The sequence below is a fragment of the Ahaetulla prasina genome, chromosome 4 (genome assembly GCF_028640845.1).
Source record: "Ahaetulla prasina isolate Xishuangbanna chromosome 4, ASM2864084v1, whole genome shotgun sequence".
Lineage (NCBI taxonomy): Eukaryota > Metazoa > Chordata > Lepidosauria > Squamata > Colubridae > Ahaetulla > Ahaetulla prasina.
The window spans coordinates 32,657,040-32,778,935 of NC_080542.1; the positions used below are offsets into that span (position 1 = coordinate 32,657,040).

The window sequence follows — 121,896 nt, forward strand, 5'->3', positions numbered from 1 at the left end:
AAATATAAATATAAATATTAAAACCAATTTAAAACCCCTATAAAATTTAAAATCTAGGTCAGTCCTGCACAGATGAATAAATGTGTCTTTACAGAGGAGCGGAGAACTCTTCTTGTAAAATATTTCTGGACTTGTTCAATTATATTAATGTGGTATGGGTTCCAGACAGGTGAGCTGTATTCAAGGATAGGTCTAGCAAATGTTCTGTATGCTCTGGTTAGTAGTGTAGAGTTTTTGGAAAAGGAGCTACGCAAAATTAGGTTTACAACTCTTAGAGCCTTTTTTGCAATGTAGTTGCAGTGGGCTTTGGCACTTAGATCATTTGATATGAAAACTCCAAGGTCTTTAACAGGGTGTGGGTCATCTGTAAGGTAATGTCCATCAAGCTTGTACTTAGTGTTTGGATTCTTTTTTCCAATATGTAAGACTGAGCATTTGCTGGTTGAGATTTGGAGTTGCCAAGTTTTAGACCAATTGGATACAAAGTCAAGGTCTTTTTTAAGGGTAGTAGTATTGTTGGTGGTGTTAAATAGTTTGACATCATCAGCAAAGAGAACACAATAACTTGAGATATGGTCACAAAGATCATTTATGTATAGTATGAAGAGCGTTGGTCCAAGAACGCTGCCTTGAGGAACGCCACTTTTGACAGGAACAGGATTTAATATATAATATAACAACAGAGTTGGAAGGGACCTTGGAGGCCTTCTGGTCCAACCCCCTGCCCAGGCAGGAAACCCTACACCATCTCAGTCAGATGGTTATCCAACATTTTCTTAAAAATTTCCAGTGTTGGAACATTCACAACTTCTGCAGGCAAGTCGTTCCACTAACTGTCAGGAAATTTCTCCTTAGTTCTAAGTTGCTTCTTTCTTTGATCAGTTTCCACCCATTGCTTCTTGTTCTACCCTCAGGTGCATTGGAGAACAGCCCAACTCCCTCTTCTTTGTGGCAACCCCTGAGATATTGGAACATTGCTATTATGTCTCCCCTAGTCCTTCTTTTTATTAAACTAGACATACCCTGCAACCGTTCTTCATATGTTTTAGCCTCCAGTCCCCTAATCATCTTTGTTGCTCTTCTCTGCACTCTTTCTAGAGTCTCAACATCTTTTTTACATCATGGCGACCAAAACTGGATGCAATATTCCAAGTGTGGCCTTACCAAGGCATTATAAAGTGGCACTAACACTTCACGTGATCTTGATTCTATCCCTCTGTTTATGCAGCCCAGAACTGTGTTGGCTTTTTTAGCAGCTGCTGCACACTGCTGGATCACAACAAACTGTGGCAAGTTCATAAAGATATGGGAATACTAGATCATGTTACCTGAGAACCCTATATGAAGGCCAAGTAGCAACAGTTGGAACTGGATATTGAACAATTGATTGGTTCAAAATAGGAAAATGAATAAAATGCAAGGGTTATATTGTCACTCTGCTTATCTGACTTATATGCAGAGAACATCATGCAAAATGCTGGACTGGATGAATCACAAGCCAGAATTAAGAGTGCCTGGAGAAATATCAACAATCTCAGATATGCAGACAATACCACTCTAAAATGGCAGAAAATGAGAAGGAACTAAAGAACCTCTTGATGAGAGGACAGTGAAAAAAATTGGTTTGAAACTCAACATTTTAAAAAAATGAAATCATGGGCTTCAAAATTATTGCAGATGGTGACTGAAGCCATGAAATTAAAAGATGCTTGCTCCTTGGGAAAAATGCTATGGCAAACTTAGACAGCATATTAAAAAGTAGAGATATCACCTTGCTGATAAAGGTCCATATACTCAAAGCTATGGTTTTCCTATTAGTAATGTTTGATTGTGAGACTTGGACCATAAGGAAGTCTGAGTGCTGAAGAATTGATGCTTTCGAATTGTGTTGGAGAAGATTCGTGAGAGTTCCTTGGACTGCAAGGAGATCAAATCAGTCAATCCTAGAGGAAATCAATCTTAAGTATGCTTTGGAAGAATGGATACTGAAACTGAAGCTCAAATAATTTGACCCCAAATGAGAAAAGAGGACTTATTGGAAAAGTAAGTATTAAAAGGTAAAAGAAGGGAACAGCAGAGGATGAAGTATTTACATTTTAGTGTCATCGATGCAATGAACATGAATTTGGGCAAATTGGGAGAGACTAGAGGATGGGGCCTGGTGTGCTATGGTTCATGGGGTTACCAGAGTTGGTGATCTTAGTGACTGAACGACAAAGCAACATCCTTTAATTTTTCTTTCATATTAAGATTCTAGAAATTTAGGATTCATTCTGAGCTAAGATATTTCCCAAATTTTCTTGTTTTTCCCCACTCCTGCTGACCATAAAGGAGAAATTTTAGCACATTAGGGAGGAGCCCAAGATTATACAGTTATTAGGCACTTGATCTATATTCCAGGTTCTGTCAAAGTGCATGATGAACAACAGGTGTACCATGTAGCTAAGGTCACATGTAAACAAGGTCGACAGATTTTGGTATCAGATATAAATGATCAACCTTGACACATAGTCTGGTGCAAGATAGGGATAAAGAAATTCTCAAATTGCCCCTTAAGTTTGGAGTTTTCATACCGCCTGCTGTCAGGTGCTATGGGTTAATTGCTTGGGTTTTAAACCCAATGGCATGGTTTTTATCTGCTGTTTTTTCACTGGGACTCCAGATAGCTGAACATAGCTCATTTTAATAATAATAATATCAGAGTTGGAAGGGACCTTGGAGGTCTTCTAGTCCAACCCCCTGCCCAGGCAGGAAACCCTACACCATTTCAGACAAATGGCTATCCAACATTTTCTTAAAATGTTTTTTGCCTGGTATGTTATGCTCTTTTTTTCTATTTAAATCTGTCAGCTAAAATGACTAATACAATTTAAAATGTTTTTAACTAACTGGTATTTTTAGTGTTGCTGGATCCTAAAGAAGAACCAATTGCTTGGCAATATATCAGGGGTTCAGATTTTGGATGCATTCTATAAATTAGTTAATTTGAGATACGTTGATTTAAACACTGTTGCCCCATAATGTACCATTTTGCCAGCTGATGCTTACAAATAGACAAACAGTATATAGATGGATAAAGCAAGTATTGCAGCTTTTGTTTAGTTTTAATCATGCAGCAGACCTGAAACATGAAAGATCCAAACAAAAGGGAGGATTATTGTAATTGGATGCCCTAATCCATACTGAAAATTCTTTACATTCAGTTTATGATTGATGATGCTAAGATATGATGCATGGACACAAAGCATAAGTATGATGACTTCTAACAGTCACACATTTTTTAGAAAGTCCTATATTTCCCATGGTTGATCCCTCAGTTGACTTTTATATCACTTGACACTCAAGGATAAGATTTGGCCTACACTTAACTGTACAAGCAATCTCAATTTCTATGACAAAATATGAAAAACTTGGAAGAATGAAAAAGATGGATTTTTTTAAAAAAGGAAGGAATTATTACTGCAGTCTTGATTGAAACAAATTTCTTTTTCCTCTTGTTTCTTTTCTTAATCATCCAATGGATATCCAAATAAAGTCAGAATGCAAAAATGTTGCAGGAACATGTCTAAAACTTAATTGCAATGAGCTGTTGGCTGTTCCAAATAAAAAGTAGCTGGCAATTCATTAATGTCTATTTCTATTATCTATGTCCCTTCCTGAAAGATGTTAAAAACAGTTGTGAGTGGTAGATAGCAATCTAGTGAATCATTGTGGGGATCATAAGTAATTCCAGTTTGTTTAGATAACATGTAGAATGAAATTAGGAAATAATTTGAAATGTGAAATGCTTGCTAAGGTATACTATGGGCTGAAATCCATGCAACTTAAAGTTTGAAAAACCCTAGTTCTAATGCAATCTCTCCTTTATAAGAAGAATATCCCCAATAGCCATCCTCCTATCTCTCTTGGGATGAGGAAAAATGATCCAGATAATGAAGCCAGAGTGCTCATGCAAAGGTCTTGGAACCTCTTTGGCTTCTGTGATCATGGTGGAGCCAAACTCAGTTTTAAGGGAAATGAATGGACACCTGTTCTAACCAAACAGACCAGGATTGAGAAGCCACAAGCTATTTACAAAAGTGTGGAACTGCTCCACTGCCAAGAAAATCAAAAGGGTGACAAGGGGACCTCTGTAGTTCGTATACACCTATGCTCAGAGGACTGCCTCAGATGAAAGGAAGAAAAGTAGTTGGACAGAAATTACTGTCATTACCTCATTACCTGACTCCATAGTTACTCATTACCTGACTTTATATTATATTTACTTATTATATTATTATATTATTTACTTCTTCTTCTTCTTCTTCTTCTTCTTCTTCTTCTTCTTCTTCTTCTTCTTCTTCTTCTTCTTCTTCTTCTTCTTCTTCTTCTTCTTCTTCTTATTATTATTATTATTATTATTATTATTATTATTATTATTATTATTTATATTATATTATATTATAGTTACTCCATAGTTACTCATTACCTGACTCCATAGTCTCTACTCAAAATCCCAAAATCTTCAACCAAAAACTGTCTACCATTGACCTCACCCCATTCCTAAGAGGACTGTAAGGGGCGTGCATAAGAGCACAAAAGTGCCTACCGTTCCTGTCCTATTGTTCCCTTCATCATATCAAATTGATATAATTTGATATAATTTGATATAAATTATTATAGCTGATGCATATTTTTTTTTACATATACATACATACATATATATATATATATATATATATATATATATATATATATATAGGTCTTTGGTTGTTCGGGTTTTCTCCCGTGTAAAATTGGAAGTGTCTTGGCGACGTTTCGACGAAGTCTCATTCGTCATCTTCAGGCTTCAGCTTCGTGCTTCTGGGAGCAATGTGTGATCGCAGCTATTTCTTCCTTTTAACTGCTAGTGGGGGTTTGAACTGATTGGGTGGGAGCTTGGCTGTGCTCTGATTGGCTGGGGTTTTTCTGTGCTCTGATTGGCTGGGGGTGTGTCCTGTGTTGGTGGGGGCTTGGTTGTGCTCAGTCTAATCTGTGCTGCAGGGGATTTGAGCTGGTGAGCTGCACTGCTGCTGTTTGGCTTCGTGTTCGTGGTCGTGCTACATCTTCGTAGTGGGTGTCAGTCTGCTGCATGTATGGATTGGAGAGGTTTGAAGTGGCTAATGTTGCAGCTGCGGTCTGGCTTCTGGTCCTTGGTCGTGCTTCCTGATCAGTGTGGGTTTGGGTGTGCTTTCTGGGTGGATGTGTGGTGGTGACATCCTGTGTGGACCTCGTGAGTGTGGGTCTGGTGTCATTCCTCGTGTTAGGGACACGTTTGTCAATAAGGGCAGGTTTCCAAATGGCTGGTAGGCGGGAGGTATCATCTCGTTTGTTCATGCTGTGTGGGCGTTTTTCTATCTCGATGGCTTCTCTGATTATTCTGTTGTTAAAGTGTTCAGTTTTGTTTCAGTTCAAACAGCAGCAGTGCAAAACTGAAACTCAAACAGCAAAACTGTTTGAGTTTCAGTTCAAACAGCAGCAGTGCAGCTCATCAGCTCAAATCCCCCTGCAGCACAGATTAGACTGAGCACAACCAAGCCCCCACCAACACAGGACACACCCCCAGCCAATCAGAGCACAGAAAAAACCCCAGCCAATCAGAGCACAGCCAAGCTCCCACCCAATCAGTTCAAACCCCCACTAGCAGTTAAAAGGAAGAAATAGCTGCGATCACACATTGCTCCCAGAAGCACGAAGCTGAAGCCTGAAGATGACGAATGAGACTTCGTCGAAACGTCGCCAAGACACTTCCAATTTTACACGGGAGAAAACCCGAACAACCAAAGACCTATATACAAACACCCGTGAAAACCTCAGAAAACAAATATATATATATATATATATATATATTCTTCAAGATATGTTGTTTTATTTATGACAATGTTTGTGTATACTGTTGTGACAAAATGAAATTAAAAAAAAATGCAAACTGTGAGCCAAAACCCACACATCATCAGCTGACCACCTTGCAGACTAGAGCAGGCAGACCCCTAATTATTCCCCATTCTGGGGGGAATGAGAAAAGAATTTTAAAAGGTTTGGTTTAAGAAACTTATTGGACATCTTTTAAACACCTTCAACTCTTACCAATATGAGTTAAGGATGCATTTAACATGCTCTACAAAAATCAGTATGGCCCTCAAGCAATCAGTTGAATCTCTCAGTTGTGAGGATATTCTTAATATTCATTCCCCCAATTTTCCCCATCCCTTCCCTTTCTTTCCTTCACAAAGCAGTGATAATAGTGATAACTATTGATAATAACACTGTAGCAGGGAGAAGAGAGAATTAAGGTAAAGTCACTTAATCCACATGGGATTTTTGAAGGTGACAGGAAAATTCTACTAGGTGAGGCATAGCAGCACCAAGTACACAGTCAGTCATTTTTGACCTGCAGACCTAAAATAGTAAATGTCAAGGATTGTGCCGCAGATGTCCAAATGAAGTCAGAGATGCTGACACAAACTTGCAGTTTTATATATAAATATAAGCTGCTCAAAAAAATAAAGGGAACACTCAAACAACACAATGCACAGTAGTTGAATGTGCTGACAACATAATCACACAAAAATTATCAATGTAAATCAAATTGAGCAACCAATGGAGGTCTGGATCTGGAGTTACACTCAAAATTACAGTGGAAAACAACACTACAGGCTGATCCAACTTTAATGTAATGTCCTTAAAACAAGTCAAAATGAGGCTCAGTAGTCCGTGTGGCCTCCACGTGCCTGTATGACCACCCTATAACACCTGGGCATGCTCCTGATGAGGTGGCAGATGGTCTCCTGAGGGATCTCCTCCCACACCTGGACTAAAGCATCCTCCAACTCCTGGACAGTCTGTGGTGCAACATGGCGTTGGTGGATGGATCAAGACATGATGTCCCAGATGTGCCCAATTGGATTCAGGTCTAGGAAACAGGCAGGCCTGTCCATAACATCAATGCCTTCGCCTTGCAGGAACTGCTGACACACTCCAGCCACATGAGGTCTAGCATTGTCTTGCATTAGGAGGAACCCAGGGCCAACCGCACCAGCATATGGTCTCACAAGGGGTCTGAGGATCTCATCCTGGTACCTAATGGAAGTCAGGCTACCTCTGGCAAGCACATGAAGGGCTATACGCCCCCCTAAAGAAATGCCACCCCACACCATTACTGACTCACTGCCAAACCGGTCATACTGGAGGATGTTGCAGGCAGCAGAACATTCTCCACGGTGTCTCCAGACCCTGTCACGTCTGTCACATGTGCTCAGTGTGAAACTGCTTTCATCTGTGAAGAGCACAGGGCGCCAGTGGCGAAGTTGCCAATCTTGGTGTTCTCTGGCAAATGCCAAACATCCTGCACGGTGTTGGGCTGTAAGCACAACCCCCACCTGTGGACATCGGGCCCTCATACTACCCTCATGAAGTCTGTTTCTGACTGTTTGAGCAGTCACATGCACATTTGTGGCCAGCTGGAGGTCATTTTGCAGGGCTCTGGCAGTGGTCCTCCTATCTCTCCTTGCACAAAGGTGGAGGTAGCGGTCCTGCTGCTGGGTTGTTGCCCCCTACGGCCTCCTCCGTGTCTCCTGATGTATTGGCCTGTTTCCTGGTAGTGCCTCCATGCTCTGGACACTACGCTGATGGACACAGCAAACCTTCTTGCCACAGCTCGCATTGATCTGCCATCTTGGATGAGCTGCACTACCTGAGCCACTTGTGTGGGTTGTAGACTCAATCTCATGCTACCACTAGAGTGACAGCACCGCCAGCATTCAAAAGTGACCAAACCATCAGCCAGAAAGCATAGGAACTGAGAAGTGGTCTGTGGTCACCACCGGCAGAAGCACTCCGATATTGGGGATGTCTTGCTAACTGCCTATGCTTTCCACCTGTTGTCTATTCCATGTGCGCAACAGCATGTGGAATTGATTGTCAATCCGTGTTGTTACCTAAGTGGACAGTTTGATTTCACAGAAGTGTGGTTGACTTGGAGTTACATTGTGTTGTTTAAGTGTTCCCTTTATTTTTTTGAGCAGTGTATATCATCTATATTTGCAGCAAACAAGATAGACAAACAGGAGCATCATGAGGAAAATCACAGAGCACATAGAGCACACCAAAGTAAAAGGTGGTAAAGCACTGAAAGCAACCAATCACAGTGCAGATTGCCAGCACTCACCAACCAAATGATAACTGTGTTCTGGCTCATTGTACAACCCCACTTGTCCAGCTACTAAATTTAAATATCTTAACACCCCTACAATTTATAGCTGGACAGCATTTAAACCAAGTTGTTTCACAAGATCCTTATGTTTTTGTATACTGAATGGCTATACCCGATGAAGAACTATGGATGGGGGTTCGCAACATTGTACAAGAGGTACAACTAAAACCATCCCAAAGAAAAAGAGATGCAAGAAAGAAAAATGGCTGTCTGAGGAAGCTTTGTAAATAGCTGAGGAAAGAAGGGAAGCGAAAGGCAAGGGAGAAAGAGAAAGATAGAGAATTCCAGAGAATAGTTAGAAGAGATAAGAATGTCTTCTTAAATGAACAGTGCAAAGAAATAGAAGAAAACAAGAGAGGATCGGAGATTACATTGGCAGCCGCATACAAAGAAAACCTGTATAGAATATTTTGCAGGTGGCATATCTCACCCACAAGATTGGCAAAGATTAGTAAAAAATATTCTCCAATTTGCTGGAAATGTGAAATGGAATTAGGAACATATTACCATATGTGATGGGAATGCCAAAAAAAAAAAAAATTGGCAGCAAATAAGAAGCTGGTTAGAGGAAATGTTAATAATCAAAACTGAGGTCAAACCAGAATTTTTCTTATTGGGTATGATGGACGACAAACAAGATAAAAGTGTTACTTATTTAATATTGCCATACTAACTACAGCAAAACTAACATTTGCCCAAAAGTGGAAGTGCAAAGATGTACCCTCGGAAGAAGACATAATAAATAAAATTTATAACTGCACAGAGATGGATAGACTTACCCTAGAACTTAAAGATAAATGTGAATCAAGGTACTACGAGGTCTGGAATAAATTTTATGATTGGCTCGAGAGGAGGAAGAATGCCAGAAAATAGGGATAAGGAGTGTCTGGAAATGTATATATCAATGTATATGGTATATTGTAATTATGAGGCTAGAATAGTTATATTAAATATGTATAGAGTTCTAATAGTATGTATAGAGTTGTATAACATGGTATATACTTGATATAAATGGAATTAGGTGATATGTAATCCTATATATAAACTGAGAACATATGACATGGTAAATTAGATTTAACATAGATGTTAAAAACCAGAGACATGGAGCAAAGTCCACTGCTTTTGTTTTGTTTTTAAAATTCAATAAAAATTTTTTTTTAAAAAGAGAGGATCGGAGATCTCTTCAAGAAAATTGGAGATATGAAGGGAATGTTTCATGCAAAGATGGGCATGATAAAGGACCAAAGTGGCAGGGACCTAACAGAGGCACAAGAGATTAAGAAGAGCTGTCAAAATTACACAGAAGAACTATACAAGAACGAGCTTAACATCCCTGATAACCACAATGGGGTGGTCACTGACCTTGATCCAGACATCCTAGAATGGGTGCGCAACTTGGGCGTTCTCCAGGATGGACGGCTGTCGTTTGAAGATCACTTGGCGGCCGTCTCCAGGAGAGCTTTTTACCAGGTTCGCCTGGTCCGCCAGTTGTGCCCCTTTCTTGACCGGGATGCCTTATGCACGGTCACTCATGCTCTCGTCACTTCTCGTCTGGATTATTGCAATGCTCTCTACATGGGGCTACCCCTGAAGTGCACTCGGAGACTCCAGCTAGTCCAGAATGCAGCTGCGCGGGTGATTGAGGGAGCACCACATTGCTCCCGAGTAACACCACTCCTGCGCAGTCTGCACTGGCTACCTGTGGTCTTCCGGGTGCGCTTCAAGGTTTTGGTTACCACCTTTAAAGCGCTCCATGGCTTAGGGCCCGGGTACTTACGGGACCGCCTGCTATTACCACATGCCTCCCACCGACCCGTGCGCTCTCACAGAGAGGGTCTTCTCAGGGTGCCGTCCGCCAAGCAGTGTCGGCTGGCGGCCCCCAGGGGAAGGGCCTTCTCTGTGGGAGCACCTACTCTCTGGAACGAACTTCCCCCCGGTTTACGCCAATTGCCCGACCTTCGGACCTTTCGCTGGGAACTGAAAACTTATTTATTTATCCAAGCGGGATTGGCCTGATTTTTTAAAATTTAAAATTTAAAAGTTTTAAGTTTTAAATTTTATTGGGTATTTTATATGGTCAATTGGACGGTTTTAATTTCGGCCTTTATTGAATAAGTTTTTTAATTGTTATTTTAGTGTTTATATTAATTGTTTTAATGTAGGCTGTACACCGCCCTGAGTCCTTCGGGAGAAGGGCGGTATAAAAGTTTAATTAAATAAATAAATAAATAAATAAATAATGTGAAGTCAAATGGGCCTTAGGAAATCTGAGCAACAACAAAGCTAGTGGAGGAGACAGTATTCCAGCTGAGCTATTCAAAATCTTAAAAGACGATGCAGTAAAAGTGCTACACTCAACTTGCAAGCAAATTTGGAAAACTCAACAGTGGCCAAAGGATTGCAAAAGGTCATTTTACATTCCAATCCCAAAGAAAGGCAATGCCAAAGAATGTTCAAACTATCACACCATTGCACTCATTTCACATGCTAGTAAAGTTATGCTTAAAATCCTACAAGCTAGGCTCCAGCAGTATGTTGATTAAGAACTACCAGACATACAGGCAGGATTTTGAAGAGGCAGAGGAACTAGAGATCAAATTGCCAATATACGCTGGATCATGGAGAAAGCTAGGAGTTCCAGAAAAACATCTACTTCTGCTTCATTGACTATGCTAAAGCCTTTGATTGTGTAAATCACAACAAATTGTGGCAAGTTCTTAAAGAGATGGGAGTATTTGTCTCTTGAGAAACCTATTTGCAGATCAAGAAGCAACAGTGAGAACTGGACATGAAACCAATGATTGGTTCAAAATTGGGAAAGGAGTCTGGCAAGGCTGTATACTATCACCCTGCCTATTTAACTTATATGCAGAGCACATCATGAGAAAGATGAGGCTAGATGAATCAAAAGTTGTAGTTAAGATTGCCAGAAGAAATATCAACAACCTCAGATATGCAGATGATACCACTCTTAATAGCAGAAAGTAAAGAGGAACTAAAGAGCCTCTTGATGCAGGTGGAGAAGGAAAGTGCAAAAGTTGGCTTGAAACTCAACATTAAGAAAACTAAGATCATGGCATCTGGCCCTCTCAATTCCTGGCAAATAGATGGGGAAGAAATAGAGGAAGTGACAGATTTTATTTTCCTGGGCTCCAAGATCACCGCAGATTGGGACTGAAGCCAAGAAATTAAAAGACACTTGCTCCTGGAAAGCTATGGCAAATCTAGACAGCATACTAAAAAGCCAACAAAAGTGTGTATAGTCAAGATTATGGTTTTCCCAGTTGCAATGGATGGCTGTGAAAGTTGGACCATAAGAAAGGCTGAGCGCCAAAGAATTGAGGCCTTTGAACTCTGGTGCTGGAGAAGACTCCAGCGGGTCCCTTGGACTGTAAGGCAATCAAACTGATCAGTCCTAGAGGAGATTAACTCTGACTGCTCTTTAGAAGGCCAGATCCTGAAGATGAAACTCAAACACTTTGGCCACCTAATGAGAAGGAAGGACTCACTGGAGAAGACCCTAATTCTGGGAAAGATTGAGGGCAAAAGAAGAAGGGGACGACAAAGAATGAGGTGGCTGGATGGAGTCACTGAAGCAGTCAGTGTGAGCTTAAATGGACTCCAGAGGATGGTAGAGGACAGGAAGGCCTGGAGGAACATTGTCCATGGGGTTGCGATGAGTTGGACACGACTTCACAACTAACAACAACAAAAATAACAAAACCCATATCTTGAGAAATCATCAACATTTACTAAAGCAAATTTGGCCCTTCTCATTGATGGAAATAGAGGCCAATTAAATCAGCATCCAGTGACTGAAAAATACTATCAGATTTCCTATAACTACTGCTGCTGACAGGATATACCTTTGATTTGGTCTCTTTGCAATTTGCATGATCCATATACAAGTAATTCTCGACTAATTGAGTCCAAAATTTCTGTTGCTAAGTGAAATATTTATTAAGTGAATTTTGCTCCATTTTACAACCTTTCTTGCCACTATTGTTAAGTGAATCACTGCAGTAAGCATGATTGTTAAAGGAATCTGGCTTCCCCACTGACTTTGTTGTCAGAAGGTCACAAAAGTTAATCCATGACCACTGCAACCATCATAAATATGTGTCAATTCCCAAGCATCTGAATTTTGATTACACGACTATGGGGATACTACAAAAGTTGTAACTTTGAAAAACAGCCATGTCACTGTTTTCAATGCTGTTCTAACTTTGAATGGTCACTAAATGAACTTTGCAAGTCAAGGACTGCCTGTAGTTGTCACAAATTTTACATTCAAACCTATAGTCAGGTCAGGCATTTTCTGCAATACTTTAAAGCTTGGATGACTCAGCCTTCTGTGTAATAAATGTGCACACTCATTATGCTTTGGTTCATTAGAAAAGATTGTCTGCATATTGTCACCAGTTTCCTTGTGGTTCAAAACATATACATTGTTTAGTTTCAAACCTTGTGTGTACAACCTGTTATTCCCTATGATTTTGTATGTACTTTTTGCAAAAATTAGTCCATACCTTTCATTGTCAAACAAGACACACTCAGCAAATTGTGATCTGAATTTGGTAGACATGAAACCTTATCAAACAACTTATTAATACATGATACATACTGTTCCTTGCCCCTGTATAAAAGAATGATTATCATTTGCCAGGTTTACATATTCCTGGGCAGCTGGTCCCAAATTGGAAAATAGAATTGAGTTATTTAGAATATGCTCACTTGCCCCGCTGTCCAACAACCAAATATCTTTAGTGTCTTTGTTGTTTGCCTTCCCCACAGAAATCTGTATCTTCCTTCTTCTGTTGTTGTGTTGTGTCTCTCCTGTTTGATTCTTTTAATCATCTTACTGAGAAATTTCTCTCAATATGTTGAGTGGATCCAAATGCAAAGCAGTGTTTCACTACACAGACTTTATATTCCACCTTGTTATCTCTCTTGAATGCAGTTCCTTTCTGATTAAATTGTAAATTACTAGTTTCTCTCGTGCACATTTTTCTCAAATCTTTTCTGTTCTTGCTGCAAAAGCCTCCCAGTTACATAATTCATAATTAAATCATGCTTGTCCATGGACTCAAGGCTTGCTACTAACATGTTCCAAGTAACATAAAGGGAACTAAGCACAACATACACTTTGTGTACTTCTGAAAACACTTCCTCACTCTTCTAATTCAAGAAAGTTTTCCTCATGAACTGGAGGTGATCTGACAGAGTTTCTCCAGACTTTAGCCTTGCTCTATAAAGTTTTCTGGTGAGACTTACTTTGCTGCTTGCTGTCTCACTTACATAAATTCTGCATAAGGCAAGTCAGCATTCTCTAGCAGATGTTGGCCCACACACATGTATTATACTTGACTATCTTCCAAGCACAAAATTGTGCTAGCTAGTGTTTTTTCATTTTGCTGTTTCTCTTTGAAATGTTCTGGAAGATTGCTTACAACTGTCCACAAATAGAATAGAATAGAATAGAATAAAATAGAATTTTTTTTTATTGGCCAAGTGTGATTGGACACACAAGGAATTTGTCTTGGTTCATATGCTCTCAGTGTGCATAAAAGAAAAGATACGTTCATCAAGGTACAACATTTACAACACAATTGATGGTCAATATATCAATATAAATCATAAGGATTGCCAGCAACAAAGTTACAGTCATACAGTCATAAGTGGAAAGAGATTGGTGATGGGAACGATGAGAAGATTAATAGTAATGCAGATTTAGTAAATAGTTTGACAGTGTTGAGGGAATTATTTGTTTAGCAGGGTGATGGCCTTCGAGGAAAAACTGTTCTTGTGTCTAGTTATTCTGGTGTGCAGTGCTCTATAGAGTCGTTTTGAGGGTAGGAGTTGAAACAGTTTATGTCCTGGATGTGTGGGATCTGTAAATATTTTCACAGCCCTCTTCTTGATTCGTGCAGTATACAGGTCCTCAATGGAGGGAGGTTAGTAGCAATTATTTTTTTGCAATTAATAATTTAGCAATTATCTTCCCTCCATAGAAATATCTTCATTTTTAGCCTCCATTTGAGATAATTTGTCTCATTAAGTCAAGCCAAAGGAAATCCTCCTCCCATTTCTGTAACAGATAGCAACATGCTGTCTTTGTAAGCCAATCATCTTCAACCTTCCTCAGGATCATGAAGAAACTTTTACCTCAGATAAATTTACTATTGGCACTTCAAGGGATTTCTGGCCCTATCAGGGAATTGCACAGCAGGTGTCCAAACCTGAAACCTGACATCAACTTGTAGTTTTATATAAATAAATATATTGTACATTTATATTTATAGCAAGCAAGATAGGCAAATAGGAACAGCATGAGGTAAATCACAGCATACGCAGAACACGATCAGCTCCCTTCCCAAACTTTGGTCACTAGTCACGGTCATCCCTGTCTTCAAAAAAGGAGACCCCAGCCTAGTTGAAAATTACAGACCAATCTCTTTATGCTGCGTCACCTGCAAAGTAATGGAATCAATCATCAACCAATCCATTACCCTCCACCTAGAAACAAACAACCTACTCTCTAATAAACAATTTGGTTTCAGAAAAAATTTATCCTGTAATTTACAACTTCTACACTGCAAAAACATATGGACTACAAATCTTGATCAAGGCAAAGCAATAGATGCAATTTACATAGACTTCTGTAAAGCTTTTGACTCTGTGGTACATGACAAACTTCTCCTAAAACTAAAATCCTACGGCATCTCCCGACCCCTCCACAATTGGATAACAGTGTTCCTGTCAAACAGACAACAAGTGGTCAAAATAGGCAGTGCCTTACCAAATCCTGTTCCTGTCAATAGTGGCGTTCCCCAAGGCAGTGTTCTTGGACCAATACTCTTCATATTATACATTAACGATTTCTGTGACCATATTATAAGCAATTGTGTTCTCGTCGCTGATGATGTTAAACTATTTAACACTACCAACAATACAATTACCCTTCAAAAAGACCTTGACTTTGTGTCGGAATGGTCAAAAACTTGGCAACTCCAAATCTCAACCAGCAAATGCTCAGTCTTACATATTGGAAAAAAGAATCTGAACACTAAATACAAGTTCGATGGACACTACCTTATAGATGACCCCACCCTGTTAAAGATCTTGGAGTTTTCATATCAAATGATCTAAGTGCCAAAGCCCACTGCAACTACATCACAAAAAAGGCTTTAAGAGTTGTAAACTTAATCTTGCATAGCTTCTTCTCCAGAAACACTACACTACTAACCAAAGCATATAAAACATTTGCTAGACCAATTCTTGAATATAGCTCGACTGTCTTGAACCCATACCTTATTTCGGACATTAATACAATTGAGCGTGTCCAGAAATATTTTACAAGAAGAGTTCTCCATTCCTCTGATTACAACAAAATACCTTATGCCACCAGACTTGAAATCCTGGGTTTAGAAAATTTAGAACTCCGCCACCTTCGACATGACCTGAGCTTAACTCATAGAATCATCTGTTACAACGTCCTTCCTTTTAAAGACTACTTCAGCTTCAATCACAACAATACACGAGCACACAATAGATTTAAGCTTAATGTGAACTGCTCCAATCTTGATTGCAGAAAATATGACTTCAGAAACAGAGTTGTTAATGCTTGGAATGCACTACCAGACTCTGTGGTCTCTTCCCAAAATCCCCAAATCCCCAACCAAAAATTATCTACTATTGACCTCACCCCATTCCTAAGAGGTCAGTAAGGGGCGTGCATAAGAGCACTAACGTGCCTACCATTCCTGTCCTAATGTTCCCTTTGATTGTATACAATTTCATATATTTATTACATACTTATGGTTATATATATGCTTATATATCGTATAGTTATTTCATGCTTATGCTTATATATACTATTGTGACAAATAAAATAAATAAATAAATAAATGAGGGAAAAGGGAAACTCCCCCTCCACACACAAAGCTATCAATTACAGTGCAGATTGACTCATGCAGGAGCCAGCATTCTCCAACCAATCAACTATAATTGTGTGTTCTGGCTCATTGTATAACCCCACTGTTCCAGCTATTAAATTTAAATATTTTAACAGTTAAGTAACAAATTAATTAGGGCTGCATGAAGCTTCTCATTTTATACTGTCTGAGGATGAATGCTGGCTTTTCCACACCTCTTAATTTGTTATGGTTGAGAAACACTGATAAAAGTAATAGTATTATGGACTTAATTTGGCTCTGGCATTAATTAGAATGATTTGTCTGCCTCAAGTAGATAATGATTTTGATGACCCCTCACATCTGGACATAAACTGTTTCAACTCCTACCCTCAAAACAACACTATAGAGCACTGCACACCAGAATAACTAGACACAACAACAGTTTTTTCTCCAATGCTATCACTCTAGTAAACAAATAATTCCCTCAACGCTGTCAGACTATTTACTAAATCTGCACTACTATTAATCTTTTCATCGTTCCCATCACCCATCTCCTTCCACTTACGACTGTATGACTGTAACTTTGTTGCTTGTATCCTTATGATTTATATTGATATTGTTTTCTGATTGCTTATTTATACCCTTTGACTATCATTAAGTGTTGTAAGTGTTGTACCTTGATGAAGGTATCTTTTTTTTATGTACACTAAGAGCATATGAACTAAGACAAATTCCTTGTGTGTCCAATCACACTTGGCTAATAAAGAATTCTATTCTATTCTATTCTATTCTATTCTATTCTATTCTATTCTATTCTATTCTATTCTATTCTATTCCCTTTTTTTTAGTAAGTGCAAGAATAATAGTTGCAGAATTTTATCCCTAGAGGGCCAAGGGGAATTACTGAGAATTATAGATTTTGAATATGTGTTTTGGTGCTGGTAATACTGATAGGTGCAGCTTCAACTGATCTTATCAATACCACAGGTTATCTTTCAGGAGGTCTGTAAGGAGAGACTAATGATAATCACCATGATTATTGTTCTACATGGTTACATTTCCACCTTCTGCCAGAGATCTCAGAGCAGCGAAGAAAACAGCTCACATCAACCTCACAATAACCCTGTGAAGTGGATTACATAGGAAGAAGGACTCGTCCAAGGCTGCACAGTAATCCCCAAGGCAGACATCTCTAAGCAGATGAAGGACTTGGAACCAGCTGGAGCTTGTCCTGTAGTCTTAAAATCCATTATCCCACTCATCTGACGTGAACAATGCCTCAACCACTGTACGTAGGTAGGAAATTACTGTTAGCAACCTTTCTGCAAACCTTCACAGGAGTAATTGTTTTTCCTTGAGTGAAATCACCAAGTAGCCAAGGCCAATTTACCTCAGTTCATAAAGCCTGCTGGCTTGGCTTAACTGTGATGGCTTAGTTGTGATGGCAGATTTTTAAAACTGTTACGGTGCCCACAGAGGAACCAATGCTGGCAAAACTATGTTTAGGAAAATGGGAGGAATTATATCCATAGCTTAGTTGTTATGTTGCTCAGAGATACTTAAGTAATTAATCACAATGGAGACCAGAATAGGCCTTGAGAATGAGCCCTGCCAGGAACTGTAGAGGCCATGTGGTCACCAAAAATATCAGATGCAGTGGATTTGGTAGTCAGGTCCCCTCTTCCATAGGTCCTACAATTAACTAGCCAGCCCTGGGCATTTATGGAAACAAGATTGACACTTTATGTCCTCTACAAGTGTTTGCCTGGCTCTCAGCTGGGAAACTGTGAATTTGAGCCAATTCTCACACTGAAGAATGGTTGACAATTAAAAAGAAAGAGAAAAAGCTCCTTCTATTACTATTGTTTTTCTCAATGAATCCAAAGCCAGGTTGTCAAACATGATTGTGCCACGTGATGTATCGCAACATATCTGTTCTGTCCCCCTCGCCTCTGTCCGAGCGATGACTTAATTAACCGGTACTATCAGCTCTGGCAGCAAACTAGCGAGTGTCTGCCAAGTGTCTCTGTTATCTCCCTTGATGTCGATGAGTCAAACAGTACTTCAGCTCTAGTCAAGCAGTTGATTTGCCTGCTATGAAGAGGCATAGCAGCCCTTGCTGCTTTTATATCCTGTGGGGTGTGGCTCCATGACTCAGCACTTCCTAGGCCTGCCCCACCCCTGCTTCTGTTGTTCCCGCCTCTCCTGCCTACGAAACCTAGGGTCCAGCCAGGCCTGATTGCCATCAGCTGGGTCTGGAGGCGTGGCCTGGGGGGGAAAGAGTCAGGGGACGGAGGCCTTGTTATGTCCTCCATCTGGCCTGCCTCTGGCTCCTAGAGCTGAGCCGGGGAAGCCGGTGCTCCTGAGGTAAATCCTGATGGCCCTTCCCCCTCACTTTCCAAGTCACTTTCTGGCAGGGGGCCCGGCTCGGGGGGCGCAGACACAACAATATCATGACTTTTTTGCCTTTGTAGAGCTTGGGTGGACATGGCCTGCATGTGATGCATCCAGCTTGTGGGCCACCAGTTTGATACCCCTGAGACAAAGGGAACCTCATATACAGAGGAGCGGTGTGGTGGCTCAGAGGTCAAGATGCTGGGCTTGTCGGCTGGAAAGCTGTCAGCCCAGGTTTGAAATCCAAGCTCTTTGTGACTGGGTCAGTTCCGATCCATGCCCTCGTCCCTGCCAACCTAGCAGTTTGAAAGCATGCAAAATGCAAGTAGATAAATAGGTGCACTTGGGCGGGGGGAAGGTAACATTGTTCTGTAATGTCATGCTGGCCACATGACCACAGAAATGTCTTTGGACAGCGCTAGCCCAGTGGCCCTGAAATGGAGATGAGCACCACCCTCTATAGTCAGCAATGACTAGCAAAGTAAAATCTTGCAGGGACTCCTTTACTTTTACCTCATATACTAAAAGTTATGTAGCGGTAATGATAAAAATACTGTATGAAGTTTATGAGTCCAGTGTGTATGTGGCATTATCTGGCAGATAATCTCCTATTGGGAGATGGGGATGAGAATTTCCCACAATGCTTTAAGGCAACATTTTCCAATCTGGTGTCCCTCAGTTCCCCTGCAGCTTTAAGCTAGCCTTGACGCCAATCCCACTGGATCCTTGAAGTTCACTTTGACATCAAGGACACCATATTTCCGCAATCCAGGTGGAAAGCAACTAAGGCAGAAAGAGATTTCTTACCTAGCAACATCTGGTGAGGTCCAGAGTAGCAGCCTTGGAGAAGACGCAAAAAGCCATGGCTGATGGAAAATATTGCATGGTTCTGAGGCTATTGCCAAAAAGGGCTTAGGAGAAGGCAACTACCATGGGTGTGGGAGCAGCAAACCATGGGCCCCATCTAGTTCTTCAGAAACCAATTTAGACCCCTCATCCTATGTACTATGGGCAGATATGAATTTATTTTTCTTTTCATGGGAAAGAAATTTAAAGGCCAAAATGATGCTTTAATTACCAAACTCAGAAAAACTGCCTGCCTTGTTCCATTCAGTGATGTCACATCATTGATCATGGACTCAAACCAGACCTCAAAGTGCAGAAGGAATTAAATGTCATGATGCTTTAATTCACCAAACTCAGTAAAAATGGTCTGCTGTGTTTAATTTCTTCATTTCTGTCCTAACTGTAACCTAAGCATTTATTACATCAAGAGCAGATGGAGTCAAGAACTAGTGTCAATCACCTTTTCCTCACCAGCATGAACAATATACTCTTATACCTTCACCTAGCATGGTCATTCAAAGAACAGAATGCAAAATTTCCAACCATGAAATACTACTACGACTACTACGACTACGACTACTACTACTGTTGTTATCATTATCATTTATTATCATTATTGATCATTGCACAGTCAGCTAGATGTTTAGATTAGGTTTGTCATTTCTATCTACCTATTAAGTCCTTATGAAGCACCTGGGATAGGCAAATCTGGATGTTTGACCGTGTTACAGATATCATCACAGGATGACAGCTGTCCCAAGTAAAGCCACCTTCTGCAGTTGACTGATGGCAGATTTGTCAATGCCTATAGTGTTCAAGTGGTGCTCCAGTTGTTTTGGGATTGCTCCCAAGGCGCCTATTACTATTGGTACTGCCTTTGCTTGCCTTTGCCATATCATAATCATCATCATCATCATTATTATTTTCACATTTCATCTTTCCACTAACAAAGGATTCAGGGTTCCCAGTGCATTCCTCACTCTACCTTATTATTGAAACTTATTGACTTTTATTATTACAACATATATTCTGATCCTCATGTTCTAACCATCCTTGAACCCAATTCCTGCTCATAAAACTTGGGTTCCATCTAACTTTCACAGTATCAAATGAAGAAACTTGCCAAATATAAATCCTAGTTAGAAAAGCCACTGTGATCCAACTATAAATCATCACTAGCTAGCAGCAAAAAAGCACAGGAAAGTCCTTTCCCCTAATTGGTGATCATCTGGATTTTTGCAGCTCAAATCTGGTAACCCTACTGTAATATAGTATCCAGGTTGCTGCCCATAGCAGATTGGGAAGCTTAGTTTTCTCCATCCGCAGTTATGAATGTGAGCTTGGCTCAGTCTCTTTTAGCTATATCTTTGTAACAACTTCACAGTATTGTTACAAAAGTGGAGAAGTAAATAGGATGAGTAAGAAAGTCTAGCAGGCTGGACAACTTTCTAATTAAATAAAGATAATTAATAGACAGATTTGAAATACCGATTGAAATGAAATTGGTTAAGTACTGGCTCCTTAATCTAGGAGCCAATACTTAACCAATATTTCCAGAGAGACATGCTGTTCCCCCACACAATGCTGTCACTATGATGTTAAAATCCTTTGTTGTTTTTGCATCCTGGTTATAAATTAGAGTTTTGCCCTTGAGTTTTTTTCTCAGCCGTATGATGGGAGGAGGGAAAGCCCTATAAAAATGCAAGAGAGAGGCAGTTACACTACAATTGGAGGACAGCTCTGGAGACGCTATGAAGTTAATGCAGGTATGTACAACTGAGAAGGCAGATAGCTGGATCAAGGATAGTTCTTGCACATTAATATGATCTACTGAGGTTGCGGATCAAGGTATGTTGCTTTGGCGTAATAGGACATTGAAAAGAAGTTAATTGTCGGCTAATAGAGGTTTCTCAGTGATTAGGGACTACCTACATGAAGAGTTGGTGGGTTCACTTTGATCAGTCTAGGCATTGTTTGGGATACTTTAAATATATGTCTTCACTAGCAGAATGAGATTGAACAATTCTTTCCAACTCTCACATCTAACAAGTTTTTGTTTGCTCTCTCCAACTGACTGCCCTCAGGATGAGCTGGAAACATCTAAAATAGCCATGCAGGTTAGGAATTCTGAAGCTGTGATAAACACAATCAACATTGGGAAAAGGTTGCTCTACATGTTTTGGTCAAAAAATATATTCTGTGGCACTTCACTAGGCACTACTTAGCAAGCATGGATTGGGTATATGAACTTTTTGAGGAAATACCTGCTTGAGACTATTAACAAAACAGATCTTTTTCAAAGGTTTCCATATCTTATCTTTCCGGAAAAAAGTATATTTTATGTTAAGTATTTAGATTCATGTATATTACCACTAATTCAATTATGTGGTATTGAAAATTAAATAATAGATAACGGAAGGACTAGTTCAGGAAGGGCACCCGATTCCCTCATAAACAGTAGCTGCAGCTACCCCCCCTTTTCCCCCCCTCTCCTTGGTATATGTATAGAAATACAATTCTGGCACCATTGTTCATTTATTAAATAATTTTGGTAGTATTTTAAAAAATCAATTTAGCATCCAAGTGTGTTTTTTAGGTATACCAGTGACTGTGGTAAAACAGATCACGATATGTTGGCAGAGATTTGAGCAATGGGCAGTGATCGGAAACCTGGAAATAGTTACTATGAATAGTTAAAGAGAAATCAGTACAAATATTTGCGTATCTAAATTAAATGCTAAATTTAGGAGGAACTGTGAATGAATTTGTATGTAAAAAGCTTGTAATCTGTGCAGTTCAATATTTGTGCTGACAACAAACTCCTGGGCTCAGAATGTGCTCAGATATTATTTTTTATTTATGTTTGCCTCTTATGACTGTGACTCTTAAACAATAGTAATAAAAGACAGATCCAGTAGATCAAAAGACTACCTACTGAAGCTATAATAATTTATTAAATGTGCATGCTGCTCAACAATATCAGTCCCATTTGCACAACATTCCTCAGATGTTCTAAACTATGTTCTGAAACTCATGCCAAAGCTATGAAATCTTTCTCATTTCTTCCCCTTTTACATCCAGGTGAAGAATCTGTTGCTCGCAACATTCCTGTTCCTGGCTGCCACTCACGGTGCCATTCACCAAAGCGGCATGGCCAGCAGCAACCAAGCCTGCCGCCCTATCAATGTTACCATTTCAGCTGAGAAGGATGACTGCCCTGTCTGCATGGCCATCACCACTACCATCTGTAGTGGTTACTGTAAGAACAAGGTGAGGGAGGAATCATCAGCTAAACACCCTTGAGAAGTGTTAGGACAACATTCCTTGTCCTAAGCTAGCACAGATGGCCATAATGCCTGGTTTGAGCTAATGTGCCTAGAAGGCGCCTAAATGAGAAAGCTACCCTCTATCCCAGAACCCTTTTAAGACTCAAGGCAATGCAATGACTTGGGGGAAAAAAAAATACATTCAGTCATAACTACACAAAATTTCCCTAAATGGGGGCTGCTACTGTTTGTTTCCTGCAGTCATAGGCATAATGGACAGATAAGATAAAGCTGCCAGGAAAGGGAAATTGGCCTTGGTTTACAGCCAACGGTTTTCTCCTCTTGATGACTTTTGGAGAGAATTCTAAAATATTGTAGATATAGGTTATGTTTATTGGAACTGTGAGTTAATTTGTGGTTAATTTGACAAAATGTCTTGTTGGGGATGCTCTGACAGTTGCCTGCAATTGATGGGCGCATGAATCCTGCATGGAGTGTACCTAAGCATTAGCCCAGAAAGGGGGCTGAGAGGAGCTTGTTTTGCAGCTATCCACTCCTCAGTCTCCTAACCATTTGGGGCCTTAACATTAAGGACATTATAACCTTTATAAAATAGGGCCAGTTACTTGACCCAAGGAGGTACTGCTCTTCACTTGCTTGGTTACTACTGGGGGAGAAAAATACAGATACCCCTGAACAATGCATTTTTAGTTACATATTACAGTCTAGCAGGCTTTGCTTTCCATCCTGGAAGAACAGGCAACTTTTTCCTATCAAGAGGCTTTATGCAGCCTTAGTTTCCCAGACAGAAGATGTCACTTGGAAAGCCTTAGTTCTTCATCATTTGCTTTTATCTGACACTTTGCTGCCCAGTTTGTCATTACATCTTCCTACTACTCACCGCAAAGGCAGCAAATGTCCCACCAATTCCCCAGCTTCAATAGCATTGAGAAGGAACTTCTGGAGGTTGCTGGTAACAGCATGTTTGGAGTAGTAGCAAGCCATACGCACTCAAATAGGCAGGTAAGAGGAATTAGGCCAACACTAGGCAAAAGGGTGGCACCTGTGACATTTTTGGATGCTGCCCCATGAAAGAGTAGGAAAAAAAGCCTATCGTGTCTAGCCAATCTCTCTATGTCTTTTACAGGATCTGCTGTGGAAACCTATCTTCCCCTCCTTCAACCAAAAGGTCTGCTTTTACAAAGAAATACAATATGAGACTGCACTTCTGCAAGGCTGTCCCCCAGATGTTGATCCGTCTTTCACCTACCCTGTAGCTCTCAGTTGTCACTGTGACCTATGTGATATGGATTTCAGTGACTGTACTGTTCAGGGCACTGGGCCTGACTTCTGTAGCAACCAAAATCGCCTTGCCTAATAAAAAAGGGTGATTAATAAATGCCATGCTGGCCAACAATAGTGCATATATACTTGTAGAAGTGTTTTATTGACATCCTTCATTCCAGTCCTTGCATGCTTACTCTATCTACTTTTCTGTCTTATAACAGGACCATATATTACAAGAACCCACCCAGATTATAATTTTACACTATCTCTGCTTCTGAAAACAGTGTACACTCTAAAACGAAATGTAGCATCCTGGTCTTAGATTTTTACTTCTGCCCTAAGAAAGCCTGTGTTTTAGAAAGCAAAGCCAAACTGTTATGCATTTGGAAAGCTAATTTGAATACAATGTATCATCCCTATAATCCCTTGCGGGGTGGAGTCTGGGCAATTGAATGGAGTTAGCAGGGTGTTTTAATGGCTGGATGCCCTTCCTGTCACCAATGTGGAGTTTTATTCAGCAGATATATTCTCACTGTGCCCAGAGAAAGAAATATATGCCTCTATCTAGAATCGAACTCACAGCCTCTTGATTGTGAGGCGAGAGCTCCACCTCTAGGCCACTGCACCACTCCTGAATTTGAATACAATGTATGTGGGCTGCTATAATTTGGGCAGTTGTAAACCAGAAGAAGGGTTGCTGTAGGGATTTGTAAGGAAGGAAGCAATGAGATATTTGAACTAGGGTTCCAATCAGGGTTTGAACTCCTGACTGCTAAGAATGGGAGGTGTACACCAATTAAAAAAATCTTTAATTATTTTAAAGTCTTTGTCATTTGAAATACTTTAGATCATGGGCGTCAAACTTGCCATATCATGATGCCATCACGTGACATATCGTGACATTTTTTTCTTGGTGGAGCTGTGGTGGGCGTGGCCTGTGCATGATGGATCCGGCCTGTGGGCCATCAGTTTGAGACCCCTGCTTTAGATCATTAGATCTAATTATTAGATTAGATCTAATATCGCTCTTTGAGAGATATGGGATCTTGGATCAGAACTTTACAGCATACCTCACAATAGGATTACTTTTATTTCTCTCTCCTTTTATTCAATTATCTCTCCATACCAAAATTAATTGAAAACCCACCGGGGAACCTGGGAAGTTGGCCTGAACTCTTAGTGTAACCTAAAACACAGCAGAACTGGGTGACATTCCTAAAATTGCAGGAAAAGGAGTGAGAAACAGAATTAATCTCAGGAAAGACCAACTTCAATGAAAGTGTGCAATATTTCTTAACAGAGAGGAACAAAAAAAAAATTACAAATGAGAAAAAAAGAATATTCTCTGGAAAAGAAGCATCTTCCCAGTTTACAGAGATGATTTCAGCACTGGGTGATATTGGAGGAATATCCTCCTGCGTCCTCAGATAAGGTCTCTGAGGATGTCATCCTCCATGATGCTGGGGGCAGGAACCTGCTGCAGGCCTGGTTGAGAAACAGGCCCCCGGGGACCAGCATTCATTAGCATTTGACCTGGGAGAGAAGGGACAACACCAAGAGGCTTTAGAACAGCGGTGAAGAATCGCTGGTTACAGGATTAGCTATAGTGCTCTGCTTAATTTTATATCCACTGGGGCATTCTGAACAAATGCTTGACCCAGAAGGGAAGCCTAATAAAAGATTTGTGCCCTTATTTCTCTTCTATCCCCAGAAATAGCAAATATATTGTTCCCATTAGTCAATGAATCCCTCTTAAAATAGCCAGAACATCAGGAAATAGCATGTCACAGCTCTTACCTCACTATACATTACTGTATTTCACATCTGTTGCCCATGTTCTATAGATAATAACCTGCTCAATTAGATAGTGACATATGCTCCTCTCAAACCTATCTCCCCCACCTCTGCAAATTAATGTGCCTTGAAAGAAATAGCTCCTTTCTCCAAAAGCAAAAATCCTATCCCAACTCTCAGCAGCTTGCAGCTGTTTCTGGGATGGGAGTAGCAGTTTTTGTTTTTTGTCAACTCAGACCAAGCCCGCCCATACCTTGCAATTGTGGCCGTGGTGCCATCTGGGCTGGCCACTGCTGCCCGGGAGCTTGGTGCATGAGAGGTTGTCCAGGAAGCTGGAGCTGTTGCTGCCCAGGAGGCTGATGTCCAAGAGTCTGCCCCATGGACTGGTGTGGTAACATTCCTGAAGACCCTTGCTGTAAGTGGTGAAGGGGTTGCTGGGATTGAGGGACTCCAGCTTGAGGCTGTATACAGAAGAGGGGGAAGCATAGCATTCTTTTCAGACTATTACAAGTGCCAGTTAAGCTAAGCTAGGCTAAGCAATGCAGCCACTTCTCCTTGCTCTTAGAAGCAAAGGAGCTGTGGTGCTGGACTGCTCTAACATTTCAGCAAACTTCTTCAGTTTTAAAAAGTGGGAAAGAATGGGTGGGTGGCTTGCAGAGAGCAAAAGATAATACTCACCGGTTGTTGGCTCAGAAGAAGGCTTCGGAGTTGAGGATTGGCTCCTGGGTTTTGGGGTCTAAGCATAGCCCCTCCTTGGGTGGCCTGTGGCCCAGCCTGGGGTGGACCCTGTGGTTGAGGAGGTTGGTTGGTAGGTGGGGCAGCTGGCTGAGGTTGCTGCACTCGGAGCTGCAACTATGAAAACGAGAAGAAATATTTCGTTGCTTGCAAGAATGCACACAGTAATTGATATATTTCCCATTGCAGGTAACCACCAATAAACATGGAAGCAGTGCCAAAAAGAATGTGACTTTTTGACAGGGATTTGCTGATCTCACTATGTGGAGTGCATCTGAAGGATTTCTGCAGTGACCAAATAATATAAAGATACGAAGAGACCTTACCTGAAGGCCAGTTAAATAAGGGAATGTCCTTTCAAGCCAAAATAATATTTGGAAGAAAACGAACCATAATAGGAACATTTTGTGTTCTTCATCAATAGACTAAAAAAAAAGAACGAGGGCTTGTATATGAAAAGCCAGGCTAGCATTTGGCGACTCCAACCAAAATACTGTTTTCTTTTAAGACGATGTAGTATATGTCATGCTGAAGGCCATCTTGCTAATTACAGAGTAATGAAAAAATACATTAAATTTGTTTAATAGTTAAATGACATTTTTTGTAAACAATATCCTTCCCACTTATCATCTTAAATTTAGTTTGTTGGCAATATATGGCAGGGTATGGAAGGCTATGTACAAGATCCCAAGGTCTTAGCTAGTGTACCACTCAGTTATGAAATGAGCCTGCTGAATTAACCCAGAGATAAATTTGCTTAGCCTCCATCCTTTTTCCATCCAGAGCACCATCTTATGGGACCAAATAAATGGAGCTGCAAGAAAATAATAATTCAAAGATGGGATGAATCTACTTCGAAAAAATACAGCAGCTTCCACCTCCACAAGGGACTCACCAAACTCTGTTGCCGTTCTTCCATGATTCCCACCTGAGGCATACCAGGGCTCACTTGTTGCCCACCCATCTGTAAAAAGATAAAGGGAGGGGCAAATCCAACAAGGAGTGGCCAGTGAGGCAAGGAGACAGGTAATGAAGTTCTAAGCCCGGACATGCTGTCAAAAGATAGATAACTCTCTTCTGTCTTGTGTGACTGCTGTCCAAAGACAGTTAGGGCAAAATCTATACTGCCTAATGCCTTACCTGCTGTTGGACTCCTGGAGTTACTGGCAAACTGCCAGGCTGCTTTGTCAGGAAGGGCTGGGTGTTGGGTGTGGACCCCATGGGTTGAGAACTTCCCATCTGCTACAAAGAGAGATGAAGAAGAAATAAATTACAGCCTTCCAGAATTAACTGTAGCCCTATAGACATTACTTTGTATTACACAATGCCAGTGTTAAATGTTTCGGAGTCCAAAATATTTTGAATGTACTCCCATACATTTGTACAAAATACATTTTGTACAAATACAAAAATGTTGGTTCAGGAATTAAAGCTAAAGGTGCTATATGCTTAGAAAGCATAAGCATCATATCAAGCAAAAAATACTGTAAGAAATGTATTAAACAAAACTTGAAACTATTTATCTGTAGTAATTTTTCAACACACTCAGAAGTAATTTTCAGTTATAAAATTTCCCTTCTGTTTTTTTCATAACATATAATTCCAAGGTAGAAATTTGATATAGAATGGCTGAATATCAATAGGTCTTATCTTCCAGTTTACTAACAGATTATAAACACAAAATATATTAACTAAAAGTACAAGGAAGCCTATAATTTTGGAGACAAAACTAGTATTTCTCTTAGGGAACACATCTGAGGTAGCTCTAGAATCCCATAGATTCGGTCTGCTGAAACGTTTGAACAAACAGCTGAGGGGGGAAAAATAAGAGCAAGAGAATCAGTTACTGACCTTTTGCTGCTGAACTTGTTTATGGTTAGTGATGACTTGGCGGATCCCATTGACAAAACCACTCTGGTCATAAGGAATGAGCCCCATGAAGATTTTTTTCTTGGAAGAGTAGAGCAGCATCAGCACTCGCACCTCACAAGGTGTTGTGTGAGGGAAGTGGACACAGCCAGCCTGCTCATGTGACAAGAAAAGTGCATTGGCTAAAGGGCGGGGGATTCTGAGAAATGTCCTTCCAAGATAAAATCTTTTATTGTTATTTACATGTGTATGATGTATTGCTCTTCTCTCAGAGATCACAAAGTCATTTAATATCAGAAAAAGATATAAAAGTCAGGAAGAAATAAAAAAACTACATTGGCCCAACTAAATGCATCAGGAAAAACGGAAGAACACAGATAAATAGGTATATTAATGCAATTTATAAAACTGAACTACTAATGCATCTCCAAAATCAGGGACCTCTATAATAATGTTACCCAAACTGAGAAGATCCTCACTAATCATCCCACTTCTTCAACACTGCCATCAAAGGATCTCTTCTAGCAATCTTAAGAGAATAAGAAGCCTCACTGATATGTCAGTAAGATCATGATTTACCACTTACAATTCCAGGATTTATACTATCCTGAGCAAGTTAATTGATTCTGGGATTTATAACATCCCAGGCAAGTAACTCCACCAACATGTTAGACATTTTCCAATAAAATCACTTTCTATGGCTACCATAAAAAGTGTCAGTAATATTAGAAATTTTATGTACTGGAGTACCAGTATATATAGTTATACATATCTTGATACTTTGACTATTGTATCAGTTTACTCATCAGGCAGCTTTCCAAACAGGAAAGAAAACAGACTGCCTTAATTTCTCCATCATGACCAAGCCTCAACTGGAAGCATCTACTTCTTTAACTTAGTTGAATCTCTTTTAACCATGTCTACATTTTGGCAATTGTAGAATCTTACAAATCCATTGCCCATGATGCGATACAGTCCTTTGAGGGATTCCAAGTCCTTATTGGTGAAATGGAACTGCACCATGCGAGAATTGCGGAACAGGTGACCCAGAGTTGTCTGTGAAGAAGAAATGGATTAATTCAGGTGGAATCAAATCTGTGTATGCTCCAAGCCATGCTAATTTGTCAATAATTTCAATTAAGACAAATTTCTGAGATCCAGTGATGCTAAAAGCAAAGCTGAAGGACAAACTATATTAATTCTATAGACTTACTATAAAAATATAAGAACAACTTATATATAATAATACAAGAGATTTCAAAATAGGTAAGGAAGAAGTTTCAGACACCTCCATCAACTTAACAATGAAACCTTTTTTCCTTCACAGTACATAAGACTTCCAGAAGAAAAGCCTGCCTACCCGTAGTCTGGCCTTTGTCACGCCCGTAGAAGCTGACCATCTTTCACTGTTTAATCCTTCTAAAAATTGTTCAGCATGGCAAGGCTGTTCCCATACCCATAGTTACAACTAAGATCACTATAGCAATAAGAATAGCAAGCCCAATAAAGGGCATAAATCAGATTTGCCAGACCCAGCCTCAATATTTCAACCCCTGAATTTCCATAAATCTTAAGGACTGGCCTCTTTATTCAAATGCCCCTCTGGTCATCTGCAAAGCTGAGTTTAATATCAATGTTTCTTTGCTGTTCTTAATAATGAAGGAAAAGACTGGTGGGAGGAGGGTAAGATTTTAACTTCATCCAGCAAACCGGGCAAGGCAGATTAAGTGAGACAGGAAGAGGGTGAATTTAGACCAATGTTTCTCAACCTTGGCAACTTTAAAATATGCAGGTTTCAACTCCCAGAATTCCCATTAGCATAGCCGACCAGGAAATTCTGGGAGTTGAAGTCTGCATCTCTTAAAGTTGCTAAGGTTGAGAAACACCAATTTACCCCTTGTCTCCGCACTGATCCCTGTAGAAGAGCATATACAGATCGAAGTTCTAACCAGTGCCACCTGGGCAGCACTTAAAAGATTTTAGCTATATAGGGGTGCCATTCATTTTGCAAAACGTTGCCCATGCCTGTGAAGTGTTTGTCAGTGTATGAGAGTCCATGAATTGGAATAGACATGGTAACAGATCAGCCAATGGGGACTGTTTGGTGAGCCAGATGGCTCAGAGCCTGGGTGTGGCTTAACCTGACTGATTTGTATATAAGAGTTACTTTGTCCTTACAATATAGCCTCTGTATTACATAGCTTCTGTGTTCTGGCTTCTGGTTCTGGCTTCTGCTGCATGGGTATTGTATACATGCATCATGCTTTATATTACTGTATATAAAGAAGTTTTTTATAAATGAATCCTGCTGAATTCTTTACTTGTGTGCTGGATGGATTGCTGCAAACTCTAATAGTGTTAGTTCACACTTTGCCTTCAGAAATCACATACATTTCACTTACCAAGAGCTGTTGGGGAATTAATTGCATAATGAGCTTCTGGGGCCACTGTTCAGCCTTCCTACAACAAAGCAAAGAGAGGAGAGTCAGCTTTGCATTTCTCATCCCATCTCTGCTTAAAATCATTGTTATCATCTAACACATATAAACTACATATAAAATACAATTCTCCAAATGTTAATGTATTCTAGATATTGTATTAACATATTGCTTTTTACAGTTGTTGCATGCTTCACTTTTATTGGTTAGTTTATCAACAAATATTTATGGAAGATAGATTTTTTAAAAAAACATTCTAAGGACTACTTCTTGGGAGAATATAAGAGTAGAAGCAGGATCAGGAGTAGTATTTCCAAAATAGTATCACATAAAAAGCATCTTAGTCTGCAGATGAACGAAAAAAACCTTTGTTCCCTATAGAGGACAGGTAGCTCAGAGGACTGAATGTGCTTAAGAGATAAGGAATGATAACTGTGTCTTAGTGAGAAGCGACTTAAGTAAATGAGGAAATTGGACAGAGTATTACGGAGAAGGACATGACTGACTGAAACACTGATGACATTGAATGCTGCAACATTTTGTTACGTATTTAACTTGTTTCATCTACTTAAATCACCGCCTAATAAAACATTCAAAACTATGTACAGTTAAAAGTAATAATTTTCACACATTAGGAAGCAATTGAAAACCAAAGTAGGAAATACAATAGCAGGTAGCATGTACACTATGTATTCACCATATAGTATTTAAGTCTAACTCAATCGTAGCAACTTCAAGATGAGTTGATGTCAGCTCCCAAAATTCCCCAACCAGCATGGGACTTAAAGCCTGGTTTAAAACACTGAGCTAAAGATTCCTGGGTGGGAAATCAGCATCCCACCATGCTTTAATCTGAGACATAATCGACAGGGTCTTTAGAGGAGGAGGGTTCAGTTATAATCACCAAAAAATTGTCTTCCAGATTAGTTGTAAGACTTCTAGGTTTTTTTTCTTCAAGAGTGGGGGAGCAGAACTTGCTCCAGCAATTCCCAACTTTTGAAAGTTAATTCCACTCCCTTTGTTAGTTCCATTCAGTCTCTGTATTCATAAAAGACCTTATAAATTAGAAAGATAGTTTGTGTCTGAAAGAAAACTACCCAAATAAACACAGGGTGGCAATGTATTAGAATTGACTGTTCCTACTCATTGCACCTCTGATATATTTATCAGTCTTCTTTCATCATAAATCCTCCCAAATTCAGCTTGTTTATACCAGTATCAGGACACCAGTTTTGATTCCATCTCCCTGCTCTCAAATAATCAACAATGTGTCTTTTTTCTGTTAAATGATCCAGAGGCACTCACAAGTTCTCTCCTTGATTGACATACACCTGGCAAGGCAGGGAACGTGTGAGCTTAGTATTGGAATCCACAGAAGTTGGCTTCGGCTTCTAGGAAAAGAGGATGGGATACAAGGTCAAAATGCATCAGGGTAAGGAGCTCCTATGAATCTTTCTTCTTTCTCTTCCATAATTCAGCTCTCACCTCCTGCCATTCCAGCACCCCACTCCATGCCATCACTTTGTTTGGGATAGATTGCTGGGGTGCTCCAATTTGTGCCTGTGCCGGCTGAGTCACATTCATACTGTTGGGAGGCACACCACTAGTCTGGGTAGAGGAAGAAGAGACAAGTCAGTTTGCAAGCCAGTCACATCCTGAAGAACAAAAATGGTAAGATTTGTGTGAGTGTCTGTCTCCCACTGCCAAAAATATCAGGGCTGACATGTACCATGGCTGATGCACCAGATTGTGGGGAGGCTTGCACAGGTGGCTGAACCAGCAGGGCAGAGCCTGTGGTTACTGTGGAGACCAGACTAGACTGAGATGAGGCAGGGAGCTTTTGAGTCAGAGCTGGAACAGAGCCTGTTGGAAGGGTCTGCGTAGGAGTTTGACTGAAAGCTGGTTGCATGGTATTCAATGAAGGGACTGTTCAGAAGAAAGAAAGAAAAAGCATGGACATATAACCCATCATCCATCATCATCACCACTTCTGATACTTTTTTGTCCTCTGTTCTAATATCCTTCCCATCTCCAAGCCTAAACTTTGAAGCACTGCTTTCCGCCCCAATCCTGGAAGACACACAGGGACTCACAGCGGGTGCCTAGACCGGTCTTTTGGTTCTTGGCGGCTTCCACAGCAGATTGAGCAGCTGCCTGGGCTGCAGTAAGAGTAGGAGGTTGTGTAACCTAAACCAGAAAGACGTAATCAGGAGATTTGTGAAAGGAAATGTCCCAATCTATTTGTTACTTGAGGGCAAAGGATGTACCTGATACGGCTGAGAAACTTGTGGCATAATCTGAGGTTGTGCTGGAGGGAGTGGAGGAGGAACTGTAGGAGGCTGGGATACAGGTTGTTTGGGCTGCAGGTTGTTATTGGTTGCTCCTGCTCCTCCTACTGCATGCAGAGAAGAGAGGTTGACATTAAGTATATACAATAAATAATATACAAGATTTGCAAGAGGTATTATTCATCATCACAAGGGGACACATTCCCTCCTGCCAATTACATCTTGTTCATATACATACACAAATGCAAGCATGTGAAGGGCGTGAAAAATCCACAAACCTTATTTCCATCATGCTCCCTCAAATTATGGAACATTTCATCCCTATGGTTCAGGAAGCCTACCCTGCCAGGAAACCTACTGACTGTTTAATCTGGAGCAGGGGGTTGGAATAGAAGACCGCCAAGGTCCCTTCCAACTCTGTTATGCTGTCATTTATTTATTCATTCATTCATCATCCATTCATTCATTTATAAAACTTATTGGCTGCTCATCTTACCATAGGGTAACTGGGTGGCTTACAGTTACATCTAAGCTAAAACATAAAAAGTTAAAATTGAACATTAAAATCAAAGACACATGGGGAGGGTGGGAGTGAAGCAGGGGAAAAATGAGATTTGTTATTACTCAACGAACCACCTCCATTGTGCTGATCCGCCACCGAGGCCCCAAGCCAACTGCCCCAGCCATATCTTTAGGCCCTTACAAAAAGATAGGAGTGTTGGGGCCGACCTCGCATCGGGGACAAGATGTTCCAGAGGGCAGGAGCAACAGCAGAGGAGGCCCTCCTCCTGGACCCCACCAGCTGGAATAATCGGGCTGATGGGACCCACAGCATGCATCCTTTATTATTTTATTTCATTAAATGTTTGGCATATGGGAATTGTCTTCATCCCATTACATCAGCTTGCCCACCAAGTCAGGCAGGGAAGGTATGTAGCAGCCAAAGAATTCCAACTAGTGGGATCCAAGAGAAAAGCCTTCTTTGCTGTTGCCCCTGCCCTGTGGAACACTGCCCCCTCTGAAGATGAGGTGAGCTGCCTTCTCTGGGCCTTCCTTAAAGATGCAAAAATGTGGCTTTGCACCCTCGCTTGGTGTGCACAGACAAGCGTGCAGCCAAGAGGCTGGCTGGTGCCATAAAAGCTCCCCCTCCTTTTAATCAATTCTTAAAATGCTTTTAATATTTTATTGAACACCACCCATTTCCTTGGTGAGGGAAATAAGTGGTTCTTAAATATGACAAACAAACCTAGAAACAAATAACAGAAGTTACAGAATACTTTTTAAAAAAATAATTTGATCATAGATCATTGTTTTTACATGGGTTGGTAATACATGGGAACTATTTTCATATTTTGGCTCTCGCTGTTGTGATAAAATCCCTCACTCAAATGAATTTGCTATATCAATATTTATATAAATAAAATAAAATAAGCAAGTTCTAGTTGTACTGTAAGATGTCCTGCAAACCGCCCCCCCCCCCAATGCTATGGCTCACTCTTGGCACCAACAAATTACCTATTCCAATGCAATCACTGTAGCCAATAGAAACGTACTAGCACACTAAACTTAAAAATAATTTAAAATGAAGAAAATGAGGATATAGGATGCACCCAATTAGCTGAAACTGAAGCCAGCCTTGGTCAGTATTACTTGTAATGCTTTTACAATTTAATACATCATTTGTAAAATGCTGCATTCCAATTTTTTATATTGGAAAAATAGGTATGTGAATGCATTAAATGGAAGTGCTAGAGGTGAATAAGTACTATAGCTCCTACTTCTCCTGGTTGGATGGCCATGGATAGTTTTACTATGATATCTGGATTTGATGGCTTGTTAAATTCAAGCATGTTTTCATAGCCTGATCAGACTGCTATTTAAATTTGCTTCTGCTTCTCCTAGTAAAGAAAAATCAGAAACAAAAATGCACTGAAATTCAACTTCTAAAAATAGCTATTCCTCTATTTTCCAGGATCTCTTGCTTAGAATTTTGCATAGTGAAACAGGTTACCATAAAAGCTGGTAATCTGGACTTCTGATAAAAGGAAAAACAGGAGATTCATGGGGCACCCAATCTAAAATGATTTGTCATGATTCTTTTCCCCCTTGAGTTACAAAAAAACTCTCTCTCTCCTCCCCACCCACCCACCCAAAAAACCCCCTAAACAAGCCCAGTTCTTGATTTTTAAGACATGATCCATTTGGAAAGCAAATTTGGGCTACCATGGAGACAGGGCAGAAAATTGAAATGCTTGCTGTGGAAAAAAGCAGCATGGATGATGACAAAGAGCACTCCCCATATGTCCACCCCACCCCACAATTTCAAGGAGCAGAAACAGCAGGTACAATTAAATAAATTGGAGTTATATTAGCTGTGATTTGTAAGTCCCATTGATTTTAATAATCCCAATCTAAATACAATAAGTCTTAATCTAACCAGATGTCCCAATGCTAGTTTTTTCAAAAGGCAACCTTGTTTTTGTTTTTCCTTGAAGACATTTTGCTTCTCATCCAAGAAGCTTCTTGAATGAGTAGTGAAATATCTTCTAGGAAAAACAAAGTCCAGTTGCCTTTTGAAAAAGTCATCTTTGGGACAACCATGGCCTGGATGACTGAGAATCTCCCTAGAAATCTAATCAGATGATTACAACATAAACCTAATGAGCCTGTAGTTAATTTCCAGTTGTAACAGGGAGAGAGTCAGGCAAGTCTAGGACCAATATAAAATCTCACTGCTGTCTCTCCTCTCTTCCTTGCCCTTCGTAGGATACTAATTACCTTGTATTACTCTTTTCATTCTTCTCTAAGTTAAACTTGTAACAATCCAGTATGATCTATTTTAGCCTTATCCACATTTCCAAGACCAGCTCTTACCTGGAAGTACCATACCACGGATAAGGATCATGTGCCGGGGGTCCTGGCTGTAGTCTTTCAACTGATTCTCCAACATGCTCCCTGTCACAGATTTCTCAAAGAGAATGCGCAAAGCTGGCAGTTTCCGTGGGGAGATAATAGAAAAGTGAATTCCCCGCTGGGGAAGAAAAACAGAGTAGATAAAGAAAGAGAAGAACCATACAGTATATTTCTTCCCTATTTAGTTTCGAGGTGGAGACTTATGCAGACTCTCATTCCTAAACTGTGGGCATTACTTCTACTTACCAGTAGTCTTCTAGCATGTTGCAAAGTGACTCACAACTGCAGACAATGTGTAAAGACATTGTTGTACCATCTTTGTTAAAGCTAAGACAATAGTGATCTGCTTAATTCCCAGATTGTAGATTACCATCTTGAAAGCAACATTGGTAGAAAGACAAACTACATGTACAGTACAAAAATCTGCTGCTTCCCCAACCTGGATAGCCTCCAGATTTTTGAAATAAATTTCAAAATTCCCAATGCCATAAGGCTGGCAAACTCAAGAAGCAAGACTTATAAACATTTTGAATAGCCATCTAGTTAGGGTAAAAACATAATCTTGAAAGAAATAAGTTTCCGATAACTGTAGCAAACCAGTTAAGGGGAAATGTTTCTTTTCAATGGCCCACACTCTACATTGTGCTGTTTCTCCCATTTGTTGAACTCCTTGTCCTCCTGTGCCCAATCCTCACAGTGTCTCACACCCAAGCACCAAGGCCATGGATGACAACTATGAAATTGGAACCCACAACCTGGAGTATGCCCAGTTTTGGCAAACTGAAAAAAAACATCTAACAGTCTACTCTTTCCCATTTTCTTCCTTTAGTCTTCCTCCTTAGTCTTAGCTATTTCACAACATTTTACAATGTTATTTTAAATGTCTTCTCATTAGGGTGTTTGCCATTTTTAATTGCAAAGTAAATTTTAAGCATCTTCCTAACAACGTTGGAGGTTGTATTAGTTATAGAAGATTTATTGTCATCTGATGTGATAATATTTAACTTGGGACTATAGGAGAGGAACTAGACTTGGCTTTAGCAACAAAGCATAAATATGGTGAAAATCATAAAATACTTCTTGTTTAAGGAAATGTTCACACTGGGAAATGCGAGAATCAAATTTATAAATAAAAAGTTTTCATAACAAAAGAAGAGATAAAATGAAACCTGTTGATTTGTATCATTATTAAAAGTATGCTGTACAAAGTTGATTTGTATCATTATTGAGAGTATGCTCCCAATTGAGGATATATATTTTATCAACAATTCATTTACTTTCCTCCCTGGGAATACTAGATTCCTTATTAAGAGACAAAAGGAGAGCTACTGACGCCACCAGAGATAGGCAATCCCCTGTAGGAGATCAGTTCAGACATCTGCTAAGAGAATATATGTCATTTTCTCACCCTGAGGCTTGAAAGAGAAAGGAGGTGTCAGAGGATTGAGATCTCTGGTTACATTAGGCTTTGGCCACTCTTTGCCACCAACCACATGGCATTCCAGGATAACACAACATAAAAAAGCTCTTCTTATATCTGGCTGAAATCTCTGTTTCCCTCTAGGCCACAATGTATCGATATTTGAGAAGACTCAGATGGAGCAGAGGTCCCCAACATTCCAGAAACCAGTCTGCACAAACAAGGAAGGCCCCATCTGTGGGATGCAGGCAGCACATGAACACCCCCCCACACACACACCATGGAAAAGCCTCTCTCCATGGAACCAGTCCCTGGTGCCCAAAAGGTTGGGGAGCACTAAGATAGAGGAATAGTTGGTAGCATTAACATATCTTACCCAAATGAAATGAGCAATGGCTACCGAACATTTTCTACTCACCTCACCAATCTTTTGAACCAGATTTTCTGTTGTATAGCCTGAATATGTGGTACTCTCCACAGCTGGAAGCAGATAGGGAGGCGAGTTGCAGATAAGGATGCAGACTTTATGTGTGGGGCCTCTGTTTGGGAGAGAGCACAAAAAAGGACATAATGAATGAAAATTGGGGAATTCCACGTTCAGTACACGGTGCATTATTATAAGTACTTCTTCACTTACAAACACAATCAGGACTGGAATTTTCTTTGCTAAGCAAGGCAGTTATTAAGTGAGTCATGCCTGATACTGGCATGATTGCTAAACAAATCACTGCAATTGTCAAGTGAATCATGCAATCATTAAATAAATTTGGCTTCCCCTGTTAACTTCGCTTATCAGAAGCCAGCTGGAAAGACTGCAAATGGGATCACATGACCAGAAAGCTGCAACTGTCGTAATTACATGCTAATTGCCAATTTTGATCACATGATAATGAGGAGTCATAACAGTCATAAGTGCAAGGACCAATTAAAAGTCACTTTTTTCAGAATCACTGTAAATTTCAAAACAAACGGTTGTAAATCTAGGATTACCTGCAGGAAGTAAGCTACATGGGCAACACTGTTACAAATTTGCCCTCTATTTTAATGTTTGTGGATGGGACTATCTTGTCTGAAGAAATACCCCACCTGAGTGAGGGATTTAATAAACAAAGCATATTATTTCTTTAATGTGATTGTGGATGAAATGGAATTTATCTGCATACTGGGTGGTTTTCATGTCCACATTCTTTGGATTTTCCTGCTTTGTAGCTCACAGCAGTTTTAACAGGGGGGCATTTAAACAATAAAGTGGTGTGAAAAATTTAATGTTCCTTTCCACATGTCTCTGATGAAACTGGTAGTTGAATAAGCTGCTTTAATTTTTCTTTTAAGTGCTAATATACTGGATCCCAGATTTCCTGTATCGCAATTGTTTCAAGAGCTGTGTCAACTGTTTTATCAATCTACTTTCATTTCTTCACTGCCCTAAAATTGTAAACAGATCAAATATTACAAATATTAGGGCTCCTATTTTCATGGATCAACCCTTGAAACTATAAGCCAGGGGTGTCCAAACTTGGTCCCTTTAAGACTTTTGGACTTCAACTCCCAGAGTCCCTCAGCCAGCAAAGCTGGCTGAGGAACTCTGGGAGTTGAAGTCCAAAAGTCTTAAAGGGACCAAGTTTGGACACCCCTGCTATAAGCCCTTCGAAGAAATGGAAAGCATGTAGCATTACTTTAAAAGAAAACAAATTTGCATGAGGAAAATTACAGCATAGGCAGAAGCACAATTCTTATGCTATAATCTCTCCTTTCTGGACAGTGCATGATTTACTGAAGTAAATGTATCTAAAAGATACAATAAAAACAAAAACAAACAAAAATCATTTTATTTAATCTAATTCTTGGTAGTGTAAACAGTTCCAGATGCATAAAAAAAACACAGCCACAAAATCAATCCCTACATGAGTCATGACCATTTGTGCTAATATTAAAAACAGACGGGTGCTCTCAAGCACATTCACTGAATGTACTTGTACACTTTCTGCCCTTTGTTCCATCACCATCCACCTCCCCTTCCCTCATGATCCCTTACATTTGCTCTCTCATCTTCTTGAAGTCATCAAAGAGTTGTAGGGCAGTACTGAGACCTTCTGAGATGAGGCTGCAGCTCTCACCACCACCACCCACAAACCTAGAAGACAAAAAGGATACAAAAATTGGTGCTGAAGACCAAAGCCTTATTCAATTTAGCTCAGTCCTTAGTGTGATGAACAAACCAACCAACCAAAAAGCTATCTAAAACCAGTAGTATAGTTACATCCAAATCAGGAAACCATGATGAATGATTTTATATCTTGGTTTGTTTTTCAGGTGTGAGTCCACGAGTTTAATTCTTCTTTCATGTATGTAAACCGAATTACAATAATCTGAACAAAACTATTTTTATGCTCTGGACAGAATTCTGGCATAAACAAAGCTGCTATATTTGATTCAACATTTGATCCAGTTTTGTGTCTGTGCATCTGCTTGAATCAGTTTTGAGTCCTGGTAGCTGTTTGGACTAGTCCCTGGAGTTTTCTTGACAAGATTTTTCAGAGGTGGTTTGCCATTGCCTTCTTCCTAGGCCTGAGCAAGACTGGCTGATCCAAGGGCACCTAGTTGGCTTTGAGTCTAAAATGGAGCTAGAATTCATGGTCTCTCAATTTCCAGTCTTGTGCCTTAGCTTTCTTGAGCCATCTAGCTTACTTCAATTTATTTCAAATCAATAAGCTGCAAAGGCCTCAGACACCATTTTTCCCCTGGGTCTGCAACTAAAATCTTTTAACCTGAGATATCTGAATTTAAACTTAAAAATTATATAATACTTATTATGTTTGAATTCCAGCATCAAACGACCCCACAGTTACATCCTTTGAATCTCCAAAATGAACTGAACTTCCATGGCTGGTAATTATGAGATCTAAATTTCAAAAATCCTGGCGGCACCACTTAGATGTTCTAGTCTTCATTGATGGTACAATGGTAAATTTTACCACTTGCCTTATAACACACATATTTTATGGGAACCCAGGAGTCTTCGTTTCTGATCCAATTGCTATGATTTGACTTTAGGTGTTTTTTTAAAATCTTCCTTTCCATTTCTTCCTAGACTGAGACACCTACATGAATTTCTAAATTCATCCTGCTTAGTTATCTAGCCAAAGATATTACCTATCACAGATTATAGGCTAAAATATGTCACAAGTAGAAGAAAATAATTTTATGGCACAGCACTGACTAAATGTTTGTTCTACTAGCAAACCAAGATTATTTTTCTCATCTCAGTAAGATGCCACATTTAAAAATTTACACCCAGACAAATGTATTCTAAAGAAGAAACAGCATTAACACAGTCTTATACTCACTGAATACTGTCCAGCCATGTGACAAACTCATACGCACTGCTCGTTGGCGCATGGCACTGTACGTATGATTCAGGAGCGCAGTCTACTGTATTAAACACCACCAGACTATATTGGGTACCACCATACTGTAGGATAGGTTGGAAAATAGAGGTTGGATAGAGAGTGGCTTCTGGGCAGAGATATTTTCAAAAACCTGATTCACATGAACATGAACATGATCTCTTCCTAGTTTAAACTCTATTACTAATTAAGGATTTTGGCTTCTTTTACAGTATACATATAATCTGCTGCTCTTTAGATGTGCAAGACTCAAATTTCACCCAGACTGGGTACTGATATTTTGTCTTCATAAAAGAGAAAGTTGGTTATGATTGAAACAGAAATTTAAAGCAACGATGACATTAGCAAGTATGGCAAGACTACACATTTGGCTGTTCTTCCTATAACCAAGAAGACTATACCATTTTCTATTTATATAATATGCCATTTTCACATAAACAGAAGTTCCAGTCTAGGCTGGCAATTGTTTGGCATCAACATGCAAATCACAAGAATATGGTGTAAATTTGTAAGGATGCAGTTCAATATATTCTGGATCTTATAATTCTGATAATCTAAGAATTATGATTTTAGTATTCCTTCCTATTCAATTATACAAGGGGGAATTACTGTATTCAAAATGACTTCACTGTTTATTTAGTGACAAATTATCAGTATTTTATTCAAAGATGTAATATATATTGAAAAATTCCCTTTCTATCTTTGATCTCCTTTTGCAACAGACATATATGAAAAATATAAGAGAATTCTTGCAAATATTTCTAGGTCAAGATCTGAATCATCTCAGCACCTCAGAAAACTTCCAAATCCTACACTGTTTTTAGTCAGAAACTTTCCAAAAAAACACAAAGCAACTTCATCTCCATCATTAAAAAAATGAACACTCTCAATGAATTTCCCATATCCAGACAAAGAATATTTTTCTCTCGTCAGCACCTCCTCCATAACAGGAAATAAATTATTTTCCTTCTGTTTGTAGGGTCCTGTGATCATGTAATCAGGTTTTATAATATTTTTACCAAAACCTGGCATTTGCTTCCGATTTTCTGCAAAAATGGCCCATAGCGAATAATGGGTTTACTTTACAATTGTGGATTCACTTTTCAGCTATGGCATTCACTTAACAAACACTGCAAAAATGGTTATAAAAACAGGTCCTATCACGTGGTGACCTGCTTTATGAATGTCATGACTTATTATTTACATTGCTTTCAAAAGACGGCATTAGAATGTGCAGAAATACAGATATAGAATCTTTTGGCAAGATATAGTTACTATGTTTCAATTCTCATATACTTTTTGGAGAATGAATGCATTGTTGCACAGGTCTACTGTATGCCAAAACGGCACTGGCAATTCTGAGACCTTTCTTTCCCCCTATTTATTTTTCTGGGAAATACATTTTCCTGTCTCATAGAATTGGAAAAAGCTTTTCAAGCCTGATCTTCTGCTAGGCTTTCCAACAGTACTTCCCAGCTCCCTATTTATTCAATTTAAAATCTCAAAAATATTTTCACACTCACATCTCCTCCAAAGTCTGTTTCAGCTGGAGGACCACCATTAAAGTACCTGAAAATGAAAAGAAGAAATCCTTAGAAAACAAAAGGAGAGAAAAGTTATCCTAAATAAATACTGCACCAGAAATTTTATTTATTTATTTATTTTGTCAATCACGTATGACAGGTAAATGTATAAACATAATTTGGATACATGAAAAGAGTAAATAAAAAATGGAATGTTAGGACAGGGATAGGAGGCACATAGATGCACTTATGCACGCCCCTTACAGACCTCTTAGGAATGGGGTGAGGTCAACAGTAGACAGTTTAAGCTTAAAGTTTTGGGGGTTTGGGGAAGAAACTACAGAGTCAGGTAGTGGATTCCAGGCATTGATCACTCTTTACTGAAGTCATATTTTTTGCATTCAAGTTTGGTGTGGTTTACCTTGAGTTTGTATCTATTACTTGCTCGTGTATTGTTGTGGTTGAAGCTGAAATAGTCATTGACAGGTAGGACATTATGGTAGATAATTTTATGTACTATGCTTAGGTCAGATTGAAGTCTGCGTAGTTCTAAGTTGTCTAAGCCCAAAATTTGAAGTCTGGTGGCATAAGGTATTTTATTGTGAGCAGAGGAGTGGAGAACTCTTCTTGTGAAATAACTCTGGACTCTCTCGATTGTATTTATCTCCGATATGCAGTGCGGGTTCCAGACAGATGAGCTGTATTCAAGGATTGGTCTAGCAAATGTTTCTTATGCTCTAGTTAGTAGTACAATATTACCAGAGAAGAAGCTATGCAAGATTAGGTTAACAACTCTTAGTGCCTCTTTGGCAATGTTGTTACAGTAGGCTCTGGCACTTAGATCTTTAGAAATGAGTACTTCCAGGTCCTTGACAGAGTGATAATAGTGATAATCCTTGACAAAGTGATAATTCAATGATGATAATAAATCATGGTAAAAGCCCAAACAGTAATGGAATAGAAATACCAAATGATTAAATTACCAGGAGCCAATAGATTTCTGGACATTATATAATTAGATAATATCAAGTATGGGGCACTTAAAAGTAAGTTTAGTAAATAATATATCCAGGGCAAGAAAATTGCTAAAAACAAAATTGAATTGTGGAAACATCAACAAAGCCATTAATACCTGGACTAAACCTGTGATACAATACATTGCTAGAATTAATGTATGGAAATGAAGGCACAGGTTTACTTGGAGTCAAGCAAACTATTGAAGAAGAAAATATTTACAGATCCCTCACATCCTGGACAGAAACTGTTTCAACTCCTACCATCAAAACGACGCTATAGAGCATTGCACACCAGAACAACTAGACACAAGAACAGTTTTTTCCCAAAGGCCATCACTCTGCTAAACAAATAATTCCCTCAACACTGTCAAACTATTTACTAAATCTGCACTACTATTAATCTTCTCATCGTTTTCATCACCAATCTCTTTCCACTTATGACTGTAACTTCTTGTTGCTATCATTAAGAGTTAAATTGCAACCTATGACCATCATTTGTGTTGTAAATGTTGTACCTTTGATGAAGGTATTTTTTTTCTTTTATGTACACTGAGAGCATATGCACCAAAACAAATTCCTTGTGTGTCCAATCACACTTGACCAATAAATTCTATTCTATTCTATTAGAAAAGCCAATCAAGAACAGGCATTGATACATATTAAAATTGAACTTACTGAATGTGCAGGAAACAAAATATGAATAACAAAATTATGTAATGAAAAAGTACAGAATGTTGGCAAGGGAAAACACTACATGGTCTCTTTCTACAAAAGAGCGAGGGGAAAACAGATGAACTTGGCAATGGCTTACAACTGGAAATTAAAAAAAGAAACAGAAGGCTTGATTCTGGCTGCTTAAGAGCAAGTTATAAGCATTAATGCAATCAAAGCCAGAATTGAAAACTTGTCAAATGATTCAAACTGCACATTGTGTGAAGAGGCAAAAGAAATGGTAGGTCATATTCAACTTCTTCAAGAAGATTGCACAAACTGATTATAAACAACATGGCACAGTAGTGAAAATGATTCACTAGACCATTTGTAAAAACTACCATCTGTCAGTAATGAGAAATTGGTGGGAACATAGAGTTAAAAACGTAATAGAAAATTAAAAGGTTAAATTGTTATTTCTAAATACAACTGATAAACTCTTGGCTCATGATGTCAATTTAACTGTAATTAGAAAGAAGAAAGTATTGCCATAATCAATGTGGCAATAGCAGGCAATGGTAGAAGAAAAAGAACTAAAGATCAAAAATACCAAGTTCTGAAAATTGCAATTGAAAGATTATGGCATAAGAATGACTGTGGTTGTCTCAGTGGTTATTGGCACAATATGTACCTTACCAAAAATTTTGGGCAGCACACAGAAAATCTGCATATTCACAAAATTTCCATCTGTCAACTACAAAAGGCTTGTTTGGATCTGCACACATATATATGCCATTACATTACAACCTAGATTTTTGAGAACTTGATGTGTATGAAAGTCAATACCAGCTAAAGAACTGGCAGCTGTGATTTCACATTTTCATGTAACTGTAGCAGTGATGACAAACTGATAAAATGCCTATCACTGATGACATGCCATGCAATGTTTGGTGACATGCCAGGCCTCTGGACTCTCTGGAAGTCACACAAGAGGACTTTATTCTTGGTCTCTTAGGCAATTGAAAATTGTGCAAGCATTCTCATGTGGTTTTTCTATGACTCCATAGGCCCTGCAAGAGCAGGGGCCTCTCGTGCAATTTTCAGAGGCTCTGGAGTGTAGAATCTGGAGAAGAGCAGAGTTTCTGGACAGAAGGTGTGGAAAAGCCTTTTTTGCTATAGGGTGGTTGATGGGGATTAACATGTCAGCAGAGTCAAGGAAAACATTTTCTGAATTTTTGACATGACAAGCCCAAAACATTTGCCATCACTGACCTATACTAATTGTATACTGGTCAACTCTCAATGATTCTGGGCAGATCACAAAAATAAAAAAAAAATCAATAAACCATAAAAATAAAAGGAAGCAAGCAAGATGAAGCATTGTGCTGCCCCACTTACTCACATACACGTGTGTTTTAAAGAGTTTATTAATGTTACCCAGCAGTTCCCTTCACCCAGCCTCAGAACTGTCCCAAATAACTCCAGCCACAAGCAGACCAAGATTAGTTCACAAGGCAATGGCCAATAGTCCATAAAACAGTAGAAAGTTGTTCTGACAAGTCCACCAAATAAACTTAGAGCCATCAAACAAAACTGAAAGTACATCCATGACAGCTCACTTGACAAAAGAAGTTCAGAGTCTTCAAGGCACAAGCATGAAGCACAAACAAATACACAGCTATAAACCAAACATGTTATTCCTAGCAACGCCTCCCTCTGCCTGCAGTAGAAATAGTTTTCCGATGCAGTCCATCAAGATGGGTGGAGCCTTCTCCCGAATAATTTGTCAGATCTCCTTTGCTTTTTTCTCTGTGCTGGATCCAACACGGAAGGCACTCCTCCTCCCGCTCTTCACTGACCTGTAAACTGTCCCCAGCCGAAGCCCTCCATAAATCTCTTTTGGCCGGTAGTTCAGAGTCATTAATTAACCCAGTTCCCGATGTGCCCGGAATAAACTCATCCTCTCTGGAGCAGCCTCCAAGAGAGACATCACAAGCATATGGTCTTACTTTCCCTCACCAAAGATCTGGGTGAATGATGATCCAGATATTCACACCTCTTCTAAACAGTTAGTGGGGACCATTTGGATCTCAAGGGAATAAATCTCTATTTCAGGGGCAGGCACTGCTACATAAAAGGCACTTTCATGGAATCCTGAGAAGTCATTGCTTAACTGAAACAACCCAGAGCGCACCCCTGAACAGATCTTAAGGGAGCTAGGCAATCCCTCAATAATCTGGCTCTATATCATTCAGGGCTTTATAAACAAAACCCAATACCTGATTTTTTGCTATTATCTTGTTCAGGTACATTGAAATCATTGAAGTGCATAAAAGGTATTCTGGCTCAGTTATTTAATACATTTTATCATCTGCCAGTTTGATAGAGCTAAGAATAAATTGTAAAAACACTTAGTGCTACCTGAAGATGTTTTCTTATCTGAGGCATATAAAGTAATATTACACCTTCCCAGTTTTTCCAGAAGGAGTTGATTGGAGAAACTTTGACACTGTAACAAGATAGTTGGCCCAGATTAGGCTACAGGCTTAGAACAGTTTGCATGGCATACAGCTGGAAAGCTCCGTACCTGCTACATGAGAAGACTCCCTCTCTTTGGCTAATGGTAGTGACTACTTTGACACTGCACATATTGTTTTATTTAATTTAAATGCTGTGAATCTAACATCAGTTTGGGTTTCTTAATTTAATCTGGAATGCTCATTTTATTCTCAATTTATCTTCTTCTTCCCTGAGACTCCACCATTTGGAATCTAGAAGTTTATTCTTTCTACATGCTTGAAGTTCTTTTCTTCAACAAGGAAAAAAAAATAGGTCCTCTATTTTACTACCAACTTTGTTCCAACATACTCCAACACAGAAATGCATCATATATATCTCTTCAGAAGAGTTTCTACAAATCATGATACAGAGGCTTATTAGGGTCAGAATACAAATTGTATATACAAAATCCAGTAACAGCCAATCACATTTTACTAGCATTGTTTTCTACCTACAGCCTCCACTGACAAATCAAGGGAAGCAAAATGATATCCTGAGACTGTGAATACTCACTCAATTGCAGGGAGAAGATAATGCTTGCGCAAAGATTCAAAGTAAGGTCCAAGATTGGCAGTGCCTTCAATAACAAACACAACATCAGCAACCATCCCGATAGGTTGAACAGGCATGTCCAGCATTGGTACCACCATTTCCTTCAGCTACCATGAGGTGAGAACATAGAAGAGTAGTAAAACAAAATATTAAAGACAAAAGCCAGTTGAAATAAATGATTTCTTAGTATTTATTCAGTATTAAAAGAGTATTAAATGATGTACAATATACCGGTAACTGAACTATTTCTGTATAAGAAAACTATTTACATTAGACAAGTGAAAGAACAAGAAATGTAGGAGACTAACAAATGAAAAGTGGAATGAAAGCATAGGGAAGAAGAGACAAAAAGGAGTACAGTGGGCAGTACATCCCCCAGTAGTTCAAAATAAAGATTCCTTTATCTCTAAATGTTGCTTTACTAAAACTCACAGCAGAACTAGCCTTCTAAGCCTAAGATTATGAGGCATGAGTGAGAATTATACTTCAGCAAGATCTGCAAAACCTCATTCTCTATACCTAACGCTGTCTAATTTCCACAGCCAGAACCCCAACAAATCAGTTCCAGTATTCCTCACTCCGCAGAGGTTCTGGGCAAAGTTTATTTAGACCAACATTTAATTCCCAGAGCAGTTAACAAATACTTATAGGAAAACTCCTATAAGGATGAAGGCAACTCCTTCCTATTCTTCACCTTTATTACTCCCACCAAGAACTATTCTGATGTTGTTGTTGTTAGTTGCGAAGTTGTGTCCAACCCATCGCGACCCCGTGGACAACGTTCCTCCAGGCCTTCCTGTCCTCTACCATCCTCTGGAGTCCATTTAAACTCATGCCTACTGCTTCAGTGACTCCATCCAACCACCTCGTTCTGTCCTCCCCTTCTATTCTGATAGCCACTAGCTAATTGCCACGCCCTTTAGTTGTTAGAAAGGCCGCTCATGGTTCTACCTCCTTTTAAAAAATTAACCAGATTATTAGCTGTCACTAGCATCTTGTTACAATGAATCCCGTAAATGAAGAAACTGAAAATCAAATATTGCTTCCGCGACAGCTTTTAGGCTTTGTTTGCTCTGGTTTTACTTTCAGATTAATTTATTAAAACCAAAGCCACGAAGGAGAAATGGGAAGGGTGTTGTTTTGGCTTTGCTGAAAGCAGACGATGGAGGAGAAGCAGGAAGATTATTTGTGCCTCGCACTCGGATTTTCTCTCACCCTCCCGTCAACACTTCAATAAACGCCTCTCCCCCTCCCATTTGCACTCTCCCGTCTCCGTACCAGAAACAGACATCCGACTTCTAGAGTTCTCTTGTTTTAAAGCCACAGGAAACGTTTCCCTTCGGGTCCGCTTCGGTACGCATGCGCGCAGGAAACAGTCATCGATTTATTTTTCATTCTCTCTTGATAATTAAGAATTCTTTTATTCACCCCTTTCCTCCCCGTGAAGAGAGAACGAATCACAGACCGGTGGGGGTGGGCAAAGAAAAAAAAGAACCAATCATGTATGATTGCACTTGTTACCATAGCGTCGCTTCTGCTTACATCCCGGCATATCGTGGATTATTCAATATGGCGGCAATGAGTCCTGAGAGTGGAATTGGGGGGGATATTAGGCAAAGGGAATAGAAACAGCGGAGTCTTGCGTTCGGTAGCGTTACTCCCGCTGCCAGTCCAGTGTGGAAAAAGGTTGCCAGGCTCAAAATGTGGGAGGAGGCAGAGAACTCCGTGACCTTGTTGTGCCTGACGGCCAGTAGTGGAGTGCCCTTATACTGTAGGAGCAGAGGAGGGTCTTCAAAGCAGCAGGTGAGAGATGGCCATCCTGCTTTTCATTCCAGTTGATAGCGAATCACTTTGTTTTAAGAAATACTTGTTTTGTGGAGTCTCTGTGCCTTTTGAGCAGGGTTGTTTGCTTACAGTTGCCTAACTAAGTATCATCAGTAGTAATGAATTTGGAGTTTGCTGCCTGTTCTTCAGCGGCCAACACTTACAGGGCTCAACATCAGACAAACAGCAGAAAACAATATCCTAATCAAGGAAAAAAAAACATACCCTCACCAACATTGGCGGAGCAAGTTACTGTAAATAAACAGGGTAAACCCCGTACTCACACTGATGACGTTACCTAGTTGGATAATGGCATTGGCAATCAAACTACCAAACTCAAAGAGCAACAAGGACTTCCATAGTTCAACTCTGAGCTACGTGTATTCTCTTCTATTGAAAATATATGCTTGCCAAAATGCTGCATGTCGGAAGGAAATAATGATTGACTTGTTAGTCCAACAGTCTAAGCAGTTGTGTAGTTTAGCTGGGAATAGTCATAGTACAGTGCTAAAACACTTCCTTTGATTTTTTAAAATAAAGTTTTTAAATTTTAGCATGATAAAAGCATTAAAAATGCTAGTCACCAGGTTGTTATGAGGGTGGGAAAAATGATATATCTGGTTTGGAAGTGCTCTGCCTTAATCCATTTTGCTAAAAGGTTATATGTTAAGTGAGGACAACCAGTTTTCAGCTGGAAAACTGTTTTCAGTTTAAATAGATAATTCAATTGTCTGGCTGTCTATTTTATCTTCATATGTTCTTATATGAATATTACACTAATGTTTATCTCTTCTTTCCCAGTTACCCTTTTCTGTAATTGGCTCCCTGAATGGGGTTCATATGTTTGGTTCCAATTTAGATGTCCAGCTGATAGCAGCCCGTACAGAGAATACTCATGTGATGTGGAAAGTGTTTCATAATAGGTATGCAGAATCAGGAATATGTAAGCCCCCAAGTTGCCATTTGCTAGCTGGTGGTCTGTTTCTTCAGTAGGCATTAATGCATATAGGCTAATTTTTACAAGAATTAAAAGATCTTTCAGGTTTTATAAATTAAGTCTTTAGCATCAATAATTTTAGAATATTGAAAACTCCAGTGCTTCAGTAATTGCAACACTGATATCGAGAATCTTCTGCTAATAATCAGGAGGCTATCTTTATCCAATGCAAATCAACTATTTTTAATTGCCCCTGGTCCTTCTGATTCTGGTTTCCTGAATTTCTCTTAATATGGAGTGTTCTAGCTCTCTCCATGCCAGTTCAAGTTCTTGAAGCAAAAAAAATGTGTGATATGGAATTAAATATGCCTGTATCATACTGTTTTGTAATATTTGCTGATTTCCCATTGGCTGTTCAGTAGGCTGTTAATACCTACTGAATTATGTGGAATAATAATACATGATCCTAATGGTACTCAATATTTATTTTCTGGAATATTGTCTATTATATAACTACCTCTGTCTTGAATAATGTAAAATCAAAACATCGATATACAAATACCCACAATTTAGTTTTATTTTATTTGGATATCCCATTCGTTCATGATACAATATTGGGCCTTCTTATTGAAGCAGGCATTCTAACATATATTGATGTTGTTATAACTTATATTGCATGGTAAGACAGTCTAGAGAAAAGTTTTCTTTCATTCCTCATGCTTGCTTAGGTTCAGGAAGGTTCATTTTGCAATTTTTTTCACCAAAGTGCAATTATTTCAGTTTAGGAGGAAGAGTTAGAAAAGGCTAGAGTTAAGAAATTTGTTCTTTATTCTTGCCATTTATGCTGCCTTTCTTGTAGACTTCTGTTATCTGTTCTTAACTAGAATGGCTAAAATGGAAAAGAGCTGAAAACAAGAGTACCTTATTTCATTCTCCAGTTCTATTAATCTTCAAAATGTATTTTATATGTGGAGAAATTCTAACTATTTCAGATTAACGTAGCAAATTGGGCCACATCAGTAGTTTTTATTCAGCTTTTCAACTAAATATGTTTCTAGATTTCCAGAGCTCTTAAATACACAGTATAAAAATGGGAAAAGATTGGAATGAAGGAAGAAAAAAACAACTTCAGGTACAAGTTCCTATTTACAGAGTTATTATAAACACAGTTCAGGGAGAAGAGAGAAATATAAGAAAGTTTCTAACAAAACTCTCTTCTCTACTTCTGTATTCACAAAGCAGTTTCTACTGACTGTGGACATTCCAGCTGAGTTGAGGGTATTCCTAGAAATTATCAATCTCTTGCAGCTATCTTATCTATTCTTAATGATTTTCAAGTTCCAATAAGCTTTGGTGAAATATTGGATTTTTTCTACATAATTTGAAAACTTGTAAAATATGGAAAATATATTTTTCTGTCTTATCTGCTGTAAATATTTTGCCTCAGACACTATCTTCAATTTCTCTTTGGTTGTTCTCAGTATCACCCTCATTGTCTTATCCTCAGAAGAAGATGCCAGTGACTTCGGTCTTGGAAGGCTTCTTGACAATGTTTTCAATGCCATGGTGAGTGATCAAAAATGACCTCTGTAAAGGAAATTGGGAGATACACCTAGTCCTGTGATGGTGAACCTATGGCACACGTGCTAGAGGTGGCATGCAGAGCCCTCTCTGCTGCCATGCGCACCATCACCCCAGGTCAGATCTCCATGGTGTTTCTTTTTTTTTTTTTTTTTTTTTATTGAAAGAGTTTTAAAAAAACAAAAACATTTTCCCCCCTTTTTTTCCCCCTCCCTCCCAAAAAAAACCAAAACACCCCCCTCCCTCCCCCACCCCCCCGGCTTCCCGGGTCAATCACAAGGTAAAGTCCAATCCAAATAACCACATCCAAAGCTTTTCGTCTCCCAACCCCCTCCCCATTACATAAAATAACTTTCTAATTATTCAAAGGCAATCTGATATTTCTTAATCTGATATCTGTTTTGTAGATAATCAATCCATTTTTCCATTCAATTAAATATCTTTCCTGCGTATTGTCTTTTAAAAGCTGAGATTTTAGCCATCTCAGCCAAATTAATAACTTTCAATATCCATTCTTCTATTGTAGGTATCTCTTCTTTCTTCCAGTATTGTCCAATCAACAGTCTTGCTGCTGTTATTAAGTTCAAAATCAATTTAGTCTCAATCCCTGTACAATCCATTATAATTCCCAAAAGGAAAAATTGTGGCAGGAACTTTATCTTCTTCTTCAGTACATTTTGAATAATCCACCAAATTCTTATCCAAAAGACCTTAATTTTCTTGCAAGTCCACCAAATATGAAAATATGTAGCATCATCACAATCACACCTCCAACATTTCGCTTGGATATTAGGATACATACATGATAATTTTTGGGATCTAAATGCCATCTATAAAACATCTTATAAAAATTTTCCTTAAATTCTGTGCTTGTGTAACCTTAACATTTCTAACCCAAATTTTCTCCCATGTTTCCAACATTATTGGTTCCTGAATATTCTGTGCCCATTTTATCATACAATCCTTTACCAAATCCTTTTCCGAATCTATTTCAAGCAACACATTATACAATCTCTTTATATGCTCCTGGGTCTGATTTCTAATTTGCTTTATTAAATTTTCCTCCTTTGCATTATACCAATTTTTGATCTTCTTTCCATCTAGCACTTATTTGCCCATATTGAAACCAAGTATAATTCCTCCTTCTTCATTTTAATACCTGTAATGATTTTAATTGCAATCTACCTCCTTCAGCATACAAAAGTTCTTTATATGTAATCATTTCCTGTTTCTGTTCTATATTTATATTCTCTATTGCATGTCTAGGGCTCGCCCATATAGGAATCTTGTAATCTAATTTATAGGAATATTTATTCCAGACCATAAAGAGCACTTCTCAACACATGATTCTTAAAAGCCCTATCCACTTTTTTCCATAAAATAAGTACGCATGCCATCCATATAACAAGTCATAACCTTCTATATTCAAAATTCTTTCCTCTGTTAAGTTAAACCAGTCACTTATTACTGAAAGGGTTACTGCTTCATAATATAGTTTAAAGTTAGGCATTCTTAAACCACCTCTTTCCCGTGAATCCTGTATTATTTTCATTTTAACCTCGCCTTTTACCCTGCCATATAAATTTATTAATCCCACTCTGCCAATCTTCCAAATTTTTATCCTTTTTAATTATAGGTATCATCTGGAACAGAAACAAAATCTAGGTAACACATTCATTTTAATAGCCGCAATCCTTCCCAATAGGGATAACTGCAATTTCTTCCAGCCACTCACATCATTCTGAACTTTTGCCATAGCAAGTCATAATTATTCTTATAAAGTTTCTTGTTCGATGAGCTAATATAGACCCTAAATATTTAACCTTTTTTACTACCTCACATCCTGTCATTTCCTCTAGTTTTTGCTTCTGTTGTATAGACATACTTTTAATTATCACTTTTGTTTTATTCTGATTTATTTTAAATCCTGGTACCTTTCCATATTTACCAATTACTTCCAACAAAATCTACTTGAATTTATAGGATTCATTAACGTAACCACTACATCATCTGCAAAAGCTCTAACTTTGTACTCATATTGTCTAATCTTAATTCCTCTATTTTCATTAATTCTCGTATTTTATCTAATAATGGTTCCAGAGTCAAAACAAACAATAATGGTGATAAGGGACATCCCTGTCTTGTTCCTTTCGCAATCTTAATAACTTCTGTCAAACTACCATTTACTATAATCTGTGCTGTTTGCTCTCCATAAATCGCTTTAATTATTCTAATAAAACAGTCTCCAAATTGCATTTTCTATTAATTTAAATAAAAATCACAATGCAATCGATCAAAGGCTTTCTCTGCATCCAAAAAAATAAGTGCCGCTGAAGTATTCTTCTTTTCCAAATATTCCAATATATTAATAATCTGTCTAACATTATTCCTCATCTGCCTCCCTTTTATAAAACCAGATTGATCAGTATGAATTCTTTGTTGTAAAACTAACATTAATCTATTTGCTATTATTTTTACAAAATCTTATAATCATTATTTAAAAGTGAAATCGGCCTATAGTTACCAGGTTTAGAGCAGTCTTGCTCCTCTTCGGTATCAGTGAAATAAAAGATGTTTTCCATGACGGGGTATTCCACTCCTAATTGTATCTGATTAAATAATTCTTTAAGTGGGCCTAATATTTCATCCTGTGTTTTTTATAATAAGTTGCTGTAAGACCATCTGTACCAGGGTTTTCCCATTTTAATTGTTTAATTGCCTCCACTATTTCTCCAGTAGCTATCGGCCGTTCAGCTCCTCCTCTGTTCTAATGTTAGAATATTCACCTTATAATCTTTCAAATAATCATAAATGTCCCTATCCAATATTTTGTCTTTTGCATATAGTGCAGTATAAAATTCTGAGAATGCCTTTTAATTTTATCCTGTTGGTATATCTCTTTACCTTTATATTCTATTTTTTGTATGACACGTGCTTTCTGTTTCTTCCTTAAATTATATGCCAACCATCTCCCAGGTTTATTTGCATTACAAAAGGTATTATGTTTAGCATATTGTATATTCGTTGCCACCTGGTCTGCCATTAACATATTAAATTGACTCTGTAATATTTTTATAGCCTCTTTAAGTTTATGATCTTGTGGGTTTTGAATTAATAACTGTTGCTTCCTTTGAATTTCTTCTTCCAAATATCTACGCTGCCTTTGTTTATTATTCCTTTGCCTGTTGTCCAAATAAATCAATATCCTCTAATAAACGCTTTGCTCGCTTCCCACACAGTTCCTATAGGTGTCCCTTTGTACATATTAAAATCAAAAATTCTTTTAACTGTTTCTTACAATAAGTTACATTATCCTCATATCTAAACAGATTTTCATTCAACCTCCATGTTCTACCACCTTTTTCCCTTGTAATAATTCCATCCATACTGGGCTATGGTCAGTTAAACACCTCGAAATATCTTCGTTTTCTTCACCCTAGAAAGCAAGTCATTAGAAATTAAAATAAAATCAATGCGTGAAAAGATTGATGCCTATCAGAAAAAAGTAAAATCTCTCTCATCTGGATTCCGTAACCTCCATATATCTCTAAACTCAAAGTCTTCCATCATTTCAAAAAGGATTTTGGTAATTTTGCATGTATAGGTATCTTCTTGGAGGAGGTTCTCTTATCCTTCTTGTATCAATTACTCCATTCCAGTCTCCTAATAAAATAAACGAACTATAATCCCAGAGGGTCAACCTCTCATGTAACATTTTGTAAAACTTTTCTTGTTGCTGATTAGGTGCATAAATACCTATCAACAAAGTCTTTTGCATCTATCACCAGTTCAATAGCAATAAATCTTCCTTGAATATCTGCCTCAATTAGCTTAGCTGGTATATCCTTCCTGATATATACAACAATTCCATGCTTCTTTTCCAAAGCTGATGCAACAAAATGGTTACCCAATTTTGAATTAATTAAATATTTTTGGTCTGATAATTTTATATGTGTCTCTTGCAAACAAATCACATCATTTTTAAATTGTTTCAAGTAGTGAAATATTTTCCTTCTTTTCTGAGCTGAATTCAAGCCATTAACATTCCATGACAAGATTCTATTTGCCATTACTGGCCTCCTGAAGCTTTGAAGCAGACAACGAAGCTCCTCCTCCGGTATCTTCCGTCTAGCTCCTCCCACAGCTTCCATAATGGGATCCTGACTTTTACTTTGAGACTGTTGCTCTTCTTTACGCTTAAGGGCTCCTCTTGTCACCCTTTGCTCTTGTGGTTCCTCTAATACTGGCAGCAATAAAGGCTCTTGGGTCACCACGCCTTCTTGAGTCTCTTGAAGTTTTCTATCACTTCTATTTCGACTTTCAAAACTGTAGAAAGAAAATCCTTTGCCTTTAAAACCGTGTCAATTCTATATCTCCTTCCTTGATAGAATAGTGTCAGTCCAACTGGCACCTCCCATCTGAATTGAATCTGATGTTTTTTAAGTTCTTGTGTAAAAAAAGCAAATTGCTTCCTGTCTCTTAACATCTTTGAAGGAATCTCTTTCAACACCTTCAACTCCTGTTCTCCAATTTTTAAAGTTGTCTGATATGAAACTTGCAGAATTTGATTTCTCATAGTCCTTTTCACAAAATAAACCACAATGTCCCGAGGAAGCTTTCTCTGTCTTGCAATCCAAGAATTAACTCTATATATTTTATCAATTTGGTAAGCTACCTCTTGGGGGTCCGCTTCAATAAATTCAGCCAATGCTTCTGATATAATTTTTCTTAAGTCTTCTCCACGCTCTTCTCGCATACCACGAATTCTAAGAGCTCCTTCCATAAGTTTATATTGTAATATCACAACCTGATCTTCATTTTGATCCACTTTTTTCTGAACACCTTTCATTTCATCTTCTAAATACTTATTTGACTGAGAGATCTGTTGCATTTCCACTTCCAATCCTTCAATTTTTTTACTCAGTCCTTGAACTGCCATAAGAATATCTTCTCTTATTTTTGCATTAAAATTCTCCATCATCTCTTTTTGCCTATCTTCAGAAAGTTTTAATTGTTCTTTCAATATTTCCTCAAGACTTGGTTCAGATCCCCTTCTTCCAGAAGGCTTTAAAGGTTTAGCTGCCATTCTGTCTTCAAAAGAATCAGGAATTCAAACTTAATAACTCTCCTTCCCTCCTTTCAGTATAAAAAAAACTCCGTTTGTAACAATCCACAAGTAACGCTGCTTCATCGTACTAAAAAATTTTTACTTTCACTTTTAGACGCCATTTTAAAAGTCAATTAATCAAAGACAAAGAAAGGTTTCAAATTTCAAAAAGGGAGTCGGTACTTGCCGTGCTGATTCTGCATCAAAGATTGAACGCTTGTGAAATTCCCGTCTGCTTGGAATATCAATCAATTTAATAAGTCCTCTGGAGCAGAAGCGACATTCCTCTCCTTTTCCCTGATAAAAACAGGGGCGTGCTGAAGTTGGAAGGAGTGGAATTCGGTGGGGTCATAAATCCAGGAAAATTCGCTCTTGAGAGCAAACCCCCTGTCAGACCTGCCACTCTTCCACAATTCTGATAACCTCTTTCACCCAGAGATTATGCTAAGCTCAGTGAACAGTGATTTATTTTCTGTTTCACTGACTTTTACAATCTTCTAACACGGAGTGCTCTGTTTGAGCACCCAGCAGGAGGGTGACGTCACTGGAGCCTCTTCCATGGTGTTTCTTTCATGAGTTTCTGTTTCCCTGCAAACAACGAAACAGAAGCTCATGAAAGAAAAAGATCTTACCTCTTGTCATGATGCTGGTATTGGGCTTCCCCACCTCTTGCCGGCCAGCTTCTCTTTGGCTGCACATACATGCATGTCCACACATGCACACACGTCCGCACCTGTGCTCACATGTCTGTGCATACACACACCTTTCAGTTTGGACATGCACACACGCGCAGTTTGTCTAAAAGGTTCACCATCACTGACCTAGTCTGTTGGGCAAATAAATAATTTCAAATAAAACAGTTATTTTATATGTTCATATATACTGTATACATGGTTAAAAATACTATGAGCCTATACAAGCCAGATTTTTCTTATCATGGGGAAATAAATGGTGATGTACCTAGAGATCTTTTTATAAAAGATCAGATAGTCTATTTTTACAGGAAAAGTTTGTAATATTTAGGGTAAGTATGAAAATACATTTCCTATGCTCTTCTTCTCCCTTCTAAAGACACCCAATTTCCCAAGGGCTTGTTTCTGTATCAAAATGGCTTGATGTATTTTAATACAGGTACTAGTACTGGGTTTGGAGGAACTAACAAACGTTCGCAACATTGAACGTCTCAAAAAGGATCTAAAGGTAATGTCTGCCCTAACTGTCGCTAGAAATGTGGAGAGAGGAGTAGGTGTATATCATATGAAAATGGAAGGCAAGATGTGGGCTGCAGAGGAACTTTTACTTGGGAGATAACAAAAGATTCATTTTTAGGAAATGTTTCCTGCCCCCCCCCGCCCACCCCTCCATAAAAGACTCTGGTCAGTTGAGAGAGACTTTCTGATGTTTTTATATAAAGTATAGAAAATATAAAATATATAAAATATAGAGGAACATTTTATGCCTACTGTTTGCCCTTGGAACCACCTTTAGCTTGCAGCAGTTATGTCTTCTGCAGGCCTGTATTACATCAGAAATTCTAGCAATAGAAGTGAATTAGTGGTAATTATTACTGTTCACTGCCTAATAAACTAAATGTTTGGAATATTTTAATCCATTGCAATTTAATTATTTCTTGCACAATTCTCTAGTCATGTTATAAACTGATTGACAGTTTCCTGGACCCGGGCAATAGCTGTGCTGATCTGACTCAGTGTGTGGAATGTGCTGTGATGCCCTCCAGAGCAATTCTGCAGGTGAGACCATCTAATTTTACATCTGTTGTTGCTTCCTTGCCAAAGCAACTACTTTTGTGGATTTGTACAGTAGCTGTTCAATCCCAAAAAGATTTACGTGGAAGTAAAGGAAGTGTTGATAGTGCCCACTATAAAGTTATTTGTTGCATCTTATCATCTGTTTTACATCTCATAATAATGAAAGTTACAAATTGAGAGATAAGGGTGATTTGGAGAATTAGAAACAAATCTTAGTGCTGTCTTGTTCTTTCCTGCTCCAGGAATGCCTAGAAGCCTTTGCCTCTGCAGCAGAATCCCGGTTTGGTTGCCTGCTTGTGGGCAGTCATATCTTATGTGCAACTGAACAGTGGTGGCAACTTGCAGCCCCAGAGGCCATGCTATTGATGTGGCTTGTACGTTCCCTTCCTCCACATACTTCCCGCGATCTGCCCGTTTACCTTCCTCAAGGCAGTCCCACGGTGAGCAGGTTAAAGATCTGAGGAGGAAGTGAGGATATGTAAGTACGTATTTCTAATTTTTCCCTGTCCCTTTGTTCCAGTAGGTTCCGCACCGTTTCCTGACCTTTCAGCTTGTGCCTGATATGGAAGTAGTATTGCTCTGTGGGCCTAATCCCTCCTTACAATGCCTGACTGATGAGGTGAGTGTGCTGTATTTCAAATGTATCTGATCTCTTTATGTAGAAGAGCAGTTTATCACCCTTCTTAAAGTACACTTGGAACTGGTCCATCTGTTGGTTAAATTTACTGCTTTATTTGTCGGCCATTGCTGATTTACATGATGGATTTAATGAAGGAGGCATGCTTGAAGTCAGTAGTGTGCAGCTATTTCAGATTACTGGCCATAATGCAGAACCCCAAATTCCTGGGTGTGGAGCTGTGATAATACTTTTATTTGACTATAGAGATTTTAAGGATGGGAATGGGAGCAGTTTATTTCTTGGTGGCTTTTGCTCTCACTCATTTGCTGTTGACTTTTGGTGGTATGATTTCAGTGTGTTAGAGTTGCCGAAGGGATATATAAATAGCAAGACGCCTGTTGATCTTTGAAGTTGGGGCCAAATGTCTGTTGGAAACTTCTCTTTCTTTCCACAGCTAGTTAATCAATTTTGGCAACCACTGCTGGATCTGCTGAAGGCAACTGCCAGAGACCCTGCCAGATGCTTAAAACCTGGCATTGTCCTTTCTCCTGGTATCCTGGGGTGAGTTTCAAATTTCTGGGTCATCCGAGAAATTGATTTCATTTAGCATGTGGACTCTGCTTGTTCAACCACTTTCTGTCCTCTTTTTAAAGGAGACAGTACTTGTGGAATTCAGAGGCAGTACTTTTACCATTATTTCCCCAGATACAAGCCATGGCTCATCTTTTACAGGTTACTGCTAATTAATCAAGACCAAAGGAAAAGCCTTTTTACGGTGCATCCTCATGGGGCTTCAACTGAAGGTATAGCTCATGCATTCTTATACTAGGAGAGGACAAATTAGGAACCCCTTCTATTTTACTAATTATGAAAATCATAAAATGCTGACTATTTATGGGATATGAAAGGGTAGCCTATTAAAATCTCATCCTGATCTCCTTCTTATAGGATCTGAAATGTCCATGAAGATTCGGCTTTGTGCCCTCCGTTCTTTCTATGCTTTAGTTACTTCCTTATATTTTCCTTGTGAGAAGCAAGAAGAATACACAGGTATGTTCCCAACTTTTTGTTGAGAAAATATTTGCACACTGAGCTTTTAAACATCTAATTATTTATAAAAAATGAAAGTCCCATGTGAGCTTTTAAACATCTGACTATTAATAAAAATGGAAGAATTCCCGTGTGACTAAAAGAATCAATAGGCACCAAGATATTTTCCAATTTGTGCTTGTATTGCATATAACAAATTTGGTGGCCATGTATATTCTTTAATAAAAGTAAAATAGTTGAAAGTTTGAAATAGTTTTTTAGAGTAAATAGCATTCTTTAGTATCTAGTAGTACATCCCAGAGTTGATCTTTTTGTTGCATTGCTTTGGGGCATTTATACCAAACCTGAGCGGTTCGTATAGAACATAATAAAAAGACTCACAGGATACTTTGGGGAAAACAGGAGGAGGAAAATACGTTGGATATTCATTATCTTGAATTATTTGTAAAAGTAATATAGGCAGGATATAATTAAATAAATACATAAATATTTCTTTTCTCCAGTCCCTCTGCAGGAGGACTTTCATGCTGGTTTTTCCCACTGTCCTCAGCACTGTTATATGGTCTATACTACCCACAAAGCCTATGTTATCCATGGGAGGCAGCACCAGCTCTTCTTAATCTTGAAGTCAGATGTACCTACCTTTGCTTTACGATCCTTAGCAACTTGCACGCTACAGGCTCTCACAGCTGAAGATTCTGCTGTTTGACTTACCTTGTTGAACTCGATGAAATTTGGACTGGCGAGCTAGAGCCCCTCAGTATGGTTAGAATGACATATTTTCATTCAAATGTTGTAATGAAATTTTCTCTGTGGCAACTGATGATTTAGGCTGCAGAGAAGGATTTTGAATTTATGGAAATATTTTCAGAAACAGGAGAAAGTGAATAATTCAATGCAATTCAATTCTACCCTCTTATGTAAGTAGGAGGCAATACAGCTAATATAGCTGTAGGTGATGACTAGTCTTTGGTCTCTATTCTCCATGTGTTTAATATTGGTAAGAATTTTGTATCCCATAATTTAATGAACATTATGCACTAACATAATTTTTGTCTCCTATAACTTACTATACATTATAAACTAAGAAAGGTGCTTGGGCCAGACTTAGCCCTAACCATGATGTAATTGTGTGAATACAGCAATTAATCTTGAGAGCCAGTTTGATCTAGTGGTTAAGGCGCCAGGCTAGAAACCAGGAGATTGCAAATTCTAGTCCTGTCTTAGGCATGAAAGCTAGCTGGGTGGCCTTGAGCCAGTTATGCTCTCTCAATCTAACCCACCTCGCAGGGTTGTTGTGAGAAAAAGAGAAAGAAATATATACGTTCACATCTTGCATTATTTATAATAATAATAATAATAATAATAATAAAGGTGAGATGTAAATAAATAAGTGTGGAAGCTGCACCGTGACAGAACTACTGAACTAAATTTTCCTTTTAAATACATTTCAGCTTAGTAGTAGCAATAGCAGGTTTATATACCGCTTCATAGTGTTTTATAGCCCTCTCTAAGCGGTTCACAGAATTAGCATATTGCCTCCAACAATCTGGGTTCTCATTTTACCAACCTTGGAAGGATGGAAGGCTGAGTCAACCTTGAACAGATCAGGATCGAACTGCTGGCAGTCAGCAGAATTAGCCTGCAACACTGCATTCTAACCACTGCATGAACTACCTCTCATGCATTCACCTATAAATAGAGGGCAATTCTGTGTATGAATCAGTTCAGGAGAGGGAAAAGAGTTATGTTTACAGAAATTGATACTACCCTTATTTATAGCCAGCTGTTTATACACTCTGCATTTGCTTCTGTCATTGTTTCATTAGAACATGCAAAGAGCCTTGATCATATACAAGGTTTTTTTTTTTTACTGTGTAATAAAAAGTATACTGAATAGGGCCATTTTGATCTATATATCTTAAAATATTTTCATGAATTTTGAGGGAGTTCAACCAACCATGCCAGGAGGCCAGATGCAGAGGAGAGACTCTCATGTGCTTCAATCTTGGACATTGAAGTGCATAGGGGTGGGAGTGGGGCGGGGGGAAGAAAGTCATCATAGTAAGAAATAGCTATTTTTTTTTCTCCAAAGACTTTGGTCATGAGAAATACACTGTTTATGTTGGGCTTAGCTTTTGGAAATCTTGAAGGGCAAAGCAACAAGAAAGTAGAATTTTGCAAAGACTGTGCTTTCTACACTTATGAGGAACATAACTGGAGTGATTGGAGTGTCTTCCACTTTCTTTATTGTCACACTTTTTAAAACTGTATCTACTGGTGGGATTGGGAAAAGCCCTTTCAGATGCCTTCCTCCACTGCTACCAGTAGTCGTCACGATATTAATTGGGACTAGAGTACATTTGTAGGCAATAACAATTGTAAAGAATGACATCATGATTGCACTGCTTAGTAACAAAAATTCCGGCAACTCTAGTTGTCATTGTTAAGTAAAGTTCATGCCGTCATGAAGTGAGGGTGTTATGTGATCACCATCTGCTGGCTTCCCCATTGACTTTGCTTGTAGAAAGCTGGCAAAAAATGTTGCAAATGGCAAAAGCATGACTGCAGGACATTGTAAATTAAAGATCAGTCATGAATGCCCCTTTCTCAGTGTCATTGTAAGTTTCAATGGTCACTAAACAAGTGGTTTATAAATGAGGACCCCATCAAATGAAGAAGACATTATTCTTTTCTGCATACTTATTTGCCTATCTTTGCATAAAGGAAGAGAGAGCTTCCATGCTTTCCACTACATGGAGAAAGCAATCCTGGCGAGGCTCAAGCTTACACGTAACTAGTTCCATACAACTTAGCTGAACATCCTATTGCAAATGCTAAGGCCAGGCACACTGTATGGTATGGGACTGTTCTCCATCCATTTCTACCCTGTCCACATATAAAGAGCAGTATGCAACAAATCAGTCAGCGGTGTGGGGGTGACCCAGCCTGGCTTGATTCTGGCTCTCCCCCAATCTCACGGTTTTATTAGAGTCACATGGAGATAGATACAGGCATTCAAAACCCAGATAAACTAAGATGCGCTAGTTAACACCTACACAGCAGAGTAACATGGAGCCCGGGCCAGCATGGGAAGCTGGGACACCCCCAAACTAGCATGATCTGAACCCTTCCCCCTCTCTTTTCCAAAATGCACGGAGGGCAGCATTCCGGAGTCCATCTCCCAAACTCTTGTACCTGCTTGAGGCACTTCTTCCTGGGAATTGAAAAGATGGCGAGGGGAGGCAGAAGAGGAAAGAAATTGTCTCTTTTCCTATCATCTTCATGTAGTTTCTTTCTAGAGCTGAAGAAAGAGGCAGGATGCTGTCAAAATTACGTTCCCACAAATACACGTAACTGTAACACTGGAATGATCATAGCAAAGGAAAAGGAGAATTTACATCCCCATCCATGGGGAAAACACACAAGGCAAAGAAACACAAAACGACTGCCTACAAGAATATCCCCTCCTCCCCATAGACCCACACAATCCTATTCCTTCTCCCCAGCCGGCTCAAGGGGAGCCAGAGAAGCTATCCCTTTCCACAGCAGAAAGGAGAAAGTCCATGGGTGAGAAACTAAAGATACATACTGTAAACAAAAATAAAATGCCAGCTTAAATCATATAAAAGTAGTGGTAATGGGTGAAGAATTAAGACCACAGATTTCAGCCTCATCCCAAAATGAGATGGACCAGTTTACAGCATGGGACAAAAGCTAGCTTTCTTCCAAAAATTGCCCTTTTGCCCAAGGGGATGATTACTACTGAAAGAATGCCCTGCACCAATACCCATCATCCCTCCCCTAACCCAATTTGATTTTGTCCAACCAAGGGTCCATACTTTTGCTCCCCCCTCACTTATCCCTCTTGATGCTGGCCCGGGCTAGGCAATGAGAACACAGAGGTTATCACAACAACAGGCAGGGAGCAGTACAGTCTTTCTGGAGGCCCCTGGTTTGGAGAGTGTTGGGATGAGATGTACAGAGGCATTTAGTGTGCAGGAATGGCCTCCCCTTCCTATGGTGTGGCAGATGCCTCAGAACTGCTGGGAAAGCAGCTCACAAAGGTGCTTTGAAACAGACTCCTTACTGGTACGAAGGGTCAGCCGGTACATCTGTAGGAAGGAGAAAGGAAAGTTGGTTAAAAGAGAAGAGCTTAAACATTATGTCCCTTCAGTTGTCCACATTAGTTTGGTGGTTTGGTAAACTTTCAGCTACACCTTTTCTTCAGTTTTATCTATATTTCCCATCAGTTCCTTAGAACTCCCAGAAGTCTCAGTTTCCCAATTTTTATGCTTTTATTTCAGTGCCAACTTGTATGCCTTCAGTTCCAGAGGTCTCAGGAGCTCTCACCTGTGCCTGAGCATTGGGTTCCAGTCGCAGCAAGCATCCAACCTGCAGTGCTTTTGTCTGGATGATTCCAGCTCCTACATAGTTATCAGGGTTTGGATCCACTTTCTCCAGGAGTGCACTGCCAAAACCTAACAGCTGTTGGAGGAATAGACTGGAACTTAATTGGAACTATACAATTGCAATAGAGGGTATCACTGCAAATTACACCCACCTTAGAAAGCTGATAATGGGAGAAAGATATACCTGCAAAACTGTTTCAGAATTCTGCAACACAGACATTTATACAATGGCTGCCTCTTCTAGCTTGATGTTATGCCAATTTTCGTAAGAAAAAAAATGTGGTGATCAATGGAAAAATCAACAGTCCTAAATATAATACATTAATATTCCCAAACTAATACTAAACAATTGAAGAAAATGTGTTCCATAATTGCCCTGGACAAGCATGATTTCCAAAGCTTTAATCTTCACTCATTTGAGCATATTAGTACTATAGACATATCCTGATCTGAAATTAAAATAACTGAATTAATTGCCCTGGAATAAATAAAAGCTTGCAAGTCTTTCATAGCATTCAAAACAACTTACTTTTGCTTTTGTCACTTCTGAATCCATGGGGTGGTTTGCCTTGAAGATTTTCTGAGCTTCCTGCTGTGGCCTGCAGAAAAGGATCAGATCAGTAATTCAGGTCCTATTTTTCTAGTCATCTATCTTGTTACATGCTTTCAGCGCCTCAGTCATATATGGTAATGGTTGAACCATTTACAATTTTAAAAGGCAAAGATAAAATTAAAAAAAGGCAGGACTTTGCCAAGTTCATGTGTATTCTTATTCACAGATTATTCGGCTGAAGAATTTGAAATATCTCCACCCCTTGGAAAAACAAACCCACCTCGTGTCCCTTTTTCTCTCACATTAAGTCCTTGCTTAATGATGGGTTGCTTAGTGACCTTTTAAAGTTATGGTGGATCCTCCAAAAGCTACTTATGAACCCATTCTGAGATTACAGCTGTTGCAGCTCTCCTGCAATCATTTGCCTTTACAACTGACTACAAGGGTGCTGCAACACTTCCCCCCACCTATCTCCAGGTCCAGATCCCCACAGGCCTCCTCCCACCCCAGTCCCAGTAGGGCTAGGGCTGCCCCCCTAGCACCTGTCACCCATCACACACTTGCCTTTTGAAAATTTCAGGAGCTTTCTGGAGCACTGCAATATGAATAGCTGCATAGCGCAATTTCAGAAGTGGCCTCCATTTTCTAAATGACTGCATTGAATTCTAGTTGCTCAAGAAATGGCGGTTGCTTCTGGACTCATGCCATCTGGCTGCCTGACCTAATATGGTTTGCACAGCGCTGCAGACTTTCCAGTGCTGGGAGTGGGGGAAGCCCTGTGGGGACCTGACTAGGGGAAAAAAGGTCTGTGGGGACCGAGGGGGGGAGACAAAGCAGGATTGTGGGAATTTCAAGGGTGAGAAACGGAGCACTAGGTATCTCGGGATGGGGGAGGCCTTGGGAGGCCAGGACAGGCAGGCTTGGGCCTCCACTAGGCCTCATTAACTTACAAAGCACCTCTTGCTCCACTTTATTATTATTATTGTTATTGTTATTGTTATTATTATTATTATTATTTATTAAATTTTTATACCGCCCTTCTCCCAAAGGACTCAGGGCGGTGTACAGCCAGAAGTAAAAACACAAAATATATACAATTAAAACCACAGTTAAAACATAGCAGAATTATAAAGGCTGATAATTAAGATTTAAATTTAAAATTTTTAAATATCAACAAAACCCCGAAATTAAAATTCCACACTATTATGCCAGTCCCGCTTGAAGGAATAAATGTGTTTTAAGCTCACAACGGAGGGTCCGAAGATCAGGCACTTGACGTAGGCCAGGGGGAAGTTCGTTCCAGAGCGTCGCCGCCCCCACAGAGAAGGCCCTACTCCTGGGGGCTGCCAGCCGACACTGTTTGGCGGACGGCACCCTGAGGAGACCCTCTCTGTGAGAGCGTATGGGTCGGTGGGAGGCAAAGGGTAACAGCAGGCGGTCTCGTAAGTACCCGGGTCCTAAGCCATGGAGCGCTTTAAAGGTGGTAACCAAAATCTTGAAGCGCACCCAAAAAACCACACCATTTAACCCACACTTTCAATTAACTGCCACATCAGGAAGAACAAGGTTTGTTAAGCAAGATCTTAACTCCATTATGGTCATAATTCAAGGACTACCTATATACAAACTATCATTTGTGATCCTCATTTCCAGATATTTCATATTGTGCAAACTTACAAGCTAAGTTGTTTCCAGCGCTGGAAGAAGTCTTGTGACTGCATCTCTGTTGCCTGGAAAAACTTGTTGACAGTGATAGGCAATTTGAGAGTGAGATTCTGCAACGTCCCACCATAGCTATCAGAAATGAGAAATAAGGACAAACAGACCCATGAGTCTGCATTATTTAATAACATTATTGAAACTTTAAAAGGGGGATAAAGGCAAGAAGAATGAGGTTATTGTTAACTACTGATCATATCCATTTCCTAGGATTAGAGGCCCCTGACTATCAAAAGTGGAAGCAGGTTTTGGGGGCTGTTTTCTGTTGGGAGCTTCCTAGAATATTGACCAGTCCAAGCATATTTTGAATAATTAGCAGAAATACAATAAGATGATAAATTTGTGGCTGATGGGATTTTACAAAATGCAGCTCATGGAAATGTGGGAGACAGGGATGAAGCAAAGCAAACACATGTCAAGACAGAAATTAAAATGCAAATTAGTGATTATTAGAAGTACTACTTGTTTGGTTTTGGTTTTGCCCATAATTCTGAAGGTTAGAATCCCAGCCTCTCCAGCTTTTCATATTCTGATTCTTTAGTGTTCTCTGTGCAAACACAAAGGTGGATATGCAGGCTCCGACTGCAACCACTTTGAAATGCCTTTGATTGCTCAGATATAGAAACTTTTTCTTCTTTAGAATTGAAGATTAGGCTGAGATGTCAAGCAGCAATACCGGAATTTGATGTTGATAAGGGGGGCCTCCGTGAAATCACTCAGGCATTCAATGTTCAGGACCTGTTGAACTTGAGCTCCTCCCTCCACCAGTGGCTCCACTGTTTTCGTCTGAATGTTGAGCTGTGAACTGGGCTAAGGAAAAGGTTACCACTGCTTCTGAGCAGTGCACAAACAGAATACGATACCCGAGGGCTTGAAAGCCACCCCAAACAAACTCTTCTTTTTCTACTAGCATCATACATAAAAGGATATGGTTCTGCAGGTCACCAGGATAACTGACTGTTGGGGTGAAACTCTGGAACTGGACGGATGTTTTGTTCCCATAGAAAAGATACATTCGGCCTAGAAGGGTGGAAATATACTATGGGATGGCTGTGGCCCATACTTTCTTGGATTGCGCCATAGTTTATTTAATTACAAGTGCCTAAATTCAGACAGTGTACAAGTCTAGAGTTGGTACTGCAATGTCTTTGATATCAATTGGCGAATCCCCAAACCAAAGGAAATGTAAAACAATAGTGTGATTTTGAGGGATTATTAAACATTTCACCAAAAAAACCTAATTATTTGGAGTTTTTAACCATTATTAAAGTATATTTCTGTGGTGCCATCAAAGGTTACTCAGTTCAGTGATTAACTGTAATTTATAAATTAAAATGGCCTAATTTAATTTAAATAAATCAAACAAACTGTTACAATTTATATAACTTGTGAATTCAGGCATATTGGCTGGTGTTAGACTGGAAAGAATACATCGTCCTCACAATCCATCCAAATTAGGGCTCTGCCTTTTACCCCCACCTATCTTCATGTTGTATACTGTCATTTCTATTTATCAGTTCCTTTCCTCACTTTCTCTTTCTTGCTTAAGATTATTAAATTTAGGCAACGTTTTCTTTTCTTTTTCCAACTGTTAGAGACTATGGATTCACACAAACCATTAAGACACAAAAACCTTAAAATGCTATTAGGCTTAATTCAGTTTTTCTACTTGTGGCTTTGAGAGTTATATGAATCAATCTATTCAATATATTGCACAAATCCAAAAAAATGCATTAATTCAGTATTAACCCTTTTTTGACTAAGTGTGTTTGTGCAGATAATGGGTATCACATGCAGAGTAGAAAACCTTCCTATCTTTAGTGAACTATAAGTGAAATATCTGGTAAGGAATCATACAGTAAAGTTGATTTAAAACAATTTTTTAAACAAGATGGGGTGTCAAGCCTAGCTCCACTTGACACATGAAGCAGGAGGGGACTGGAGCGTGGGAAGCACCTACCTAGTGCTTTGTTACAGTGGAGTGGGCACCGGGTTATGGGTTGCACGAGGGTGGTGAGGTCACCGGACATGTGGCTGGTGTGGTGGCGAAACATGACATGGGTGCCACGACAAGCAGCCACATTTCCGGGGAATGAAGGATGACGTGGCAACATATGGTGTCGGTCATGGGAGAAGTTATAGAAAGACACTAGAGATCCAGCTAGACCTTGCAATGAGCCATTCTACCTTTTTATAATAGGAAAGTATTGGGGTTCTTAGCAATATAGGGGGACTGCCTCTCCAATTAATCTACACATCCCATCAGGTCTCTCAGAAGGGGTATGCTTTGAGTCCCATTGGCCAAGAAGATTCATTTAGCAGGACTCAATGGAGAGCCTTTTCTGCCCTTTGGAACAGTATTTCTCCTGAGGCGAGAAAGGCCCTAACTCTGCTGGCCTTCCAGAATACTCTCAAAACTTGGATGTGTCATTGGGCTTGGGGATCCAATGGAAGTGTGAAGTCCATTAAATGGTTGCATTGTGTAAAAGTTTAGATTGCACTATCTCTTATCTTTCTATTGTAGTTTTTAACTGTAGTTTGAATTGGTTTAATTGATTTTAATGGTTGAACTTAGTTTAATATGTCTACCAGAATCACATATATAGTAGTATGGGCAGCCATATATATTGTCTGTCTGTCTATCTGTTTGTCTGTGTATCTGTCTGTGTATGTGTCTGTGTGTCTGTGTGTCTGTGTGTCTGTCTATCTATCTATCTATCTATCTATCTATCTATCTATCTATCTATCTATCTATCTATCTATCTATCTATCTTATCTATCTGAATTTACAGCACTATCCTAGAACAGACAACTTAGCGAATACAGAATATCTTATTTTTGAGTTTCATGGGTGAGTGGGGAAAAGAAACTGGGTATCACAAACCTGTACACCTCATATTGGCTCTTCACAGAAATGTTAGAGTGAGACAAGTATATGTAACCTAACATCCACCTAACCCTACAACATGTCTTCCAGTCTTCAACTCAAAAAAGACCACTTCTTGTCTACAATGTATTCATTTTTTAAAAAAAGGTTGCCCTCATATAAGGACACAGGATGTGTCAGATCTGTCCAGTCTTGAACAAATCCCAACTTGCCTATTGTATTCAACCTACTACAAACACTTACCTAAGTTCTGCCGGAATTCTGACTTCACCCCAATTTGCAGCAGCTGGTTCTCAAAGAGCACCCCATTGTTCTTACACACAAACCTGTGATAGTTCATGAAGATTTTGTTAGAAGTAAGCAAACACTACCCATTATTTGTAAACGTGCATGTCATTTCTACTGGAAATGCAAGCCACTTTCCCCACATTTACCATTTCTGATACAAAGCCACTCATCCCTTCCTCCCACTAAGGTATAGAGCTCAACCTGTTAACTCCTCAAGCTCATACATTAACATTTATCTAGTATGTTGGGATGGCCAATTCCCAATCATCCCATCTGGAGAGTACTTCCTGGAGGTGAAATTATGCGACAGTGAATAATGTTGACTGAGGTTTCAGTGTTTCAGACTGGAGGAAGCCATCCCACACATATGTCAAAGGGGAGTGGCACTAAGTCCAGTCCCGTGCCCCAAATCCTAGCATTCAGGAGCCGCAGTCCTACCCCAGGATCTTACTTGTGAAGCAGTTCATCAGCCTCAGCAATAGGCAAAGCAGAGTCCTCAGAGACAGAAGCAGCAGCCCCTGAGCTGGTGGTGGTGAAGGGGCATAGCAAAGGGGCCAGCAGTTGACAGAGGCAGGGAAGAAAAAGAGCAGAAAAGATGAGTCACCTGGTACAGCACCATGTTAGTATCAGAAAAAGAAAAAGAGAAGGGAATCAAACCACACACATCTAAACATAGAGAGAACATGCCATAGAGCAGGTACCAAGGCAGAAGGAGAACTGGAATATTCCTGAAAAATACTATAAAGGAGAGATTCCAAATCTTAGCTTTTCAGATATTGTTTGATTCTTACTTGCATCAGCCCAGACCAGATTTTAGGGAGATGATGGAAGCTGTAATCCCACAACATCTGAACTCCTGAGCACAGAAACTCTGTAGAGGATGAGAGCCAAGCTAACTTTTATATATTATGTTTTTATATTTTCACTAATAAATTCACATTCCTCACATTTAAAAACCAATGAAAGAAAAGAAGTCTAAAATTCGTGGGAGCTAAGACTTTTTCTAGTACATATTCTATATTTCTGAACCAACCTAATTAAGGTATTGATTCAAATGGATTCTCATCTAGAAATCCAGTCGGTGTGCAATCTGGATGTCCTGACATCTTAAAATACAACAATTTATTCTCAACCCTAAGAAACCCAATTCTGAATTACTGTCTTACTCAAGTCCCTTGAAAGAGGATTCCTCCTTTTCAAGTCCCTATCCTGCCTACGCCACATTGAAGCAACCAATGACTGACTTGTTTCCACTCAAAGATGTATGACTTTCTAGTTTTCATGTTCTGATTTCTGAAGTTCCTGATCATATGAAGCAGAGAAGGAGCTTGAAACAGTTAGGGATCAGGATTAGATCAAATGATGGAAAGGTTGTAGATTGCAACTCTACAGGCTATAGCATGTTTCTAATAGGTATGGATTGTTCTTAATGAGTTGGGAGGCAGGGAAAGACTTAGTAAACGCATAGGTGTCACATAAAATAGGCAAGCCTATGGCCTCTTTTTTATTTTACAGTTTTGTTAGGAATTTCAGGTTGTTGTGCTTTTGTTACTATAACAATGTCAAAATTATTTTAAGAGTACTATTATGTAAAATGTTCATTTTTTCCCCACCTCAACTAAGAAGAAATCTGCTGGTGATTTTTGGCAACTGTGGTTGACTTGGGTATTGGATGCCAGACTGTCTCCTCCTAATCTAGCAACACACCGAGAATGCCCTTTCTAGAAAAAGTGTATTTCTCACTCCACTCATCTCTCTTCTGTGGAAACTATTACTTTATTAGTACATAGTAGTTTCTAATGTCCAGATGGACAGATTTTTGCCCCTGCAGTCTTAGTGTCTAGATTTTATCTTGGAAATCATAAAAATCAAGAAATTGCAGTGGGGTAAACAAGCAAAATGCTAAAATTATGAGTAGCGCATGCTTATGTTTGGCTATTTCCAGCTGAACATGGGGAATAGAAAGATGTTCCCAATGTTTCATTAAAAAAATGGATTCTGATACAGAATTTGGAAAAAAGCAAGCAATGGAGCAGGTATTCTGGGAGGTAGTTCTAAGCATATGGGTGACCACCGAAGGGAGCAGAAATGGGACAAAGTTACAGAGGACACGTTTAGAAGCTCTTGTGTAGACTCTCTATACATCACATGTTACATTGTGACTTTGCCATTCTTTTCACTTTTTGAGAATTCACAATGTTATCACACTAACATCTGTGATCCTTCTCTTAGCGAAATCCAATGAAATGCAAATAGTGATGGGAAGATTGTAATAGCATACAGAAAGAGAAAGAAAGAGGGATAGAGAGAGAGAGAGAGAGGGAGAAAGAGAGGAAGAGGGAGAGAGAGATTCAACCCCTTACTCTGCAGGCAGGTCAGCCTCCACCAATAGGGATGCAGGATTCTCAGGAGTTGCCTCCAAGTCACTGTTTCATCCAAGGCAAGAGGTGTGAAAGGGAGAGAGAGAAAGAGAGAGGAAACCATTCCAAAAAGGCAACAGACAGACAGAGAGAGAAAGAGAGAGACTCTCACACCCAAGACAAAGAGAGAGCAAGACAAGGCCTTGAGAACTGGCGTGCTAATTGCCCATCTAGAGAAAGGAAGCCCAAAACTCCCAAGCTACTTGGAAACAAACACCTGTAGATCAATCTTGCCTATTCTATTCAAAGATGCATATATAACATGGTCATCTTCTTATTACAAACATAGGCACTTGTATATCTACTTACTTTGTCCCTCTTACTCTTGGATGAGGCTCTCGAGCACAAGAAGTCCTCCTATCAACTGCTACTCACATTAGGTGGCAGATGATGATCTACCCTTTGAGCTGGAACTTTCTCCATGGAATAAGGCACTCAGCTACTATGACTCACTCCTCACAAACCTCCATGAGAGCTATAGATCAGAATCTGCATTCTTAACAGAGCAATCACTCTTGTATCCTATATGAGCTCCCAGCAGTTGTCTAGAAAAAGCTAGCACTCCCTTGACTACAAGACATGCTTAGACTGATCCAGTGCATCAATCCCTTTTCTTAGGAAGGCTGGAGCAAAGACAGCCTGGACCTGAGTTACCATATTACCTTAGGAAATTCTCTTCTGCACCAGAGGCCAGGCCAGTTGTAGTAGATGGGCTATCAGAGAAAACATCCACTAGAAGGTTGCCAGTGCTGGCAGGTGCACCAGATGCAGTCGCTGGTGTGGCTCGGAGACCTAACAAGTCAGCAGATGGGGACGGCGTTGACTGCAAGAGAAAGAAAATGGGCAAAAAGTTTTTTTGGTTTTCATGATCCTAACTTAGAAACGGAACTCAATTATTTCTCTCTACCTTAGGAATAGAAATAAAGATCAGGACTTGAGTTCTTTATTTCTGTGCTGTGTCAAGATAAAATATATGCAGTTAAAGTATTCCTGGAAGTTGGGCTTCATATATATCAGTTTCATTACAGCTCTTTCCTCTGAGATTTGACGAGCCTGTTAAACTGTTTGCGAAAGTTTCATGCTTAGTTGACATGAAAGGCAAGGGGAAACAGTAAAAAAAGAATAAAAGTGCAAACTGGAGTTGAAATTAAGTCTCAGATAACACATCTGTTTGCTGTCTGCTCTCTGAGATATGAATTTAGTTTTAGGCCAAGACCAAGACCAGGAGTAGAGGAGAATGCTGTTATTGGTGATACAATGAATTACATATTACAAAGGAAATCTACTAACATTTCATAACGTACCTACCAAAATGTTGGTGTCATTGAAGGAAATGATTAGAGGATGAAAAATCCTGCTGCTTTATAATCTGACAGGGTTGTACGAGATTAGAATTTTTAATTGTTATTTCCTGTCTTTTCTATTTTTTCTTCCCTTTCCCACAGACTTCACATACAGCATCCTTTTCTTTCTAGGAAACCTTCCAAGACCCCCACTCTCCATTTCCAGCCTTCTCCTTTTCCCTTGCACTCACAGCAGTGCTGGCTGAGGGCTCCATGCCTCCATTGATTTCAGAATTCGGATCCTTTTTGCCGTCTTCTAACTCGCTGCCAGCCCCGGGACCCTTTTTTTTCTTCAGTTTTGCCAAAATGGAAGATTCACGTTCAGGGAATGGTGGCATCTCCTCCAGTACTGTAGCCTAAAGCAGTAAGGATGAAAATTGGAAACAGGTACCAACATGCCCTGTCAATAAACCTTGTAGTTATGGAAAAAGATTGGAACTCAGAGTTCTGCAAAGTAAAAAAATCCTAAAGACAATGTGACCACCTACTGCATGTGGACTATCTGCTTTATTCTATTGGCCCTGTGCAGCCATCCACTTTCTCTATGATGTTTGCTCTTGGCAAGTCACCTGCCTGGAACTTCTCTAATGCAGAATAAGTGACTTGAAAGTTATTGCAGGTTCTCCATATGTCTTTTAGGGAACCCCTCCCCCCCAGCAGGGTGATTTTGCACTTTTTAAACCCACAAACATTGCAAATAGTTGCATTATGTTTTTCTGGGATAATATGTATTGGTTCTAGGCAACACATTTCAGTCCCAACTCTCCTCCTTAAAGGAAACAAATAAGCTAGAACTTTTAGTTCCGTTTCATCTGGAGACATCACTGTAGTACACTCCTCAAAGGCTAGTATTCAACTGAAGTACCATCCTAGCCGACTCCACTTTCAGATAAAAGGATAAAAACTGGCTTTGGACCAAGTACAAAAATGTGAAACTTTGATCCATTCCACCAAAAAGAGAAGTTTCGTATTTTCTCTTCCAATGCTCTCTGAGTCAACTTTTCTCAGTTTACGGCTGCAACGTTTTAATAAGGAAAAAGTAAGAATCTATTTTCACTGAGAGATAGGGCTATCAGTGCCCCCCTCTCAGTTCTTCCCTCACCAGGACATCGGTGCTGGCAATAGAACTGAGCTTGAGGTATTCAACGGCACGTTGCTGCAGTTCCACATCGGCATTGCGGATCTGGCTGTCTGAGCGCAGCACTTCCTGGATGGTGCCCTTTGTTTCAGGGAAGAGATTTATGAATTTGATGTAGGTAGAGAGAAGTAGGGCCCGAGTGGAAACACTGCAGAGGTGGAATTTGGAGTGGAGAAGGTTGAATTGAACCAAAGGGCTGGTGGAGAAAAGAGAACAGGAGACAACACGAGTCAGAGCCCCTGAGATCTACAGGTGAGGAAATGTGAAGGAAACATTCTCACAGGCTTCCCTCACAACATTAAAGAACAACTCCTTAAATGCCCCATAATCAGTAAGACAGGAGAATGATGTCGCCCTTCAGATGTGCTGGGGCTGCAACTTTTTACAATTTTCTTTAGTCAGGCTGGTTGGGAATTCTGATTGCTACAGTCTCAATACAATCCTAGTATCTGCTTTCCCCCACACCCCTCATAGAAGCTGTTCTATCGCACCTCACTCCACTCTACCCAGGTCAAGCCATTTCCTCTCATATTATCTACCTGGAACGGGGATCCCCAGCAATGAGATTCCCAAATTCCCCAAGGATGTAGCCTCCAACTTTCACCATGTTCTCATGACAAGCAGGTGCCTGAAGAGCCTAGAAAAAATAAAGCAAATACGGTGCATGGTGGGCAGTTAAGTAGATGCAACTTGAGAATAAGCTCCTATTTTTGTTTATTATGACATCATTGCTCTTAAAACGAAGGGCAGGTTGGATATTTTTTGAGCTCCTTTCAAAGCCTTAAACAGATTCAATTTTTTTCAGGCTCTTTTAGATTGACTGACAACTCCTGACATTCCGGAATCTGATATATTCAGCATCAAATATACTGCAAAACTATGTGTGTATGAAGCTCAATAGTTATACCGTCCAAGTTCATAATATTGCCCTCACAATCAGCCATAACCAACTTCATAACACTTAATTTCATTCCCTTGCATCAATAAATACTTAGCATTTTGTAGACATTTTGTAGCATCTTGTAGAAGAAGGGATAGTCAGTGTCACAAGTGAAGACCACCCACCTCAAAGACTGTCTTAGCTGCATATCCTTGCACATCATCCCGGTTAATGACAATCTGGATGACACGGTACCACACCTCCTCACTCACATAGTCACCAGCAATGCGGATCAGATTGAGGATGGTATCCACATACCAACTATAGTCTACGGCGTATTTCTCAGCTAAGATGGCCACCTTCAGCACCTGACAGAAAAGAAAAGAAAATGTGGCTGCCAACTCCCAACTGGTCTGCCCTCTCCAGACCAGTTTTCATGTTGAGGCAGGCATTCATTATGTTTCTCTGCAATCTACTGAGATGAAAAAACACAGGTTCCTCTTCCAAATGAGTTGGCAACCGATACTCACAATCTCTTCACGAATTGAGTAATCTGCTGTTTCCAGATAGCTAAGCATCTCCGAGACTATTTGCTTGGCATTTGTACGGTCACACATGGCATAGAGGAGGTCGGCAGCTCGCTGGCGAACGCTCACATCCCGTTCCGTCTGTAAAACGAGATGGGCAGTTAAACAGAGACAAAACCTTTTACCTTCAGCATTAATTAAGAGCCAATCACACCTCCAATTTAGCTTAAACAGATACAAGTTGCAAAATGTATTAAGGAGACCAACACAAAAGATTAGATATACAAGGAACAATTAAAAGGATGTTATATTTGCCCTTTCAATGGGATTTCCCCTTTCTTCTTTTCTCTTTTTATCTCAGTTTTGTGGTCCATTACTCTCTGATCATTAAGCTAATAAGAATTCCCAAAATACATCCAAAGGAACAGAAGTTACAGCAATGCAGTAATATGGTTGCTAAAATTTAGATACTGTACATTCTGTATATGAAACAACATTTTCAGTAAGGAAGTAATTTTGGTCAGAAAGATTCAAGTAATAGTTGTAGGACACAGCCAGCGGCACTCACTATAGACTTATTTTTTTTCTGTTAGGATTTTGTTTCTTCTACTACTTGTGCAAGCTGATTTCCAGTTATGTTACTAGGTGAAATCAAAGGACCATTTATACTCAATGAAGCTCTACATGTCTTGTCAGCCAAGTACTTGCAGGACTGTTTCTCTTATTGGAATCAACACTTTTGATACATTCTTCCCAGAAAAAGCTACTGGTAGTTCTCCTGTGAGGGGATCGGGGGCTGGTATCCCCCCCGCTTTTTTCAAAAAGTTTTTTACACTAATGACTCTGGACTCCAATGAGCAATGAGACAGTCTTACTTGAGAAGTTAGAGCAGCTTGGTAATTTTGCCAAAGTTGGTTAAAATTGAATTCTTCAAAGTCATTTGAAGATTAACTAGAGAACACTATCTCCAGTTAATTGGAAGTAATTTATAATCTGTTTTAGTTTAGCAACTGTGGCCATTTTAATTTTCATTATATATAAACTATTTGTTAACTTCTAGGAATCCCTGTAGATTACAGCAGCAATATGAACATGTAATAAACAAGTGACAAATAAATATATATAAGATTTAACTCCACATACATGTCAATTTTTTAAAAGACTGCACCCATTGCCAATATTTTCAGGATTTGTCTAACTTCTTTTCAAACTAGAAAGATGTAAAAAACTAGCAGGATACTAAAGCCTAAAAACAGTAAATTTATTCTTGGATCTTTGCCAGGCTTTTGACATTTCATCAATGTATATTGAAGTATGGTAATTAAAGTGACAATGATAATGCTAGAAAGCTGCTTCCCAAAATAATCAAATAGATCAAAATGAAAAATACAAACTTTAGGTTCCTAAATCTAAAGTATTTGATAAAATGACTGTAAATGCTACATAATCTTGACTATTTCCTTCTGACTTCAATTGAGTTCTTTCCTAGGTTTCTTCCCAATGCTCTACAGCAGAAGTGGGCAAGCTTTGGAGCACATATTTTCATGTACATATATATTTTTGTTTGTAAGGGCCAGAGAGCTCATTTCCTTTTGATACAACAAGATAACTGGAAGTACATGAGAATTTTCAGCCCATTCTTGAAAGTAGGGCTGAGATGGCTTGGAAGGGTATTAAAGAACAGATGCAGTTTTACCTATTATTTGCTGAGAAAAAAGCTAAAAATTGAATGACTGAAAATTCTGCCCCCAAATTTGGAGGCTGGGGTACCTTATGCAACACATGATTCACAGTTTGTTCCTTCCTGTAATTTTAGGATGGAGAGGCAACCTCTTTTTTTTAAATACAAGTTTTTATTGGCTTTTAAATTCCTCCCCCCTCCACACTGACACAATTCATGAACAGAGTATTGACATTCTCTTATCTTATACAATTCAAAATCTTCAAATATATTTTTCTTAGTTACAATTTTTGCCAAAATATTTTTTTCCATAATTTTTTATTCCTTTCCTAATATTCCTATTTTATCATAATTTTTTATTCCTTTCCTAATATTAGATAAGGGGCGGCGTGGCCAACATCGCTGCGGGATGGCAATTCCCAGGGGCTCCGGAGGAACGCTGATATCCCAGCCGTTATGGGGGTCCTTCATGGACCATAGCTGTCTTGCAGAGACAGCGAAGAAGGGAGGCATGGATTGGCGTGGGCAGGGAAGCGGCAAATTCCTTGGAGCACCAACATTAACCTCTGACTCTGTGGCATGGGAAGACAGCCATTAGAGCTGTCACAAGCTGGGGTGGCCACACAAAAAGATTGGAGCAGGAGAGACGATTGACTAGAGTATTCTTACCGGAAAAGTGATTTGCCAACACATAGGTTAAGAAGAAAACTTATTAAAGCTTAAAAGAAGTCTTCAATTTGAAATCAGCGGCTAAACTGGCATGTGGAAGTATAAATAGAAGAAAATAAAAGTAAAATGGAACTTTGTAATTAAAGCCCCCAAAAAGGACTTTCCATCTGAATTTTAATTTGGCTTTGGAAGAGATTAAATACTAAAAGGAACAGAAAATTGAAGAAAACATCGTTTGCTAACAAAAGAACTAAGACAGGAAATAAACTTTGTAGATTAACAAGGGACATTTTGTTGCTGAAGCATTTGTGAATTGGAAAGAGATATCTGCTGGAGGAAAGAAAGTATCACATCATTCAGACCAAGGGGGAAAATCAGGAGGAAGCATTGTTTTAACAGCTGTCGTGAGATTGTAAAAGAAAAAGGGGGAGTTGAACCGATAAAGACTTAAACTGAAACAGTTTTAAAAAATATTGGAATTCGACTCTTCCAGAAACAAAGAAGAAAAGAGATATATGGACTTGAATTTGGGTTAAGTTAAAGTAATAAATTGGAATTTAGACTATATACAAATTATGATAAAAAAATTTTAAAAGTCTTTCTCCTTGTATTGAAAATATGGAGAATTGGGAGGAATTATGGGAGATGCTTTTGATGGTCTGAGAGTCTATTAATGGAAACAAACAAGCAGATTTATGGTTTAAAAATAAAAAAAAGAGAAGATGAGGAAATTACGAGATATAATGCTGGAAAAGAAATCAGTGAGGATAATATAGATGATCATATTGGGACTGATAGTAAAAAAATAAAAATGGAGAGAGGGAAAGAAACTTTAAAAGGGGGAGGAGCAAAAAAGAAAAGATTGAGAAGGAAAATAAAAAAAATAAAAAAAAACAATAAAAAAACAGATGATTACACTGGGATTAGCAGTTAGAGAAGAGGAAGAAATACAGAAAAATTGAGGGGGGGACATCAAAAGAGTAAAAGTCAGAGAAAAGTGGAAACAAGAAAGGGAGAAAGAAGAAAATGAAAGAAGGGAAGACAGGGAGAAAAATATTAAGAGATGGGATCTGAAAATGGTTAGAAGTAGGAGAAAAATTAATAAAAGAAAAGAAATTAAAATAGTGATACATTTGCTTCCTTTTTTTCTTTTTTCTTTTTTTGTGTTGGACAATGCATGGAATGAGAAAAAATTAAAGTTGATGATTAAGAAATAAATTTTAAATTTATAAAAGAATGGAAAATCCAGCAGAGGAAATTTGGAATGGCACGGTTTATAAATCAAGATGATTGAAATTTAAGATGTAAAAGGGAATAAAATTGAAATGTTAGTAAATGATGTACATTGTTGGAAGAAAATAATAAATATTGAATTTTGAATAGAAATGTTAAGAAAATAAGAGGTGGAAAGTTGTACTAATTGACTGTAATATAAATGGAATAAGATGAAGACAATGTTAAGGTTTAAAATACAGAAGAGGAGGTTTGAAAAATATGTGTAATAAATGAGAGAATTGCGGATGTCTGGACGTTAGAGATATTGAAAATAGATACAGCAATGGAGAGAGATAAGAAGAAGGAGAGAGATGGAAGGGAGAAAGAGGGAGAGAGAAAGAAGAAAGGAAAGAGGAGAGGAGGTAAGGGAAGAGAAATAAGTGTAGGAGAAAAGGTTAGACAGGGAGGAAGTAGGGTGGAGGAGGAGAAGGGAAAGGGAAGTAGAGAAGGAGTAGGAGAGGAGAGAAGAAGAAAGTAGGTACGAAGAAAGGAGGGAGGGAAAGGAGTGTAAGAAGAATAAAATATTGCTGTGAAAAGGAAATGGAGGAAAGACAACCCCGAAAATATTCGAAGAATAAAAATTGAAATAGTTTTAAAAAAAAGGAATGAAAGGGAATGAATATGAATAAAAATGGAGAAATTAGAAAATGAAGGGCGAAAAAAGATGTGATTTAATAAAATGAGCAAGGAGAGGCAACCTCTTTTAATCTTGCCTCCCCTCAACTGGGGATGAGGGTCTAAGATTGTGACATATACTACAAATGTTAACAGAAATTACACTTGTTAACAGAGAGGATCTTTCTTTGGAAAATGGCTACGTGACTGAGCTTGCATTCTCCCTCACTACCTGGAAACAGAATTGAGAAATTTGGGAAAGTCACTCTCACTCAGTCTTACACCCTCACTCCCCATAAAAGTCACTTTTTCCTGCATTTGCCATTTCAGAGTCTGACCTTTAGAGCATTGATGACTGTTTCAATGTGGGTCTTGACAGCTTCATGTGAGAATTCAGAGCTGGCTAGGGTACACATGCTCTCCAAGGCTAGGTATCTAAGGTTGGTCTCTCGATGCTGCAGGAACTGGCCTAGTTGATTGCATGCACGAACCAGCAGGTTAGGTTCACTGCAGAACAAGAAGTGAGGGTTAATTCCAGAGTAGGAGCAGCAGGGAGTACTCTGTACATAGCTCAGCCTGACTACGAGTCTCTCAACTTTTCCAGTGTTCCAGCTATCCATCTCATTCTATAAAAACTCTTTCTTCTTTTCATTTGATTTTCATGATTCTGTTTGTTTCTCTGGCTCTGCTAACACTTAATAGAAAATCCTGAAAGCCACACAACATTTTCTCCCCAGAGATTTTGATCAATCAAAGCAATACTGAAGAATTTTGGGTCTGTGGGCCAAAGAGACTATATTGTTTCTGCTTAGCCTACTGATGTCTAAGACAGATCTTGTTCCTTCTCCACAAATTGGGAAAACTCAAATTGATCAGACCTTTTAATCTGCTTCCTTGTAATAAAATTGAAATCAAATTATTTTTATAAAAAAGATCTTCTGAGTTGAGGAGCATTTAGGACAATTCTTTTGGCTAACTCTCCTCTTCTCAAATGTTGCAAAGACACATATCCTCACCCCACCATCCCAACTTAGTTTTCAAAAAGTCTCCAATAGTATCAATGTTTCAATAGTATCAGTGGAGGGTTTTAAAAAGTTAGCTGTGCAACAAGATGAGCATTTTTGAGGAGAAGCAGAGTATTATGGAGAACAGAGTATGAATGCAGCTCTGGAGATGCATGGTTGCGAGCACACCTCCAAAAGAGTTTATCATTGCCAATGTAGATGACCTTGAAAGAGAATACATTTCCCAGCTCTAATCTAATAGGCTTTTAGTAAAAAAAACAAAAAAAAAACCCCACCCAAAACAAAGTTAGATGCTTGCCTGTCATAGTGGATGATGAGACTGATGGCTTCAAAAAGGATAGCATTCTTGGCATTGGAGTGCTGGACTTTCTTGGACTTGGGGGGTTCCTGAGCCTTGTTGAGGATAGTCTCCAAGCATTCCACCAGTCGTCCTTTCACTGCTGCATCTTCTGCAGAGAAAACAAAGTATGGAGTCAAAGAGTAGCAACTTTGGAAGGAAGCCAGTTAGCTTAATAAGTAGGAATCCTAGTCCCTGTAAGTCATTCATCAGTCTCCCTCACCCCCTGATGATCTATATTTCATTCCAGTTTCTCACAAGTTTAGGACCATCCATTCTCTGTTGTTTTGAAAGGCTCCTTAAGGAAATGCAACCAAAGCTCAGTGTTTTTGGAATGCTACAAAAATTACAAGTATTATCAGGATCTCTTTCTTCATCAAATGCAGTGGGAGAGGACAATAGGAACGGTATGAGCATAATGTATGTGCAGACTTTTTAATAGAGGAGGAAAAGGGGCCTTCCTTAGGCCTAGGAAAAAAGTAATGAAGAAAAGCTAACTTTTATTTATTAAATTCATATCCCATCTATTTGCCAAAAATGCATTCAAACCAGTCAATTATCCTGAATTATAAATTAAAATTGTGATGAAGATGTAAAACAGATTAATAATAATCTGTTGCTTCTATGCCTTTTACTAAGGAGAAAACTGCAAATCAGCAAGAAGTTCAGGCAACTATTCTCCAGCACAGGAAGCTGGCATATTCCAGTACTATCTTTGACTTTATTGAACATGTTTGATACCTGGGGGAGGGTAACACTGCAGCAGCCGCAGGAGCTTGACTGAGAGCCAAGGGGCCGGCACAAAGTAATAGGTGTAGTCCTGGAGGTCTGTGGAGGCTGAAGAGACAATCTGAAAGGAGAGCATACAAGTAGGGCAGCCCAGAGAGCCAGTCAGAATCTCCACATCTGGTCTATCAAAACAATCATATTCCCCAATAATTACACTTCCATTATCACAAAAGTTCATGTTTTGCAACTCCTTGAGTAAAATTAGCGATATCACAAGACTCAGGGGAAAACTGTAGGACGATAAATGGCCCTTCTACTCCCAATTTAATGCCCCAACTTCCCAAGCTACTATTATGGTCAGAAAAGAAGACAACCATGTCACTCAGCAAAAGGACAAAGAACTGTGTTCTTAGATATGTTAGGAAGAAGTTGGAGAACAGCAAACTAAATCTACCAATATGCATTATTGCTCTATCATTATATTGTATTTGTCCAAATAAATATTGCATATACTGCAGCATGTGAACCATTTGGAATCTTAATAAAAGAGCAGGAGCGAATGGAGGAAGTTATCAGCCAGGAAAAGAAGCTTCCATTAAAGGCAAAAGTTTATGGAAGAAACTTCAGAAAATCATCCTCCACATCCTATAGGCAACTGTCCATGTTCTCAATCTGTGCTCTCAAGTGGATACTTATTCCAAAGGAGGCAAGCTCATAGCTCTGTAGAAGGAAATGATTAAGACTCCATATCTGCTTTCTATGGGGGTATTTCTTGGAACACTGACACTTCCTTCTTTTGTCCCTCCACCATTCAATGACAGGAGGACAAAGCCATTTATCACATCCATGACTAGGATGCTGTCCTCTCTGACATCTACCCAAGTTACTCCTCATTGCCCTCTTTTGCGTATCTAAGCTCAATTTCTGTATCAGAGAATCCATGCCCAACAAATAATAGAATGCACAATGGGAAAAAAGAACAGTCATGTACTTTCTTTGGAGAATTAAGATGTTGCAGCTTCATGCCCAGATTTCTTAATTAGTCACAGAGGAGCATACCAAGTGTTGTTGTTTCCACCTTTTATTAAATATCCTGTCATTCTGATTTATTTTAAAATGCTCTTATTACATCAATCTGACTCCATCTGTCTACAGTCAAATACTATTCAGTAATCTCCACCTGACACTATAGATTTGCTTCTAAGCCCCTTAATATTTTAGACATTCTAGAATATTTATGTAATATTCATTTCCTTTCTTTTGTATCTTATTTTAGTTAACTGTGATTTCTGTATTCTCCTGCTGAACTATGACCAAATAAAGAATTGTTAATTAATCACAATGGATTTCAAGACCATTATGGTTTTCCCACAAACACAGATTCTATCATAAATGTCTTTGGAGATTCTCGGTCAAATAGATCATGGTTGTCCTAAAAGTGCTTTTCCAAAAGGCAACTAGACTTTCTTGTTTTTTTTCCTTGAAAATGTTTTGCTTCGCATCCAAGCTTCTTCAGTTCTAACTGAATGGTAGAGAAAGGAAGGACTTATATTTTTGTGCAGTCATCTGGTTGCTGGCACTCTGAGGCTCAGCTGTTAACTCTGAGAATTTTTGATGCCACTTGAAAGTTTATCTGTATCCTCCGAGTCACCTGAATCAGAACATCATTGGTCACCCACACTGTGACCAATCTCTACATGAAAGAAGTAGAAACCAAAGCCCTAAACTCCTTTATAGGAATTCTACCCGTTCACTGGTATAGGTATGTGGATGATACTTGGGTTAAGATTGAAACATAGAAAGTGAAAGCCTTCACAAAATACAACAACATTCTGGACTGGAACATTAAGTTCATATGGAAAGATATTAAGGAATATAGTCTGGCCTTCCTGGACTGTGCAGTACATATTAAGGAAGACTGAAATCTTAACATGGAAGTTTACAGAAAACGCATACACACAGGTCAATATTTACATTTTGATTCTCACCACCCACTGGAGTACAAACTGGGAGTGAGTAGAACCCTACACCATCAGGCTGAAGGTTTGCCTACCATCAAAAAGGGAAAAGAAAAATAACAAAAATACATCAAGGAAACCCTCGGAACTTGGAGCTATTCCAAGTGGGCTTTCACCAAAGCTACTAAAAGATCCAGTAGGAGCTTCTATATAACAGACAAAGAAGAGAACATCAAACAGAGCAATGTTGTTATTCCATATGTTGCAGGAATATCTGAAAAGCTCAGAAGGATTTTTAACCAATATAACATACGTGCACACTTTAAACCAAGAATACACTAAGGAAGAAGCTTGTTCACCCCAAGTATAAAATACCCAGACACAAACTGAACATCGTGGCATATGCAGTGCAGTCCAGTGAGACATGTTGACCTGCACATTAGGGAAATAAAACAATCATTTCACAAATATATGTCACAATACAGGAGAACAAACCCATCAGAATAGAATATGTCAATCCATCTACATCTGAAATACAAAGTCCATTCTTTTGAAGACAGCAAAATTCCAGACAGAGAGGACCATTGGTTTGAAAGAGGTGTCAAAGAGACCATCTATGGAAAGCCCTTTCTAAACAGAGGGAAAGGGATACGGCACCACCTATCTCCTGTTTCCATTCCTTTCAGTAGTCCCAAGAAATTCCAAACCCATTTGCACTTTGAATCAGGTGCCTCTGAGGACACAGATAAAACCCCAAGTGGATTTCAACAACTTTCAGAGAGCTAACAACTGACCTGTAGAGTGCTAATGACCAGATAACTGCAAAGAATATAAATCCATCCATGCCCCACCATCAAGTTAGAACTGAAGAAGTTTCTTGGATGATAAGTGAAATGTTTTCAAGGAAAAAAACAAGAAAGTCCAGTTGTCTTTTGGAAAAATACCTTTGGGTCTACCACAAACATTAAAAAAAACGCTGAAACAAAACATGGCAGTGCAATAATACTAAGCAAAAAAATGGATTCTTGTCTCTCTTTTCTTCACTCACCCTGCTGAGCCTGGATACTGCCAGAGACACACATGTCTTGAAGTCATCAGGATTTTTTTTGCAGAGGCAAGCAATGAGGCTGACAGCAGCTGTTACCACACCCTGTATTGTGAGGAGGTGAAGGGAGAAAGGCGGAAAACTGAGACCACTTCTGTAAGAACTGTAACAAGCTTATTACATTCTTATTAATTTAATCTTATTAAATTAAATCATTTTTGTAACCATAATGTATGGTTTGCCATACTGTACATTAAATAAATAAACTTGATATTTGGAATACAATAAATCACAAAACTAGGAATAAGATTAACATTAAACTTCATTGGTTGCATTTAGTTTCACATATATGGTATGAATACACCTCTTTTAATAGCTTGATACCTGGATTTAAGAGAATAAGAACTGAATGTTGAGGGGACTCTACTGTATGATAATAAATCGGGAGGATGCACGATATGCAAATTATTGTGAGGGTGACAAATGATTTCATATCCAAACAATGGAACTCGAAAGGGACCACATACCATGTGCTGGTCATTCAGAAGATGCACCACACGTGATGTCCACTCTCCCATGGGCACCAAATCGGGTGAAGTTTTGTAGAGGCGCAAGAGGCAGAGAGCAGCACTCTGCTTCACACTGTCCATGGTATCACTGAGGTGTAATAAAGACAAACAAATTATTTAGATAGTTGATATTTTATTAGAGGAATTATTATGTGTTGCTAATGGGAAGTTTTAGGCTCAATCTTTGACATTACCAGATAAAAGGATTAGGCAGCTGATAATAGAGAAAATACTTGTTGCTTGAGGTATTGGAGATCTTCTTGTAGTCTTACCCAATTTGAAGTATTAGCAAATGAGACCCTTCAGATATTGCCAAACCACAATTCCCAAAAGTTCCATTGAGAGATACTTGCTGTTGTCCTACCTCAGATATTACAGAACATTGCTAAAATCTGCCCAAACCCAGGCCTTTTGGGTATATCCAAGGTTACAATTCTTGGAATTGTACCATTCTTTTTCAGTGGAAATTCTAGGGATTTTAGCTTCAATGAAACTGGAGGATCTAGGGTGGGATCAGAATGGTGTAAATAATGCCATGCTGGTGAGTAACATAATTTCTTGTGTTACAAATTATCTTCTGATATATCTAAATGCCATAATGAAAATTACCCATCTTACTCCATATAGTCAGCCCTTCCTGTATTGACTCTATCTTACCCAGCCACCAGGATTCGGGGGATCTCGGAAGCAAAGGCCTCAGCCATCTCACGGCTGCCAACATTGGCAATGCAATGTAGGGCTAGGCACATGAAGGTGGGATTGCGACTTGCCAGGTCATTCTTGATAGCATTGTTGATGAGACGGATCAGCTCACTATTGGAGTTTACCAACACTGAAATGAACAGGTAGCCCTAGAGGAATAATACAAAAGGCACAGAAAGAACAAAGGATAAATTAAGCATTGTAGGGCAACCAGAGGCGTACCTTTATTACAGGGATAGAAAATCAATGGTCCTCCAAGTCTTGAGGCACTACAAATTTCAGCAGGCCTAGCCAGCATAGCTGTGGTCAGGAATGCTGAGAACTGTAGTTAGGAACAATTGCCTCTCCTGCAATCCTGCTTCAATGAGGCAAACAGCATGCAAAGGATCACTTTGTTATTCAGCACACAAGGGCTGTTGTAAGGTTGGCCAAATGTCCAAAAGTGATAACAGCGTGATAGTCAATTAATTTTGATTTCCTCTCTGGAACAGAAGTTTGCAGAAGCCCTTCCTTTGGCACTTTCATTAACTGCCTGACTATTTCCCTCCAAAGCATGGGGGGTATTTTTTTTCATTTTTTTTCAACTTTCAACAAGCTCACCTACTGCTTTATTAGGGAATAATAATACTTCTCATCTTATCAGAATGGCTCTTAACTCAAAAAGAAAAAAATGCATCTTGTGACACTATTTGAAAAAGGGGAAGAATGAAATACTCAAATCTCCACTGAGGCCTAGTTCACATAAAATAACAATCAAAGTGGGAACATTGATTCTGGATGGCAACAATCCATAAAAGTGAGGCTAGAAGGAGTTGTGGATCTGAATGCTTTAACTTGGTTTTTTGCATTCAGTAACTTGCAGGATGAAGGCACTGCCATAATACATGTAAATTAAGCCATCACATTAATTCATGATATGGATTCTTATTCATGATATGGATTCTTATTCATGATATGGATTCTTATGTACATGCAGCAAGTATGTTTTGTTTACTTTAATTTAAAGCATAGCATCCTGCATGAACTCAGCCATTTGACTACATTCCTGGAACTAGCACGGTGTATAGTTAGAAGATCAGACTAGTTTTAGTAGAACCCAGGCTGATCTTGTGCCAATTATCCTTTCTTCTTCAACCTGAAAGGTTTGTTGTGGCGATTAAATAAATCTGAACATAACAATATTGGAGGGTGAACAGGATAATCTAGATATAATATATAATTCAGAATCGCAATCTTCGAAATACAGATTTGTTAATAGCCTTTTCTCTCCACTGAAATCTATCAGGAACACTAGTGTAATTTACTTTTCACATGGAAAATCAAAATAATGAGCAATTAAAATCCAGGATTTGTTTTTAAAGATCCCGCTACTGTTGGGCTTACTCACAATTTGTTTTTCTGTATATTTGTTGGAGCTGAGCAAGTTGACTGCCTCCATGTGCCCAAAGTCGATGTCATGGCCCAACAGGAAGATGAAAAGCAGCTTACAGACATATTTCTTCTTGCTGTAACCATCCAAGGCTTTATCTCCTGAGAGGGGAGAGTGACAGGTGGGGAGTGGGGCAGGAAGGTCACTTGCCCTGCTGGAAGGAGAGAGGCATCTGCAAGGCAACTTGGAGGGGAAAAGGACAGCTACAACAGCACCTCAACCTTCTATTACAAGCACTCAGAAAGCCATTTTGTCAGCAGGAGTCAAGGTCACAGGTAATATCTTCCTGTTTTCCTTTTTATGTGGCCAAATTTCCTGATAGATTATTTTTCTCTATTACTCTTTGGGAGACCCAGTTTGAAGGAGACTGGTGTAAGCCACATAATATGCTATTTTGATTCTCCACCTTTAGATTGGAGTGCAAAGATAGGGAAAGCTCTAGTTCAGATACCTCAGTGGCATAATTGAAGCCGCCAATGGATTTAGAAATTCTGTTTACCACAGAAGTCACATTGGGGAACAGCAAAGGCCTTGATTAACACTTCCCATCAATTCTCAGCTATTCTGATCAATGAAGCAGAGAAGAACAAAGAGTTCTCTTTTTCTCCATTCACTTACATTCTGATGAAAAAAAATGTGCTTGCTTCTATCTGTGAATGCATTCATATGGGTACACACCAATGAGAAAATAATACTATTTGAAAATATTATAAAACACACTTCTGCTGCAATCTACAGACCAATTTTGGACAGCAACTGGATTTTTCACTCTCAACCTCCAACAGTGACTGAAAGATTTACAGTAGAAAAAAATGAATGTACTTTAATTTGAACTTTGGGCCAAGAAATCATTGTTGTGTTTTGTTATGACTGTCTAATAATACTTTTTTTCTTGCAATTTTGACAGTTTTCCTGAATGTATGCACAAATTCAGGAAAGATTGGCATTCATAACACAAACATAACATAAAATTGGAAGCGTTGGGGATCAAAAGCAACCAAGAAAATGACAGCTAGATGTTCTTTCTTAGAAATGATTTAGATGCTAAATGGGTGAAGAACTTTGGATATAATATACCAATGAAACAATAGGAAAATATGTGGCTGAAAGGATTGAGATTTATACTATGTTATGATTTAAAAGGTAATTTTTATGATGTAGCATTGGTTCTAGACTCCAGAAAAATATCCAAATGTAAGAAAGTACTTCAAACCTGTGTTGAAAATGTCGAAAATATGAAGCGTTAATTTATTCTGCCTGATGGACTTGTAAAAAAGCCAGAAAATGTTGAATTTAAAGACACATAGTGAATTATATCCACAATGGGGAAATGGCTGGTGAAGATGACAGAATTAGCACAAATGGCAAAAGTTAACTTGTCTGATAAGAGATTGGAAACCCCTCATAAACTTTTTACTGAAAAAAGAAAAAAAATGATCTTATAATTTATGAGTTTGATGATTTAGAAGGGGTAGATTATGTAAAGAAGTAGGTTATATCATAGCCTTAGAAAAAGAGAGGATAAAATATAAATGTACCTGTGACTGTGGTAGAATCTGACGTTGAATTAAGAGATGGGGGAGTAAAGGGAATTATTAACCTTGAATCAATGTGATGCAGGATCCCCCTAATTTCTTTTTGGCATTTAACTATGCTTTTGTTTGACAAGATTTTGCCTAAGCATATAATAATAAAAATAATAAATAATAATAAAAAACCCACTTTGATCTTTTACACATGTTGTTCTTGGCTTTCCATGCCTGAAGTAATTGCTGTTAACAAGATCAGAAGATGCTTCTTTATAACCTTTTTCTTTCCCTTTTGTTTCTCTTTATTTCTTTGTACCCTTTCATTCACTATTACTTTTCTTTTTTAATAATGCTTATGAAAATAATTTTGATATATAACAAGAAATAGAGAGAAAAAACTATAGTAAATGTGGAAAAACAAAGGAAAAGAAAGAAAAAGCAGAGACCAAAAAGAGATAGAAAAAAAAGAAAAATAAAAGAACAGAAGAGAAATATGAAAAAAATACAACATGGTTTCTGATTTCTGGCAGATTTCTGGCACTTATTGATACAATTTTAATTGAACATCTTTCTCTAGATTACATTATAATTCCCTTCTTCCTACAACTTGTTCTTTTTAATCATCACAACTGTAAGTCACAAAATCATTTTCTTTTTTATTCAGAGTTGATAAAAGATTTCTAGTCATTGATGTATGTCAATATTATAACAATCTTTCTCTAATTAAAAAAGTTAGCTTAGTTATCTCAGCAAGTTTTGTGAATTTTAGCAACCAGTCTTCCACAGTGGGAAATGTTGAATCTTTTCATATTTATGCATATAATAATCTGGCAGCAATGTTCCATATTGAAATAGATTCTCAGGAAGGTTTTTTTAAGTATGCATTCATTGGTCCTAAAAATCAAAGTTCTGTCTTCTACTAAATATTAATCTTTAAAATTCTATGTATCAACATGTGTATTTGAATCCAAAATTTTAGCTTTTTATATGCCAGCCAACCACAACAGAATGTTCCTTCATGTTGTTCATATTTCTAACATACATTTGGAAAGCCTTTATACATTCTAGGCAATGTTGCTATAATTAGGTATAACCATTCCATATATGTTATTAAATTTTCTGTTTTTTAAAAGAATAATGACAACACAGTTATGATCAGTTTGGGAGAACAAGATGATTTGCAAAGAGGGACTACATAAACCAGGAATTAAAATCTTTTATTTTTTTTGTGAGCATCTATGGATATGGATGTTTGGATCCAAACCTGTCAAGTAGATTCAAACAGAGGGATAAAGACATTGTGTTATTTGGAAATGTGAAGACTGAATTAGCGTATGTATGTATGTATGTATGTCCAATCAATTCGTGCTCTTTGTGTTGGGCTAGTTTTCAAGAGCACAGCTGTCTGCTTTGGATAAGATGATTTTGCCTAAAGTAATTGAACTTGTTGCTCCTTTCTCCTTTGGAACTCTTATTCTTGCCTTTAGCTAGAGCTAGACCTTTGGCATGAGCAGCTGAAGTGTGCATTCCAAGAAGCCAGTTCCCTGATTTAAAGTCTTGACCTTAGAGATAACAAAATGACACTTGTTAAATCCTGCTAATCAAAGCTGGAGCATATGCCTTATTTTATATGGAATGATGAATAAGGAAATGGAGGAGGAGGAGTTGTTCCTCTCCATAACAATATGAATTGTGCTGCAAAGGTCTCAGATCTATGGAAATTAATATTGAGATCAAGGAGGGACAGAGTTGCATCTAATGGACTAAATGGAAATGGCTTCTGGGAGAAATAACTCTTAAGTTTCATTAGATAGGAATTTATTTTATAGTGTTATGTAGGGTACTGACACAAGCAACTCCTGGACAGAGAAGAGACAAGGAATTCCTAGTTCAAATTGAGGACTCACAATTACAGGCATCCACAGGCAAACCAATGATAATGATGTGATTACAAAAAATTCGCAAGCTACTTTTGTCAGATGTATGACACAAATAATCATAGTATGTGCAAGATACTATAAAATGTGTGTCACCATTTTGACATCATTGTGTTTTATTACAGTCAATACCATCTAAAATCAGATATTTTTGACTTTATTTCATTGTTCCAGCTGGAACAGGTTAGCTTTTCAGCATTTCAACCTTGAGTCCCACAGACATGCTACACACAGTTGCTTTCTACGAAGCATCAGTGACATGTATAATAGAAGATAGATAATAATCCTAAAACCAGCCTGAAACATGCTAGAGAGGAGCCTGGTTGTCAAGGGAGAGAGAGAACAAAAACAGGAGACAGTAAGTAAACTGGACTGAGTCAATGACAGAACTGCTGCAGGGATATGTGGTGAGAAAAAACTGGATTATACTGCAAAATATCAAAATAAAGAAGGGGAGAAGGAGAAAAATACACTGCAAGAACTCACCCTTAAATTTGGATCGGATATTGGCCAACTCCTTGTTAATTCGTTTAATTTCAGCCTCTTTACTCTTACCTGGAAATGAGAAGCAAGGAATAAATCATGGATAATACCCAACCTCCATACACAACCATCTGGGTATCTGCATAGTGCTGATTGCATGAGACAACTAAAATAAATATGATGAAGAAAGGGGTCAGATATATATCTGTGAATGCAAACAGATAATGACAAATTGCCACATATGAATAAAAAAGCATGAAAAAACAAAATCTTCCCCAGCCTATTCTCCTCTAAATGAGTTGGTCTATAATTCCAGAATTCGTAGCCAGACACACTTCCCACATATCTGGAAATACCATCTCGGAGATGGCTCCTGTATACTAAAACCCAGGAGCTACAGGGTCAGATTTTTGATCAGAACAGGAGAAGGCAGTCTGCATTATTGTACTGTTTTTCTTCAATCATAAATACATTCTTCTCAAGCCACTGCTCAGCAATAGCTAATGAAAAGGTATTTAGGTGAAAGGAATGGTATAATTTACTTCTGGGGCTAGTGTGTATTCACACAAACATTTACAGATGTTTGTGACTGTGTGAAGGAATCTCTACTTCAGTTAAGCTACTGACGTTCGCAGATGACACAACAGTGATTGGTCTCATTCGAGACAATGACGAATCCACATATAGACGAGAGGTCAAACGACTAGCCTTGTGGTGCAACCAAAACAATCTGGAACTGAACACACTCAAAACCGTAGAAATGGTGGTAGACTTTAGGAGAAACCCTTCCATACTTCCACCTCTCACAATACTAGACAACACACAGTATCAACAGTAGAAACCTTCAAATTTCTAGGTTCTATCATATCGCAAGATCTCAAATGGACAGCTAACATCAAAAACATCATTAAAAAAGGACAACAAAGAATGTTCTTTCTACGCCAACTCAATAAGCTCAAACTGCCCAAGGAGCTGCTGATTCAGTTCTACAGAGGAATTATTGAGTCTGTCATTTGCACCTCTATAACTGTCTGGTTCGGTTCTGCAACCCAACAAGAAAAACACAGACTTCAGAGGATAATTAGAACTGCAGAAAAAATAATTGCTACCAACCTGCCTTCCATTGAGGACTTGTATACTGCACGAATCAAGAAGAGGGCCGTGAAAATATTTACAGACCCCTCGCATCCTGGACATAAACTGTTTCAATTCTTACCCTCAAAACGACGCTATAGAGCACTGCACATCAGAACACTTAGACACAAGTACAGTTTTTTCCCGAAGGCCATCACTCTGCTAAACAAATAATTCCATCAACACTGTCAAACTATTTACTGAATCTGCACTACTATTAATCGTCTCATAGTTCCCATCACCAATCTCTTTCCACTTATGACTGTATGACTATAACTTGTTGCTGGCAATCCTTATGATTTATATTGATATATTGACCATCAATTGTGTTGTAAATGTTGTACCTTGATGAACGTATCTTTTCTTTTATGTACACTGAGAGCATATGCACCGAGACAAATTCCTTGTGCGTCCAATCACACTTGGCCAATACAATTCTATTCTATTCTATTCTATTCTATTCTATTCTATTCTATTCTATTCTATTCTATTCTATTCTATTCTTTCCATATATTCCAACTCATCTAGTAATATCATGCTCAAAAGCCCTGCTCCAGTGCTATGCTGATCTGCAATTAGCAGATGCCCACTGCAGTGATTCCAGTGAATCCCAATAGTTGTTCCAGGCTATGGATGGCTCCCCAGTAAGTGAAGCCTGGTACCTACTATCCTTCTGGCCCAAGGCAAAGATATTTTAATTCTTTTTCATATATGTGAGTCATATCTGAAATGTTATACTGCAGCACTTTCTTAAGTAGTCTTTATCTGATGCCCATACTATTTTGTTTTTATGTTGTACATTTTTCATCATTTTATTTGTTTTCATAATAATTTGTAGAGTGTGGTAAGCTGCTGTAGAAAAATTATGTTATAGAGGCACAAAAGGATAATAAATAAATAATAAAATTCAGAGAAAAGTCTCAGTGTGCACATACCTTAGGCCCAGGGGCTGTTTTGCAATTAAAATCATTTCCCCCCAGTTGTGGATTTTCTATATCTTAGAGTCTCTTGGTATTTTCTGAGGTGATAAGCCCCAGACATCAGTCCAACAGAGCAATGGATAATGCACCCATTCTCAGATGGTTGCAAAAACCATTGCAACATTGCTACATAAGACAGAGAAAACAGATCTATATCTAGCCCCAACAGGCAGAAGGTGTTCCACAATTAAGTTAGCTCAGCAGGATGAGGACTGAAATAAATAAATAGATTTGCATGTGTAAATGCTCCTAGGATGGAGCTGCTCTGTACATGAAGCATAGTGGCTGTGGAACATGAGGGGAAAAGTGATTCTTTGTCTAGTATTTAAAACACTAAGTAGAAATAAAGATGATGTTATAGAAAGAAAAAGTTAGCTGCTTGATTCATAGAAATTGACTGTAGGAGGCCACAACTGTACCTTTGTTTTAATTTAAAAAGTACAATATTAATAAACCCAGGTGCCAATAGAGACTGGTAACAATTTCATTCATCAATAATATAGTATAACATCCTTTGGATTTTATTTAACTGAATGTAGAAGAAAATTAAATTGCTAAATTCTGCAATGGAAGTAAAGGGCTTTGAGCCCTTTGCTTTAAATAGTCTAGCAATATCTTTTCTGCTAAATTAGAATTGCTGTATCTTCCCTTCCATTTCTTCTATTAGGTTCCTTTATTTAACACCATGCAACCAACAGGTACAGCACGATCTGTTTAATAGTGGGAAAAGTTGTGCTAAAATAAGGGAAAGATGCAAATGAGAGGGAATATTATTTGATTTGAGATGTCTCAAATTCCTTCAGAAGAGATAAATAATAATTTAAGAAACATAATTAAAGTAGATCCATCCACATCTAAGTGTGAAACAACATATTAGTATATTTAACCCATTCATTCTTCTCTCAATGAAAGCAAAAAAAAAACCACACCTCATTTGCATCCTTGGGTTTCCAACCACAGAATTGTGTCCTAAAATGCTAATTCCAACCAGAAATAAACTTTCTTTAAATCATAATTTAACAATGAATTAGCCACTCATACAAAGGACAATAATGAGATACATGCATGTATTACCCTGCAGTTTATTTCCATGTTAGTTCATCAAGCCCTCATCTTGGGTTTCAGGATAACTGACAATGCAATTGGAGTTACCACAGAGTAGGTGCTATTATTTACATCATACCATGGAAGCGATCCTTTCAAAGCTATCATATTTCTTTGTTTATTTCCTGGCATGCATATTCCAAAGATAAAAGGAAGATGACCAAAGAAGGCATTAGAACCCAAAACACATGCTTCCTTCTTCGACCTGCCAAAAGCAAATAAAAGCACTACTACTTCTATTCCCTGTCTTGAGGCAGGGAAATCGGCCTCTAAAAAGAGAAAGCTGTGTTTCCTCAAACTTTTTCCTTCCTTCCTTCCTTCCTTCCTTCCTTGGATGTTCAAACAAAAATCACACTCATAGGGGTATCTTCTTTTGTCCTATAGCACCCTGTTGAGGAAATCTGAGGCCTGCCAACTTTCCTTTGCTTAAGAATTGCAGTTCCTTAAGAACAGGCAATGTAAGAGCTCTTTGTTCATCTCTCTGGGGAGATGCAACTATATTCAGAAGTGGGGAAATCCCTTTTCCAGAGCATGTTGGATTACAATTCCCATAATCCTTGTCCATTAGCTTATGGTCTGGCTTATCTGAGTTAGAATTCAATAAAATCTAGAAACAGATTCTACTTTACAAGAAGATCAAAGAATGTATGAATGCATATCTAAAACAATCCATGCCACAGGAATCAGTGGCCATCAGATCTGAAAACTTGTGTTTACTGTATTTATCACGTCCTGCCCATCCAATGGGAAGTTCACAGAAGCTTTAAAGGATCTGGATTTCACCATAGCTATGCTTTCTTGCACATCAGAAAGTCCTAAGCCCAGTCTGAAATTTGACATTAGTTAACTATGTGGCTATCAGATCTCATACAATTTTGTTAGAAGGCCTCTTACATCTCCCTCCACCCAAAAAATGTGTTTAATATAAGATGCAGCCTTTTGTCTAACTTTTTGAACGTATTCCACATATTCCTCAATGCTTCCTTGGCTTCTTATTGCTTCATTTACTATTGCTAAAATCAATCTGATCTGTTCTCTGTTGAAATTTCTCTCTACTCCCACAAGTTCCAGCACCCATTTCTGCTCGTTTAGTGATTCAAAGATCTCCCATAACTAAAATGTGGACCCTGAGGCCTTGGGAAATATATGCCTGACTTCTATTGATTACACAACAACAAAAAACATCAGGTCCTGTTCATTCACCAATCTACACTATTTATAAACAGAGTACGGGTATTTTCTGAAACGTAGGATGGGCATTGGACAAGAGGGACATGGCTTCTTCATTTTTAATGATTGCTTTTACAAAGAAATGTTGATAGCCGCAGCTTTTGTTGTCTATGCATGACAAGTTGCAACTACTGTCTTCCTCACAGCTGTTAAAGCCACAGAACCTTCCTTTCCAAGTTGGCTGTTTTAGGACAATACGTTTCTGGAAGTGCGTCACAATCCTTTCCTAAATTTTTCTGGCATCTCTAACCAGATATAAATAATGTGCAAGAAAGCATAACTATATGAAGCAATTTAAAAACTGGCATGTTGAATTTTCTACTTCCATAAAAACAGAAGAAACTTTACTAAGACATATCATAAAGGACCGTTGCTCTATAATGTTTTTTTTTTCTTCAGATAAAAGATCTTACCACTTTTAATTACTCCTGTGAGCAACCTCAAAATTTTTTGCACAACAACTCCCATAATTCCTGGCTGGGAGTAATGGGAATTATCACCTGAAATCTGAAGACCATTAGAATGCTTAATCCTGTTTTAGTTGAAGCATTCAAATAATTCCATGGCATAAAATATTCTGCATGCAAAGAATGAGCATTACCACCACCATGGAGTCTCTCCTGGTAATATTTTCAGAGATGTTAAAGGCTAGCTGCTGTGGCACTAGGGCCAAGAATCCAACACATGGAAAGCTTCTGCCTCCAAGCAAATTGGCTTATATGGTCTGCTGGTGCTAAGCCAATTCACATGGCTACAGAATGACTTTCCCCTGAAATTTCAGCATACAGAAGTTGTTGCAACATAATCACAACTACCTGATCAAATCAGCTTTTAATATGTTTTCCAGAATAGTGATCATGCTTATATCTAGACTTTTCCATTGAACTGCAGGGATGGTTTAGACTAGAGGAAAATCAGCCAGCCAGAACTTTAAAAAGATTGTGTAAGCTCTATCGATTCCGCTCTACAGAAAACTGCTCTAGCAACTGCTACTTAGGCTTACTGCATGTATTACTCTTGCAAAAAGTAACATTGCAAAATGCATTTTTATTTGCTGAAAAAAGGAAGGGTCCGGGCAAAGATTAGGATTCCTGAGAAGAAACTAGGAGAAAAAAGATTGAATCAAACAAATATAATATTAGTATTCAGCCACAATGAAACAACCATACCAAAACCTAAACAAAAAAAAATAGATCTGACTTAAAATCTCTACATTTTAAAATACAATATCCTTTTTATAAAATAAAATATCCTTGGTCTCTTGATCATTACAGCTTTTTTCATGACTAAGGAAACATATCTGAAAAATAAGGGCCTGAATACATGCTATCAAAGCCAGTAATTGGTTACTTTTTTTCAGCATTACTGAAGGAAGCTACAAATATATGCTTTAACCATGCTCCATCAGGCTCACCCATTTGACTTCAATGACAACTAAAACTTCTCCAGTTTCAAATTGATATTAGAAAAGCTGACAATTTATAGTGATTAGAAGCCTTCCCCTGTTTCACTTGTTTTCCATAAGACAATCTGAATTCCTCAATCTTTCTTACCCTTATGGAGATTCTAAATAGCAACCTCTTATTTTGCAGCAACATCCCTACAATAAGGCTTATATTTTAGGCTGCAAAAATCCAGATGACTAGCAACAAGAAATACTGTACAGAAAAGTAATTTCAAGTTTTGTATCAAATATAGTGAGCCTACGTTTAAGGCCTTCTGCAAAGGTCCAGCAGCTCTTTTTTTTAAGTCATCACACACAGACTCCTCGATACATACAATCTTCCCCCAAATTTACAAAAGCAATCCCTAGCCTATTGCAGTTAGGAAGCATACTGTATTTATCCATCCGTCATATGACAGCTGTCTCCCTCCAGGCAATATCTTTGGATATATTTATATACGGGGGCAGCAGGAAGTAAGAGGGATGGAACCTTATCCCTAAACAAATCTCAGAACCCCTTTCTTATTCTCCACCATTTCGGTCGCCCTATAATTGCCACAATCCCCAATTTCTACCCCTCTAAGCAACTTTTCCACTTCTTTCCCCACCGCCCTCTTTAGTTACATAATTTTTAAAAATCCGGATGAAGCAAAATAGCCACAGCAGATACAAATCTCAGACTGAACGACATCCACGTTCACACACCTTCAGTTAACCAGGATCCCCGCTGCCCGTGCCATCTTTACCCAACTTGTATCTTCCTCCGATGACTGACAGGCCTCTGCCTATCCGAACGGCGGGCATGCCTGGTGACTGGCAGCCTCGCCCTTACCTTGACATTAGGTGGCCTCCTCCCAGCCTACCTGCTTTCTCTGTTCCGAAGCCCCACTGAACAGACGATCGGGCAGCCAGCAGTCTTTCCCCCGAGGTTCAAGTCTCTTGCCTTCAGTAGACTGAGCCCCCCCCCCTCTCCCCGCACTAAACCCATCACCACCCTTAACTCTGCCGCCGCCGCAGAGCACAATCACGGGCCGCTTCCACCCGCCCGAATTATCCCCAAGGTCCAATGCCCCCCTCCCTCCCTCCCCGAGCATTACAACATTCATTCGGTTCTGAAGGACCCCCCCTCTGGCCGCCTGTCTGCTCCCTAACCGCAGTCACTTACAGTTTCGGATATCGGAGATAAATACGGCCAGGCCCCGCATCCCGTCTCCCTTGGAAACGGCCGGCATGGTGACGATAGAGGATCGGGACCACGGCGATGCTCCGTTCCGCGCCCGAACCTGGCCCAGCTGCACCGAACCGACCCAAACATATCCGATTGGCCCCTCGTTCCATCAGTCACGAAACGTTTTCGCTCTCTATTGGGCAGAGGCGCCGCTTTTCAAACCCGCGGTGCTTTCTATTGACAGAAACGATCCAGACTTCTAAGGGATTGGTCAGTAGGTTTAAATCCCGCCTGCTCTTCTCCCTATTGGATCCGGTGAATCTTAATGTCAGATAAGTCCCCTCCACAGCTCTGCATTTTCCATTGGACGTTGGTTCACAAGAAGCCCACCTAAGCCGGCCTTCCCCTGTGCCCCTTCGGTTTGAATATCTTGATAGGTTTTAAGAAATGTCAGTCAAAGGCTGCCCCGCCCATTTCCTCTTCGGTTTGAGTGATGCTTCTTGCGAAATCGGCAAGCTGAATCTCGGCTCGCTGCTGGGCGGGGAAGAGTTCTGGGAAGCTGTTATTGGGCGAGAAGTCCATGTCCTCCGAGCTCAAGTCCCTGGTTTATTGGCCGAAAAGGCTGGCGGTGGAAAGGCGGCAAAAGAAAGGCTGCGGAGGAGAGAGGCCTGGAAACCGAGCTGCTTTCCTTAGAAAAGAGCGGCGGGGATCGTCATCATGTCATCATAGACTTGATATCTTGGGTCTAGAAAACTTGGAACTTCATCGCCTTCGACTGGATCTGGGTTTAGCATATAAAATCATCCGTTGTAATGTCCTTCCTGTCAATGACTTTTTTAGTTTCAATAACAATATCACAAGAGCTACAAACAGATTCAAACTCAATGTCAACCGTTCCAGTTTAGATTGCAGAAAACACGATTTCTGTAACAGAATTGTATATACTTGGAATGCATTACCTGACTCTGTGGTTTCTTCTCATAACCCCAAAGGTTTCACTCAAAAACTGTCCACGGTTGACCTCACCACTTTCCTAAGAGGACTCTAAAGGGGCGTGCATAAGAGCACAAACGTGCCTACCGTTCCTGTCCTACTGTTTCTTTCCCTATGTATATACACGTTTTTAGTACCTCATTTCTCCTCATATATACGTTCATATATTTATAACCTTTTATGTAACGCTTGTATATATTGTTATGACAAATAAATAAATAAATAAATAAATAAATAAATGTTTCAGCCAATTGGCTTCTGGAGAAGGCGGCACAACGACCAAAGGCAGCCCGGTGTAGACAGTTATTTCTGTCTTCCAGTTCCTCAGTGCATTTTTACCCCTTTCTCCTTTAAGGGCAAAATTTACTTTAGCAAAGAATCAAATGTAACTTTTACTTCATTAGGACTAAAACCACAGGTATATTCCGGTTTTTTAGGGTGTGGGTCACAACGTTATATATTCTCCACCGTTTACATTTCTGCTTCCTTTCCCATTCAATTTTTTTTTCTTGTTGGAGAAATGTTTTTCCTTTAATACTTTTAATAAATCATTTTTCCTGACTTTCCATGGGAGTACAAGTGTAGGAACTAAGGAAACTGAAGGTGCGAGTATTATTTTTATGGTGGCACATGGAAACCTGTGGCTTAGCTTATTTGCTACATAGATCCTTTTAAGTTATCTGAATATTACACACAAACATATGCATCGAAAACGGAAACAGCTTGATTACCGCATAACACTAAGGGGAAATGTTAAAGCTTTGTTTGACATATCATAATGGCATGATATGGCTAAGGTATAGGTGGATTTTCATGTATTAAGCCAAATGATCAGATTATGGTTTGGTGTTATGTGGAAACTAGCCAATGAATATATTTATTGCATTCATATCCTGCCTTTTCTTTGGGAGTTTAAATTAGCATATCTGGAGCTGTCTCCTCATTTTATGGCCAATGCAACAATCTTAAATAGGTTGAATTGAGAAGGAATATCAGGGCAGTTGATTGTGGAATGTGAACCCATTCAGTTGGGTATATTCAGGTGGTTAAGCATAACATCAACTCAACTATTGTGGTTAGTCAACACTTCAAATTGATCAAAAGAAATACACTTTTTTTCTTTGATTTACTGGAGAGCAATACAGGTAGTCCTCGACTTACAACAGTTCATTTAGTGACCGTTCAAACTACTGGAAAAATTGACTTATAACCATCTTTCACATTTATGACCATTGGAGCAGCCCCATGGTCACGTGATCAAAATTCAGATGCTTGGTCACTGACTCATATATATGATGGTTTCAGTGCCCCAGGGTTATGAGATCACTTTTTGTGACCACCTGACAAAGTCAATGGAGAAGTGAGATTCCCTTAACAACTGTGTTATTAACTTAAAAACTGTGTTTCACTTAACAACTATCAAGAAAGGTTGTAAAATGAAACAACTCACTTAACAAATGTCTCTCTTAACAACAGAAATTTTGACTTAATTGTGGTTGTAACTCGAGGACTACCTGCACTAGTCTTTAATTCTGTTGCATTTGAACCAGCCCACTGTCTGAGCAATCAGTCAGGTGTCTTCAATAGTTCATGAGTTATGTGTTTCACTTCATAAATAAATTTTTCAAAGAATGCTTTGGATATTATCTTTTGGTAACATCCAATAATATCATTACATCTTCAGCCCAATCTGGAATCTCTGCTGTGACTTTTAAGTCCAATATGGTTTACAGTACTGGCAAATGCTGACAATCAATTGGATGCAGCTTATAACTTTTTATTGAATTCCAGTTGCACGCAGGCTCTTAAAATTTACTTCCTAAATTCTCTTTGTGATTACTTGTGAGTTACTAGCCAGAGGACTGGAAACAAAGTTTCAAGTTGATATAGAAAACATAAAGCAAATGATACAGTATCTTTGTAGTCTTGTTCAGATGTTATACTTTTGAAAGATATGGAAGAGATAGAAAATATTAAGGAACACAATAATATAATTGTTTCCATTTAAATACATTGGTTTGAAATTTTGTATAATGTTTGAGTTTACGTATCTAAATCATACTGGTGATATAGTTTATTTGGTTTTGAATTATTACATGGTGAACTTTGATGCATAAGTTTGTGTGTGATATGTAAATCTGGTTGATTGTTTAACTGTGATTTGTAGAAATCTAACAAACCATAGCTAACTAGTGGTTGAATTTAACCTGGGCAAAGTGTAAAAAGAAAAAGGCAATTAGCAGTTCAATATATTTCTTCAGCTCAATCCATACAATTCTTTCAAATTAGGAAATAATTATTTGAATTACTTTTCTTTTCATTGAAGACTGTGCTAATTGTTGGTGGAATAATTGTGGATGGAAGATTGTGATTGCCAACTCCATGGCAATTGTGAGGTCATAAAAGCAGCTGGAAGATTCCTGCCCTGCCTAGAGAGTCAGTTGGCTTGTAGGTAATAGATGTTTCCTGGTGTGGTGCAGGCAAGAAAATTTGTGCTCATATTAGATATCAACCCAGCCTATAATGGCCAACATTGTAGTGAAGACCATCTGGCAGTCCAAAGAAATAAATGAGGCTGGAGACACGCCAATAGGGATTGAGAGTCGGGCTCAGGGCACCAAGGATCAGCTGGGAAAGCCTACTATCATCAAAGGTTTCCCCAAAAAGAAGAAAGCCGTCTCTTTCCATGGGTGGGTCACCTGGGAAGGTAAAGGGGTGGAGGTGGAAATAAATAACTGTAGCATGTGAGACCATATAGGAAACAGGATATACATAGCACATCTGCTTTGTGTTCAGAAGGTTTCAGATTCAGTCCATGGCATGGTAGTAGAAGATGTGCAAACACACACACACACACACACACACAAGCTTTCTCCTTCAGATCACGGAAAATTGCTGCCCTCAGATCCCAGCTTTTGTTGGCTATAACTCCCATTTTTAGCCTGTATAGTCAAACTGGCTGAGAATAATGAATGTTTATAGTCCAACACTAGGCTAAGTAGGCAGTGATCTCATCTGATCTAAAGCAGGTACAGCAATAGTGGTTATTGATATTAACCCAGGCTTAGGAGAGCTTAACTTAGGCCTGGAGGTAGCATCTAATACCAGCATTGGCTTGTTTCTAGCTTGGGTCTGGTTTGGGATTCTAACTGACTTGCTGAGCCATTGCTCAGATTTCAAAAGTCAGTCAGCCCTTCTTCTGCATACATTGCAGGTTTAAACCCATGAATTCACACTCTCAGTTTACTTTTGGGGAAAAATATACAAGTCTTTGCTCTATCCCTGTGCTTTTTTAAAAGCTTATTTCTGATTCCAGCCTAAGCAAATGGGACAAATCCTTCCTGTTCTCTTCTTCATCTTCTGGTTCCAAATTTAGTGCTGGAGAAATATCCAGGGTTCCTATGTACATTGTTCTTAATATTGCTGTCTTAAATAAGATGTGTGTGTTCAACTAGATAAGAAATTGCACCTTAATATGGTTGTCACTGAGATTTCAAGAATCCTGGCTTTGTATTTGTTTGATTTATTTCTTCCGATGACTTTTTATAGATGTAGCTTTTTCTAAAGACTTTGAACTAACTTAGACTTTTTATGGGCAGAATCCAACACAGTGGCAGGGACAGCATCTAAAAAGGTCTTTTGGGGATTGATCTTTTGATCTTTGTTCTTGTGATCTTGTGAACTTTGAGATAGCAGACAGGGTTCTCAGTGACATTAATTTTGCCATTGGTAACTTGAATTCATGTTCAACTAGCTCCTCTGTATGCATGTATTTGTGGTCATATTTGAGAGGACGTTAATGGTTCCTTAAGGGAGGAAGTAGCATCCTCATAGTCTGAAGAAGATGGCTCATGATCTGCTTATGTTGGATATCTTCTGCCAGGTCTCCAGACTTTATTTTTTTCCAGGAAGATCTTGAAGAAAATAGTAGGGTGTCAATTGCAGACAATCCTAAATAAAGTGGATAATTTGATCTCTTTTCGTTCCAGTTTTCTCAGATCTGGCTGTGGTACAGAAACTGTTTCAGTTGCTCTTGTGGGATACATGGCCCATGTCCTTGTTCGTTTAGACTCCTCAGTAAAGTTTTGTACCACTGATCATGATAGTCTTCTGGACTATCTAAGAGATGGGTGTGTATGCATGCAAGTGGATGGGTGGGTGGTCTTATTCTGTAGTGGTTCCATTCTTTCATAACTGAGTGGTTGGTTATATTTGGTAATGTCAAGAGAAGAAAACTGAGACCTTGGGACACTTGAACATAGAATGGGAGTGAAAGACATTGGCAATAGTCCCTCTTATTCTCATTACCTATTTATTCCAATCTGTTGGAATATCATACTACCTTTGAAGATGACCTAAAACTATAGTTGGACTCTACTATAGAGGGACTATAGTTGGTACTCACAGGCTGTGAGCTGAGATCTACTTCAGCAGGCAGGATTATGCTATGGTCTCTGCATTAATTAACAAATTTCCTTGTATAAAATGCTGAAGGCTAAAATCTTCCATGATTTGGACTGTGCTACTTTATGACTGACCTTCTTCAAATAGGTGCTGTGCTATTTCTTTGGATTCTCTCCCACTTCAAGAAGTTTGGGAATGGGAACATTTTTTACTATTGCTCTGTCTATCTCCTGGAACAGACTGCTCCCTGTTCTGCTATTGCAATTTATTGGAGAGATGGATAGGATTTTATGTGAGTCACCAAAATTTTGTTAGACTTGGGGGAGGAACATAAATGATGCAATAACGAAGTAAGACCAGATGCCTACCAACATGTTGGACTTCAATTCTCAGAATTTTCAGTATAATTTTGTGGGATTTCTCTACAGTAATCCCAAAATCTTAGTTTACCAAAGAATATATTAGGATCAAAGCATCAGAAAGTCCTTTGTTGTACCCATCTGAGCTATGGTGGTGTATTGGTTAGTGTGCAGTACTACAGGCTACTTCTGCTGACTGCTGGCTGCCTGAAATTTGGCAGTTCAAATCTCAGCAGGCTTAAGCCTTCCATCTTTCTGAGGTGGGTAAAATGAGGATCCAAATTGTTGGGGGCAATATGCTGACTTTGTAAACTGCTTAGACAGGGCTATAAAGCACTGTGAAGCAGTATAAAAGTTTTAAGTGCTATCTCTCTTCAATATATTATGTAAGAAATAAAGTAGTCTGGTACTATATCTAAGGATAATGAATATATTTTTTCCCAAACCAGAGTTGAGCCCCATTTTACCAGTGAAAGTCTCAATCTGAATTTGAAGCGTTCTTCTGCTTGCACTAATGTTTCTCTTCTGAATCTAACTGATGGGGAACGTGATGATTCCACCACGGAGAATGAATCCACAGATGATGGTGGTCCACCAGGGGGAGCAGGGGGCGAAAGGCGGGATCTTCTATTTCCCATCAAGCCAGCTTGGTCAGAAGATGAAGATGATACTTCCAACCAGCAGGTGAGGCAATGAGTCACTGTCACACATACCTGGTGCTGCTTTGTCAATTAAGCATCCATCCCTGAAGCATTGTTCTAATAATATACAAAAAATATTTATTCCCCACTCTCCCGAAAAAGAATCTATGACACTTTAAATAATAACCTGATTAGGTCTGTAGAGCTACTTTTATGCCATAAGATGTTACTTCCAATTCTCTCATCTTTCCTTAGTGAACAGAAAGGTCAATCCTATCGGAACTTCTAGCTTTGTCTATATCTGCTATTCCCTCTTCAAGCTTCCATATTCAGAAGAAAATTAAACTGGTATTAATATATAGCAACCAAGGTTTAAGCCAAACAAAGAATCCCTTACTGATGCTTTTGCAAATTCAGGAATGTTTCCTGAGGAAGTCTTGGATGACTGGTTGCAATTGATTCAAGAGCCAGAGGATCATAACACTGTATTTTTAGAGAATAATTCAATTTGTGGGCCTCCTACAGCATTCTAGAAAATAATTCCTATTTCTTTATGTTGGGATTAGCATTTGTTTGGGCAAGCAATTTTTTTATCTTAATTTTTCTTTTAATTTGTTGTTAACTTCATGTTCTTACCAATCCTGAATTTAACAATGTATTTGTATATTTTTCCTGAAAAGGGCTTTTCTTGAAGATTTTATTCTTCTGCAGTCCTACTTCTATATTGATCTGTTTATGCCATTCCTTTTTCTTCATTTACTTTCTACACCCAAGCATGGCCTTTTATATTGTTCCGAATATTTATTTGTCCTCTTTGCCTTGACACCCTCCCCCCAGGTATGAAAAGTATATTGTATATACAAGCTTAATTTCTATTTTATTGGCTGTTGTACCATTGAAAGATTCTAACTATCAGTAATGAACTTTTAGATCCCTAACAAGACCCATCTCTATAGAGCAGCGGTTCTCAACCTGTGGGTCACGACCCCATTGGGGGTCGAATGACGATTTGCCAGGGGTCACCTAAGACCATCAGAAATATGGGAAGAATACTTGCAAGTTGAAGAATCGCGCTCCAATGGTTGACTCCACAAGCCAGCTGCAAGCTCTTCAAATCGCTAGCCGAATTCGGCTTCAGGCGTGATGAATTAAAAAAGAGATAAATCTTTGCTTTGATGTCTTCCTCTCAAGCCAGCTGCAATCACTCCCAATCGCTAGCCTAATCTGGCTTCAGGCGCAAGGAGGAGTCTCCGCTTTAATGCCTCCGCCCTCAAGGCAATCGCAAGCAGTTCAGATCGCTAGCCAATATGGCTTCAGGCGCGATAAATTAAAAAAAAACAGTTTGCCACTTTTTTCCCCCTTCTGCGGCTGCTGAGGTGCGCTGAGATCGCTGCCTATCACCGCGATGAAATCAATCAGCGGTCTTCCTGAAGCACATCAGGGCAAGCCTGTGGTCGCTTTCAGGAAATTTCTGCTAAACAGCAGAAGTAAGCCACAATTATTTATATTATAAATAATTTTATAACATTAGCAAAAGTACAGTTACTTAGGCCTATGAACGAAAATAATTTTATGGTTGGGGTCGCCACATCGTGGGGAATTGTATTAAAGGGGTCGCAGCACTATAAAGGTTGAGAACCACTGCTATAGAGAATGTTTTTCAGATGATATTTGTAAGCAACTGTCCCAATTGGGAGAAGGGCTCAAGCAGGGAATTAGCTTGGATGCATTATATAAACACAAGAGGCAAGGTCTAACATTCACCCACTCACCCCTTCATGCTTTGAGCCTTATCTTGTCTTTCCCATACAAAGCTGCCAGTTTGGGAAAATTCTTGTGAAATAGACATAGAACAATAAAATAGTTTGAAGTCTAGATGTGTGGGTGTGGTGGTTTATACCTGACAGCTGCCCCTCTCCATTTAAAACATTTGAAAGTGAAATAAATGTCTGGAAGTGTGTATTAGTCAGAAGTAAGTGGGTTATGGTTTGCTTGATCAGTTCCCTCTCATATTCTCTCCCAGCAGGAAGTGAGTAATAGTGGCCTCTTACGAGCCAAGGATTCTATCACCAGCCTCAAAGAGAAGACATCCAAGGTCACCCACCATCTTCACAACCTGCAGGTCTGGAGGCTGTAGATTATTTGTATAAGCTACTACATAACTGAAGTTTTAGACTCTCAGGTTCACCATTCTCGTTCTGCTTTTATACTCAGGAATATAGAATAGAATTAGTCTCTTTCCCAAGGCTACCAAGGCAAGAATGCTTCAGTCTGACTCACTTGGCCAATTTGAGGGAGGAGAGGCTAAATTCTGTCCATCCTGTGAAATCAGATTTAATTTTGCCTCATTTGGTTGGCTTTACTTTTTGAGCTCTGCTTGGAAAAGCTGGCTGCTGATGTCCAAGCAGTGTGGGAGCAAGTTCTGTCAACAATTCAGCTTTGGATGTATAAGCTACGGGCTTGCATTTATCCAACTACTTCCAGACCCTGCTCCAAACTTTGGTCAAGCACACAGCTGCTTGTTTAGGCAGAATGAGAAAGAATTCTAACAGTGATCTGGCTTTCTGTGTAAAATCTGTCAGGCTTTCAGAGACCAACCTGGAGCATTGTGAGATCACACTCTCTAGGTTGTCTACTGCTTAATCCATTTGAGTAAGCATACAATTAATACATTATAAGCAAATACAATAATTCATATATAGGGTTTAACACAATTATCCACAAACCAAATAGAATTGTTCCAAACCAATTTGCAGGCACTTTTTTTCTCAAGGCAAAAATCTTCCTGGTTCTTCCAACAGGAGCCGTAGGTCAAGGAAGATTCCTTGACTTTTGAATTAACATCATATTGGGTTCAGTATGAGTCTATTTCTCCCCATCCTGGTTCTGACAGCCTACACTATAGGCATTGTCATAGAACTATTGCATCTACATGCAATGATTATTTTATTTATTTATATATTGTTAAATTTATTTGCTGCCTATCTGCTGTGGGGCTACTCTAGGCAGCTTACAGTAATAAAAATGAAAAGAATGTAAACAGGACAGAAGTAAAATAATAGAACTCTTACAATAAACAATGAAAAAGGAGCACAAGAGAATACAGGGTTATCAATATAACTAAAAAGATGGGTGGGTGGAGAGCAGAGGGCAAGGGGGAGGGAAGGAGGAGTCTGCCATCAATTCAGCAAACCACCTCCAGTGTGGAATTCCCCTCATTTGGCCTCAAAGCCAACTGGCAGACCAGGTCTTCAAGCTCTTATGAAAGGATTGGAAGCTGGGGATAAATCTTGCCCTAGACCAGGGGTGTCAAACTCAAGATCTGCAGGCCAGATATGGCCTACAGGGTGTTAGATCTGGCCCGTGGGACTGCCCTGGAAACAGCAAAGGACCAGCCCGTGGTGTCTCTGCTAGTGAAAATGGAGCTCTGTTTTCGGTCATGATGGACCCTATTTTTGGCCATGGTGGCCTCCTTTAGCCCTCTGCCAGCAAAAGCGGCTCCCGTTTTTGCTGATAAAGGGCTGCAGAAGGCAGTTGCAGCTGAAAAAGGGGCCTGGGGAGGCCACCTGTGCCCTCCCCCCGGGGCTCCATTTTCACTGGCAGAGGGCTAGCAGAACAAAGTAAAAAAAACAAACAAAAGGAGAAATGTTTGCCCTTTTGCATTTGAGCATGCAAGAAGGAACAGGAAAGGAGAAAGGGAAAGAGGAAAGAAAAATAAAAAGAGAGAAGATAGGAAGAGAGCAAGGAAGGAAAAATAAGGAAAGGGGAAGGAAGAAGAAAGAATGAAGAGGGAAGGAAAAAGAAGGAAGGAAGGAGATTATAATGAGAGTGAGGGAGGGTCTCAGGGAAGCCTTCCTTAGCACTGAGCCACCACAGGTGCCCCCCACATGAGTGACATTGAGTTGGCCATGCCCCCCCCTGGCCCCACTGAGATCAAAAACAACCTGATGTGGCTCTCAATGAAACTGAGTTTGACACCCCTACCCCAGACAATAAGATATTCCAAAGGATGGGTGCTGCAGCAGAGAAGACTCTTTTTCTGATCCCGATAGTCAGAGTTCTTTGACTGATGAGTTCTGAAGTAGGCCCTCGTGCCAGTACGAGTAGAATGGGCTTGTTCTAACTGGACAAGGTAACCTGGATCAATGCAAGTTTGATTATAATATGATATTCTTTGTAAGAGGGCATTGCTCCATTGTAAGACAATTAAGATCAGCCTTGCAGATGGTTGAAGTAGACCTCCTTGCCAAGTTCATTTTTTCTCTAGAAGAAAACGGTATGTAGAAAATGGGCAAATGGTGCCAGGTAGCTCAGGGAACACTAGGCAGCAGGTACAGTGCTTGCTTTAGAATTACCAAAGCAGAATTAAAGGTTTGTTTTTGCTTTTATTATGTATTCAGTGAAATGACAGGGACAATTGCAAATATTAAAATAGTTTTCCTTTAAAAAAAAATCCCTGGGAGTGGAGATTTGGATGTGGGAGAGAGTTACTGAGATGCTGTGTTTGTTTCCAATGCCGTAATGAAATTCGTCCTTTAATAGATGTTCAAGTGATCAGATTTATCATTAAAAAGAGGAGAAAGAAATGGGAGAATTTTCAATTTCCTCCTTGCCCCAATTTATTGAAAAAACTTTTATAGAAAAGGAGATGCACAGCATTGAATGGAAATCCATATTAGCTCATTCCTTTTGCTTGCTTGTTGCCTGCTTTGCTTGCTTTTGCCACCTGAGTTTTTTTCCTTCCCCTGAAATTCCTTGAAGGAAAGCTGCCGAAAGGTGACAAAATCTGTGGAGGATGCTGAAATTAAGACCAGCGTGCTGGAAGAAAATTCAGCCCACTTGCAGGTGAGAGAAAAAAGATGCCCATTTTTGCCTTTCCCTTTTTTACATTTTTATCAAGGGACTCTCTTTCAAATTAAAAAAACAAGAACCACAAAGCATGAACCTTTTAGCAGGAGAAAACCATCTTTACTAGAAATTAAGGAGATTATAATTCAGGTTCGCTATCAACCATCAAAGCTGTCCCAGGCTCACCTATGCACAAGATGATAGTTGGAAAATTTAGAAAAGGAAGCTGCAAGAGAAATAAGCACCCTCAACCATGCTCGATTTCTTGTATACTTTTTTTTAAACAGCAATATGGAAATGGTTTGTGGTTACCTTTTCTGAGATTTTACTTTTAAAGTCTCACCAGCGTTGTGTACTTTGGACACAACTTTGGACTGGCCCTGAAGAGACACTGGCTCTAGTCCTGCCCTCACCTATAGATGCACATACGGTTGGTTTCTTCCAACCATATCCCTCTGAGGAGGCTGGGCTGAGGCGGGGGGGGGGGGGTCTTTGGACCAGTCCCCTGAAAGGAATAGCACTGGAAGGAACCAGAAGAGTTAGAAATAAGCTTGCAGCTAGAGTTTCCCATTCAAAGTTGGGGTGGAAATCTAATTAATCTCCAGAGTTATTTATGGTCATATCATTTCCTGGTGGGTTATCTAAGTATTATATAGATAAGTGTCAAGACAGACACATACAATTAGTTGCTGACCTCTGTAGACTCCTAAATAAAAGGGAGAGGGGGAAAGGGTAGTGCAAATTCTCCATCTTGCCCATCCACAGATTTCTGGTAGAAGAATTGTCCCTTTTTTTAAATGCTCTAAGTGATCCTGCAGTTTGTCCCTTTTATTTACCCTCTTATTAAATTCAAACGTTTTGGAATTATTTGGATTTCATCACCAACATTCACAAAGAAAGCAACACAAGACTGTATCCTTCTGAGGATTTGCTGAGCTGTGTTTTCTAAAGGTTCACTTTGAGGTGAAGGATATATTTCACATGAACAATATGTTCCTCCTCTTGCTTTAGCCCACTTGTGTACCACATCTGCAGCCAAGCCAAACCAAGCCAAGGTGACCAATTGTTCCAGCAGACCATTGGGCAGGAAAGAAAGGAAATGAAGAAACAAATCAGCTTGTTAAATAAGATAGTTGGAATCACATAACTGGAATCCTGGCCCAGTTTTAAGCTTGTTGCAATGCACATAACAAATGGACAGGATTTAATCGAGTGATCACAACCGCCATGTTGATTTCTTTGACTCCTGCCCCACAAGATGCCCCCAACGGAAATTAAAGTAATTGAGATATGCACACATACACATACTACCAGCAAGGATAACTTTGTTCTATGTTAGCCTTTCCCAGGCTGGCATTCTCCAGATGTATTGGACTACCACAACTGGAGTGCCTAGCTAACCCAGCTATATGGTTGGTAATGAAGAGCATTGTGATCTATAACAGCTGGAGGATGCCAGGTTGAAGAAAGGTATTTTGTTGTCTCTGTTGCTCCCTGTTACTTTCTTTGTGGACTTGAACTCTCAAACATTTTACGGTATCAGCATGCTAATGGGAAAAGAGAGTAGCACATAAATATACTCAATAATACCCCCCAATTAATCTTATTCCGTCTCTGTCACTTCCTCCACTGTGTTTAGGAGAAACTGCGTAACTTACAGCAACAGGTTCAAGTAGAAGACTTTCGTTGGTAAGACCTCATGGCAACTGGTGGACCAGGGGATGGCGAGTGGGGTCTCCAAGCAACTTTTGTACTTGATAAGTAGCATGATGGCAACATCCCCAAGGTTGCCCATCTTTGGGGAGAGGGAACTCCAGTAGTGCACTGCTGCTCCCTTGGTACCTCTCTGAGGAGGGAATGGGAGGGGAGGAGCCTTGATTTTGATGGAGGCAACAAGATATCCTCCAACCGGTCTCTTTCTATCACATCTCGCTCTAGGAAATGCATGCTGGAGTTGGCCCAGAAGGAGGTGTTGCGGCTATTGGCCCAGCTGGGGCTATGCTTGGAGGGAATGCTTCCCCAGAGGGAAAGGGTACAAGTGGAACAAGGCCAGGAGCTTGGGACGCTGAGGGAAGAACTGGATGAAGTCTCTGCTGCGTATGTGCCTTTTTTGAGCAAAGAGGCTCCCTTGAAGCTAGACAGCCATTTCTCTCCTCCAATCTCCAGTTCTCTTGGGTCCTTTTGAGTTTTGGCCTCTTGTTCCTAGTGAAAGAAGGACCAGATTTAAGAGATGATGGAGTCAATAACAAACCATTGATTACTGTTCCTTAGAGTTAATCTTCAACCAGAGGTCTATTATTAGCAATGATAGCACGTCTTTGTAGTGATGGGGTTTACTCCCTACATATTTATACTAGAATTTTTCCCTCATAGAAGTGTAGTTTAGAAAAGTTGACTACAAGTTCCATGATCCTCATTTTGTATTGATGCAGTATTATAGCCTACACCTTTGTAGGGAATATTAGTATATTATTAGTTAGTGCCTGGTTGCCCTGTAACTGATTACTGTATTTTTTTTCTTTTAAAAAGTGAAGCTTTCTAATGTTTGTGGAACTTCCAAGGGCAAGCTTCATTAATCTGCCAATGATCCCTTGCCTCTGCCTTTTTTCTCAGCAGGTCTTTTTTTCTGTAACAGTGTACATTTAATTCTATCTCTCTTTGCTTCAAAAATATCAGATGGTAGAAAAATTCAAACATCAGATTCAGAATAAACAGGGTACGTGGGAGTCCTCCAGCATAATTTTGACAAGTCTCCAGTTGCAGATGAAATCCCTCATCTAGCTCCCCCACTTCCCCCATTGTAATGAAGAGTAAGAAAAAATAAAATACAGAGGAACAGGGAGTGTGCAGCTTCTCCTGGAACACAAATATCCCAAACCACGAAGTCACCATTCTTCAGTCAACCTAATTGGACTGTGTAAAATGAGATTGCTCCAATTTCAAGACATGCTCCACAGATAAGAAAGCCTACTGTTCTATGAGGCAGGCAAAATATATATCTCTCTGAGCTGTTATAGGGCTGTGAATTTGGAAATTGTGGAAATTTGCTGTTTCACTTACAGCTGCTGTTTTCCCTTTCGTTTATGCCAGGGCAAAGCGGGCATCAATATCTCTCACTCAAGTCCGGGCAGACCTGGATGGACTTCTGGAAGACATATCCCGACATCTTGCAACACTGAAGAATATGGAAGCATCCGACCGGCCTCCTAATTGTGCTAGATGTTCCAGGTACCTAGTTAAACCTCTGGGTCAGAATTGAAGAATACAGATCAACCTGATAATGAGAATCAGAAGATTAGACTAAGGAAGGATGTAGTTAGGTTTGGTTTCCTTCATTTCATTCAGGGCAGTGTCATAAAACCACTAAGCAATGATTTCCTTAATTGCAGTTTATTAAACAAAGCATTACAGATAGTCTGTGTCTTACTATTGTAAGCCATAAACCACAGGTGGACTTGTACTGTTGCTTGACTTCCCAGCCTAATAGTGGTTGCAACAGGTCTTCCAGTGACTTGCTTATCTCAGAAGAGGTATGCTATACCAGAGAGATTTCCTCCTATGTCTGAAATTGTTAAGAGAAAAAATGTATTTCACCTATGAAACTCTGGCTTCTATTTCTAGACTTACTTTCCCTTTTTGACTCAAAAACTATACCATAGAAATTTGGTATTCTGTCTTTACAGTGTGACAGTACATTTTGGGATGTTTTTGGCATGGCAGTTGGATGCTGGCCTTGGTATAATCTCTGGTTTATAATCCCCATGTGCCACAAAACCTAAGATAAAACCAAACATACCATATTATGACTTAGCATGATGAATTGACTGATTAAGTCAATTTAATAGCTTCCCAGTTGACACAGGGTAGTGTGCACCAACAGAAAGCAATGTGTAATAAACTCCCAACATTAAAATTCCCAAAGTAACTTCATCCAACCAAAACCAATCTACAAGCAGTCAAATGACACAAAAATCTCCCACCCAGTATTTGGCGGGGGAAAGCCAGGTCTTGATAACTAAGCTGTATGAACATCAACTCCCAAAGTTCCTGAGCCAGTTCACAATTCCTGAGCATGAGTTGAAATCCACGTAGCTTAGTGTTGCCAAGATTGAAAAATACTTTCTTACTAGATGGGCCTGATATATCAGAACAACTATAAACTAAGATTTTTCTTTCAAGGACTATCCAAAATTTTTGCTTAAGCAACCTATAAATGGTATGTCACCTAGAAATACTGACTTGATGTTATAGATTTCCTTTCATTGACCAGCAGATATTTGTAGTTTTTCAGTTCACAGAAGAGAAGGTTCAGTATTACAGAAGCAAGTGAATTGACTACTTACATAAACGGTTAATTGGCTGCTGCTGAAAATGCAGTTTTCTACAAAATCCAGTCTCTGGCATTGGCTTTAGATTCCTAAGAACATCTGTTTTCATTTATTTAAAAAAAATTAAATTGCTAAAGCTCATGTAATTGGCATCCATATTTAGAAGAATCAAGAAGAGTTGGGCTTTAAAATGGATGCTTTTTAAAACTCTCTTTCCAGCTTAGATGTTTAATACATGTATTGCCAACCTCCTCTCTTTTCTTCTAACAGTATTTTGAGACCACTCTGCCAGTTCTTTTTTTTTTTTATTGAAAAAGTTTTATAATAATTTTTTTTAACAATTATCTCCCTTTCCCCCTTCCCCCCCCCAAGAGTCTTCCCAGAGCAAAATACAGGGTATAACATCTAACAAGCATACGCTAGAATACTACAAAAACCATAACCTATAATCTCTTCTCCCCCATTGATCCCTTAACTCCCTTTTCCCCTTTTAAACAAATACCCAAATATAATACATTTCCTACAATCACTCATAAGCTATTTGATACTTTTTAGTCTGATACTTATTTTGAATATAATCAATCCATTTTCTCCATTCTACTATATATCGTTCTTGTGAATAATCTTTCAGGTACGCAGAAATTTTTGCCATTTCTGCTAAATTTGAAACTTTAAGTGTCCATTCTTCAATTGTAGGCAATTCTTCTTTCTTCCAATGTTGCGCCACCAAAAGTCTCACTGCTGATATTAAGTTCAATATTAATTTAGTCTCTATTACTGTACAATCCGTAATTATACCTAATAAAAACAGTTGTGGAGTAAACTTTATCTTCTTTTTCAAGATATTCTGCATAATCCACCATATTTTAATCCAAAATGGTTTGACTTTTTTACAAGTCCACCATATATGATAATAGGTAGCATCATCACAATCACATCTCCAATATTTAGGTTGTATATTCGGATACATACATGCCAGTTTTTTAGGGTCTAAATGCCATCTATAAAACATTTTGTATAAATTTTCTCTTAAATTTTGTGCTTGAGTAAATTTAACATTCCTAATCCAAATTTTCTCCCACGTTTCCATCATTATAGGTTGTTGAATATTTTGTGCCCATTTTAATCATACAATCCTTAACTAATTCTGTTTCTGAATCTATTTCCATCAATACATTGTATAACCTTTTAATATGCATTTGACCTTGATCTCTAATTTGTTTTACCAAAATTTTCCTCAGTTAGCGCAACATTTTCTTCTTTTCTTTTTCACCTCTTGGTTCCCGCCCACAGCTACAGCATTGTGAATACAGAGGTGCTGCGAAAGATGTTTGAACATGCGATGGCACCCATTTTGGAGGAGCTGAAGCAGCGGGCCCAATCAGAAGGCATATGCCCCAGCTGCCAGCGTTTGCAGAAGACGATGACACAGTGAGGCACAGAGTAGACTAACCCTAGACCCTCCTGCCCCCAATAAAATGTTTCCAGAGTGCAGTCTTTCTGGAGCATTTTTCCGATCCTAAGTTGATGCAGACCAGACCCTGAATCCTATTCTCATTCTAATCAGATATCTGTTCACCAAAATTTCTGGCAGAAAAATATTTTTAAATACTGGAGATTAAATTTAGGATCTTCAGAGGGCAAAGCACCGTAACTTTGCCCCTAAGCTTTTCTTCCTCTTGTCTTGACTCATACAGGGAATTCAGTCCACAGCCCAAAAGTTAAATGAAAATCCTGCATGTGCTTTCCTGAGCACTTCTGTTAGTGCTGAATGATAGATTCAGTGTGACTGAAAGTGAAAGTCATTACATTGACAGGGAACAATCAACAATATTAATTGTAATGATAAATGTAAATTAAAATTTGTTTTTTTCTGGTCCTATTGATTTTGGAGACTGCAGCCTCCTGTTGTTTTTCCAAGTCCAAATATGATTCAGATGATCTGATTAGAGCTACATATCACTCAACTACAGTTTTTGTACCAAGTCCTCAATGAGTGGTTTTCCTGTGCACTTCTATGTTGCTCTTCTTCTCCTCTGAATAACTGTTCCCATACTTTATGGGGAGGATAATAGCACTAAGGTTGGTATAGGACAGTAAAACAAAGTGAAAAAAATGTTAGCTAAACATCAAGCTTTGCTCCTGGACAATAAATCTAAAGACATTGAAGGAAAAAGTATTCCAAAAATAGTGAATTCTGTGTGATGCAACATATTCCGTATGCAAGTTTCAGATTTTTGGATATGGGAGCTCAAAATGTGGTGTTTGTTTGTTTGTTTGTTTGTTTTTGGGACCCCATTACTGAACCTCTGCTGGACAACTGTGCCAAATTCATTCCTCAGCTTGGGGCTATGTATATAGGTCCCATAAAAACTCAAAGCAGGAGTCACCACATTTGGGAACTTAAACAAGGGTGCCACACAGTGGCTGAATATGTAAGTACATTTAAGTTAATTTCTAAGAATTTGACATAGAATAATACTGCATATATCAATTTAAAGAAGATTTGATAAATGAAACTTTAGATGATATAGCTAAAACTGAATGTTCTGATCTTTTGAAAGAATTAATACAGCTATGTCTTCATATAGAATTCTTTATTCGCCAAGTGTGATTGGATACACAAGGAATTTGACTTTGGTGCATATGCTCTCAGTGTACATTAAAAGAAATTTAAAAAATGCATTCATCAAGAATCATAAGATAAAGCACTTAGTGATAGTCATAAGTTACTAATAAGCAGTCAAATCATACTAGGAAACAAAACAATATAAATCGTAACGATACAAGCAACATGGTTATAGTCATTGATGGGTGTTTACAATAATGGAATATTAGATCTTATGCCAACAACATATTGTCAAGCGTACGGTCTCCCTGCAGATCGATGCCTATCTCTGAACTTACATCTTCAGCAGAAACCACACAAGTCAGGGTAGCTCACTATCAACCGACTGAAACAGGAAAGGCTCAAAGGTACGGAGAGGGTTGTATTTGTACTGTGGGCTCCAGGGACATCTAGCTATCACATGTCCTGCCAAGACCATTTGTTTGGCTTTGTCAATTACTATTGAATATATATATATATATCATTTTGTAGATTTCACTGGCCCTGCCCATTGCTGAGGAAAACATTAATTTAGAATGAAGATGCATAACGTATTTTTGGAGCTTTAAAGACTGCTTTTGCATCAGAATCAGTCCTCCTTCAGATATGACTATGTAGTAGTACTAGTAGAAGCTGCAAATATTCAAGCTGTTGAAACATGGAGATATATCATAGAGGCTGATACTCTGTGTAGGTATGCACTGACCCCCAGAATTGACAGCATGTATGTAGATGTTCTTAAGTTCTGGTGGTCAGTGCATACTTGCTGCAGGCCAGTTGGACTCTTCAAGACAATTTAATTATGGGATTTTTGATCACCATGAATCGGGATGATGCAACCTGCTCAACCTGTCATAGAACAAAACGCACACTAGACAAGTAATGAAGACTTTTGGTGCATATGCTCTCAGTGTACATTAAAAGAAATTTAAAAAATGCATTCATCAAGAATCATAAGATAAAGCACTTAGTGATAGTCATAAGTTACTAATAAGCAGTCAAATCATACTAGGAAACAAAACAATATAAATCGTAACGATACAAGCAACATGGTTATAGTCATTGATGGGTGTTTACAATAATGGAATATTAGATCTTATGCCAACAACATATTGTCAAGCGTACGGTCTCCCTGCAGATCGATGCCTATCTCTGAACTTACATCTTCAGCAGAAACCACACAAGTCAGGGTAGCTCACTATCAACCGACTGAAACAGGAAAGGCTCAAAGGTACGGAGAGGGTTGTATTTGTACTGTGGGCTCCAGGGACATCTAGCTATCACATGTCCTGCCAAGACCATTTGTTTGGCTTTGTCAATTACTATTGAATATATATATATATATCATTTTGTAGATTTCACTGGCCCTGCCCATTGCTGAGGAAAACATTAATTTAGAATGAAGATGCATAACGTATTTTTGGAGCTTTAAAGACTGCTTTTGCATCAGAATCAGTCCTCCTTCAGATATGACTATGTAGTAGTACTAGTAGAAGCTGCAAATATTCAAGCTGTTGAAACATGGAGATATATCATAGAGGCTGATACTCTGTGTAGGTATGCACTGACCCCCAGAATTGACAGCATGTATGTAGATGTTCTTAAGTTCTGGTGGTCAGTGCATACTTGCTGCAGGCCAGTTGGACTCTTCAAGACAATTTAATTATGGGATTTTTGATCACCATGAATCGGGATGATGCAACCTGCTCAACCTGTCATAGAACAAAACGCACACTAGACAAGTAATGAAGACTTTTGGTGCCATCGCCCATCCCAATATATTGTTGGGCCACTGTATCATTAGACTTTATAACATTTAACAAGGGGGAAAGGGGCCTTTTGCTGATGGTGGACCCGTTTAACAAAAATGGCTCATTTCATACTCTGCTCAGGACTTCCCCCAATCAAAGACACAACTCAGCAATTTTCACAACCTATCTTCTGTTTACATGATTTATCTGACCAATTGGTGTCAGTCTGTAGTGCACAATTTACTACCAAGTTCTGATAAAAACTTTTCAAAAGTCATGGGGTCCAGATCCACTTCTGCGCATCATCTGGAATCAGATGGGCAGATGGCATGGATGAACAGGAATCTGGAGATTTCAAGGCAGATTTCACCACAATCACTACAGCAAATGCAAAAGGATTTTTAAAGAGATGATACTGAATTGAGTGCCATAGGTATTGACTTGTCTACATTCTTGGCTTGACCATAGATTACAAATGTCTAATGTGGAATATAACTGCAGCAAATACTCTCCCAAAGCAACTTTTTTCTTTATTTAAAAAAAACCTGAAACAAAATATTATTAGTTTGCAAGAAATTCATATTAGAAAGAAAAATATAAAACAATATTTAATTAATAAAAATCTGGGTGAAGAATTTATTTCGTCAACCCCTTAAAAAATTGTTTTGTGTGTTAATCCTCAACTAAAACAGTATATGTATTGACTGAAGAACATGGTAGATACATTGAAGTGAAAGCTCAACTAATAGGATTAAGACTAGTATTTGGAATGTATATCCCAAATGAGGATAATGGAAGTTTTTTTTTTACAAATGACTTATGCAATTAATACTGTTTTTTAACAAAAATGTTTGATGGGGGATTAAAATGAATGATTTCTCCATAGTTAGAAAAATATTAAAATTTACCTAAATTAGTTTGACAAAAAACACCAAAACTTAATATAGAACGATTCAAGAAAAAGATTAAGATTGAGTATACCTAATTTGAGATTACACTTTTTATCTGATCGTTTGGTTTGGATGAAAGAATGGGTGTTACTGAGAAACAGAAAGCTTTTTATGTTAAATCATTTGAAATTTGGGGAGTGTTGATACTTATGCTATGACAAAACTTAGGTTAATGTAGAGTTTAAAAAGCATGTTGTTAGAAGTTATATTGAGAACATGGACCAAATATAATTCTAAGTTGTGTCTGAAAATACCTTTATAGCTTTCAGCACATGAAGCACTCTACAAAAGATAAAATGGTTAACTTATTCTGAGACTAGAATTTTTTCAGAGAGAATGTAAAATAAAATCAAGAGAAGAGCTGGAGATAGGCTATATATGTTAATAGTTTTCTGATGTACAATTATTACAAAAAATTAAAGTAAAAAAAGTTCTTCAGGTTTCAAGCCAAAGTTTGGAAAAAAAACTGTGCAAATGATGAACATGCATAAATGTACAGAGTATTATTGAGATTTGAAACAAAAGAAGCACAAATGAAAGAACACCCGTATATGATACTGTGGGCTATGCCAGCAGGAGTCCTGTTGCAAGCCCTGTCACCCTGATTAGTCCAGTGGATGGAGTCCAGGAAAAGGCTGTTTCTGCTGTTGTACCTGGCTTTTGGAGCATTTTCTCCCCCAATCCTCCTGATCTTCCGCCAGAGCCCAAAGACCCTCCTTTGCCAGCTAGCTTAGGGTTCCAGTGGGGGAACATCGCAGTTGAGGTGGTTGAAGGTTGAGCAACAGATCCCACCTCCTCCCCAACCTGCCTCTGCCCTCCCCATCTTTAATTGGATCATAGCGTTTAGTTATTTTAACTTATTAATGTCTTTTGCATATTTATATTTATCTTTCGTGATTGTAAGCTGCCCAGAGTTGTATGTGGTAAGATGGGAGGCCAATAATTAATTAATTAAATAAATAAATAAATAAATAAATAAATAAATAAATAAATAAATAAATAAATAAATAACAAGAACAAGTTAAAATGGGAGGGATGGAAATTCAACTTCCTCATTCAATGAGCTTCTTTCCCTTTACAGCAAAATTACCAAAGTAACCCCATTAACTTTCAGATTATACAGAAGAATGACAAATACCTTTATAAATATTTCTGGTTGCCTTCTCAATTTGATTTTACCAGATGCAAATCCCTCTTATTGAGGAAGGTCAGAATTGGGGAGAACATGATTTATTTAGCGATAAATTAAAAGAAAAACAAACTATGATGAGCATCCAAGTTGCTTTTCCAAATAAATGCTTAGCCTTTCTTTTCAAAAGTGATATATAGAGTAGACATGGTGGGATAGGCAGCAAATAAATTTAACAATAATAATTTGGATTGAAAAGACATGCCGTGTTTCCCCGAAAATAAGGCCCTGTCTTATATTTTTTTGAATCCCGAAATAAGCGCTTGGCCTTATTTTCGGGGAGGTCTTATTATTTTGGAGTGCGTGGAGCAAGACGCCGTCTTACCTGATTTCCAGCTTACCATTTAAATATTTTCAGGGAGGGCTTATTTTCGGGGGGAGGCTTATTTTAGCGCATGCGTTCAAAAGCCTGATTGGGCTTATTATGTCTTATTTTCGGGGAAACAGTATACATACCCAAACCCATCAAGTATAAATCTTTTTTTGGGGGAGAGGGAATTTTCAGAAGGAGAACCTATTAGTCTATTGCAATTATAAAAACTCAAGAGTTGTATGTACCTTAATAACAAATATACTGTAAGTAGTTAGTGGCCCAGTTAAGTTATTATTTAAAGTGCCACAAGA

At 38.9% G+C, this 121,896-nt stretch overlaps 5 protein-coding genes across 16 annotated transcripts; 3 read left to right on the forward strand and 2 right to left on the reverse strand.

Moving 5' to 3' along the window:
- The first annotated feature begins 21,137 nt into the window (after nt 1-21,137).
- On the forward strand, nt 21,138-24,030 carry LOC131198178 (lutropin subunit beta-like). Its single transcript, XM_058182677.1, has 3 exons — nt 21,138-21,152; nt 22,468-22,656; nt 23,800-24,030. The coding sequence occupies exons 1-3, from the start codon at nt 21,138-21,140 to the stop codon at nt 24,028-24,030; spliced, it is 435 nt and encodes a 144-aa protein (XP_058038660.1).
- Nucleotides 22,703-48,523, reverse strand: MED25 (mediator complex subunit 25). 7 transcript variants are annotated; one of them, XM_058179819.1, is made up of 20 exons: nt 48,383-48,523; nt 47,066-47,211; nt 42,327-42,372; nt 40,744-40,868; nt 39,432-39,530; nt 37,815-37,935; nt 35,938-36,094; nt 33,043-33,170; nt 32,869-32,962; nt 32,505-32,701; nt 32,261-32,383; nt 32,081-32,163; nt 30,740-30,797; nt 29,286-29,393; nt 28,320-28,490; nt 27,609-27,710; nt 27,364-27,432; nt 26,412-26,585; nt 25,987-26,194; nt 22,703-25,472 (listed from the first exon to the last, which is right to left on the reverse strand). In XM_058179819.1, the coding sequence occupies exons 2-20, from the start codon at nt 47,200-47,202 to the stop codon at nt 25,363-25,365; spliced, it is 2,310 nt and encodes a 769-aa protein (XP_058035802.1). In that variant the 5' UTR covers nt 47,203-47,211; nt 48,383-48,523; the 3' UTR covers nt 22,703-25,362. The 7 variants fall into 7 exon arrangements, with proteins under 7 accessions (XP_058035802.1, XP_058035803.1, XP_058035800.1 ...); XM_058179820.1 differs by having other exon boundaries at nt 27,609-27,707; nt 32,081-32,166; XM_058179817.1 differs by having other exon boundaries at nt 32,081-32,166; nt 48,383-48,522.
- Nucleotides 48,524-48,649: 126 nt separating this feature from the next.
- On the forward strand, nt 48,650-62,384 carry FUZ (fuzzy planar cell polarity protein). The gene is made up of 11 exons (XM_058179824.1): nt 48,650-48,907; nt 49,730-49,851; nt 51,347-51,431; nt 57,685-57,753; nt 58,200-58,304; nt 58,565-58,762; nt 58,846-58,941; nt 59,396-59,502; nt 59,674-59,744; nt 59,890-59,991; nt 60,495-62,384. Exons 1-11 carry the CDS (start codon nt 48,806-48,808, stop codon nt 60,698-60,700), a joined length of 1,263 nt encoding a protein of 420 aa, XP_058035807.1. The 5' UTR covers nt 48,650-48,805; the 3' UTR covers nt 60,701-62,384.
- A 532-nt stretch (nt 62,385-62,916) lies between these two features.
- Nucleotides 62,917-99,386, reverse strand: AP2A1 (adaptor related protein complex 2 subunit alpha 1). 6 transcript variants are annotated; one of them, XM_058179815.1, is made up of 24 exons: nt 99,199-99,352; nt 92,145-92,213; nt 88,151-88,293; nt 86,719-86,912; nt 86,020-86,149; nt 85,496-85,597; nt 82,502-82,610; nt 81,722-81,872; nt 80,737-80,905; nt 76,162-76,299; nt 75,817-75,999; nt 75,291-75,388; nt 74,716-74,947; nt 73,805-73,969; nt 72,933-73,093; nt 72,214-72,276; nt 70,302-70,373; nt 69,806-69,888; nt 67,605-67,695; nt 67,352-67,474; nt 66,634-66,750; nt 64,933-65,002; nt 64,345-64,479; nt 62,917-64,106 (listed from the first exon to the last, which is right to left on the reverse strand). In XM_058179815.1, exons 1-24 carry the CDS (start codon nt 99,263-99,265, stop codon nt 64,029-64,031), a joined length of 2,943 nt encoding a protein of 980 aa, XP_058035798.1. In that variant the 5' UTR covers nt 99,266-99,352; the 3' UTR covers nt 62,917-64,028. The 6 variants fall into 6 exon arrangements, with proteins under 6 accessions (XP_058035798.1, XP_058035793.1, XP_058035794.1 ...); XM_058179810.1 differs by lacking the exons at nt 70,302-70,373; nt 72,214-72,276 and having other exon boundaries at nt 88,151-88,375; nt 92,145-92,307; nt 99,199-99,386; XM_058179811.1 differs by lacking the exons at nt 70,302-70,373; nt 72,214-72,276 and having other exon boundaries at nt 88,151-88,375; nt 99,199-99,363.
- Nucleotides 99,387-100,475: 1,089 nt separating this feature from the next.
- LOC131198815 (testis-specific serine kinase substrate-like) lies at nt 100,476-116,928 on the forward strand. The gene is made up of 8 exons (XM_058183920.1): nt 100,476-102,646; nt 105,407-105,641; nt 107,625-107,720; nt 110,360-110,443; nt 112,086-112,135; nt 112,385-112,543; nt 113,537-113,674; nt 116,068-116,928. The coding sequence occupies exons 1-8, from the start codon at nt 102,552-102,554 to the stop codon at nt 116,207-116,209; spliced, it is 999 nt and encodes a 332-aa protein (XP_058039903.1). The 5' UTR covers nt 100,476-102,551; the 3' UTR covers nt 116,210-116,928.
- Nucleotides 116,929-121,896: the final 4,968 nt, after the last annotated feature.

Coding starts and splice junctions, on each gene's coding strand:
- MED25 (XM_058179817.1), bottom strand. CDS start 47,202: ATGGTGGTACCAATGCTGGACATGCCTGTTCAACCTATCGGGATGGTT. Junction 32,384..32,504: donor AATCTGGTGCATCAGCCATG/GTACATGTCAGC, acceptor TCCTCTACCCAG/ACTAGTGGTGTGCCTCCCAA. Junction 28,491..29,285: donor GCATCATGGGCAATGGATTT/GTAAGATTCTAC, acceptor TCACATGAGCAG/GCTGGCTGTGTCCACTTCCC.
- FUZ (XM_058179824.1), top strand. CDS start 48,806: ATGTGGGAGGAGGCAGAGAACTCCGTGACCTTGTTGTGCCTGACGGCC. Junction 48,908..49,729: donor GAGGGTCTTCAAAGCAGCAG/GTGAGAGATGGC, acceptor CTTCTTTCCCAG/TTACCCTTTTCTGTAATTGG. Junction 58,763..58,845: donor TTCCTCAAGGCAGTCCCACG/GTGAGCAGGTTA, acceptor TTGTTCCAGTAG/GTTCCGCACCGTTTCCTGAC.
- AP2A1 (XM_058179810.1), bottom strand. CDS start 99,371: ATGGAACGAGGGGCCAATCGGATATGTTTGGGTCGGTTCGGTGCAGCT. Junction 92,308..99,198: donor TATCTCCGATATCCGAAACT/GTAAGTGACTGC, acceptor TATTTATTTTAG/TTGTCTCATGCAATCAGCAC. Junction 80,906..81,721: donor CTCATCATCCACTATGACAG/GCAAGCATCTAA, acceptor CTTGTTCTGCAG/TGAACCTAACCTGCTGGTTC.
- LOC131198178 (XM_058182677.1), top strand. Junction 22,657..23,799: donor GTGGTTACTGTAAGAACAAG/GTGAGGGAGGAA, acceptor TGTCTTTTACAG/GATCTGCTGTGGAAACCTAT.
- LOC131198815 (XM_058183920.1), top strand. CDS start 102,552: ATGGAAGATTGTGATTGCCAACTCCATGGCAATTGTGAGGTCATAAAA. Junction 110,444..112,085: donor AAAATTCAGCCCACTTGCAG/GTGAGAGAAAAA, acceptor CACTGTGTTTAG/GAGAAACTGCGTAACTTACA. Junction 112,544..113,536: donor CTGGATGAAGTCTCTGCTGC/GTATGTGCCTTT, acceptor CGTTTATGCCAG/GGCAAAGCGGGCATCAATAT.